This window comes from Amblyomma maculatum, chromosome 10 (genome assembly GCF_055883805.1).
Source record: "Amblyomma maculatum isolate TAMU_Amacu chromosome 10, ASM5588380v1, whole genome shotgun sequence".
NCBI classification, from domain to species: domain Eukaryota; kingdom Metazoa; phylum Arthropoda; class Arachnida; order Ixodida; family Ixodidae; genus Amblyomma; species Amblyomma maculatum.
The window spans coordinates 65,092,159-65,236,337 of NC_139353.1; the positions used below are offsets into that span (position 1 = coordinate 65,092,159).

Here is a 144,179-nt window from a genome sequence, read left to right on the forward strand (position 1 = left end):
ACTTACGGCCATCTGGCATATAACTGCGTCGATAGAGAAGACCGTCACGAAGGGCAAAATGCTGCGCTTGACGACGAAGGGCGCGAGGAGCCGGTGAAAGTGAAGAGTTCGTAAGAAGATCGATTAGTGATGTAAGCCACGGATCCTTGCGCTGTTCTGATGGCATGTCGTCGATGGACAGTGAAGACAAGGCGATGCTGGAGGCAGGGGACAACGGAGCGTCAGGCTGCACCGGCGAGCGAGATAAAGCGTCTGCGTCGGAGTGCTTACGCCCTGTACGATGGATAACTCGGATAGCATACTCTTGCAGTCTAAGCGACCAGCGGGCGAGACGGCCGGTGGGGTCTTTTAGTGAAGACAACCAACACAAAGCGTGGTGGTCTGTAACATCGAATGGGCGCCCATACAAGTATGGCCGAAATTTCCGAAGCGCCCAAACAATGGCTAAGCATTCCTTTTCTGTCACCGAGTAGTTGGTCTCGGCTTTGGTCAAAGCTCGACTTGCGTACGCCACAACGTATTCATCAACACCGGGTTTTCGTTGGGCAAGAACAGCGCCGAGGCCGACGTCGCTGGCATCGGTGTGCACTTCAGTAGGAGCAGCCGGGTCAAAATGGCGCAATACGGGGGGTGAGGTAAGTATCGTGCGCAATTTCGTAAAAGCAGCATCGCAAGCCGGCGACCAGGCAGAAAGATCTTTGTGAGCGCTGAGAAGTCGCGTCAGAGGGGCAATGATGGTCGCAAAGTTCCGAACGAAACGCCTAAAATAGGAGCATAAGCCTATAAAGCTGCGTAATTGCTTGATAGATGTTGGCTTCGGGAACTCAGCGACAGCGCGAAGTTTAGATGGATCTGGAAGGATGCCATCTTTGGACACTAAATGCCCTAAAATAGTGAGTTGGCGAGCGGCGAAATGGCACTTTTTCAGATTGAGCTGTAGACCGGCGTTGCTAAGGCATTGCAAGACAGTTTCAAGGCGAGTTAGGTGGGTCGTGCAGTCGGATGAAAATACAACAATATCATCCAAGTAGCAGAGACATGTGTGCCACTTCAAACCGCGGAGAATATTGTCCATCATGCGTTCAAATGTGGCGGGCGCATTACACAGGCCAAATGGCATGACGTTGAACTCATAGAGCCCGTCGGGGGTGACAAAAGCTGTCTTGGGACGATCGTCCTCAGCCATCGGAACTTGCCAGTAGCCAGAACGTAAATCGATTGAAGAGAAAAATTTCGCTCCATGCAAAGTGTCCAGCGCGTCGTCTATGCGTGGTAGCGGATAAACGTCCTTTCGTGTGATCGCATTAAGGCGTCGGTAGTCCACACAGAACCGAATAGACTCGTCTTTCTTCTTGACTAAAACGACCGGGGACGCCCAAGGGCTACTGGAAGGCTGAATTACACCCCTACTGAGCATCTCGTCGACTTGCTCATCAATAATGCGGCGCTCGGAGGCTGATACACGATAAGGGCGTTGGCGTAATGGGGCGTGCGTACCAGTATAGATGTGGTGGGAAACAGTTGACGTACGACCCAATGATAGCTGCTGGATGTCAAAGGAAGCTCGGAATCGGTTCAGCAAGTCGAGGAGCTTGGCGCATTGATCTGGAGCGAGAGCGCTGTCGATGGCTTTGTCGAAATTAGCCAGAGGCGGTGAAGGAGACGAGGAACGAGGTTGGCTAAGGGCACTGACGTTGTGGGATATTGTGTCGGCACAGGTGGAGAAAACCGGTGGGACGGTCAGAAAATTTTCTGACCGAACAGGCTCAGCATGCCCAACGCACTCGCCACGTTGTAACGTGAGTGGATAGAACGAATCGTTAGTAATGGCTAGTTCGGTGCGTCCGCTTCTTACACTAAGGACGGCGCAGGGCAGGGGAAGACAGCGTCGCGAGACGAAGAGGGAAGATGGGGTGAAGAGCACTGTACAGTCTTGAAGAGAGGGACAGTTTATAGGCACAATCGCAGCAGATGAAGGCGGGATATCAGTAGCATCCGCAACGTGGCATTTGGCTTCTCCAAGAACGGTAGCGGCAGTCGGTGCGGTGCGCAGAGGAAAAAACTCTACTTCGGCACGAGCGCAATGAATTACGGCATGATTGCGACACAAGAAGTCCCATCCTAAAATAATGTCATGAGAGCAGTCACGGAGAACGATAAAACTGATGACTTAGAGAACGTTCTGAATGGTGACTCGAGCCGTGCAGGTACCGATCGGTTCGATGTGCTGAGCAGTGGCGGTGTGCAATGAAACCCCAGAATATGGCAGAACAACTTTTCGTAACAAGCGGCACAGTCTAACGTCAATAACCGACACAGCAGCACCAGTATCTACAAGCGCAAAAGTACCAACATTTGCAATGGTAACTTCTATTAAATTGTTCGGTGGCGAAGCAGGACTTTCACTGTTCGACGAATGCGCAGTTCTTGCCTGCGGAACTGCGTCTAGTGGTTTTCCGGCTTTGGCGAGGTAGAACGGCGGCGCATCGGCGACGGAGAGCGACGGCGCGGAGAGGTTGAGCGGTTGTCATAGGTTGAGCGGTTGTCATGCGAGAAGTGGTCAAAGTAAGAGGAGGGGTGAGGGGGCGCGCGGAGAGGGGACGGCGGCTGCGCGTAGTTAACCGGGCTCTGTTCGAAAGCGTACGGTCCCGAGCGACGGCGGCACATGCGTGCAACATGGCCAGGGAGGCCACATGCAAAGCAAATCGGCCGATTGTCAGCTGTGCGCCAAGGGCGTAGAATAGGTGGCGCACGACGCTGAGTGAAAAATGCCCGCTGAGGCGAACCGTACGATGGAAAAGGCGCAGGAGGGGGTGGTCTTGCGGTAACCTCAGCATAAGACAGTGGACTGGGCCCGGGCGTCGGGACAGCGTCGGCATGAATGAGCGGAGCTGTCAGTGGAGCGGCATGAATAGGTGGTTGTAGAGGGGGCGGAAGTGCTTCGGCAACTTATTCCTGAATAACCTGGCATATGTTCGAAGCGAGGTGTGAGCTGGATTGCGGAACGTTTGAAATTAATGATAATTGCCGGGCAACTTCTTCCCGTACGAAGTCTTTGATTTCCTGGATAAGTGCAGAGCTGACAGCGCCATCAGACATAGCCGCGATCGTGCCTTCCGGTTGTCGAGGGACGATGCGTTGGCGACGAAGTTCGTCGTAGCTTTGACACATCGTGACATCACTTACAGTGCGGGGCTCTTTGGCCATGAGGATGTTGAACACGCCTTCATGGATGCCCATCATGATGTGGCGAATCTTCTGAGCTTCTGTCATCGATGCATTTACACGATGGCACAAATCTAAAACGTCTTCGATGTAACTTGTGAAGGTTTCGCCTGTCTGCTGCACCCGTTACCCGCGATACATTAGTGGTGCGGGGAGTCTACTCCAATTAGACTCAACTACACTCTGTCTGCTGCACCCGCTCGCGCAAACGGTGTTCAGCGCGAAGCTTGCGGACCGCAGGGCGACCGAAGACATCCACAAAGCGAGATTTGAACGAGGCCTAAGTTGGAATGTCAGCCTCGCGATTTGTGAACCACAGCTTTGCGACTTGCGTAAGGTAGAAGATAACGTTGTTAAGTTTCAAGACGTCGTCCCACTTATTGTGGGTGCTTACACGCTCATACGACGAAAGCCAGTCCTCCACGTCCTGATCGTCGGTACCGCTGAAGAACGGCGGGTCCCGCTGTCGAAGCACCCCGGAGCATGGAATTGAAGAGGCCGAAGAGGCCGAGGTAGCGGGGCCGGTGGTGTTGGTGCTGAAGTCAGTCATTGCGGTTGGAATTCGGCGGCTGCGGAGCTCCAGGGCGAGAAAGTAGAAGAGAAATCCCGCGACCTCCACCAAGTGTTAAGCGGGGATCCAGGCACTGGTAGTGGGCACTGGTAGCGAGTAAGACCGGAGCGGGGATGGCTCAGCTTGTAGACAGCTTGTCCGCAAAAGGCACTTCCTCTTTCTCGGCGTACTGTCCACCTGATTGGAACTTCCTCTTTACAGGTTAATTATCTTCACCGCCTTGGCCCTACAGTTCAGTATGTAAAACCTTTTTAAGAGGTTTAGAATCCAGTGAGTCTGTTTGTAAGGCATAAAGTAGTGCTCCTTTACCTTCACGGAAGTCCTGCCAATTCCAGAGGGTAGGACAAAGGTCTGCTAGAAAATTGAAGCAATAGGAATACGATGCAAGCCATACGATATGGCTAAGAAATAAATGCCTCGGGTTAATAATGAACTTTTGACAAATAGTAGTTTGGTGTAGTTTATGCAGCTTAACGCCCCTAAACCACTCAGTATACTAGAGAAACCGAGACACCGCAGTGGACAGCTCCGGAAGTTTGGACCACCTGGCGTTCACCCACGCGGACTGACACTGCACACACACGGGTGCTTATCATTTCGCCTCCATCGAAAAGCGGCTGCCACCGCAGGAGTTTGATTCTGCCTCCTTGCACTCAGTAGTAAATTTAGGTTAAAACTGTAACAGCTGCTGTAATAATGCGTTGTAATGGCCGGCCGCAATATGGATGCATAAGACTGAAAAAGTACTAATTTGAGACAATAGGTGGATATCTGAAAAGAAAAGCAGATACAGTCAGTACATCGTAAATACGTGCAGAAACAATGACCAGCTTTAGTGTTGAGCCGTAGTCATTTTCTTCCGTGCTCCTTTCCTTTACATTCATATCTCCTTGAAACAATAACATAAGAAAACCTCACTGAATGAGATAGTCCCCAATCGCTTCGACTGCTTAAAAGATAGCGAGGATCACTTGTCCTTTGGCGAAAGCACGTTTCATGTTTACAAGAACGCTACATCATTGACATGTGGCTTTCAAGCACTGAATGATCCAGGTAAAGCTGCGGATTTAACATTATTAAGTAACACAGCATTACTATAGTCTGTGAAAAAATTTTCATGATGACCGTGAATTGAATGCTGGATCGAATAAACGGATGTGAAGACAGTATGGTCAAATCAAAACGGGATAGTCACTGGCAAGGAAAGTTTATATGAATGCTTTCACATCTTACCTACCATTATGCTAGTGCATTTCGTTGACTAGGTTATTCAAAATAATTGCGGTGTATGCGCTTCTTTTTCTTTCTCAACTTCAATCAACTGCCGATCAGTACGATCTGATTCAAGCTCATTAGCAGACAATAGATTACGGCTCTTCACTGCCACACTGTTAAAGACTTCTTTGCACAGAACACCCGCCATCTGCATTACCTTTGTAGACATTGGGAGCGAAAAACTACTGCCACGCCTCTGGAATCTCGTAGCTGGCAGATAACGAGGCAGAGTAATAGTTGGCTGGCTAGTTGTGTGACATCGCGAAATTACATTACTTCAAGACTGCAAACGATGCCAACTCGGCAGCTGCTTCAATATATTAAAGGGGTCATGACAGCTAACATTTCAGCATAAACTGATTATCGCATTGAATTTCACTCCTCCCAAGTTAATATAATAATCCTCAAAATGTAAGCTCATTCTGTGCAGTAGATAGTTTTAAAATAATTTTTTATTATAATGTCAAAATCAGCTTTCTGGTGTGGTAACCATAGGCCGCTGACATCACAGCGGGAACGGTGACGTCTTTATGTCATCTGCTATTCGCGCTGCCGGGTGCATTCTTGTTTGCACGTCGTTGATAGTGGCCACTGAGTTTTTTTTTCTTCAGCAAAAATATTTTAATCATATGTTCTCTTTTCTTTGAGAAGCCTTCACTATAATATGCGACCTTAGAGATCCGCGGATTTGTTTTAGGCTTCGTCTAGAGATTGCCGAGGAGGCAGAAATCCACGGGCTCATGCTATATAATTTAGGCATGCAATCAAAAGCGTATTATTGATACGTTATGAGAGTTAGCTTGTTTTAGCAACAAGAGCTCCAGCATTAAAAAGCCACTTGTCCAACGTTTCCTTCCGTCCTGTGCATGTGCCGCTAAAGTGGGGAGGGTATAGCGTTATGTTCCTGATTGTTGCGAAATTGCCGTCGTTCTTTGGCTCCAAAAGCTAAGAGCAAATCTCAAACAAGCATACATTGACGCGAAAGCATAACTTGCGACATTAGAGGAGCAGCCAAAACTTTTAAACGGATCTCTACCTTGTGATTGGCTGTTATGCGCGTGTTAGTCAGACCTAGTTATTTTCGGCTGGCAAAGCATTTTTGCAAAATTATATATATTCAGTCTGCAGACCACGGCCAGAGCACGAAAGAACGTGCCGCCGCGGCCGCTTCAGTGATCGCAAAATCCAACGTGATTTCATTGCTCTTCACTGCATGCCCGCACCGAAGAAGAGCCTCCCAGTCGCCGCCGTCTCGCCTTCACTGCAACCGCGCGCGCGATTGCGATGGACTCACAAGCCTCCCCTTCCGCTTTTTAACCGCTTCTCCAGCAAATGACTCGTGAGTGATTCAACGTAAGCATACGCCATTTAGTATTTAGAATGAGCACTCAACTCCCACAGGAATGCACCGATTAGCGGATCACGACTGCGCCCCACAGTGTTTGTTTACATAGCTTTTGCAATGACTGGATGTATGCTGCTCATTCACACGGCATAAAATGCAAGCTGAGCTAGCAATACCAAAACTATCTACTTTTTTTCGCACCTGTTGCACCTTTATTTGTTCACAAACTACAACTGCGCTACAAGAAGCGCCGCGGATGCTACGTCCCCTGCCTGCACCGGGTATACACACAAGCGGTGCTGGCAGCTACTGGCTACGTTCTCTAGACGTTTGCTACACGTTATAACTCAGAATCATCTCCTATTTTAAAAATAGTTTTTTACATCGTATTTTTGAGCCTTTCTGTATGAATTATTTGTACGTTTACATGCACGCACGCATGCACGCTCGCTCGTTTTAAAAGAAAAATTTTGGCCATCTTCTCAGCATAAAAGAAAGGAGAGGAATATTTGTCTTTGGCTTTGTGAAGAAGAAAACAAAACAAGAAAGCAACAGGCACTTCATAAAACTCAATCTAGAGATAATGAAAACTCATTCTACCTCCATTAGCTCCGCCAATCATTAATAAAGCGCGTCCACCAGCTCTATGTCCGTTTCTATAAGCTGCCACTCTTCTTGAATGACAACCAAGAGCAGACCTAAACGTCTGGAAAGCCATGCTTTCATCATGCCTTATACATTTTCGTTGATCTTGAGGTCGCGACTGCTGCTAGGCCACTGCACCTACATTACAGCATTATTGCCTATACAAGTTTGCGCTTTTAAGCCGCAAGTATTGTCAAATTCTAAACTTAAAGCTCAGCTACTTTGGTCATCTAATGAGAAGAGAGGAGTCGCTGGAGAAAGATTTGATGTTCGGAAAGGTTCAGGGTCACCGCAGAAGGGGTAGGCAGCGAACGCGATGGTGAGATGGCATCCTCGAGGCGCTGCAGATGAAGTTATGTGATGTTAGGAAGATAGTGAGATACCGGAAAGCGTGGCTTGATATGGTCCATAGGGTCACGAAGAGTCGGACACGACTGAACGACTGAACTGAACTGATAGGAGCCCAATCGCGCTGATACCAGAAGCCTTTCAGAAACGGCCCATATCCAACGTATATGGCATCGAAACATTCTCCAAGATCTCGATGTATGGCTCCCCTGTCATGTTGCCTTGAATCTTGTGGGTGGGTTTCAAGTCCTGGTAGCACACAACACCATAGACGTTCACTCAGGTGCGCCCGGTCGACCATACGTCAAAGATATACCGTTTCTTAATCGTACCAGATATAAGGAAAGCAAGCATTTTTTCCCACTCAACTAATATAAAAGGACGCAACAAAAACAGACAGGTAGTTTTCATGACACCGAACTCTCTGGCGTTTGTCCCATTGTGTTCAAAATGTTGATTCATCGCTGAACACGACGCAGCACCAGTACTCTGGCGTCCATTCTTCGTGGGGGTCTGTGAACTCCACCAGCTGGCGGCCGTGTGGCGGGCAAAGTCGCAGCTTCGTCGAGGCTGCCCCGCTTTTGAATTCCAGCATCATACAGCCTTCTGAGTATGGTTTTCTTACTAACGCGTAAGCCGAGCTCGTCGCGAATTACTCGCGCCATGCGGAATATATTATGAACTGAAGCCACGACAATCTGAAAATCTTCGGGAGTTGCTATGTGTTCCAGAGCTCCAGGCGGAGCGTCTTCCAATCTCCCTTCGTACCTAAACGCCTGAATAATGGGGTTAACCGTAGAAACGGACCTTCCAATTCTTGCGGCTATTTTACTTTGGGCCATCGCCTGATTTAGACGTTTGCACTATGGCAGCACTCTCATCTGTGGGCACTCCTCGAGGCATTCTCAAAAAAATGATCCTGAAACCCATGGTTTGGCACTATACTTAAGGTCAGAAGTCGTCCGCTAACGTTGTTTTCATTGCCTGTTACCCTGCATATAGTGGTAGTATCGCTCACAGTGCTACGCTGGGTATTTTCGCTAGTATTTTTAAATAGCGAATAAGATCTTGTGCTTTTATGACCGTTTCACGCTCCCTCGCTGTCAGTGTCGAGGTTGTTTAATGTGGGATGCTGAGGATCTGAACTCTTGCTTTTCTCCCGCGACGAATTCCATACGCGTGCAGTGTCGTTACAAGGCGTTTTTCCTTCTCACACGTGCTTTGCGCGACTGCAGCTCTCGTTTGCGAACCCTGGTTAGCCTATCGTAGTCCAGAGGCTGTAAATCCTAAACAGCCTTTTCTAAAGTGCAATAGCAGCTAGCATAGAGTAATAGACTCCTTCGGAATTTATCCCTACACTTTAAACGGATAGCAAATGTGCGCCTAGTCAGCCTAAACAGTATCCTTATCTATTTTTTCAGTCCCAAGTTTGGGCTTTTCTCCGTTACGGCATCGTATTACTATTGGACATTATGTGTATCCGCATGTTTTCATGCTCAGGGAACGCGCAACCCTTTTGCAATCCCTTGCCTGAAAGTATGATATCCAGAGTGGAATAGAAAAAGCACGACACTAAGGTAGATAAATTGTTCTGCAAAAGTTAACCTACGCGCTATTTGAAGAGCGGGGAAATTAAGAATAATTGACATAATTTCATGCGGCAGATTTATTCCCTGCTACACCTTACCGGCTACGCTAGATACTTTTTGCCCTAATGCTTATTTTAACGTCCTTGTTACGACAGAATACCAGTGACCTTATGTAGAAACAATTTTAAGTGCATCGCACTTCTAAAATAAATGTTTTTACATCCGCAGGATTCGCTCCAAACTAGCAAGGGGAGAGAACCGCGGCAACTTAAAGTGCTATTTCTAATTCCTCCGATAAGAAAACAGAAACGAGCGTTGCCGGGCATAGGAGGACGCATCGATGAGCAAGAAGGGCAAAGAAACGCCCCCGTGACGAGCACGCTGTCCACGCATCGGTCAGGCACATGCAAATAAAGCAGTCAAAGCGATCTGCGCACCAGCTATCTTGAGCCGCAGTAAGCATATCGAGAGCATTATCTCGAACCCGATGATATCGCTTCGCGGCGCTGACTGCAGTGCTGGTCACGCGTTCCGTCATTCGTTTTAAGTCTGTGGGCGGCTGTATACGTGTCAAAGCGACTTAAGATACGAGAGAAGCACTAGTGGAGGAGTGCAAAAATGAAGACCAAACGGTGTTTTTAACTCCTATCGGGAGCCCACGGTACTTTTTGTTTACGCAAGCTTGCCATAAGGCATATTATAGAAACTCATGTAAATTATTTTTCGTCAGGAACTGGAACAGAATTCAGAAAAGTCCTCTTCCCTTTGCTTTTCTCACGTATTATAAACCGGCCTCAGCGGCAACGTTATCTAGCGTCCTTGATTACGTTGTCAAGCAACGTAGCAACGCACTATCTCAATGGTATGCTTTCGCCGTCCGTTGGCGCAAACCGAACACTATGTTCCTGGAATTTTTTTAACCCTTAAGCGGTGCCAGCCCAGAAACTCCTGGGGCGCTCAGTGAGGGATTTTTTTGTTTTCCTGCTCATAGATTACCGTATGACAGCGGATAGTGTAAACTGATCCTCTTGAAATTTCCCAAATTAGCTGTTGTCTACGTAGTTGAAGGGCTAATGAAGCGCGAATTAACCACACTGGCGGTTTTCGTACCGCAGGTGAAGTCAAACGGGTAAAGAACTATGCGTCTGCAGTAACGCGGCTGCAATAACAAAAAGAAAGCCGATGTTTTTCCCAATATTAAGGCGATTCCGCTGTTGTTACCATCAAAGTTGTTACGGCTTTCATGATTACTGTTTATCTTTGCATATTTATGCTATTTCAACTGATCGCAATTATTGCCTCTCCTGAAGGAATTGCATTCTGCCGATAGAACTCGCCCCTGGGTTCTTCATTCGCCCAGTCTTGCCAGCCGAGGCTTCTACGAAAATGAATATCCACTCGGCCTTCAATTTATTTCGCATTTTGAAAATTTATAATAGCGTCAGGATGATTTGTACATTATGCCAAAGAGCCTTACTAATCAGTAACTTTGAAACACTGATGACAAAAAATAATTATTTTTAGGCGAGTAGCGAAGTGCATGCGTAAGAGAAAGGATCCATTTTGAACTTCGCGATCGAGAGCCATATTGCTATGGACTTATACTAGAGCAGGATCTGAAGCGCCATCTAAAGCGCGCGGCTGGAGTCAGAACCGCAACTGCGCACGCGTCAAACAACAGGAGCGCCACGCGTAACGTCACAGTTGCGCCCCCAGCGTTGTCACCGCAGACTTCGCAGCGTCGTTGCGACGAACAATGTGCCGCTAAGCCACCGCCGGTTCTACAGCCTCACTTCCCGCGTTGCGCATGCGTAGTAGGTGCAGATTCGACGTGCGAGACGTCAGAGTTGCGCCGCCCCATACTCCACAGGCTCTCTGTGCGCGTCGAGAATGCGCAGTATCTGCAGATGACGTCATTACTCCGCCACTTATAAAAAATGGATGAGAAGCGTTCGTTCTTCAGATGCGCGCTGGACAGCAATAATGAGCTTTACTACGCATAACCGTGCGTACAAGCCTTCGCGACACATTAGGCTTAATTGTTACAAAACCGACTAGAGCAAGTGCTTTGCAACTTTACACGCTGAAAGTCGTTTGAAGGAGCGCATAGCTTATATGATATTTCCATGCCATTGGCAATTATAATTCTGCTCTAGTGGGAAATACAACTTAGGTTTGTATTTCTTACACCACTTTGCTAGAGGCTGCAGAAAATGATGACGCTTAATACAGCTTCACGGTATCGGAATTTTCGAGGTAACTCCTTAATAGCACCACTATTACCATAACCAAATGGACAATTTCGGCATGTAAGAAATTGAATACGTGATTTCTTCGCGATAAGATGAAACTCAAGCTTTTTTGACGAACGCTACATTCATACGCAAGATAATAAAAGCTTTCAATATTTTTGGACTGGCTAAATCAGAGCACTCTTGAAGATATGACGCATTTTATTCAATAATAGGCGCGCTTTCAAGAACTTCACTGGCGAGCATCGCGTTATCACTTTGAGCCAGTGGTGTGTTCGGACGACATATGTTCTTCATGTAGTGCAGTACTGTTTCACCACGTCTGTTTAAGATTCGAGAAACTCCCCTTACTTCTCCCTTCAAAATTGTCATCAGTTCGCAAATGAATAATGGGTGTTTCGCGCTTCTGGTAGTCAACCAGCTTGGAGCCTATAAAACAGTTCGCCTTTCTTCACAATTCCTTCAGCTTACATATTGCTTCAGAAAACGGCGTAGTTCATCTATTTGAGCGAAAAATGCAACCTAAATGTGGAGGGCGACGGGGTTGTTACGTTGAAGAAGAGGTTTCGTTCACCGACTTCCCATTATTTTCAGTTCTATCACTGGGGTGCAGTGAACAACACAAAAAAATGAGGGAATGATTCTTGATCACGTGAAACTTTCTCCTTGCACGTAGATTCGCAACATATGATATTTGTGGAGGGCATATTAAGCAGTATAGCTGTTGACTTTCATGTTGTGCACGAATTAAGAACCGAGAGATCTGCTTGCAAGACTCCAGATTAGTTCATTGCTTGGAGAGACCTAATATAATCTGTAGTCTTGTCCGGAGCGCATTGGTAAATTGCTTTGCCAGTTAGAACGAAAAACAGTAAGTTAAAAAAAAAACTCAAGAAACGTGAGCAGTCGGGGGCCCTTTGCCTTTAGCGGAATACTCAAAACTGTGATGCACTGGCGCGCCCGCAAAGAACGTTTTGAACGCTAAGAGTTATTCGTGCGACTGCCTATCACCGTGCGCCTACACTATATTGCTCAGCATAGCAGCTAGACCAATGCCGTACTGCTGAAGCCTACACATTATGCATAAAGTGAATATTTGGGCTTGAAAGCTGTGCACTTAAGGCACCTTGATAGGTATTTGAGGACCCTGCGAATGTTGGTGCCCGACAGACCACAAATGTTGTTTCTCTATTGGCGCAAATTATTTACCACAAATTAAAAATTGATAATAATTGGTGCTCTTGATTTACGCAATGTTTTCCTTCTTCCTTTTGGCCATGCTTTGTTCACATGCATTTATGAACCCCCCTTTTGAATGTGCCTGTCCAATTTAAAAAAAAAAAAAGCACTTGTTCGTACCTTTTCTGCGGTGCAGTATACTTGAAATGTATTACCAATCCGTGTGGTCTGCCTAAAGTCTGGATATAAGCTAACCGTCATTTAAAAAAGCACGAATACTGGCATAAAATCACGCGTGAAACCTTCTATGATATTTACGTGCGATTTCTCAATTTTGCAGGTCAGTGGTGGTGCGACCTTCGAGTGCGAAATGCCTCAATAACACAAGGCCCTAGCCAGGAATGCCAGCAGCACTTTAGTAGCTGCACTAGTAGCGGTACTCTCCGCTATAAGGAGGAGTGCCAAAGTATATTGCAACCAGAAAGCGCCAAATACCAATTTGTATAGTTACTCACAAGCTGAGTGCTAGTAAGGCACGACTTGGAATGAAGCTAATGACATCATTGTTTTCCGTACAGAAAGCGACTTCAAGGCTCTGTGTGTGTCGTCTTTGCAGGGACATGTGCGTAACAAATTTCTGGAATAAAACATTCGTCCAGAGAAAAGAAGAGATGGATAACATTTGTTTACTTGCCCTTATGCCTTGTTTCGTGTTTGAAGCTGATGGCGAATTTTTAGCTTGAACATATTCGTCAGCAAGCGTAGTTACGTAATCAGGTGCTTTTTGAATATGATGAACAAAATACACATTTCGAACGTATATTACCCGAAATATGGCAACCACAATGATTGAACAAAACATGCGCCTATTTACTGTAGTCGGGTACTCATTCATACCACGGAATGAACCCCAAAACAGTCTTACTAGGTAGGCGCTCAATGGAGTACGTGGGGCATAGCAGCGGTGAATTCAAGGCTGCGTTTTTGTACCAGTAACCATAATTATTAGCCGGCCTATACCCATTGCAAGGAAAATACTCCTCCCATATTCCTCCAATAATCCCGGTCCGGTGATACCTGCACCCACTAGACCACTGCAAAATTCTTAACGTCCTCCGCCCACCTACCCTTCAGGTGCCCCTTGCTACGCTTTCCTTTCCCTGTATTCCAATTAGTTACCCTAAGCGGCTATCTTCTCTTTGCTTTGCATTAGAGATGGACAAGACGGCTAAATTTAGTGAGCGGCTCGGAGCGGCTCCGCTCACTAAAGTTAGCCGGCCCAATTGGACGGCTCACTTACATCTGTAGAAGTGAGTGCGCATATATATATCAGTTCAGTTCAGTCGTTCAGTCGTATCCGACTCTTCGTGACCCTATGGACCATGTCACGCCACGCTTTCCGGTCTCTTACTATCTCCTTAACATCAGATACCTTCATCTACAGCGCCTCGAGGATGCCATCTAACCATCGCGTTCGCTGCCTACCACTTCTCCGGTAACCCTCAACCTTTTCCAACATCAAATCTTTCTCCAGCGACTCCTCTCTTTGCATCAGATGACCAAAGTCATCATCATCATCATCATCATCAGCCTGACCATACCCACTGCAAGGCGAAGGCCTAGCTCTCTCATATTTCTCCACTTAACCCGGTTCTGTGCTAGCTGCATCCACTTGACCCCTGCGAACTTCTTAACCTCATCCACCCACCTAACTTTCTGCCGCCCCCTGCTACGCTTTCCTTCCCTTGGAATCCAGTTTGTTACCCTAACACGGAAAGTTGAGCTAGTTGGTACATATTTTTAAGGAATAACAGCGCGGAGACGAAGGACAAGGAAGAAGACAACACCTGCGCTGCCCTAAGCGACCATCAGTTATCCTCTCTTCGCACTACACGTCTTGCCCATGTCCATTTCTTCTTCTTAATTTCCACTAGAATGTCGGTAACTTGAGTTATTTCTCTTACCCACTCTGCACGCTTCCTATCTCTTAATGTCACCCCTACCATTTTTCGTTCCATAGACCTCTGGGTTGTCCTCAACGTAAGTAGAACTCTCTTGGTTAGCCTCCACGTTAACCTCTCATGACCAAAGTAGCTGAGCTTTAACTTTAGAATTTGACCCTCCAATAAGCAGTCAGGATTTATGGCCGACAATATCGACTAATTTGATCTTCTGGCCATCCAAGGAACTCTCGAGATTCTCCACCAGCACCACAATTCAAACGCGTCAATTCTTCGGCGGTTAGCCTTCTTCACAGTCCAACTCTCACATGCATACATGACAACTGGAAAGACCATCGCACAAGTTATACGGATCTTGGTTGGCAGTGTAATGTCTCTGCTCTTTACTAGGCGGTCAAGGCTAGCCATGGCTCTCTTTTTCAGAAAAAGGCATCTCCTAATTTCATGGCTGCAGTCTCCTTCCGGGGTAATCTTGGTGCCCGAGAAGAGAAAAGGTGTCACAGCTTCCAGTTCTTGTTCCTTGATGCTCCAGGACTGATGGGGCAAGACGCCATACTCTTTGCATTTTAATGTTCAGTTTAAGCCCAAACTTCTCACTCTCATCTTGTACGCGCGTCAGAAGTCTCTTGAGTTCCACTTCACTTTCTGCCACTAAATCCGCATATCTAAGTTTGTTGATACATTTCCCAGCAATCTTAACTCCAGCTGAAGACTCGTCCAGACCGGCCTTCCTCATGATGCACTCAGAATATAGGTTAAATAGGCAGGGCGACAGTATGCAGCCTTGTCGCACTCCTTTCTCAAACGCAAACCTATCAGTAAGACCATGCCCAGTTCTGACTGTGGCCTCTTGCCCTTCATACAGTTTCCTGAGTAGACGTATATATATATATATATATATATATATAGTCCTGAAAAGTAAAATCAATTTTGGCTCGCACGGGACACAGCAATCGGTGGCATTTAGAATCAGTTTCTGCCTGCGGTTGGAATTGCAGTTGCCTGTTGGGACAACTGTAGGTGCTACGAAAGAAGGGGGACATTCGGACCACTTCGCTCTGCTTTCCTCCACATGGCTTTGTCTTCAAATGGTGTTGTTGCACCAGCGAACTATGCACGAACGACGTCTCACTATACTCATCGGTTCGAACAGCAGCATTGCAATGAACGGTGGCATTCCTTGCCAATTAAGGCTTCTTTACTCCTCCCTTCAGCGGCATCGAGTGTCGCACTATATTACGCATACAGAACCAAAGGGATTGCAGCAGACTTTACACCGCAAACGAGTACAAGTACTGGTCCCCACTCGTCGGCATGGAACGGAAACACTAAACTGCAACACAAAAAAACGTGTGGGCACCAGCAGCAGTGCGCCTGCGGCACCCGCGGGAAGATTCGAAGGCAATGGGTTTGTTGTGACACTGACAAGGAACGGCGGTGTAGCAGATTATTCGCTTTGCGTTTTGAAAAATCTCACCACGGCTCCGACAGACAAGGTTCACTGCTTTTAAAAAGAGCAGCCGTTCCAGCCATCTAGCAAATCTCCATACATAGAACAAAAGCACAAGAAACACCTCACTCCCTCTCCAAAAGAATGGCGCACTCCGCTCAGAAGACAGCCGGGGGCGAGGACATTATTGCGAATTTTACAAGAAAGGGCAGGAGTTTGCTCTCTCGCATCGCATATATATATATATATATATATATATATATATATATGAAGGATAGAAGCCAACAGTCGGCGAGGCCAAGGAAAGCGTAGGGGATGTTACTTTGTCTTTTTTTTTAATATATGCTTGAATAATCACAGAAATTAGTAAGGTAATCTTGTTTAGGTTAAAGATAATTAAACACAAAGTAGCAGAAAAAACAACGCGCCGATGGTGGGATCCGAACCCACGACCTCCGAATATCGCGTCCGGTGCTCTTCCAACTGAGCTACTCTGGCAGCCTTGAAGCCATAGGTAGCGTAAGAGGGTTCTAGCACAGCTTTCGCCCTCGCTCTTGATCACGTTCTACGTGACGCTGGCGGTAACAAAGGGACGTTCTACGTCCGCCGCTATGGTTGAGGGTGGCGCTGGTGAACACTCTCAAGGTTCGTATACAGACAACATAAATACCCAAGCAAGTAGCAGGGGGGACAGCGGCCGATGTAGCTCAGTTGGAAGAGCACCGGACGCGATATTCGGAGGTCGTGGGTTCGGATCCCACCATCGGCGCGTTGTTTTTTCTGCTACCTTGTGTTTAATTATCTTTAACCTAAACAAGATTACCTTACTAATTTCTGTGATTATTCAAGCATATATTAAAAAAAAAAAAGACAAAGTAACATCCCCTACGCTTTCCTTCGCCTCGCCGACTGTTGGCTTCTATCCTTCATGTATTATAACGAGCACCCTCATTTCCCCTTAATTGATCTGCTTGTAGCTTACGGGGGTCTCGGCTCTGGCAGCCTTGAAGCCATAGGTAGCGTAAGAGGGTTCTAGCACAGCTTTCGCCCTCGCTCTTGATCACGTTCTACGTGACGCTGGCGGTAACAAAGGGACGTTCTACGTCCGCCGCTATGGTTGAGGGTGGCGCTGGTGAACACTCTCAAGGTTCGTATACACACAACATAAATACCCAAGCAAGTAGCAGGGGGGACAGCGGCCGATGTAGCTCAGTTGGAAGAGCACCGGACGCGATATTCGGAGGTCGTGGGTTCGGATCCCACCATCGGCGCGTTGTTTTTTCTGCTACTTTGTGTTTAATTATCTTTAACCTAAACAAGATTACCTTACTAATTTCTGTGATTATTCAAGCATATATTAAAAAAAAGACAAAGTAACATCCCCTACGCTTTCCTTGGCCTCGCCGACTGTTGGCTTCTATTCTTCATGTATTATAACGAGCACCCTCATTTCCCCTTAATTGATCTGCTTGTAGCTTACGGGGGTCTCGGCTCTGGCAGCCTTGAAGCCATAGGTAGCGTAAGAGGGTTCTAGCACAGCTTTCGCCCTCGCTCTTGATCACGTTCTACGTGACGCTGGCGGTAACAAAGGGACGTTCTACGTCCGCCGCTATGGTTGAGGGTGGCGCTGGTGAACACTCTCAAGGTTCGTATACAGACAACATAAATACCCAAGCAAGTAGCAGGGGGGACAGCGGCCGATGTAGCTCAGTTGGAAGAGCACCGGACGCAATATTCGGAGGTCGTGGGTTCGGATCCCACCATCGGCGCGTTGTTTTTTCTGCTACTTTGTGTTTAATTATCTTTAACCTAAACAAGATTACCTTACTAATTTCTGTGATTATTCAAGCATATATTAAAAAAAAGACAAAGTAACATCCCCTACGCTTTCCTTGGCCTCGCCGACTGTTGGCTTCTATCCTTCATGTATTATAACGAGCACTCTCATTTCCCCTTAATTGATCTGCTTGTAGCTTACGGGGGTCTCGGCTCTGGCAGCCTTGAAGCCATAGGTAGCGTAAGAGGGTTCTAGCACAGCTTTCGCCCTCGCTCTTGATCACGTTCTACGTGACGCTGGCGGTAACAAAGGGACGTTCTACGTCCGCCGCTATGGTTGAGGGTGACGCTGGTGAACACTCTCAAGGTTCGTATACAGACAACATAAATACCCAAGCAAGTAGCAGGGGGGACAGCGGCCGATGTAGCTCAGTTGGAAGAGCACCGGACGCGAAATTCAGAGGTCGTGGGTCCGGATCCCACCATCGGCGCGTTGTTGTTTCTGCTACTTTGTGTTTAATTATCTTTAACCTAAACAAGATTACCTTACTAATTTCTGTGATTATTCAAGCATATATTAAAAAAAAGACAAAGTAACATCCCCTACGCTTTCCTTGGCCTCGCCGACTGTTGGCTTCTATCCTTCATGTATTATAACAAGCACCCTCATTTCCCCTTAATTGATCTGCTTGTAGCTTACGGGGTCTCGGCTCTGGCAGCCTTGAAGCCATAGGTAGCGTAAGAGGGTTCTAGCACAGCTTTCGCCCTCGCTCTTGATCACGTTCTACGTGACGCTGGCGGTAACAAAGGGACGTTCTACGTCCGCCGCTATGGTTGAGGGTGGCGCTGGTGAACACTCTCAAGGTTCGTATACAGACAACATAAATACCCAAGCAAGTAGCAGGGGGGACAGCGGCCGATATAGCTCAGTTGGAAGAGCACCGGACGCGATATTCGGAGGTCGTGGGTTCGGATCCCACCATCGGCGCGTTGTTTTTTCTGCTACTTTGTGTTTAATTATCTTTAACCTAAACAAGATTACCTTACTAATTTCTGTGATTATTCAAGCATATATTAAAAAAAAAGACAAAGTAACATCCCCTACGCTTTCCTTGGCCTCGCCGACTGTTGGCTTCTATCCTTCATGTATTATAACGAGCACCCTCATTTCCCCTTAATTGATCTGCTTGTAGCTTACGGGGGTCTCGGCTCTGGCAGCCTTGAAGCCATAGGTAGCGTAAGAGGGTTCTAGCACAGCTTTCGCCCTCGCTCTTGATCACGTTCTACGTGACGCTGGCGGTAACAAAGGGACGTTCTACGTCCGCCGCTATGGTTGAGGGTGGCGCTGGTGAACACTCTCAAGGTTCGTATACAGACAACATAAATACCCAAGCAAGTAGCAGGGGGGACAGCGGCCGATGTAGCTCAGTTGGAAGAGCACCGGACGCGATATTCGGAGGTTGTGGGTTCGGATCCCACCATTGGCGCGTTGTTTTTTCTGCTACTTTGTGTTTAATTATCTTTAACCTAAACAAGATTACCTTACTAATTTCTGTGATTATTCAAGCATATATTAAAAAAAAAGACAAAGTAACATCCCCTACGCTTTCCTTGGCCTCGCCGACTGTTGGCTTCTATCCTTCATCTATTATAACGAGCACCCTCATTTCCCCTTAATTGATCTGCTTGTAGCTTACGGGGGTCTCGGCTCTGGCAGCCTTGAAGCCATAGGTAGCGTAAGAGGCTTCTAGCACAGCTTTCGCCCTCGCTCTTGATCACGTTCTACTTGACGCTGGCGGTAACAAAGGGACGTTCTACGTCCGCCGCTATGGTTGAGGGTGGCGCTGGTGAACACTCTCAAGGTTCGTATACAGACAACATAAATACCCAAGCAAGTAGCAGGGGGGACAGCGGCCGATGTAGCTCAGTTGGAAGAGCACCGGACGCGATATTCGGAGGTCGTGGGTTCGGATCCCACCATCGGCGCGTTGTTTTTTCTGCTACTTTGTGTTTAATTATCTTTAACCTAAACAAGATTACCTTACTAATTTCTGTGATTATTCAAGCATATATTAAAAAAAAAGACAAAGTAACATCCCCTACGCTTTCCTTGGCCTCGCCGACTGTTGGCTTCTATCCTTCATGTATTATAACGAGCACCCTCATCATCCCCCCTATATATATATATATATATATATATATATATATATATATATATATATATATATATATATATATATATATGTATATATATATATATATATATATATATATATATATATATATATATATATATATATATATATATATATATATATAGATATATATAGATGATGCGGAATTCGCACCCGCCCGACAGGAAAGGTGCACTGAACGAGAGAACAAGCAACCAGCTCCCCGAAAGATCCGATGGCTCCGGCCGTTTCGATGGCTCCGACCGCTCCGGCTCCGACCACTCCGGCTCCGGCGGATCCGGCTCTGACTTTTCGAAGCCAAATGGCTCACCCGCTCTTTGAAAGGAGCGGCTCCGAAGATCCGGCTCACTCCGGAGCGACCCATCCCTACTATGCATTCTCTGCCCATGCCCATTTCTCCTTGATTTCATCTAGACTGTCATTAACTCGTATTATGTCTCTGATCAACTCTGCACGCTTTCTCTTTCTTAACGTTACGCTACCATTTTTGCTTCCATAGCCCTCCGCGTTGTCGTCAACTTAAGTACAAGTTTTTTCATTAGCCTCCATTTCAGCCCCATACGTGAGTACACTTAAGATGGCACTGGTGTATACTTTGCTCTTAAGCGATGCCGTAAGTATCTAGCCACAATATGTGAGAACTTGAAATTGCGGTCCTTCCCAATATTATTGCCACAGTTATTTCCCTTTAATGGCCCAAATCTGCAGTTACTGCCTGTCCTAAAGAGGCATGTTCGCCTACCACTTCCAGTGCTTCGCTATCTATTTTAAACTGCAGTTACTTGACCATTATCAAAGAATTCTGCATTTTGATTTTCAAGGCTACATTTCTGCTCTTCCTGTTTAGGTCATCAATCATCCTTTGAAGTTAATTGTCAGAGTTACTGAGCAAGGCAATAAGGGCGCCGACTAGCAGATTATTGAGGTATTCTCAATCAACCCTTATCCCTACCTGCTGCCAGTTTAAGCCTGAGTACTTCCCCTAAGTGAGCTCTGAATAGTGCAGTTAGATCATGTCTGTTTGGCTTACACGTTTCTTTATGGGAATTCGTTACTTTCGTTATGCAGAAGTATGGTTCCTGTGCAGACACTGAATTATACCCGCAATGCAGGAACAAAATATTTGAGCGCAAATGAACGTGTACAAGGGCCCGCAAGTTCAGTCAGTAAACCCGCGCCATTGTCTAATGAGCGGCACAACTATAAGAGTACAGGTTAATTGTCTGTGTCAATTTTTTTTCAATAAGCAAAACAACTGCGTATCACTTCTGGTCAAAGTATATAAATTGTGAAATGACTTTTAGAGTGTTAACATCTGCTTCAACATAATTTAGTGATCCCCGCACCATCTGGCGTGGAGCTGAAAGGTTATTACAATATTTTCAACTTACTAAACTCGTTCGGTTAAGCCACAATATGTGAACCTTATGTAAGCTCTTTGTATATGTGTTAAAATAAAGTAGATGTGAAAATTATGTTTGTGCGTTCTTTTACCTTTCTGCAACTCCAAATTCTGTCTTCTTCCTTATTGATGAAGTTAAGCATCACTTAGTGACGCCAGCATAAAGCCCCTACTATTTATTAAGATACAGCATTATAAATAACAATTGCTCGCGTGGATCATCCAATCATTCAACTAACACACCACGAATGAAGGTGTAATTTGCAAAAATGTGGTGCCATACTCGACTACATAACATGCAGGCCAGCACGCCATCCAGCCCCCATGGGCTGGGGACCTAATGGGGCTTCACATTCTGTGCTACCTGGGTTACTTGAGAAACTGAAACGCTAAGGAATAAGGGGTCTCTCATATAAACTCTCAAAATCTTATCTACCGGCCAGGCACAGTTTGTTGGAATAAACGGTGTAAATTGCCAGGTAATGAAAATAGCTTCAGATGCCTCGAAAGAAAGCATTGTTAGCCCGCTTCTCTTTAGCCATACGTTTAAGATGTTGTCTTCATTCAAAAACATGTGAAATTCAAAATGTATACGGATGATGTAAGTATAATTATTCCGTATGCTTCTCCAAACGACCTAATTAGTAAGGCCGTTTATATTGACCAACCAGTCAAAAGAAAACAGATCAAAAGTAAATGTTAAGAAAACAAAATATATAATTTTCCGGACTACAGGTACGCGACCACCTTCAAATATATTCGTAATATTTACCTCTACTGATATAAAAATCTTAAATAGCTTTAAGACACTGGCAGTTTGTCTACAACGCACTTTAGTGAGATAATCATGTGAATTTGTTTCTTCGAAAACTTAGTCGTATAGTGGGACTCATTAACCGGAAGAGTTAATCGTCAGTAAAGTTATAACTATACTGCATTTTTCACTTCCCACATGAATTACTATTATTTAGTGTGGGGCATAACAACACATTCGAACCTGATTAGGATATTATTGCAAAAAGAGGCTATGTGTGTTATTGAAAATGCATTATACACAGAACACAGCACAGAATTTTTCCAGAACCATAACGTTATACGAGCTCAAGATATGTACAGATATAACTTGCGCGGATAGTTTTGTTATGGCAATGAAAAAAATAGCACAGCATGAACTTGCATTGTAAATCTACACAAAATAGTGCCTTCGCGTTCCACACGGTACACGGAATTCTTGAAAATACCTAGGCCTAGAAAAAACTATGGGCTCCAAGTGCTTCGCCACGACTTGTCAACACTCCTAAATTGTCTCGAAAACTAAGGCATAATTATTCTTAACTTAACCTTACAAAATTCGAATACTTTCTACACTCTGACCTTTAAAATAAGCTTGTGTAAGAAATGCCTATTCCATGCTTTTTCACTCTGTATTAATTTCTTTCTTTTGTGGAGAAATGCTCTGCAATGTTTGCATACAAAAACCACTGCAATTCAACAACCTTTCTTCATTTCGTGCTATGTGCTGTGATTTTGAATTATGTATTATTTTACTCTTTGTCTATGTTTGGTTTATTTATCAGCTAACAAACGTTTTCAACGCCTTCGAAGATCGTACATGCATCGCTGCTGCGCTGCTGCTTTCAAGGTCAAGGGCCACTAAAGCTGCTTCCGTTCAGCTTTGTTACTTGACCTTCTCTATATATTTTGTGAAAATAAGTCATTGAATTGACTTACTATTTTAGAAAATGGCGCAGAAACCGCGTGGCATGCCGACCTGCTGAAGTGACTCTTATAAACGTTGCGCGACAGGAGACCTCCGCATGAAAAAGTAACTGAGCGCTTCTTCACGGGACTACCTTTCTCTTTATGAACGCACAAAATGAAAGGCAAAACTGAACACAAAAAAGCTAAATAAATGTCCGACCATAGCATATGAATTAAAACTTTGAAGTTGGAATGTCGCTTTTTGTGTACAACAGTTTTAGGCAAAAACTTTAGTTTCCCAAAAAGAAACTCGTGTTTAAGAAAGCACTCCCCAAGAATTATACTTTAGAGGCATTGCCTTATTTTATCTGACATTAGGCTTAAACTTTTCATAGGTAGATTTCAACTTGGACAAAAGATTCAAAAATCTTAACCGCTGTTATGAATTCCGGTTTAAAACATGCAATAGTTTGAGTGCAGAGGCGGTCTGCATTCATGTCGAAGATGAGATGCCCAGCCTCTTTTAACGAAGACAATTTAAACGTTGCATGCCACAAAGGCTTTAACGATATGCTCAACTTCCTATCGTGTCTCTAGTGCAGGTGAGATCCAAAGCCTGTTTTACTAAGCGAAATTAAACGTTGCATGGCTGGCGGGCTCTAGCGATATTCGTCGACGCGTAGAGGGCTGTCGGTGGGACAAATAGCTTGACACGTTACTGCCCTGTGAAAAATTAAATGAAAGTTTGGAGCCGACGTTTGCCTTCATCCGGGCTTTTGATACTAACTCTTAAATAATACTATTTGAAGAAGGATGACACTACATAGTATCATACATGTCAAGATGTTCACGCTGATTTTCAATATGTAGGCTGTAAATATCGATGTTCTTTTTGTTGAAGAGCATGCTATGATCTAGCATTCATTTCTCACATGTGCCTCTGCAAAGACATAAATAAAAAGTGGTTCGTAGCAGTTCATACACCAGGCTCTCTACCAGGCTTATCATAAACGGAATTTGCAATGGCGCATCGAGATTTTTCTCTTTCTCTAAGTGACCGCCTACCACAACTTCGGAGTCTTCTGAGGCTAACACTCGTCATCCATGTGTTTTTCTTACTGCTCACAGTCGTTTTAGCGGTGAGTTGTTTACCAGGACATATTTGCGTTTTTGCATCACCTTAAAGCGCCCACGCGCTGCAAGTGCAAAATATGGACTTATGCGAGGACAGTTGGTTGTTTGCACAGATTCATAGTGTACCATATTGTTTTCATGTAAACAGGATCAACATAATCGACGACTTTTCTAAGAATTTCATAAAGGCGATTTGTAAGCCGAATTTATTCGGCTTGCCATTTGAAATTGGCCTAACGAACTGCGCGCCTTAAACATGTTAGTACTGTAACACCTTCCCTCGCAGTGCAGTGACAACGTCAACATCGTTACGTTCTGTTTACGCATCTCTCTCATTTAATCTAGGCGAGTACGTCATACACCTAAGCCATCTTGTTGAGTGCGAGTGCGGGCACAGTACCTAGGGTAGTGTCGTGAAGGTCACAATGCGACTCATCAAAACTCGTAATACTTTCCCATCTTCGCAGCTAAAAAGAGAAGTTCACCCTTAAAAAGTCTCAGCAACAAAATCACTGAGTCTTATGCGTCGTCAAATAATATCGCGTGTGGAGTCTTATTACATGTATTAGCTCTATTGCCTTAACCGTCTGTGAAAAGAGCTTACAGCAACACATGTTCTCCCAGTGGAACCAGTTCTGGTTCAGAGCGGAGGCTTTTCGTCCTTGATATCTTAGCTTGTTTCAAGCCGTCGTGATTAGTCCGTTTGAACCACCTCTGCATACATGTATACATCAGGCCTTAATTTTATGCCCAGCAAATACTCATGGTAGCAGGAGGTTTTGCAGCAGTTCAAATTAGGAAGATGACCGAATGTCTCTCTCTTTGTGGAATTCATTTGTGTATAAGTCACTTTTCTCACCCTGGACCACATGAAGGGCTCAATTTGATTTGTCACTACCAGAAAACATGGTAAAGAAAATAGAAATGCCGGACAATGCTTTTTCCTCGAATGCTTTAAAGCCGTGATGAGCTGCTTCATGTGGAAAATTGATGTTTGTTTATGGAATCTAGCCCAATTTGGTTGCTGATTTGGGCGGGAATGTACGAGTGGTTTTGTTTCTCTAAACTATATTTTAGGTGAAGTGTGGTCTATTGTCAAAGCTAATACACAATCATTTCTACCGATCACTCTGCCGTTCAGGGACAAATTTGTTTACGGTGGTTTGTGTAGAGTGTGTTCAATACCACATATATTTAAAATTTTATTTCTTTTATTGGCCATTCCATTGTGTCAGGACCCACCGAGGGAGACCTGGGGAGTATGTTCAAGTGTGAGCGTTGCTACGGAAGGGTAATTTATTAGGGTGAACTTGATTCTCCCCTCGTTTTGAAATATAGTGGCAGCCCCGAGTCTTTGTGGTGCGTTAAAAGGCCTACACACTGGTAGAGACGCGAAAAATATTTGTCTGCCGAATTTGTGTTACCTCTCCGATATTACATTTTTTGTCAGGGGTGAGCAGACTCTAATAAATATACTGGTGCTTTATTTGAAGTGTGTGAGTGAAGTAAGAAATTCGTGGTTTTGTTCTCGGAATATTCAGTTTTAAAAATTCCAGGTGTTTCCGTCGAAGATCTTACTCGCTTATCAGGGTTGGAAGGTCACCACTACCTAAAGTTTGTGTTCGTCTCTGTAAAGACGACTATTGCGCAAAAGCATGTTAGCCTGAAGTTGAGGCCGTACATATGGCACTATCTGGTAACCACCGCGCAACCGGCAGCTCTTATATAACGGAGCGCTTGATCGCAGTGCCACGGGTTCGTGGCGCTATCTATGCACCCGCGTGCAAAAAATAGCGTTTGTTTCAACTTACGTAAACCTGGATTTCATGACTGGAAACTGCATGCGGTGGTTCAATCGTTAAGGTTCTCATCTACGCAAACTCGCTAGCTAGATTCAAATCCGAAATGGTTCCGATCCGTCCGACGCCCTGGGCTCCAGCATTCTCCCTGCTGCCTGATATGCTAGAAATACATGTCGGAGAGACTAAGACGTTGGTGCATCCCCGCTATGAGATTCTCGGTTGCGGCGAGTATGGCAGCTGTATCCTCCTGAGTCTGAATTTACGGCTCGTGGACATGTATATGTGATCTGACGAAACATCTTAACCGATAAGAGGGACGCCACAAGAAACATCGGAACCGATACCTGATCGGTGTGGGTGAGCGAATGAGTTCATTTGCACTGATACCCCGAATGATTATATAAAATGTGTTCTACTCCTTATAAGGTATTCCGAGGAGTTCAGCTTGCCCTGTGACAACCTTCATCGACATCTCCGTACTTTATTCGATAGTTCCGTGATGATAGTTCCGTACAGTTCTGTGATATTGAACCTCATCATTTTTCCAGCCCTATACTAAGATTATTTCACCAGATTGAATGCTTTTTGGTAGTTTCGCGACGGTTTCTAGTGGCGGCATTCATACTGAAGTGCTACCAAACTCTTTACAGTATTCACTTGATAAGTTAGTGTTGCTGAATGCAGGAATGTTTACGGGGTTATCTAAACAAGTAGATAACGTGAAATGCAGAGCGCTACATGCTTTGCAGCTTAAAATGCGGTGCAGCAAGCAGCGACAATGGGTACAACATCCCGTACTCGCTTCCGACAAAGAAACACTGGTGGCAAATGCATTACCTACGACATTTTGTTTCCCTGAGTGCAGGCCACGCACCGCAGTAAAACACTGCGGCTACGGAACCTAGTTGGAGGCAGAAACCAATATTCTTGCTATGAATAGGACGGCCAGATGAGAGCATTGACACTATAAATGTGTATTTGCTTTTTGTTTGATAGCATTTCGCTCATTGATTAGCATTGGAACTCAGAGTAAAATGATGAATGAATGCCGCCATTTTTTCATACACAAATGTTGCTGTTCTGTGCAGGGCGTGGATGCTAGGATTAACCCACCAGGTGAGTAAGGGCTATCAATATGCTTCAGGGCAGTGTGTTATGCTTTGACAAATTTATGAAAGAATATACGCGCTAACTTGTCTGCTGTGGAGGCTGAAATATTCCTAGCAAAAAATTTCAAGATGTGCTTCTAGATAAAGAAAAGCAGTTTCGTTTAAACTAAAAGTTTTTAAAGGAGAATGTAATTGGGCACTTTCATCCGCGAGAGGTGTTTCCTATACCTATGCAACTAATGAACGACAGTTCAGTGCGATCGCTGCCTTCTCTAACCAACATATATCTTGAGGAAAGGAGTATCCACACATTAAATGACCATGGCACATTAACAACTCGAATTAGCGAAAGAAAAAACTGGCGTTCTAAACCACGCTCAGTTCAGTTCAGTTCAGGCGTTCAGTCGTGTCCGACTCTTCGTGACCCTATGGACCATGTCACGCCACGCTTTCCGGTCTCTCACTATCTTCTTAACATCACATAGCTTCATCTGCAATGCCTCGAGAATGCCATCTAACCATCGCGTTCGCTGCCTACCCTTTCTCCGGCGACCCTCAACCTTTCCCAACATCAAATCTTTCTCCAGCGACTCCTCTCTTCTCATCAGATGACCAAAGTAGCTGAGCTTTAACTTTAGAATTTGACCCTCCAATGAGCAGTCAGGGTTTATGGTCGACAATATCGACTGATTTGATCTTCTGGCAGTCCAAGGAACTCTTAAGAGTCTTCGCCAGCACCACAATTCAAACGCGCCAATTCTTCGGCGATCAGCCTTTTTCACAGTCCAACTCTCGCATCCATACATCACAACTGGAAAGACCATAGCACGGGTTATACGGATCTTGGTTGGCAGACTAATGTCTCTGCTCTTTACTAGGCGGTCAAGGCTAACCATTGCTCTCTTTCCCAGAAGCAGGCGTCTCCTAATTTCATGGCTGCAGTCTCCTTCCGAGGTAATCTTGGCGCCCAAGAACAGAAAATCTGTCACAGCTTCCACTTCTTGTCCATTGATGCTCCAGGACTTGATAGGGCAAGACGCCATGATCTTCGTCTTCTTAATGTTCACTTTAAGCCCAAACTTCTCACTCTCTTCTTGTACGCGCATCAGAAGTCTCTTGAGTTCCACTTCACTTTCTGCCATTAAAGTGGTATCATCCGCATATCTAAGGTTGTTGATACGTTTTCCAGCAATCTTCACTCCAGCTGAAGACTCGTCCAGACCGGCCTTCCTCATGATGCACTCTGCATATAGGTTAAATAGGCAGGGCGACAGTATGCAGCCTTGCCTCACCCCTTTCTCAATCGGAAACCAATCAGTAAGACCATGCCCAGTTCTGACTGTGGCCTCTTGCCCTTCATAAAGGTTCCTGAGGAGACAGATGAGGTGAATTGGAACTCCCATCTCTTGGAGAGCTTGCCACAATCTGCTGTGATCTACGCAGTCAAACGCTTTCGCATAATCAATAAAGCAGAAGTAAATGGGTTTCCGGAACTCTCTTGCTTTTTCCATGATCCAGCGAAGGTTGGCAATTTGGTCTCTAGTTCCTCTGCCCTTGCGAAACCCAGCTTGCACGTCCGGAAGCTCCCGATCCACATACTGCTGCAGCCTACCTTGCAGGATTTTTAACATCACCTTGCTAGCATGCGAAATAAGCGCGATCGTGCGGTAGTTGGAACAATCTTTGGCACTGCCTTTCTTTGGAATGGGGATGTAAACTGACCTCCTCCAATCCTGTGGCCACTGCAGGGTTGTCCAAATCTTTTGACATAATGTATGCAGTGTGTTAACAGCGTCGTGGTTGAGGTTTTGAAGCAACTCAGCTGGAATACCATCAATTCCGCTAGCTTTGTTCTTAGCAAGGCTGGCTAAGGCCCATTCAACTTCACTCTTCAGGATGCCCGCCTCGAGATCAGTAATCACAAACGTCCTATGTTGGGTTTGCACATCCGGGTCCTTCTTGTACAGTTCTTCTGTGTATTCCTGCCACCTCTTCTTTATCTCTGAGGCTTCAGTGAGGTCCTTGCCTCGTTTGTCCTTTATCACGCCCAGCTTAGCACACAAGCTTCCTTTGATATCTTTGATTGTCTTATACAGAGCTCTTGTGTTCCTTAATTGGCTGTTGTCCACAACTGCTTGACACTGTACGTTCAAGAAGGCATTCTTATCTCTCCTTGCTATTTTCTGAAAATCCGCATTGAGAACCTTGTATCTTTCTCTTTCCCCCATACCTTTTGCCATTCTCCTTTCCTCAGCTATTTGCAAAGCCTCTTCAGATAACCAGTTTGCTTTTTTGCATTTCTTTTGCTTTGGAACTACCTTAGTAGCAACTTGTTGTATTATATCACGAACATCAGTCCACATCTCTTCGGGCTCTTTGTCTTCTAGATCTAATTCTTGAAATCGATTGCTCACTTCCACAGCATATTCTAATGGAATCTGATCCAGATCATACCTGAAAGGCCTTCTAGTTTTCTGCGTTTTCCTCAATCGAAGCTTAATTTTGGCAACAAGAAGCTGATGATCGGTGCCACAATCGGCCCCAGGCCTTGTTTTTACTGCTTGTATAGCGCTTCTCCATCTCTGCCGGCAAATAATATAATCGATCTGATTCCTGTACAGACCGTCCGGTGAAATCCATGTGTACAGGCGCCTCTTGTGCTGTTGAAAATGAGTATTCGCTATGGTCAGGTTGTTTTCTTGACAGAACTCTACTAGCCTCTGCCCAGCTTCATTTGGTCTGAGTCGCTTTGATACGTTAAAGCCCACAAATCAAACCTAAGAAGTACAAGATGCACTTCAGGTAATGGCTTGAAGTTCGTTATTAATAATAACTTAAGCTTCAACATAACAAAACCACGCTACGCCTGTAATATTCCCCTGAAGGGATATATGCGAGCTGGCTCCTGTGTTGGCATAAACAAAACACGAATTTTGAGCAACGTTTGTTTAATTACGCGTAGCGACGAGTTATAATAAAGTAACACATACACTTCAACCTTAATATACTGGCGTGTAGTGCAAATACCTAACCAGTGCAAGTATAAGAGGCGTCTCTCATAGGCTGAGTCGCTTTGATACGTTAAAGCCCACAAATCAAACCTAAGAAGTACAAGATGCACTTCAGGTAATGGCTTGAAGTTCGTTATTAATAATAACTTAAGCTCATTGTGGCTTAGCAAAATAGGTGACATATGGTGGCGGGACATTCAAGGAAAAAAAAGCCGTTCAAGCTCGAACAGCTAATTTACAGAGTAAAGAGCTACTTTTCAGACAAATTCCGCCACCTGGTGCCATTAACACGTCATTCATTCTTTCCTTCATAAAAATTTATTCATGAGGCTGAACTGAGGCCTAGAGGTGAAGGGGGTAGGTTAAGTGAGGTTGAGGGGGTCAGACTCCGACATGAAGTCTAGCAGGGCAGTAAGCATACGCTAGGCGTTGGTATTGGGGGCTGGCTAGTCTTCGTAAATCTGAATGTGGTGAGCATTTATGCAGAGGGCGCGGAGGCTAGCCGTGCCAGGGGAGGTCCAGATCAAGTGCTGCAGGTCAACGGATTCAGTAGGGCAGTTGGGGCAGCTGATCTTGGTTCAACGCAATTGACTCAGGATGTCCGGTGTGTACGCTGCACCCGCTCCCGCCTTGTAAGTTAGAACTTGGGCAGGATGATAGAGGACGGAAGGGATCAGAGGAGTAATATCGGGACAAGGTCCCGCAACAAACCCCTCCGCTTATGTTTAAGCCGCGTGGTGAAAGAGTCCGGTATGATGAAGGAGACAGGAGAACAGTAAGGGTGGTCGAGTTGGGCGGGCCCACATCAAGGCTATGCTGGCGGTCTTCCTCTAACTGCACGCCAGCGGCCTCGTGGACTGTCCTCTTCGTGGTTCCTTGCGCGTGATGTCAAGGTGTCCAATGAATTCGTACCGAGACTTGTGAGGTCTCTCGCAGGTAGCGGCAGCGCTGTTTACTGAGGTCTTGTAAGGACGGGCTTGCAGGGTTTTTATACCCTCTTGACTGTCGGTGTAGATGTGGATGCAACGATCTGTTCCTTTGGTGCAGTGTTGAAGGGCCTCGTCGATGGCCGTTAAGTCGAGCTCAGTTGCGGACCAGTACCTGCGACCACTGTGGCTAGTAGCCTGCAGCTGTGAACCCTCCCCGTAGTAAGCGGTGGTTGCAGACGTGATGCCGGTGTCATAGTCATGTTATAGGGCGGTGTCAGTATAAATGTGGAGACCGATGTGCTGGTCTTGTGTATCAATTATGTGGTGTTGTCGGTGATCTCTTCCTGGCACTTTGGTGTTGTTTGGAGGGGCTTTTCGATCCGTTATCAATGTTTCTATACGTGGTTCTGTTAGGTGGTCAATTATGGCAAGTGAAGGTTAGTTTTGTCAAAGATTCGAGTAAGGAGGTGGTGCTCGTTGGGTGTGTGTCGCAGGCGAGTTTCATGAATGGCTCAATGCGTAGCAGTAAGTGCATCCACTGGAGGGAGTTGATCGAATCTCTGAAGCTCCGTGACACGTGTGTGTACGGGTAGACCAGGTATAACCCTCAAGGCACAGTTATAAAATAAGTCAAGTGTTTTGCAATTGACTGCGGTCAAGTCTAAGTAAAGGGCATCGTAGCGGAGCTTAGCAAGCAAAATAGCGACGTTGAGGCGACGCGCTAACTACGTGCCTGCGCCCCCACTCTTGCTACAAGACTGTTTGATTATGTGGAGCGTTGGCTTCCGTTGAGATTTTAGCTGTTGGATCCAATCCTTAGCAGTACCATGTTGATTGATGGGAACGCCAAGTATCCAGAGATAACCTTCCGGAGGTCGTTCAAGGCTTTGACCGCCGAAGTGCAGGCTGACGTCTACGCCGCTAGGCCCTGGATGTGTGACAAAAAATTATGTTGTTCAGGGAATGGACGCATGCTTGTAGGATGAGGTTTATTGTCGATTGTATCTAGCGCTATTTGCAGCGTCTTTGCTTGTTCCAGAGCCGTATTACGGTACGTGGTGCAGAGCGTGATGTCGTCCGCCTATATTGTGAACCATAGGCCATCGATATTATCTATTTGACATGCGATGTTTGTCATAATGATGTTAAATAAGGTGGGCGAAATGAATGAGCCTTGAGGCGCACCCGTGTGGTTTGTAAAACGTTGTGCCGTGTGGTTGGTATCGATTCCAATTTCATAGGTTATGTTACTCAGGAAGGATTTCACAAAGTTGATGACGCGGGCTTCAAATTCAGTGTGAATGAGCGCGTCCACAATGGCTTGATGGCTGATGGTGTTGAACGCCTTGTGTAAATCGACAGCTACTGTAAGTCGGGATGGCCTTTGCACCATCGGCGTGCTTTGTTCAGGCTAATTTGGAGAAGATAAAGGTTATCGTGTGTGCCTAGCTGAAGGCTAGAGCCAGTCTGGAACGGGTAAAAATAATTTTAGGTCTCAAGGTAATGTGTAAGGCGATTGGTGACCATGCGTTCCATTAGCTTACAGACGGTTGAGGTTAGAGAGATCGGTCCAAGTTGGCAAGTTGTGTGGGGTGTTTTCAGGCTTGGGAATGGACGACTACCGAGTGCTTCCAATGTGGTGGTAGGCAGCCCGTATCCCAGTGCCGGTTGGTGAGGTCTAGCAGGTTTTTTTCTTAGTAGGCGTGCTGGAGTTCCGGAGCTTGCTCCAAGTGATGCCGCCTTTGCCAGGAGCACTGTTCCCTTTAACTTGTGAAAGAGCATACTCGAATTTAAACGTTAATGCCAGTAGAGTCTGTGGATGGAATAGGGGCATAGAAATCAGATAGGTGTGGTGAGATGGGTTGCGGAAAGAAAGTGCGGGCTGCTTCCTGCTCAAGCTCGGTAGAAGTCTGACTAGTGCGGAGGAGAAGAGTTTCGCCTCTATTTGCTGTTTTTCTCTTGCCGTTCATGGCCAGTAATATTCTCCACAGCTTCAAACACGATTCAATGAAAGCTTTGGTGTACGTTAGGTGCGCAAGATGGCACCACTGGTCCAAAAAAATGGCATCAAATGCGCTGTGGCATAATTCCTTGGCGTCGGCCTACAAGGTAACAATCTTGTACCTTGCCTAATCGTTATTGGTGGCAGTAAATTAAAACGACCAATAATATTTAGTACTCCTTCACGTGACATAATCGTGAAGTAAAATTTACTAAATAAACTACAGAGAATACCTGAAAGTACTCTCATAGCAACCGTTCCATGTTGGGATGCCTATCTGTCATGGTCGACGGAGCCGTGACGGACGAGTGGAGCTGGAAATATAGGCGTTAAATGCGTTCTTGCATTAACAGTCGAATTACCAACGCCCCTTCGCTATGTCAGCAAAGATAAGAAGGTTAGTTTATTTTTTGTTCTGTGTTGTTAGATAATGAAGTACAAACTAATTACACGCATTTTAATAAATAACTTCGTGAAGTAGACAAAGTAGTTCGAAAATTGCATACCTATTCAAAAATAGGCGATTACAATATTTTTTGCAAAGCACCATTCATGCAGCCATATTTAATCAGAATAAAACACGTGCGGTGGTTGAGTGGTTAAAGCGCTTGACTGCTTAACCCCAAGGCACTGATTCTATCTCAGCCGCAGAGACCGGTTTTAAATGCCGGTTAAAGTCACGCTGCGTCTCTATTTATTGATATTTGAACACATTACAACACCAAGTTGTGACAATTTTTAGACCATTTCACTGAGCGCCTTTAGAAGTTTGGGAGTTCTCAGACGTGAAATTTTCTACACGGTAAAAACCTCGAAAGAAAGCTTTCATTTTGCTAGGTACTTATATATATATATATATATATATATATATATATATATGCATATCTCGTCATGTGAATATAATTAGCACAATTGTATAGAGCGCCCAATAAAAGAGCGATGCAGTACACTCCTTGAAACATTAAAGCAGCAGCGCCAGGTCGTTGAAGTTTTTTTTATATCTGTGCTTCATATATTTAGAGCAGGCAAATTAACTGTTTTGTGTAAATGATGCAGTAATGGAGCTGCTTTGTCAGCTTCATTTCGCCAGTTCCTCAACCTTTGTATATTCGCTTTCTTTTGAAGGCGGAAATGAAAAAGTTCAAAAGTTGTGAAAAAAATATGTAACAATGGGGAGAAAAAACAGAACTGAGCAGACCATGACACTGTTTGTATCCTTCACTCCGCTTCAATGAGAAATGATTATCCCCCTTTTTAAAGATTGATTCCGTTTAAGAATATATCAGACATAAACGTACGTATATAAGAAAGCGTCAAATAGACGTCTAAATCAGTACACGTATAGCGTATTTTATTTGGAGCATATTTGATGTCAAACAATATTGATATCATTCTCGAACTGAATGATAATTATTTACTACCTAGAAAAACGTTTATTCCGAAAGTGAAATAAAACATAGGAACCCTGTATTTTGTGCACGCTGGCCTTTTACATTAGCTACGGCAGCATGCAACCACTAATTTTCTTCCATATGTATTTCTGCTGCATGCGATGTATTCTTGAGAGTGTTCACTAGAACCGCACCAGTCCATATCGGCGGACGTAGTATTTCCTGCATTAATGTGAGCGTCATGTGGAACACTAACTTCCTATGATAGGGAGAGTTGAACGAGCAGAATTGTGAGAGACGCCATTGCTGTGTACGAAAAAAACTGCAGGAGGAAGATAGAGGGAACACCACAAGTTACTGTCTTGAACACCGGTTTATTTCACGAAGAAGCGTTTATGTAGCACAAAGCGGGCGCAAGGACATAAAAGTGTTCCGCTACCAGGTAACGATCTCGAAAACATGCACAGAAGGTACGAGTACAACTTCAATAACTTTTATGACATCAGCGCATCTTCTTTCGCCTTCGTGGCTGAACCAACACGTTTCCTTTGAGACAGTCTTGTGTAGCGCCACAGAAGGCCTGCTGACGCAGTTCTCCTTTTGCAGCTCTAAAAGCTTCCTGTTAGAGCGAGAATTAAGTCTCAAATTATGCTATATTTTCTGCCAGGTTGTGGAAAGGCGGAGCCAATGGGACGAGTATTCGGTGGCAGCCCCGTACGGAAAAGGCAGCAGATGCCATGGATTGTAAGTGCTGTCTTCTCAGTTTTCGACCATTGGGTTCCCACCGAACTACCGTCCGCATATATATATATATATATATATATATATATATATATATATATATATATATATATATATATATATATATATATATATATATATATATATATATATATATACGCGGACGGTGGGAACCAAGCAGACGACCTCGGATTATAGTGTCTGGTGCTCCTTCCAACTGAGCTACACGACGGCGGTTGAACCTTCTAATTTCTTGCGTATTAGTGTTGACATTCCTTTTAACATTTAGATATGAGCATATACTTCAAGAAATAGAAATGAAAGATACCAGGCTGCCGACGTGCTTCCTGCTCTTTAATTCGCAGTTGAATAACATGATGTAAAGCGAATTCGACTTCAAACGCCGCATTAACGTGCGTGTACCTCTGTTAGCTGCACCTATGCTGCACTGCCACAGATGTGAAGGATGAATCACTAAGCGCCTCCTTTGCGTCTGCGCTGGTTCCGGTACGAAACATTGTAGCCCTCTTCGGTGCACGCATCAAATTAACTGAAATGCACAAGATACGTTGCCGCAACAGCTGAGCATGCATCAACAAGTACCTTTACTCAGAGTTCGTAATATCCCCCTTCTATTCAACGACTCAGTGTACCTCTCAAATGAGCTGTCGGTACGATACCAAAAGTAGACTGATACTGCGCCTTTCTTTCCTGTGAACCAACTTATTATTTGATAATAGTCTCTCAAAACAGATAAACCACAATCTTTCTTTTCACAATACGCCCTCCCCCCCCCCCAAATCACTCTCTCTTTCTCTTCTTTTTAAACAAGGTCAAACATTTTCTCAACCAATTTAAACCCTCTGTTTGCCTCCTAAGCTAAGACATTCTAACGTTCGCAAACGTTTGCAAAACATTATCTCCTACGAAGCAGCGGTGTTCCTGTGTACTTGAAATTCGCTCGGTAATCATAGATCCGAATGCACTGGACACAAATGAGCTCGGCACTATCAAATAGTTTCTCAGGCTGTAATTTTTGTTCCCGCAGGCAGTGATTGTGTGCGGGTGACAGTGAGACATAATGTACGAAACCTGCATGGCACGAACGCCGTCGCCAGCAAATCATGAATTTTCAGAAAGCGAAAGTAGAATATAGTTTCGAGGCTCAGGTGACTAATTCGGTCTGGGAGCCCGAAGACGTAACATGTGATGCTTGAACACTCACTCCCAAGCTCAAGCGAAAAGACCTAGTCCCTTATGTTGTGCGTCCGCAACGTTGGAGTGCCGCCCTCTGGGCCCTGCCCAACCATCCTGCCAACGGGGGGTCACGTCTGTTAGTGAAAACTGTGGATGCCTCCCTGGTACACAATACACGTAGTTTTTATTGCGCACACTCCAGTCCTATGCGCCTTGAAGAGTGCTAAGCTGGCCTAGATAGTGAATGCTAATCTTATGAATGAGGCAGCTTCTCTAAAAAGAGAGAAAAGAAAAAAACTGGGCATGCACAGTCCCATCTGTGCGGATGCTGTCAGCTTTTTCAGGTGTCGGTGTATGTTTGCTGTTTGTTTCCGTGTTTATGCTACACATGCGCCAACACAGCCCACAAAACCAGGTTGGCTCTGTGAGCAATTATACGAACATACCGTTGCTGTGACAGCAGCAATTAGAAACGTATTTGCCCCGCACTGTGTACTTATCCAACCCCTCCTCCAGACCATCGTCATCGTCAGTTGGCTGCTTCGCATTGCGCCGTTGCAAGTAATTACTGCCACCCTGGTAAGTTGCGCGGTCCTCGACGGGAAACTGAAGAAAGAAACCTTTGAATGTGCGGACTGTGCACGGTTTTATAGCGACCTTTACGGGTCCTGATCAAAGGGCTAGGCCGCACGTAATTTTAAAATGTCGCTGAATATTACTACGCAGAATGACGCGTCGCTCTATTCAGGCTCCAACACCTGCTAATAAAGCCCCAGATGTTTAGCTCGAAGACGGTGTAGTCGGAAGAACTCTATGCATTATTATTAGACAGAGGCAAGTGTAGAGCTATAGCGTAAGGTGCCGAGGCGAACTAGTTTGATAGGTTTCTTAGAGTAGTGCTATGTGTTTGGCCTAGGGCAGTATAGAGTCACAATTCATTGGATAGACATAAATTAGATGGGCCTGCAGGGGAGTTTAAAGGAACCGAACTGCAAGAGGAGTTAGCCAAGAAGAAAAAGTTTCGAGAAAAGACTGAGAAGGAAAAAGGGAGGCAAGGATAAGAAATGAGTATTCTAAAGAGGCAGTATAACTCATCTGAAGTACTTGTCTTAGGATGGGCATTTAGTAGACGTCACTAAGCCTGAAGAGATAACTATTCTTGCCTATATAATGTGGGAGAGTGTATTGTCTGATTCGCTGACAGCCACAGGAGAGTTCTATACTTGGTTCAAATGTGAGATTGCAGTTTTGGAAAAGGCCATTTCTACAACTGAAATTTACGGCAGTGAAACCCTGCCTGAAGTTGGCTGTTCACAAAAAAAAACATGAGCTTGCATGCCTGTTTTCGGTGAAACTGCAAAAATGTCGCTCGAACAATGAGGTCAACGCAAGACCGCTTTACCTGTAGATAGAGGAATGCCAGTAATCAAGCACCATTGCAGTATCCAACTTCTCTGAGTGGATGTGTGATCGAGACAGGATATTTAAATAACAGCGAGCACGAAAGCCCGCATGTGATTGAATCTGAGGAGAATACTCTGGTTGATATTCCATAGCCTCCAAGGAGAAAAAAAATTGCCTTTGAGAAAGATGGAGTAGAATAAACTGAATCACATGGAAAAGAAGGAAAGCAACTAAGGCACTGCGACTGAAAAGCTGAATTAAACGTTTGACGATGGGTAGGCAAGTGTATTTAAGCAGAATGAATCTCCAATCAGTAATAAGGGCTCCTCTGACGAGATACGTATAATCGTCATGAAAAGGAACAACAATAAACGGTCTGAATAAGAATTTATTCAGCTGAACGCTTCACAGAGAGAGAGAGAGATACTAAAATGGATGTCATCCAAATTGCAGCCAGCAAGTCACGGAGACCTAACAATAAGAGAATGAGAAGAGAATGTAAACTTGCAAAGAAGGGGAAGTCGATGGGGAAACGTTCTGCAGAAATACGAGGGATATGCCGAAAGAGTGTCAACATGGCTAATGAATTTCGTCCTTGTACCTGCCATGAGCACTAGCCCATCCCCCTTGTAAGTATGTGCCAAATGTGCACAGGAAAAAAGACTAGCATCCCGAAGGCTTAAACCTTAGCACGGTCCGAAGGATGACTTGCCTTGCTATCTTGGCTCGCGCTAACAGCACAGGTCGGATCTTCAAACAATTGGGTCGTTGCTCCCCTCATTGTTTTGTACCGAGGACTACAATACGCTTGTCAGATAAGAGCTTCACGGGTTCAGACAGAGCCAGAACTGCGCATAAGCAGTTGCCATGGCAACCAGATGCACCGCTATGCGCGGTTGTTCCGCCCGTCGCTTCGCCGCGCTAGTCTCCACAGCTATATGCCGACGCCCGATATCCCACCTCACCGCTGAGCATCCACCGTTGCCATTCCAAGCATCTGCTCTGTTCCACAAGTGCTTCACAGCACCGCCTGGCGGCAGAGCTTGACGTATAAAGAGCCATGAGCGTACGCGCTTTGGTAGTTAGAGGTTCCAGAAGTGAAGAAGTAGACTGTGAGCGCGTGACATCTTCGGCAACTGTGAGAAGCTGCTTCGGACGATACCGAAATCGTTGCTTGGTGGGACCAGGCCTTTTACCGTAAGAGGGCTACGTGTGCGTCGGAGATGCCTGAACAGCGGGCAGAACGTCTCGCCAAGAGGCGACGTCAAGACTTTGAACGACAGATACGTCGAATAGACACCGAGCCCTTACGGGAACAATATGAACGTCGGGAGGAACCCAAGACGCGAATACGTGCCGGAGGGCTTAACACGCCATTCGGCTTGTGCCCTGCACACCGTTAAATACCGGTGTCTTTAATTTTTTGGTACGTGTAACTTACGGGTGTGTTGTGTTTCTATTCACGTTTTTGTGTTGATTGCGGAGCATATTATTAGTTATGTCAGCAAGCGTCACGCTAGCAGTATGATAACTACGGTCGAACTTCAGATCCCATTCAGAGAATGAGAACGAGAAGAAAGAGAAAAAAGCGCAAATAAGCTTTTTTTTCGAAAAAAAAGTAAAAAAACACCCGACAGGTAGAAAAGCCAATGTTCCTTTAGAAAAAAAAACTGACTTACCAGAAAGTTCGAGAGGAACAAATTTGTTCCTAACCTGAGGCGCTATCTGTGTATGGAAATGTAGCAGAAATTATGTCTTCAATTAGTGTGGATGTTTGTAAAAGTCTTTTTCTGTGTTGCTGAGTTGTGAGATGTTTTGAAATATGTTGACAGTAGATTTATGTTTTGCATTTCAACATTTTGCCATTGCTGTGCGTTTTTTTATTTACATTTGCCTTCCAAATAGACAAGCTCTTGGTGCTAATGTGCTTTATTATAACTTGCTATGACAATTTCAGAAGAGTATCTTCCTCATGTGTGCCTTTTTTCCTTCAAGTTCTGGAGCTCAGGCATGTGCTTAATATTCCTGTGCTTTGTCCCTAAGTTAGCGCACTGTTATATGCCGGCGCGGCTCAAAGGAAGCGCTAGTGTGACGGCCGGTTAGAGGCTTCGAGTACATGAAATATTTCCTTCCAGCGTGCAACCTTGGGCAAAGGGGCGTCACTCTCTCTGTAACACTCAGAAGCGGTGACAGCCCCGCCAGGAGGAAAAACAGCTGGAACTTGTAAGGCATTTGTGTGCGCCTTACCAATGACGACAGATGTATAGGCAGGAGAGGGAGGGTACGATTGTGCTAACAATCCCATTTATACGTGCTCGGCTACGAACAGGCGTGGTGTGCCCTATAGATCAAGGTTGCCTGCAACGGCAATCAGCTAGCATTGCAGTTGACTGATCAAGTGCTTCTTCCTGGTTCCCGGGGATAAACCTTATGTGCTTTATACGACCCATCTCCAAGGCGGCAGTGCCAGTCTTTAAACAGCCGCAGCGTGACTCTTCAAGCATCGGTCTGCACCAGCGACCAGTGAAGAACATTCTGTGTACTTCTCTCTTCATTGTGTATTTTAGCGAAACCTGTGATATAACAGAGCCTCTTTAGCTTGCGCGCTTTAGACAGCTTATTGTGAACCATGTGTGATTTGAAATGTAAGCTTAGTTCCTGTGCATCACCTCAGCCGTCCAACAACTGCCGTGTCGTTAACCCACCTATACATATTGGGTGGCATTAGGGAAGACTGAAACGCAAAATGCGGGAACGTATATTCTCCATTCAAGTAATGATCACTCTTCCTGTAGAAGTTTATTACATTAGAAACTATTTTCTCCCTCAAATTTTCATACCGTCTTTTTTATACCGAGCATGGTCAATGCTGGTAGAAAAATTTAGATTTACTAAATATACCGAAATTCCTCTCATTCAGTTCATTCAGCATCATTAAAAGTCGCACTATACCTCCTGCAGGGCAAATACCTCTCCCTTATTCCTCATTTAACCCGGTCCTGTGCGAACTGCATCCACTTGACCCCTGCAAACTTATTGCCCTTGTCCACCCACCGAACTTTCTTGCGGCCCTTGCTACACTTCACTGCCTTGGAATAGTTTGTTACCCTATAAGCTACCTTCGGTTATCCTCTCTTCGCACTAAATGTCCAGCCCATGCTCATAATTTCATGATTTCAAAAGTAATGTCCATAACTTCAGTTGATTCTTTGCCCACTCGGCATGCTTACTTTCGCTTAACATTCCCCTACAATTCTTGGTTCCATAATCCTCTGCATAGTTCTCAATTTAAGTAGAACCCTTTTCGTTAGCCTCCCCGTTTGAGCCCTATAAGTGAGTACAGGTAAGATGCAACTATTGTATAGTTTCCTCTTGAGCAATGCCGGGAAGCTTCTAGTTATATTCCGCGAGTACTTCTCAAAAACTCTCCATCCCAATCTTATTCTCCTTGTTATTTCCTCTACATGGTCCGGATTAGCCGTTACTACCGGTCATAAGTACACATATTCGCCTACTACTTCAAGTACATCGTTACCTAATGTAAACTGCTGTTGCTTCTCGAGGCTGTTGAACATTACCTTAGTCTTCTGCATATTGATTTTCAAGCCTACCTTTCTACTTTTCCTGTCTAGGTCATCAATCATTATTTGCAGTTCATCCCCCGAGTTGCTTAGCAAGGCAATGTCGTCCACAAATCACAGATTAGTGAGGTATTCTCCATCTACCCTTATCCTTAACTGCTCCCATTCCAAGTCTCTGAATAGTTCCTCTAAGCAAGCTGTGAATAGTACTGGGGAGATTGCGTCTCTTTGCCTAACACCTTTCTTTATGCAGAAATATGTTTGCTGCAGCCACTATATATATATATCCACCAGTACTTTCACTTGCGGCTCGTCTACACCCTGATTTCACAATGCCTGCATCGCCGATTTTTCTTCCTGGTCGAATGCTTTTTCGTTACCAATGAAGTCTACATTACGGGCTGTCTGCAGTCCGAGCATTTTTCTATTACCTCGTTTATGGTGTGGATATGCTCTATTGTAGAGAGTACTCTTTCCGAAAACCTACGTGATGTTTTGCTTGACAGGAGTCTAAGGTTGTCCCGATTTTACAGCCATTGCCTTAGTATGTACCTTACACCTGCCAGATACTAAGCTGAGGGGACTGTAAGCTTTCAAGTCATAAGCGACGCCCTTATGAATAAGGAAATGTGTTTGTGCTTCCAGGTTACGGTAGAGCCAATGACAAGCGGCGTTCCGTATACAGGGTGTCCAGTGTAAAGTATTGCAGTGCTCCAAATATTTCAGCACACTACGAATCAAATTTATATATATATATATATATATATATATATATATATATATATATATATATATATATATATATATATATATATATATATATATATGTCCAGTTGAAGTTTCAATGGGCCAGGTTATTGTAGAAAGTAAAACGTTACGACATACGCGACAGTTTTGTTTTTGCAATGTTTATTAGGGCAGCTGTATCTGCAGCTTCTGACAGCTTTGCCAGGGCACAAGTAATGTAAAGCTGCACTGACGAAGAAAATACCATTCCCGCAGCTGCCGGCGAACTGAATATTGAAAACGAACAGCCGCATTTGTCGCAACGTTTATATATACGTATCTATATATATTGCCATATTAATTGAACCCATTTACACTTCAAGATTTTTGAAAATGGCCATTTTAGGACTACCAGAGCGCGCCTCAAGGTAAGGTTATTTTTTATTCAAAGAACAAGAATCACGTGGTGGAAAAAAATTCGAGATTACAATTTTGGTTAAAAATATAATTTTGGCGCTTACTTCACGTCTTTATCTTAGGTTTATAAACCCACTTGACCTACTGCGCTTTTAAACCATTTGCGTTTGGCTATAATATGAACGCAGCTACTACACGGCTCAGGCTATGACAGCCTGAAGGTTATTTACATCGTTGTTTGGTCACCTATGAGCAAAATCTCTTGAAAATGTATATTTCGGCCCTTAGCAGCGCTTCACAGTAAAATTGTCTTTCATTACAGGTACTAATCAGGGGATATGTAGGTGACGATACCTTTGGGTGTGGCGGAAGCATCATAACTAGAAATGTAATATTGACAGCGGCTCACTGTCTAGTCAAAATGTGAGTACTAAACAGAGCTTATATTCACTTTAAGATTATTTCATTGGATGCAACTGAGCATAGTTATACTTATGACTGCTTTTAGAAGACTTTCCGTTAATCTACGGAAAGAAGTTCCTTCATTTGGTTAGCTGTTAACTGGACACAAGCCACAATGTGGCCTGTTATTTTACGCCAATATACACATTCTGCTGTTTTCAGGCCTAGTGGTCGGCATGATAATCATAAGAGCGAAACCGCAGTGTTGGTCGCTAAGCTCAGAAAATGCGGCAGCTGCATTTCAGAGCTAGCATTTGTCCGCCTTCTTTGCAATTACGTGTCATCCATACTCTATCGCAGCTAACATTATAGCCTTTGCGCATTCGACACTCGAAGTTTCCTAATCTAGAAGTATAGTAAGCTCAGTATGGTCAAGTATCGTGAACATATTTTTGAGCAATTTCAATACTACAGATCAGTCAAAATGATGACAGAGGAACCTGCAGCCTGCTGCGTGTACTGAATTGCGCGAGAATAGTGGGGCGTAGTAAGCATTTAATCTCACTCGGATTATTTTCGGGGACCAACCCTTCTTGATCTAGAAGTGCACACCGCTTGATGGAGCAGTCATGAGAAGGGTGGAAGGGGAGCGGCTCTGCTGGAGACGCGTTTCTTCTCATAGTGCAGAAAATTGCGTTAAAGCACATCAAGCTTATAAGTTGCTCGTCGGTGGTACTTTTGTGTTTTTTGAAAGTCGAAGAAGCAATCAGGTTCGTGCACGTGTGATGTAAACATGGAATTGAGGGGCAGGTTCATAAAAAGTAACATATGTCATTATTATAGAAGAAAAAATGATGTGCAGCGTATTGTGTTTCCGATAGTTATGCTGTCTCTGACCTAGGATTAATGCTGGAACCATTTCCACTATTATATATAGAATGTTCATCGGCCATTGTATCAAAGACACGCAGACCTATAGTTATCACGAATATTGAACATTTTCAACCAACTCAATCACTCCAGTTGGTAGTTGCAGTCCTCGCAAGAGCTCAGATCCTGTACTGCATAGCGTTCGAAGGAATGCTTTAACCCACAGTTCGTGCTGTGGCTATTTTTACCGCCTTGACAGCGGTAGGAATATGATTCTAAATATGTTCGGTGCGTTGTACAATGATTAAGGTGGGCCACATCAGTTTCGAAACAATATTCCAACTTGTGGGGACCTTTACAAAACACGTAATGGTGCTATCCATGAGTTCTTTGCATCAAAATGTAGTACACTATATGTAATTCTATTACAGATCCTGACTGCGCCTCAAATGTTCTGGACACACTGCCAGCATCATTGTCGCTTTTGCATCAGTTTAAATCAATGGGGCTAGCGCTAAATGACAATCCCCGCACCAGGAGTTCCGAACACACAATCCCAGCCATGTGGCAGAAATCGCTGTTATTTGTCACTTCTGTACAGCAACAAAGAAACATAAGTCAGCTCAAGTAATGTTGGCTGCTTAGCCGGGAGCACAGGAAGGGTCTTTGGAGGACGCTGTGACAAAAGGTTATGTTGTAGATATTAACAGCGGTCAGCTTTGCTGCTATTGAAGGGAGTCTTTTACCTGCATCGTGAGGGCCGAGAATAAAAGAAGATATTAAGAGGTGTAAGGCCGCGGTGGTCTTTGTACAGCACTCTAGGCGCACCCAAGTAACAAAAATAGGCTTCGCAAAAGAAGTGCGCCGAATTGGCGCTTTCGACCCTGGCTCCGCATCTCCGCGCCCCATCGACAGGGGCATCATTATCTGTGAAGACGGAGCACAGCTCAAGCCACGAGGATTTCGAGGACCATTTATAAGGATGGGGACGGGGAGTTGAATGTCACGTGTGCTGCAAGCTTGCGCTCTTTCTCGCACACCTCTCAGTTCTTGAAAAGTGAAATATGTTTTTTTTTTTTTTTTTAAGAGCGCGTTGCTATGCGACTTTGGCTTCGAGGTGAGACATCAACGTTTAAAAGAGTTGTGAGGGTCCGTTTCGTTTTTGTGCTAGTTTGTGCGGCTGTCCTTAGAACACATTCGGCTTTGATTGTAGAAGAGCAGTGGCCCCTCTCTGATAAATAGTTTTTGTATTTGCGCTACTAGCGCTTAAGAAGTTTTGTCTATTTTACTAAGTTTATTAACTTTCGTATTTCCGTGTCAATTATACGTCGGCCGCCACATCAACGGGACTCTCATAGATTCGAGTTGCAAGAGAAGTGAGAAAGAATGCAGGGGAAAAGATGAAAGTTGATTTTATTTGCAGGTAATTAATTTCACCAATTTCACTTGACTGCACTACAGAATGATGGTTTTTCAGACTTGAGTAATATTTGGTGAATTTATGCCACCATTTGTTTTCAGGAGTGTTTGCCACGCACTATATAGATAACACCAGAGAATAGTTTTTGCAATGTAAGTGCCGGCACAAGTGTCAAAAAAAGTAATTACGACTGCGTGTATAAGCCAATAATAGTCCCAAGGTCTGCGCGATGCAGAGCCATTCTTTGTAGTCTGGCTTCGAATGGCATCGACAAGTCCTACCGCTTAGTACTTCTTGGTGTTTGATTATTCAAAATTTTTCTAACTGCTATGCATAAATATAATTGAACAAAAGGACATCCACTGGAAAGCCCTCAGAAAAGTTTAGCAAAACGGCTGCGGTGTTTACAGTATAGGTGAGCAGTATGTATCAGCAGCCGTTTCCCGGCCTCTGTTCTCACACCGAGATAAAAAATCCACCCTAGCTTAGGAGGCTTTTCTGAGCAATCATAGGTGCCTGAAGCCGTGAAATAAAACTGAAATAATATGCAGCAGTCAAAATTACGTTTTCAAAATTTTCACTAGCGTCATCGTGGTATGTAACTGCATTGCACAATCTTAAAGTCAGAATCGCAGTTCTCATCTAAAACGTTTTGTGATTATTTTTGTCAACAGCCCACCTAGAGTTGGCAGGGGTACCGTTTCAACATTATGGCGCGAAGTAGATACCTCTAGAAAGGCACAATGAATTCCCTGAAGCGGTGCAGAAAGTTGGAATTTTGGCGCTCCCATAACTACGCCCTTGCGTGATATTTAAACCCACCTTTACCAGTCATTCATATACCACAGTCGCGTTTTTGTTTTCAGAAAAGGTTCGACCAAAAATGCAGAAAAGTTGCTTGTGTACTACAACACAACAGAACACTCGAAAGGTCCGACACTTTATGCCAAGAGGATGATCGCTCATCCTAAATACACTCCTTTCAGGCTGTTCGACGTTGGGCTTCTGAAAGTGAGTATCTCCTGCACATGGCGTTGCTTATGATTAACACTGTACTAGCTATGCACCCTTTTGGCATTGTGGCTGTTCTAATTAGCGATAAATAAATATCTGCGGCAAAACAAGCAGACATCAGACAATTAAAAACATCAGTAAAAACTATATTGAGCGTGCAGAAATATTTTTTTAAGCTTAGTACCGTTCAAAAGGTGCATGGAAATAAAACATCTTTGGCATCTCTGCATATCGTCCCCTTTTCACACTGTCATTATGTTTTGATTAAAGGTAATTATCTCAATATGGTTGCTCAGTATAAATAAAGGATTACTCACAAAAGATTTTTGAGTGTTGATAAAGAAGTGCTTTTGAAAAGCTGCCCAAGTCAAACACTAAGCACAAATTCGTTGGAGACACAGATCTCTCTGAATAGCGGTAAAATTTCCCTTTGTCTGTTCAGATTTATTTGCCGCTTTTCACTCATTTGCCATTTCCTTTTTATTCATTTTTTCTTTCTCAGCCTTATTGCAATCTTTTTTTTTTCTTTTTACACTTTGTACGTTTTCTGTATTTTTTCGCTGTTTTTTCTCTTTGTGTTACTTTTTCCTCCTTTACTCTTGATTGAGAGTGAGAATTAAAGAAATGACAAGGCCCGACAATGAAGCTTCGTAACGTTTTTGCACATTTTTGCGAAATTTTACGAATTGTTCAGAACTTCAATCTTCGAGGCTGTTCTGACGTCTGCACACTTCACAACACCCACGGCTATTTTGATGTCAAGCTTACTTTTTGGCTCTAATTATGTAGTTAGAACTATCTAATTGGGTAGATCAAAGAATTATTTATTTATTCTACATCATAAAAATTTTGCCCAGCCAGACATTTTTTGTCACCCTCTACAACGTAAAACCATTTTTTTACTGAAATTGCATCATTCTTGGGCAGCGACGGTGTGACAAGTTTTGCGGACGCACTTTCTACGCACATCCACGATTTATAATGGCTTTGTATTTAATAGAATTGGTTGTATTCAATAGAATTGGCTATCACTTTGTAAGTTAATTCTGACGAAGTGGACCGTGTTTCATAACGACGTTCATTGGAGGCCGCGTGAACGGTACAAGTCGTGAACTGGACAAATCGTGAACGCCAGAGCAGGTGCGAGGTGTAAAGTAGGCTTAGCGCTCGTATGAATATATGAAAACAAATATGTTCAAACCGGTTTTTTAATTTAACAGGTCGCTTATGATGTCGTCTTTTGGTGCAGCGTAGCAATGAGCATCCTAGAGCAGATAGACAACTTCATTATCACCATCAGCAGCAGCCTGACTATACCCACTACAGGGTACAGGCCTCTCTCATATTTCTCCAATTTACCCGGTCCTGTGCTAGCTGCATCCACCTGATCCCTGGGAACTTCTTAACCTCTAAGAGAACTTGTTCCTGGGCGAGTTGGTAGCATTCTATTCTTAAGAGTGTAAATACAGCAGCGAAATATGTTGTTATTATCTCGCGAGTTCGCCACTCTTGCGCATCGATGCCGCTTGCATCTGCGCGTAGCGCCGTTGACACAACAGCAGGTCGTCAGGATGTGCGCTAAGGTTTCTGGTCTTGTGTTCACTTGTCGGGGATCCTTAACCACTCGTGAAACACAAAGTGAAATTTTACGAACGAGGATCCTACGTAAACCCGATCCCCACCACCAAATATTCCTCGCTTGCCACTCTACACTTCTTGCTCGCAGTCTATATAATACACGTGCCCTTCATTTGCAGTTAGTGAAACACGAGTACATAGAATAAAACGAGCACCAGTAGAATACAATAAGTGCCGCCAGGGTGGAATGAAATAGTACAGCTTCAGTTCTAGTCTTGGGTTGGATTAGGCGCAACTTTGTGAACAAGTCGCTAGAGTCGCGGTAGCCATTGTAATGGGCATCAAATATTATTCATCAACGCGTCAAGCTAAGAGCAAAAAACTTGAAATACTGCCAAATTGACGCCTTCTGACCAACTTGTCTTGGTGTGAAAAGGCGCGAGAATTCGGCTTTCGATGGCGTGACTCACTTGTAAAACAGCAGCTTTGGCACTCGCTGCTGCACTTTAGTCAGCACGATTTAATTACCGGTCCCAGCTTTGCTAAATCTGTGACACATAAAAAAGAACACAGAGTTGATTTTTCTCCATGCAGTTTTGGGGAAGGCTTATCTACAAAGCGCTAGAAGCAATCAGCAGGAATCTTCTGAACGTATTCTACTTGTCGCAGGATTTTTTGTTGATGTCGTTGAAGCCTTCAATAGTTAATATAAATAGACGGCAACTGCTAACACGCGAAAAATACGATAAAGAATTTTTATTACGGAAAAGGAAAAAGGCACGGAAACGAAAAAAGAGAGTTGCTCGCAAAACGCCGATAGCCGCGAAATGTGGCTCCAACCCTTTCACGCAGTCAACGTTTAAGCAACGCCTGAAGCATTTCAAGACAAATTTTCAGCCTGCTGTACTAAATTTCTTCCCTGTAATTTTACTAAGTATAAACAATCTCTTACAACCTACATATCTTTTAATATTATGGTCTGTTCTGTATTGCGTAATGACAGTTCTTTCAATAGCTTTAACTGTGTATTGATTTGGTTACTGGCAACAGCAGTGCTAATTATTAGAGACTGGTGAATGTCTAACGAATAGTGTGAAATATGACTGCTTGTAAACAAGTCGTGTGTTCACCTCAGTTGTCAACATGCAGCGCTGTGCATGCAATATTTTAATGACAGTGACTATTACAACAGCTACTGTTACAGGATTGAAAGTGTTCCGTGTGTCTACCTAGTCATTCTTTTCATTTTATTAATCCATGTTTTTTGTGAGCAAGTGCTTCAGTTGCATGGTGAAAAAGAGGCTCCAAATATATTCAGTACACATTCCCACAATGCCTCATCCTAGCAGTAATGTTTTTAATGATAAGGACTTGTTCATCTGACATCCTTTTCTGTCAGCGTTGGCTGTGACGCATCCAATGCTAAATTCAGTACACATTCCCACAATGCCTCATCATAGCAGTAATGTTTTTGATAATAAGGACATATGTTCATCTGACATCCTTTTCTGTCAGCGTTGGCTATGACGCATCCAATGCTAACGCTTTTTGTTTATCGTCAGCTTGAAAAACCACTTAGGTTTGACAAATTCGTCAAACCGGTATGCCTACCTATGCGCAAGATTTCAGTCGGAGGAAAGAAGCTTCTCGCTGCTGGATGGGGCATAACGCATAATGGTAAGAGCTTGACCTTATCATTGATTGGTGATTTAATTACTGACAGCGTGGTTTAGGGAGCAAAGCAGGCAAAAATAGGTTTACATTTTTGTACATAAATGTCTGAATCAAAGCTATCAGCCTTGTGTTCTACCCTTCTCAATGCGCTTGCACGTGCGGTGGTCTGCCATGTAATTACGTCACTGAACACAATATAATTAAACCAGGAATTTTGCAAGCAACGGATGCAGATATATGCTGTCGCAATCCACGAGAGCCCCTTTGTTGCTTGCCTTCCAACGTGACTGCAAATATCTCTTTAAGATGAAAGCCGAACTGCACGCTGTGCTGCAAAGGGCGAAAAGAATGATATGCATGGTGTTAATATTGTTCCTCACGTTAATATTCATGTCAGTTTGCATGTCCTGAGAACTCACTATTGTGCTCTTAGCCTATGCTGCTTTGTAGCTGAGCATGACCTCGTTTCCTATTTGATGGACAAAATGCGCTGAAAATATAGGGTCGTATTTAGACAGCTGATACCTCACACGGTGAGTTAAAGTGGCATTATTGAGGCCGACCCAGTACACAAAAGAAAAAGAACACAGCATGACGTTTCGGCCCCCGTATTGGAGCCTTGTTCCCAATGCTAGATTTTGAACAGATTGTGAACAGATTGTGATTATATTGTGAGAAAGGCTCCCGTATGGGAGCCTAAACATCATGTTGTGTTTTTTTTTCCTTTTGTGTATTTCATCAGCGCCAACAATGTCATGTTTAACAGTCCATCCCAACTAGACGAGTTTTCGTCAAACTGTTGATTGCATTACACTCTGAGTTGTTCGCAATGTTGTGCGCCAGGATTGTAGCAAATATCTACACAGCTGAAGAAGGTTGCAACATAATGGAGATTTTTGTCGACATTATGCGAGCCACTTAGGAGGCCATTTTTCCTAATTAAGAGAGTTGTAAGTTCAACGCAATGAGTTTTTACCTTCTTGCTCTCGTCATTGTGCTCTTGCGCTGTTGCATACGCATGACTAGCATGGTCAATCAGTCACTAAATTTGCATAATACTGAACAACAGGCTGAGGTGCGTGAAACGAGGCAGCATCGTCTCGGCGCCTTTGGCCGCTTTCGGTACACAATGAGCTGTGATTTTCTCAACAAAGAAAGCACGACTCGCTTCACTCCTGTAGCAAATCAGTCACTAAATTTGCATATTACTGAACAACAGGCTGAGGTGCGTGAAACGAGGCAACATCGTCTCGGCGCCTTTGGCCGCTTTCGGTACACAATGAGCTGTGATTTTCTCAACAAAGAAAGCACGACTCGCTTCACTCCTGTAGCAAATCAGTTACTAAATTTGCATATTACTGAACAACAGGCTGAGGTGCGTGAAACGAGGCAACATCGTCTCGGCGCCTTTGGCCGCTTTCGGTACACAATGAGCTGTGATTTTCTCAACAAAGAAAGCACGACTCGCTTCACTCCTGTAGCAGAGTCTTCGTGCCTGCTTCACCTTGCTTCGATGTGCGGCCGCGCCGGAAAAGCTGATGCTCAGCGCAGCGAGGCCACGCTGCGCCGCGTTCCAACCTAATTTGGATGTCCCTGTATGTACACGGTACAGCGAAACCCTTCAAGCCCATCTTGAGGCTGTATGTTCAATGCTCCTCAAACAGTGCTCCGTGTTAAATTAAAATGATTGATTGAGATTGGGCCTCGCCCGACTGAGCCAAACATGTTCCCCTGTGCACTCCTGTGAACAATCAACTTTTCTTTGTTTACATAGCATTATTTTGTATTCATTCTAGCTTCCAGCGTGAGTGAAAAGCTTCTTTTTACAAATCTGCTCGGCTTGAAGGATAAACGTTGTGAAGAACTCGTCCAAAAAGTCAAGGTGAAGACGACCCGTGTGATACTTGGTCCAGCAATTTGTACACAACAATGGGGGAAGAGCCTTTGTCGGGTGAGTACTATCAATATTAAGCGGAATCCATAAAATAGCACTTTACATATATTGTGCGGTGAAATTCTAAAATTGCAGCTTAAAAATAAATGTCATCAAATATAAGAATCTTTGCGAAGACATCATGAGACGTACCGCTGTGAAGGAGAATAAACGTTTACTTTGCCATTTTGTGCATCAGTTTTGAGTTGATGAGGTGCAATTTCCAGCAACATAAAGCAAGAATATTTTCTAAATGAACGAACGATCAAATATGCTGTACCCTTTCAGACAAATTATTATATATTGACAGCTATTTGAATTGCCCGATATAAACTCGGATCCTTCTAGTGCAAAATCGCTAAGCCATCCCGGCATTCCGCCTAAGTTTGCCGCTTCTCATCACGACTATACAGCTGCCAGATGGAAGCTGGATCGGCAATGATTAATTGCTAATTTGTCTCTCATCCAAAGAACAATTAAGGCAGCTTTTCATAGATGGGAGTCCACCACACCGCGACTCAGAATAAAGCAGACTAACAACTTTTGGGCCTAGTTGGGGCATCATATTAGGGAAAAGGCGCTGAAAAAGACAACACAAAGAGAGACCACACTACCGGTTCAAAATACCAACTAATAAAGCGAACACCAATACCAAAACGTCCTCTTCCATACCCAAGCACTCGGCTTTTAACAATCACGTACACCTATTATAGCCCGCGAATAAGTGCTAAAAAAAATAGGTTTTCCCCTACGAAAATAAGCAGCAGATGTGTTTTTCAAGGCAGTGTAGGAGCAAACCAAGAAAGAGTTAAGCCCATTCAGCGGCCAACCAAACAAGACAAAACAGAGTTAAACACACACACATCATATGCAGTCACACAATGAGGCCAAAAACGCTTCCAAACACCACTACTCCAGCGCACAGCCAAACAAAAAGGCAATACCCCTCACAACACATCTAGCATCTCATGAAAATTCATGAAAAAAATTATTTCTTCACGCTAAAAAAGAATCTTTATTTAAATAATTGTTACCTTTACTTTTATCCTATACGCCGGTAACGTTACATGGGCTACCGATCCCGACTCCTGCATAGCATTCATGTAACGTTCAGCATAAGCTCAGGCTGGCATACTTGCCAATAAGGTAGCGAATTTCACCCCTTCTATTTTTCAGTAACTTGTCAATCTTCCTTGACATTTCGTTAATGCACCACCCAGCCTGTCCTATACAACATTTCCGCATGTCACTGGCATTTTGTACAGAGCTCCAAACTCACTGTTCACAAAATGCCTGTCTTTATGCCGTGATCTTTGTCATCTTGCCTGATTTGTGCTCAATAACAGCTTATGGTTCTGGCGCAGGCAAGCCTACTATTGCATCATACCTGCACATGGAGTGTGCATGCCAAAATTTAAACACGTGACCGCATCTGCTCAGGCAGCCGGGTCACGGTGCAGGTGAAAATAATATTTAGAGCTACTTTATATCCTTGTTGTCCAATAAGTAGGGTAATGTAGCAAAGCCGCCAGTCGTATGAGCTCGAGTCCTCTTTTAGTAGCTGTGGACCATTCCACATGTTAGGGATGATGCGCCAAGGTTCTCTACTTAGGCCTGCCATTATTTATTAAATCTGCAATATTGATGCCAGTGTGAAGAGGTCAATGATTAGGAGAAGAAAGCGCCGAAGTACCCATCTCGGGCAAAGACCGGATGCCCCTGGACTACGCCGACACCGGCTCTCTGTGTCACCGGCTCTGCGGCATTCACACGTCTTTTTGCCAACGTGACATCTGGTGGAGACTTACTGAGTAGATTTTTCATGTACCGGACGCCCCCTTCAGGCCGCGACTAAAGCTAGGGACGAACTCCCAGGGTAGATATGCCTGTTCGCCAGGGCAGCCGGCGACTACGTGGCATATCTCCTGAATTCGGCCCGTTTTCTGACCTACGGTCTACAAGCACACCACTGTCACTATGAACACCCAAGCGGTAGCTGAAAATGTACGGCTTCACGAGTGAGACCCCCTTGTTTTCATGGTATTCACCATGAAGACGCCGAGGACTGGCTGAGCCAGTTCCACCGGGTGGCCACCTTGAATGTCTAAGACACTAACGCGAAGATGCACCTTATGTACTTTGGCCAGGAGAACTCGACGAGGACCTTGTACGTCAACCATGAATTTCGCCCGCAAACATGGGACCTGTTCAAAACAGAATTTCAGCAGGCATTTACAAGTACATTCTGGAAAGAAATGGCCGATCTTCTGCAGAATCGCATCCAGCATCCAGACGAATGTGTGATGTACGCGGGGGAGATTAAGCTACTGTTACCTCGCGCAGATTCAAACATGTTGGAAAACAAAAAAAAAGTGGTTACTGATGAGGGGTGTGAAGGAACAGTTCTTCTCCGGCCTGGTTCGTAGCCCGCCAGTGACCGTGGATGCTTTTGTCAAGGAATCAACTTCCATCGAGAGAGCGCATGACGTGCGTGCCTGGCAGTACGAGTGTACGACTGTGTCAGTGCTGTGCACCTTTAATGAGGGAACCACCATGTCATCAAGAGACATAGTGTGCAAAATCTTGGACCATTGAGCGTGAAGAGCTGGCAAAACTTGCCTGTGCTGACACAGTTTTAAGTTGCATCGATCACTGGTGATGTTCCCGAAGACGTGCCACATGCATTGGGCACTTTGCCGCTACTCGCAACCCCCCCAGGGTCACCTACAATGAGTTAAGCTGCCGTCGCAAGCCATTTTCTGCCGCCTCCAACACCTCGTTATAAAGCACTTGTGCCGGCCGCTTCCCAAATGAAACCTTTCCATTTTATTTTCGTCCGGTGACCAAGCGCCGCCGAACTGGCATCTAGAACACCGCAGAGTACAGACCGCTGTGCTACCTTTGTGCGAAGCTGGGCATGTCTGGCGTTGCTGTGCGTATAAAAAGACGTGGCTTCGCGAGTTACACTTCGGTGCTCGCTGTTCGCTGCAGGGAGAGCGCCCACTGGAGATTGCAGTTTATCTTTTAACCTGGATTCAATCAAGCGCCACCGAATACCTTTGCCCTACCGCTACTATTCCTCACAGCTGCGGGACCAGTCTGGAAATCATCGCCGGGTGAACTAGGCAAAGCATCCTCTGGAGGTATGGCTGCTCAGTGATGGAAACTACACTACCCTCACCAATGCAACCCACTTAACCGACGGCGAACACAGAGACAATCATGGCGATTCCCGAGCCGCACAAAGTTACAGCATGCCGACAACCCGACTAACTTATTCGTAGCCCGACTACCCGACTACAACAACAACTCACCACTTGGACGCATCACATCCGAGGCCGGACCCCTCGACATTACCTCAGCGTGATGCCACCGCCAGCCGATATAGAACTTTCAGTTTATGGCATCGCCGTAACCGCTTTGGTGGATACTGGGAACTATTATTCTATACTTAGCGGATCATTTGTCGCGGCACTCAGGTTACAACAGCTGGACGTACCTGGACTACACCAACAACGGCTCTGTGTGTTACTGGATCTGCGGCCTTCATACGTCTTTTTGCCAACGGGACAATATTATATTTGCTTCTTTGCCATCACCTCTAAATATCATTAAGAAGTGGGTTAACACCTTCTAGGTAATCCGATAAGAAGTCTGGTTTCGCTTCAGCTCACATGGAGGGCCCCCAATGAAAACCAGGAAAGAATGACGCAGTTACAAATCACAGAATCGAGAATCAACAGCTCCAAATCATATTGCATTCCGAACATATACTCTATTTTGATGTTCTTATGAATTCAGTCATTCAAGAGCTTAATGTACCATTGTTTTGGTTTTCTGTGCTAAGATGGAGCAGTAATTGGTACCGCAGCTAGTTGAGTAGCATGTCTTCGGCTGAACGGACCATCACAAAAAAAAAGGGGCTATGCATATGGCCGTGCCTTATGAAGCGAAAGCTTCACTACACCATGTAAAGCCATAGCCACTGTCCGAAGCGCATGCCACAGCATCGCTTGAGCCCCGTGTTCTTTCCTGTATCTGTCGTCTTCTTCTTCTTGGCTACTTTCAAATTTTCTTGCTTCCCGCCTTGTTCTTCTTGGCATTTTCCGAATCTTCTTGGTACATTTGACCGGTTTCGTCTTCTCCAAATAAAGAACTTTACCACGTGTAACCATTAGTCGCTAATCTATCGTTTACCGACTAAGTTAAATCAAGCTAAACCATCGGCTTTTTTTTCGACCTCTGCCTCAATTTGCGAATGGAAGTCATGCGTTTCGTTCGTTCTGTCATCTCGGTGAAGCCTGCCGCTACGAGCTTGCAGAAGTACCTTGCACTTTCAAAGTCACCTGCGTCACTTAGGATCCCTTGAGAACGATAAGGCGAAATAATTTCCGCAGCCTTCCCCAGCGATGGCGCGCTCTTGGCGTGCGGATTGGTCTTCATATCCGCCCGCAGTGGCGTGCGGCGATGTTCAACGTTCGGCTGCCGCCGATCACGGTCTCTCTTGAGAACAGGGTAAATTCGTCATCGCCGCGCACCTACGCTGCCACGGAGAGCCCCCGACAGGAAAACTATACAAATAGAAGCAATTTACGTTTCAAGCGTGCCAGGCGTTTGTTAGCGCATTCAATTGGTGATCAGGTCAGTAGGAGCTAAAGTTACAGTGAAGATCTATTTATTCTTAAATGTTAAATTCTTGTCAACCTTGTTATGTGGCTCGTGTTGGCTTGGCTTTGCACGTGTCTCGTTCGACACACCCCTGCGTACACCACTCATGAGACAAGTGAAGAGCTGTCTCTTAAAGGCCAGTAAATTCAGGACGAAAAGGGTCGAAAGCGCCAATAAGAGCTAAAACACGAATCCAGGAATCTGAAACATTAAAGATTCTAAATTAGTAAAGGACGATTTATTCACTCCAAATTACTAATTACACAATCTTCTCGTATATTTAAATGGTGGGCGGCTTCAATGATTTTGCGTCTGATATGTAGCGCATTTCTTGCGATAACAGTACAGTCGTGAAGAAAGGGATCAGAGGTGCACGAGAGGTATTTTAGGCTGTGAACTCTCGCCAAACACACTGCCCGAATCCTAGGAATCCAGAACAGCTTCTAGGCGGACAGTCTGAAGCTTCTAATGTATCTACTGAATATTATAATTTATACCATCACTTACACATTATGAAGCGAAAACTTCACTGGGCTAGCTGCTGAATGTTTCATGTGTGCCGTAGTTTGCCCTTCAGCCGACCTTCTGCCGCGTTTCTCGCGGCGCGCAGCATGCTCGCCGTCCGTTTCTTCTTCGCACGTGAGGTGCACGGAACGGATGACGCTCCGTTCTGCTGCTGTTTCGCTCCTTCTACATCGCACACCTGATTCTACTTCACACGTCAGGCAAAATTCAGTCGTACCAGTAGATATCACTGGTCGCCACAGAGCACCGCGCGCAGTGATCACTTGACTATGCGCCCCGCTACGGATGCGCTGTTCTCGTCAACTGCGCTGCAGCGCTGGATATAAGGGGTATACATACCCTGACAAAAGCTGTAGTCTGTTAGTCTGTCAATGTCTATAGTGCTGTGTTATGAATGAGGTAGCAAGGCTTTGCGCGATCGCTCGCTATGCCCGCCTACAAGCCGACTCTACTTATCACTTCGACATCGGTCGCCGTGGAAAAGCGGCACATAGAAACATTAAGCTGAGAGAGCTAAACGAGGGATCGGAAGTCCCGAAGAGTGAGAACAGAGATATGCAAAGCGATGACGCAAGACGGCGAAGAAGAAGGTGCGAGAAAAACAACAGAGAAACGATTCGATCTCACCCACGAATAATACTGCTTTAGCATTTTGACATCTTGGCATTGCTGAGTTAAGCCACTGCCAATTTTTTCTTTGCTAAACTACTTTCATCATTGATCGAGCAGTTGTCATTACGGCGAAAAGCTGCATTCATGTGCACCGTTAGGAAACCTTTAAACAACAATGTAATGAAGGACATTTTATTGAAAGAACTCATAACAGTTATCTCCGCGCACTTGCAGGGTGACTCTGGTGGGCCGGTGTCTCTCCGGGGCGGCAACAGAAAGTCCATACAAGTCGGGGTGATAACGGGTGCATCTTCTTGCGTAGAAGGCAAACAAGCAACACAACTGTTTGCTCGGGTCTCTTCATACGTGCCTTGGATCAAAAGAGCCCTCTCTCGTCCAAAAAAATGGAGGAAACTGCGTACAGGTAACATACAGACTCAGTGTCACTGCTTGCTTGCATTATAAGCTCACTGTAATAATAAACCTTACGTGCCTCATAAGGCCCATTCATGTGGTCATACACATAGTGTTCAACCAACGTTAAATAACGTAACAGATTATTAAATGTAGCGTGGTGGGAAGTATTTATGAACTCCGACTACGAAAGAAAAGGGATACGTGTCTTCAGGGAGTTTTGAATCGAAGGTTCAGACCGCGTAATGCTACTGGTTTAGCGCTTTTTGTCCTGAAGTAATCTAGTAATAAGGATTTGAACTTCTTAAAATGATTTGAGTGTTTACCTTGAGACATTGCGCTCCTGAAACTTTAATCATACGACAGTGTAAGTTAAAAGGAGGCGTATTAAAGGAAATCGTTACTCGACCTGTACAAGCACCAAAAACCAACACAAAGGATCCACAACCACCAAAGTCGAACAGCGCGAAAGGAAGCTAAGTATACAAAGGACATCTCCTGAAACGGAGCATGCCCTCAATAAAGCATTCGCGTCAGCAAGCGCATTTCGGGATCTAGTGAAAAGCAACCAAAGGAGGGTAGCGCTTTAGGTGTTCAACGTTTCCTGATTAAGGAACCTTCTTTTGCAAATGCAGGGGCACCTATGTATGCGGCGTGACTCGAACGACGTTGTTGAAGACGTTTGGGCGCATCATTTCTTCATGCCCGCTCTGATTTATCTTGCTGACTACTACAATAAAAATGTACAAGCCTCTCTCAGCCATTATTTTATTCTCGGTCAATACTGCATGAAATGCCGAGTAATAAAGTTTCCATTTATTTTTGAAAGAGTTACGCAAAAGGGGGAACCATCCGCCTATATGCATGGCGGTAACTGACTAACCATTGGCTTCACCGTTACTCTGATTTGGAGGGCGATCTTGGTCCTACCTCGTGAAAGAAATCGAAGCCACAGCTCGTGAAAAGGCTTTTGGTGGTAACTGACCTTCAGGCTTAGCTGCCTGCAAGAGAGCGGAAAAACCTATGCTTCTCCAAATGACATCGTTTGTGGTCAAGAAATACAACATATTAGAAAAGAATTTAAACTGCATTCGTAACATGTCACTCAACAACCTAGCAAATTTACTAAAAAAAATCGCACTGCGGCATTTTCATATGCCGATCAAAGTTGCAACAAGCGGTGTAGCGACAAAGTTAAACGCAGTATATAAAGTCACCCTTCCCTGACCTTAAACTATAAGTTGCTTACGAAATCATCAGCATCAGCGATAAAAATAAGGCATCATCACAAGATATGTCTGTGAAGACATGAAATATCTTTTGCTCTTGCCAAGCGACGACACTTATAGGCATAGTTTCTACAACTTCGAAGATCTTTTCAATTCTACTTAACCAAAAACAGGACAAACTTTTCTCTTAATCAGAGCATCAAAATGAATACATGCAATGGCATATATGGTTAACAACTAAACGGCAATGAAAATATTGTTACGTGGAAGGTCTACAGTCCGAAAGCTCTCGGAGCAGCTAACGTTGATGAGGGCACTGATTTCGCAACACTCAGCGTCGTCGTCTTCTCGGAGTCTGTTGCACTTCATCCTCATCACGAACAGCGAATACAGCTAAGTAACACGACCCCCCCCCCCCCCCCCCCGCGGGAAAAGCACAGTCCCGGTGCGGTCTATGTTAGCGAAATAGAACGTTGATGATAGGGCTGTAGACGGGAGACATCCACTATTTCGGAGGTTGGAGCTGTGGACGGGGACTTCGGAATCACAGATTCCACTTCGTAGGTGACGTCGGTCACGGGGCGCAAAACACGGTAAGGGTCAGTGTAACGGGGCAAAAGTTTTTCACACAAGCCCATTTGACGGCACGGGAGCCACAGCAAAACGAGAGATCCAGGAGTGTAGTGGACATAATGGTGGCAGCTGTCGTACCGGATCTTTTGAGAGCCTTGGGATGCAGAGAGCCTGGCATGAGCTATCCGGCGGGCATCATGAGCGCGGGTGACGGCATCACTGGTGTAAGTACTGGTGCCGTCTGCTGCGGCTAGGGAGGTGTCGAAGGGTAGTAACGGGTGTCGGCCAAATAATAAATAAAATGGGGAGTATCCAGCGGTAGAATGGACAGATGAATTGTAGGCGAGTGTGACAAAGGGGAGATGAACGTCCCAACCTCGATGGTCGACAGACACATACATGGCCAGCATGTCTGTGTGGGTACGGTTTAGACGTTCCGTGAGGCCGTTGGTCTGGGCGTGATATGCGGCGGTGAATTTGTGGCGGACGAAGCACGAACGGAGAATTTCGTCCACCACTCGCGACAGGAAACAGCGGCCACGGTCAGTTAGTAGTTCACGAGGAGCACCATGATGAAGAATTACGTTTTCTAGAAGGAAGTCAGCGACGTCTGTGGCGCAGTTGATCGGGATGGCTCGGGTAATAGCGTACCGAGTAGCGTAATCGGTGGCGACGGCGATCCATTTGTTCCCCGAGGCGGAAACTGGAAAGGGGCCAAGGAGGTCAACGCCTATACGAGAAAACGGGTAAGTTGGTATGGGTATTGGCTGCATATGACCTGAAGGCAAAATTGTGGGCTTCGTCCGACGCTGACACAGTTCACATGCGGCAATGTACTGCTGGACAGGCTGGTAGAGCCCCGGCCAGTAGAAACGTCGGCGCAAGTTGTCGTATGTGCGAGAGACACTGAAGTGGCCAGCCGTGGGAGCATCATGGATCTGTTCAAGCATGGTGGAAAGCAGGCGTTGAGGGAACAACGAGCAAAAGGTCTGTGCCATCTGGTCGCATATTACGTCGGTATAAAGTGTTCTCGTGGAGCACAAATAAGGCGAGAGATGGGTCAGGGAGGTCGGAGGTAAGACGGAGGATAATAGAATGCAGAGAAGAATCTAAGTAGCAATGTTGGCAATGTTAGCAAAGGCGGAGACAGACAAGACACATGCATCATCGTCAGAGTCTGTAGGACTAGGGGAATCGACGGGATGACGTGACAAACAGTCTGCATCTTGGTGAAGCCGGCCGGACTTATAGACGACGGAAAAGGTGTATTCTTGCATTCGTAGCGCCCAGCGCCCCAAACAGCCAGTAGGATCTTTGAGAGAGGAAAGCCAGCACGAGGCATGATTATCTATTATCACAGTAAAATGGCGGCCAAACAAATAAATGCGGAATTTCGTAATAGCCCAGACAAGCGCCAGGCACTCTCGCTCTGTAATAGAATAATTTTGTTCGGGTGTTGAGAGCAGGCGGCTGGCATACGCAATCAACCTTGTACGGCCGTGTTGTCGCTGAGCGAGTATAGCTAGTATTCCATGGCCACTTGCGTCGGTACGGAGTTCAGTATTGGCGGAAAAGTTGAAGTGGGCCACGACTGGTGGAGTAGTTAGAGCAGCAATAAGCTCTGAGAAAGCTGCAACTTGTTCAGGTGCCCAATACAATGAAACGTCTTTCTTGAGGAGTTGGGTGAGCGGACTAGCATGGACTGCGAAGTTCGGGACGAATCGTCGGAAATAGGAACATAGGCCAATAAAGCTTCGGACATCACTGGATCAACGCGGAGTGGGAAAATCTCTGACGGCACGTATCTTGTCAGGGTCAGGCTGAACACCGGATGCATTAACCAAGTGACCAAGCACTTTGATTTCCCGATCGCCGAAACTGCATTTCTTTGAGTTGAGTTGAAGGCCGGCGCGGCGGAATAGCTCGAGAATGGTAGAAAGGCGAGAGAGGTGGCTGTCAAAAGTGGACAAGAAAACAATGACGTCGTCTAACTAACAAAGACAACTCGTCCACTTGAAGCCGCGCAGCAATGAGTCCATCATCCGTTAGAAAGTTGCAGGGGCGTTACATAGGCCAAAAGGCATGACTTTAAATTGATAGAGGCCGTCAGGGGTGATGAACGCTGTTTTTTCACGGTCTCTCTCATCGACAGAAATCTGCCAGTAGCCGGAACGAAGGTCGATGGATGAAAAGCAGCTGGCTCCGTGCAAACTATCAAGCGCGTCGTCGATGCGCTGAAGAAGATATACATCTTTTTTGGTTATCTTATTCAAATGATGGCAGTCAACGCAGAATCTCCAACTGTTATCCTTCTTCTTGACCAACGCAACAGGGGATGCCCAGAGGATACTGGAAGGCTCGATTATGTCATTTGTTAACATCTTTTCGACCACCGTTTGAATGACGCGTCGCTCGGCAAGCGAAACACGATAGGGCCGCGTGTGCATAGGACTGGCGTCTACGGTGTCAATGCGGTGCGTGACAACTGTCGTTTGACCCAATGGTCGGGTGCCGAAGTCAAAAAGGTCACTGTAGGCAAACAAAAGCTTGTGTAACTCAGCGGCGAATTCAGGTTGCAGATCAGCTGATATCATGCTGTTAAGCGGATCAGGGTGCGATGTGGACGAAGAGGGGGTGTTGGCAGGGACGGCAATTGTATGATCTGAAATGGCACAATCCGTCATCGGGGACAGCGCAGCTAATGAAATTCCCTCGGGCAGAACTTGAGTTGAAAAGCTGAAGTTAAGGACAAGGAGAGTGGTGCGGTTCTGGGAGATGTGCACAATTAGATGACGAAGGATTACGTACCGCTGCAGCATGACATCAGTAATGGGAGAAGCGAGATAGTCGCCATCTGGGATGGGTGGAAATGACGACATAGGGATGTAAACGGCAGTTTCAGGAGGAAGGCGGCTAAACTGTGCTGATCGAAGGCGGGGTGAGCAGGAAGGGTCTTCAGAGCAGAGCCAAATGTCCAAGCGAAGTAGGCCGCTAGAGCAGTCAGTAAGGGCCGAGTGGGCTGTTAAAAAGTCAATTCCAAGGATAACGTCGTGGGGGCATTCATGTAGGGCGGTGAACAACACTGGGGCATGACGGTGAGCAATTGTACCTCGCGCCGTACACATGCCAACCACGGCAGCAGGGCTGCAATTGGCGACGCGAACTGTGGACGAGACGGATGACGTAAGGACTTTCTTGAGGCGACGGCGAAATGAGGAACTGAGAACGGACAGCTGGGCGCCTGTATCAAAGTAAAGCAGAAACGGGAACTCCATCCACAAGGACGTCGATACAGTTATTTTGTAGGGCAGGGCTCAACAGAGGTTTTTCGGTCCGGGTCATAAATGCAGCGTCACCTCCGGGAGCTGCATTGGCTAGTTTTCTGCTAAGTGGCGAGAATAGGACGGTGTCGAACTGCGGCGAGGAAGAGAAGAACGCGAACGTCGTGCTTGCGGGGATGGTGAACGGTTGGCAGGACGGACAGTGGAACCAGGGTCAGCACGGGTCTGGTCGGAGCGAGGTGAGGAATAGCGAGGGGCATAGTTTCCGCGGCGGTCGACGTAGGTGAACTGACGAGATGGCGTATACCAGCGGCTACGGCAGTGACGGGAAATGTGGCCAATGCGAGAACAAGTAAAACAGATGGGGCGATTGTCATGGGTACGCCATTCATTTGGGTGGCGGTACCGATATAGGGGCGAGAAACCGGCGCTGGATGAAGTAGTAGCAATCACTGAAGTGGCAGGTCCTGAATCCACGATGTAGGTGGCGCTGGCAGAAGGGAGGCCCATATTCGCATCTTCTTGGCGAACAACAGTCTTATTAAGTGATATAGTAGCCAGGGTATTGTCGGGTGTATGCGACAGTGAGGCCGCGGGAGTCAGTGCCTCAAGCTCTTGGCGGCCAATGCGTGCCAAAGTGTTGTCGTTAGCAGATGGTCGAGGGGTCGGGAGATCGATACAGAAGGGCGCGCAGCCGTGTTCGGCAGCCGGTCGAAACGGTGAGATGTGCGCCTCTGTTTCGCCTGCTCGAAACGTCGGCACACCTGCGGCACAGAATCCATGGTGGAGCAATCCCTGCACAACAGGAGGTTGAAGGCATCGTCCGCAATGCCTTTTACTACATGGTCGACTTTATTCTCCTCAGGCATGCCTTGGTCGACTTTGCGGCATAGAGACAGGACGTATTGATTGTAAGTGAGATAAGACTCCGTAGACGTTTGGGCGCGAGAGGCGAGCGCTTTCTTGGCGGCGATGTGGCGGCGAATAGGCTTTCCGAACAGGTCGTGTTGCTTCTGTTTGCAGATATCCGAAGATGTTAGGTTGTCTTCGTGTGTTTCAAACCACACCAGTGCGGTCCCAGCCAAGTAGAAGATTACATTCGCGAGCATGAGTGTGGGATCCCACCGGTTGTGCTTGCTCACGCGCTCCTTTAGGGCTAGCCAGTCGTCTACGTCGACGTCGTCGGTCCCGCAGAAGGTTCCTTGGTCACGGGGGTGGGCCATGACAACAGCAGGTGCGGCGGCTGTAGAGGTGGAGGTGTCTGTAGTCATTGTAGTGGTTCCGACGTGGCGGCCGCTGCGGAGATCCAGCTTGTGATAGGGGATCGAATAGATTCATCTCCACCAAGAGATGTTACGTGGAAGGTCTACAGTCCGAAAGCTCTCCGCACAGCTAACGTTGATGAGGGCACTGTTTTCACAACACTCAAGCGTCGTCGTCTTTACGGAGTCTATTGGACTTCTTCATCCTCATCACGAACAGCGAATATGATGAAAGGCAATATGATGAACGGCAGTCAACCATGACCCCATAATAAAATTGTTTGATAATCTCCCCAATATGGCGAAATCTTTCGTGGAACCGACACATTATTACACCGAATATTTTGTGCTTACTCGAGTCGGTCGGTTAATCCACGATATGCAAAATTATATCGAGGCTCCCTTTCTCCATCTTAACGCACACTACAAAAGAATTTGTATCCGGTCGCTTTCCAACCTGCAACAATCAGTCTTAACTTATTTCAGACTTCTTACGGTAAAGATCACTTATGAAGGCCAGCACAAAGCCCCCTGTTATAATGAAGGTACAGAATTATACACAACAATTGCTCACTTGGGTCGTTTAATCGTAAGTATACAAATGAACATAAGAGCGAATGATGACGTTGTGATTCGCTTAAACTCATGGTATCACACGCGACTACACAACAAATAATACAATGGCGAAGTATTGTGTGTGTAAATTCATCTAAATATCATCTCTTCTCCTGAAGCAGCAGGGCTCAAAGTTAATATGAGTAATGCTTCAATAGGCCCAAGATACAAAAAACTTCAAAACAATAAACAATTGCTGGGTAAACTCGAGCATTTCGTTGACTCTTTCATATGTAATGCGTAAACAACTACTATGGACAAGCACTTTTCAATTCCGTTCATGGATGTGAAAATCTACATTAGTGTGGCTACTCACTGATTCGGAGTGAGGCAAGGATCGATATTTCCTATTTGAATAATTAAGCAAATTTATTCTTCGGCAGCAGTTTCCCCCAACTGTGATGTGAGTAGAAACCACTTATTCATTTCAGTATAGAACTGTAATAAAGTTATCCGTAATTTTAATGCTTCCATGGCCTAATTACCATAACAAAATTATTAGCTATCAAGAAATGGAAAACTTTATTACCCTTTTCGACGGCCACTTTAACACAAGGTAACACTGAACACTTCCTCTGCGAACTTTCGCCGGTGTATAACAAAAGCAATGTTAATGAGCTATGGCAGTATAACCTTCCTCCGTAAATATTAATAACGCGAATATTAATAAATCACGATAATTCATAAAAAACTGCTTAAAATAAAATGTCGCCACTTTGTAAATGCTTTGTGGCCTTATATAAACTTTATAAAATACCAAATAATAAGATGCCTTTTTAGACAGGTATATATGACTATTCCTACAGAAATGCGTAGAGCAATATGTGAGGACACTGCTAAGAAAGCGTATTCTAAATTCATCCTATTTGCTTGCAAATGTAGATGTAACAATACTGGAAGACCGGGAACGTCAGAAACAAATCTGGAATCATGATTAACCGTAAGTTTTGCGTCAGTGGCAAGCCAGCTGTAAACGAAATCGAGGAACCTATAATGAACTTCATTTCACGCTACTTTTCTTATATCACCTCATCGCAAACATTATCTGTTAGCACAGACCGTCGAATATTACGAGGGCTGCAAATGTTTTGAACTGGGGAAAGACGAAGAAAAGCGAGCTATGTTTTTACGTGTCACTCTATATGAGGGCCAACAGAAAATTGCGCTATTATATCCCCACACAACAATATTCTCAAGATACGGGAAAGCGGTTGCTCATGGCTGCAATCATTGGGTATAAATCTGATTGTATCATGGTTAATATATACACTGATTAATTTAAACAAAATAGGGCAGAAACAGCGCCTCAAGCAGACACTTCTGAAGCGACTACTATAAATGTTGTGAGCCACCAGATCTCAGCTTGAACAAGGAACTATGCTAATTGTTGCTAGATTCAGTTCAGTTCAGTCCTTCAGCCATGTCCGACTCTTCGTGACCAAATGGACCATATCACGCCGCGCTTTCTGGTCTCTCACTATCTTTCTAGCATCCCATAACTTCATCTGCAGCGCCTCGAGGATGCCATCTAACCATCGCGTTCGCTGCCTACCCCTTCTCCGGTGACCCTTCACCTTTCCCAACATCAAATCTTTCTCCAGCGACTCCTCTCTTCACATCAGATAACCAAAGTAGTTGAGCGTTCACTTTAGAATTTGACCCTCCAATGAGCAGTCAGGGTTTATGGTCGACAATATCGACTGATTTGATCTTCTGGCAGTCAAGGAACTCTCAAGAGTCTCCGCCAGCCCCACATTCAAACGCGTCAATTCTTTGGCGGCCAGCCTCCTTCACACTCCAACTCTGCTGGATTACCTGTCTCTTTAAAACGAATAAAAGAAATGTCAAAACTGAACATAATATGATGGTGTTCGCATCAAGGCTCTTACTGGCTTATTAGGGTTCTAAAGGCACTGCTACCAATATTTGTTTGGGTTTATGGTCTGTAAGGCGACTATTGTGCTCAAGCAAGTTAACCTGCAGTTGAGGCTTTACGTTTAGTACTATCTGGTACCCACAGGATGAAATGGTAGAAGGGTCACCGGGGCATCTAAAAGTGGCTGCTATGTTGCGCATGATCTCAGAGCCACAGGTCCTTGATGTTATCGCGCTGCTACGCATTAAATGGAGTTTTTCGTGCCCGACTTTAACCTGGATATAATGACTGAAAGCCCCCCCCTCCCCCCCCCCCACCTTCCCTTCGGTGGTTCAGTGTTTAATATTATAAGCCACAACCCATGTAGCTTTGTTTGGGCACGACAGTTCCAATTCGTGCCAATTTTTTTATTTTTTTGCAAGTGAAGCGTAACAAGAATTCATGATCAGCCGTTATTCAGTCCCAGGCGCCCGCACGCTTTCTGTTGGGTGACAAATTATAAAGAATTGTCGGCAATATTCGCGCGTTGGAGCGTCACCACTAATAAGTTCCCGGTTGGGACAGCTGAAACCGCTATACACGTCTTACTTTGAATTTTCCACGCGTGATCACGTTGTTTTGACCAAACAGAACAACTAATCCAATTAGAGTGATGGTACAGCAAGATAGGAAAAGATTATGAATCAGTGAAGGCGAGTTAAGGCTTTATTTTCACTAATTCATCCCATTGCTGTACACAAGCAGTTTAACTTCTTATCTGTACGGTTTGCATTGTCGAATGTTTTACCGACTTCTCCCAATTTTTCTTTTGTGATATCGCTCTACAGTTCCGTGATATTCAGCCTTAACAATTTTTCTTAGCCTGTCTAAAAGGTTTTTCTGGTTTTAATGCTTTGGACAAGTTTCTGGCGGTTTCTAGTGTAGGCTTTCGTACTGGGCCGCTAACGAACTTGCCGCATTCACAAAATTAGTCCGGCTTCTGCATAGCTGTATGTTTGGTTAGTTCTCTCAGTAAGTAGACAATGTGAAATGCAAATCACGAGAATGCTGTGCAGCTTAACACGCAGGGTAACAGGCTGCGACGATGGTTGAGGCATGCCGTACTCTTCAGGCGAATAAATATTCGTAGCGAATGCGCTGTCTTGCGATATTTCGTTTTCTGGGTGCACGTCACGCACGGCAGAAAAACACTGTTACTATGGCGTCTAGGAGGAGTCACAAACCAATTTCCTCGTCTGCAGCAGGACAGCTGGATGATTGCATCATATATAGTATTTTTTTTTATTTTTCTTTTTTGCATAGACATTTCGATATGCGAATCTAGCGTAAAATGAAAAATATATGTTTATATTTTCATTTACTCAAATTTTGTTGCTCTCTTTAGGGTGCGGATGCTAAGATCAACCCACCGGGTGAGTTAAGGCTCTTAATACGCTTCTGGGTAGTGCGCCTCAAGGTGTTAACTTTTTGAAACAAAGTGTGGACCAAATAGCCTTTTGTTTAAAATTAAACTAACCTCAGCAAAACAGCATTACAAAGAGCCCATAAAGGGAGAAACGCGTCTCGTTGAGATGCAAAAATTTGTAAAAGGGAATCGCGTTGGTCAATTTAAGTCGCGAGCATTGTTTCCTATATCTCTGCCACTGATCAGCGACCGTTCAGTGCGGCCGCTGCCTACTCTAACCAGCTGATATTATACAGCAAAAAGATGCCCTAGACTAAATTACCACGACAAATTAACCACATTAGCCAAATAACCACGTTAAATGAACGCGGCACATAAGCACTAGAAACATTTAGCGTTTAAATCCGTGCTACAACCATAGTATTTAACTGCAAGAATGCGCGTGTGCAAGGTCATGTTTTGTTGATATAAATATGGGACTGGCTGTTAGGAAACATATTTTTAGTTACGCCTGCTCTCCTATGCGGTTGCCCAGGACCGCGAGTAGCGACATGTGATGAAGTAACACATACATTTCAGCCTGGAGATATTGACGCGTAGTGAAGAGATGTAATTAGTACAAGCTGACCTTCTAGTAGTAGATTCAAGCTGCTTATTGAAATTAAGATTAGCTCATAGCGTCTTCGTAACACAAGTGGCATTTGACGGGTGCGATATGCGAAAAGAAAACAATGGTTGTTCAAGCACGGAGACCTATTAGCTAAGTAAACGACTACGTTTTGGACAAGTGGCTCCATCTCCACTGCTAATAAATTAATGCTGCAATTTACATTATTCGCGCCGAATGGCGCCACAGGTCCAATAGGTGGCGTCAAATGCGCTGTCGCTTGAAGCGTTGTCGCCGGGCGAGAAGTCAAAATCTTGCAGCTTTGCACATAGCGCATTGAGAAAGGCAGTATATTGAAAATATTATTTACAGTCATTACTTTTGAGCTCACTATATTTTGAAAAACAATAGCTACGAGAACACGGGAAAGTTTTGAAAATCCTCTGATAGTAACCGTTCCCCGTCTGGGTGCCCATCCTGCGTAGTGGATGGATTCGCGATAGCCAAGAGGAGGTGGAAATAGCCCTTAAATGCATTCCTGCTTCCTAGCTGTGTGAGCAACAATAAGTGACAATAAGACTTCAATGTTCTGCCTAGTACTGAAAATTAGCCCTAGTGACGAGCTCCTATTAGCAAGTAAAAAAAATTGCTAACAAGGCAAAACGTAATGCCAAATCATCAATTTTATTAGGTGCTGGAGAAGTCGCTAAGTTTGTTTTTGTGCTCTTTGTTGTTAAATAATGAGTATAAACTTATTATCTTTACTTGTATGAACGAATTGGGGAGCGAAGTGTTATTCGAATATTTGTATACCTATTTCAAGAACAACTTACTGAAATATCTGCCTCAAGGCATCAAATATGCAGCTATTTTTCCAAACATACACTCTCGATCACTTAGCTTAGTGGTTAAGGAGTTTCGTAGCTTAAACGCAGAGTAGGGGTTGTATACCGGCCGCAGAGACCGACTTTCGATGCAGAATAAAATGACGATGCAACCATACTGACAGATATCAGAACAGGTTAAAGTCTGAGATTCCGGGAAAATTTATAGGATTCCACTGTGCGCTTCAAAAGCCTGGTGTATTTTGCAACGTTAAACTGTGCAGACTGAAAGAACCTGAAAAAAAAAGCTTCCTGTTGGCTAGCTGCCAGCATATATCTCTCTGTTGATAAAGCTTTTGATAAAGTCTCACATGAATTACTTCTCTTTAAACTAAGCAGATTGAACTTAGATGCTAACGTGCTTTCATGGCTTCGTTCATTTCTTGCAAATCAATCTCAGTTCGTAACAGCAAATAATACTGACTCTAAGTTTTCTCCAGTTGGTTCCGGTGTGCCACAAGGTTCAGTCTTAGGACCCCTGCTTTTCTTCATATGCATAAATGACTTGCCGGCAAACCTTACTTCATCAATTTGTTTCTTTGCGGATGATTGTGTCATCTATGGTAAAATTAACAATGATCATGACATTTCTATATTGCAATCCGATATTAACAGCATTTCTGAATGGTGTCAGCGTTGGAATATGAAGCTTGACACTAACAAGTGTAAACATAGCGTGTCACTCGCGTTAGCAGCTCCTTCGTACTACCTCAACACTGCTCCTTTTGAATCTGTCTCTTCCTACAAATATTTAGGTGTTCACATAACTAATAACTTGTCTAGGAAATTGCATGTTCATCACGTAGTTAATCATGCTAACCAAACTCTTGGCTACCTCAGAAGAAAATTTTCACATTGACCTTTACAAAACTTTGGTTCGTCCAAAACTGGAGTATACAACTTCTGTCTGGGACCCAGGCGTCGTTTTACTCCTTACTGAACTAGAAAGTGTGCAGAATCGCGCCTCTCGCTTTATATTGTCTAGCTATTATCGCACTTCTAGCGTGACTGCCATTAAATCTTCCCTGTCATTGCCTCTTCTAACGGAACGCAGAAAAGTATTTCGGCTAAGTTTGTTTCATAAGATTTTCACTATAATACATATCTCAGACAGAAACTTCTAACGCAACCGTCCTACACTTCATCACGCATTAATCACCGTCACAATGTAGAAATTCTGTTATGTCGCACCAAATACTGCCATGACTTCTTTATTCCAAACATTTCTAACAGTTGGAATTGCCTTCCTCGTGTCATTGCTGAAATCACAGATGCCATTGCTTTTCGTACAGCTGTTACGAACCTTTTTTGCTCCAATGTTTAATATACTTTGCTGTCGTTTTTCGTACTTTTGTTTGTTCAACATCTACTGCTTAGTTTTGTTGCTGCTGATTTTGTATTTTTATATCTTGTTGCGTAGTCGTTATTATTTACTGTATAAATACCATTTACTTTTGTGGTATGTTTTTGCTGTATTGTGTTTTACTTTCTTTAATTCACCCCCACTCCCCTTTGTAATGCCCTTGGGCTCTGAGGGTAAATAAATAAACAAACCTTATACCACTTTTGAATACAGCATTCAAGAAATTGCCCCGCCGGGGTGGTGCAGTGGTAAGACGCCCGACTACTGTGCCGGAGTTCCCGGGTTCGAACCCGACCACGGCGGCTGCGTTTCGATGGAGGCGAAACGAAGAGGCGTCGTGTGCTGTGCGATGTCAGCGCACGTTAAAGATCCCCAGGTGGTCGAAATTACTCCGTAGCCCTCCACTACGGCTCCTCTTTCTCTCTTTCCACTTTCATTCCCACCTTCCTCCCTTCCCTTACGGCGCGGTTCGGGTGTCCACAGAGCAAGTGTGACAGTTACTGCGCCTTTCCCTTCCTGTGAACCAATTTTTATTTATTCAAGAAATGAGCAATCCAGTAGTTTCAGACATGTCTTGCAACGCTGGAGCAGCAGATCGGAGATGTGGACGGATTTTAACACTTTGCCTGTTGTCATTTAGAGTAGCTACATCAACTGCTACAAGAAGAGAATGCCCTTCTGCACCGGTTTGGTCCACTGTGTCTCGCGAGTTCTACAACCAATGTATAAAATGTTTCTTATTGAAGGCATTAGAATTTAAACATTGTACTCAAAATATAACAATGGGGAGAGAAAAACACCTTTAAACAGAGCACGACACTATATACTTCACTAAGTTTCACTGAGCAAGGATGACCGAAGTTTTTAAATTGTGTTTCCGTATTTAAGAATGCACTCGGCATAAATGTAGTAATATATGCGAAGCGTTTAAAGACATGTAAATGAATGCAAGCATAGTGTAATTATTATTTACAGCTCATATAATGTCAAATATTATAGCAATCGTTCTCGAACTCAAGAACAATTGCTTAGTAACTGACAGAAACAGTACATTAAGAAGATGACACTACAAACTTATGATGATTCAATTTTGGCAATCTAAATGAGCTACGGCAGCATGTAATCATTAATTCACATCCGCGTGTATTTGTGTAGCAAGCAATGTAATTATGAGAGTGTTGTCCACCGCCGCATCGATTCATAGCTGCACGCATTGCTTCCTGCATTAGTGTTAACGTCATGTAGAACTGTCTCTAACGGCTACGCACACAAAAACACACGGATGAACGAAGATAGAGGAGACACATACTTCAGTGGAGGTTTGTTCCACAAACATGCGGTTATGTACAAAGGGAGGCCCACGGACATAAATGTATTCCGCGACCAGGTAACAATTTCGGAAAAATACACCGCAGGCGCGAGTACCATTCCACTCCCATTTACCACATCAGTGCACCTTTCATCGTCTACTGCTCTGAACCAACTCGCCTGCACTGAGGTTATCTATTTTCCTATTGCGTAGGCCACAGAAGGGCCGCTGACACATTTCTCATTTTTGTTTTAAATATAGTAAATGATTGAAACATTTTTCGGCTCGTTGAGTCTTAATCCTGCGCACTACACGTGTCATATTCAAAGACGCTCTGCATACTCGCTTGTATGAGTAATGCGAAGGTGGTCACCCAGATAAAATACGCCAGTTTAGAAATGAGCTCTCCATCGATGCTCGATGAAGCTCTCGTTAAGGCAGCGCCCCATCTACACGATGTACCGTCTGTCACAGGCGATGGGATCCTGTAAACCGCTTCAACCTCACATTTATCGGGAGGTTTGCTGTGCTGAAAGTTGTTCATAGGCGTCTTCATGGCTTTATATATCATGCGGAACATGCGTTCCAATGTTTCCGGGGCTGAAGATAAAACACGCAATCCGCACTTGTCGCCAACCATCTTGAAACGGTGTGATACCTCATACTATAGGGCACAACGGCAGGTCGCTGTTCTCAACGGACGTCTTATTCTAGTTTGTACTGCCAACCAGAATTCATGTCGCCAGTCAGGCTTTCCCCCACGGAAGACACAGTTTCTGTTGGGAAACTAGCCTTCTTTAGTCGCTTTATCTGGGCATGGACGCTGTCAGGCACATGATGCTCGCATGACTTGGCAAGGACAAACTGTGGGCAATTTTTCGCTTGAGCGCTTTTCACTTTCTTGGGATGGGCAGATGGGTAGTTAATAATTTGTCTCTCCCAGACTGTTCTCATACTGAAGCTTAAGACTCAAAAGAACAGGAAAATGTGCGAAGCTTTTAGTGCATATAATAAAAAGAGAAAATCCTCAGTGGCGTTACACCAAAATGAAATAGATTTCCTAAAGGCAAACATGTGTTTTAAGCCAGGTAGACGATGGAAGGGGCTCTTATGTGCTAAGTGTGAGTGGCAAGGAATTTGTGTCTGCTGTGCGTGTTTCCGACATAGTTATCTTGTCGCGGCATCTTGTCCTGCGCCTTCTTCGTGCATAAACGCCTGATTGTGGAATAAACCTCAGTTGAGGTCCGGCGCTTGTGGTGCCTCCTCTATGTCCGTCCGTGTTTTGTTTCATGCGGTGGAATAATGTCTAAACTGTACTAGGAACCAAGTAATCCAGCTTATAACTGCGCTTAGCGAAGTACGTGAAGCCACTTATGTCTCCTCTTACAATAAAACGCCCAGAATCTGGGAGCAATTTCAGCTTGCTGGTAGAGCTTGAATAAAGCCCCAAACTATATGCTTTCCTTTCTGACAGGGTGTGGCAAGGCGGAGCCAACAGGACGAATAATTGGTGGCAACCCCATACGAAAAAGGCAGCAGCTACCATGGATTGTAAGTGCTGCTGTCTAATCTTACGAGGGTTGTTGAGAATGCCGGATGTCATGTGCGAGCGTATACTTTATTATATAGAAAGAAATTTTTGTTTTTAAACTAAGTAAATGCGATGATTTTTCCATCCTTTAGTGATATGTCTAAGATTATATGGGAGCGTTCAGAAAAGAACGGTAATTGAGATTCCATGACAATTTTTTGTTTTCAATAAAAATTTTTATGTGCAAAGAAAATGTCTCCGCACAAAGGAATAAATCTTAGTGTTGCCACACAAAGGAATAAATATTTGTTTTGCCAGATACGGAGTAGGTTTCTCGAAAAAAAAAAAAGCGTGTATCATAACAGGTGGAAAACGTCGTTTTGACATTTCAAAAAAGTTGAAGTTTGGAGGCCTACTGCTTCTGTCCTAAAAAAATGTCATCCATTATTTTACTCGCTAATTTTGCAAGTTTTACGTTTAAAAGCTATTACAAACCCGTTTTCTTGTTGCAGTTGATTTAGTAATAAATTGCTGACTTTGCTTCAGGAGCGACGGGCTGCAAAAATCTTAATTTCAAGCCTTACATAATGGCAGGATGCCTAAAATTGTTCGCACTAAAATTTTTCTATTTATCATGCGGGGACGTTATCAGCTTCACACGAAATTTGCAGCTCAAGGTTAGAAGGTATGTTTCACAAGGCATCAAAGTCGCCAGAAATTACAATAAAAAATACAAAATACAAATAGAAAAAAAAATACAAAAAAGGGCCAACTCTCAATTCAATTGCAAAAAACCAAGCGATTTTTATTAAAATCCCTCTTAAGAATCTTCAGTACCTCAGCAATATTACAGATTATAAAAGTGTTACATAATATTGTTTAAAGTGTAAAAATAAATATATGACTGAATGCTGTCCTTAAAGTTGCCAAAATTCAGACCTGCATTCTGGTATGACTCAACAAAGTGTTGACACTAAAACTATTTGTCTATAGTATACAGCCTTGTATATATTTCTGACAACTTCTGAAGATACATCGTTTTCCGTACTTTCTACATATTATTTTTAATCCGGTTAATATTCAAAAATGTCAAGAAATGAAAAAAAAAATTATTTCGAATTAAATATCTACCCAAACTTTGACATTTATCGGAATCTCCTTATAGCAATTCTAAGTATTTTATATTACTAGGCACTAAAAAGTATTGAATTTTCTAAAACAAGTTATCTAATAAATATAAAACTTAATGCATGTTTTAATTCTATAAAAGTGCTTATGGCTTCCCGCTTATAAAATAGCCGTCAAAAATTCGAATTAATATTGGCTGGATATAGATACATTTTCTCCTATGCAATATCCAAACTATTTATGCTGCTGAAGTCTCTTTTTGCTTGTTGGCAGTGTTTAAGATAGCTTAAAATCGAATAAATTCGCTATTTCTGGTAATTTCATGGCGGAACCTAAGGGACAGTTAAACTTTTTCTCTATTCTAAAATCTCTTTTCTTGCGGGGGGCAGTGCTATACAATTCAGTTCTTAATATTTTTGTTTCATTGCTCGATTATAAAAAAATAACCATACTATATTATTGAAGATTATTTTTTTCTAATATGGACAAATATACAATTATAAGAAATCGCTATGCAGCGTGACAGCATTGTTGGAACTTTAAATTTTTTCATGGCAACAGAAGCACAAATGGCCCGAGATTATGAGTATGTCGATAGAGCTATCAATCATGGTAACCCTATAACACAGCTGTGCTGTCGTATGCCGCCCTGAAAACTCGAATGCAGTGTCCCGGTCTTGTACGTATTCCCGTCTGCGCATTGTTTAGAGGAGGAGAAGAAGGAATCAATGCAAGATTTCTTGAGGTTGTGCCGCCGCATCAGCATGATGGGAAGGATGTTTCTCGATAAGCCATTGCAAAAGCATCGCCTTAGTTTGAGCAGCCCGATCGCATTATAATTTGGAGCGCCATACTTGGGTACAGCGATGTGTATATTTTTACCGTCATTCAAAATATCGGGGTGGCGCAGTGGTTACGACGCTCGACTACTGTTCCCAAGGACGCGGGATCGAATCCCGGCCTCGGCGGCAGCTTTTCGATGGAGGTGAAAAGCAAGGCGTCCGTGTGCTGTACGGTGTCAGTGCACGTTAAAGAACCCCAGCTGGTCGAAATTTCCGGAGTCCTCCACTACGGCGTCTCTCATAGCCTGAGTTGCTTTGGGGACGTTAAACCGCACAAACCAACCAAAATATCTTTATTCAATCTAAACTTCGCCCGTGCCACGTACCCGTCACCACATCACACGCTTTCTCACATCGACAGCACGTACTGGCGACAACCCTTATAAAAATGGGAACATCCTTTGAGTTCAATGTGAACTCAAAAAAGTCAGAACGAAGCAACTTCCTCTGAACTGAGAATTGGCTACTGATTTTGAATTCACAGTGAATTAACTTTCTCTGACCATCCTGTGAATTTCCTTTGAGCTCCCAGTGAACAGACCGTTGTCAGTTTGAGTTGAGTTCACAGGCAGTGGCCAATTATTGGTTCAAAGGAAGTTCGAAGGAATGATGACTAGGGGATATTTGGTGGATGTTCGAAGGAAGTATGTTCAGACTGAAACATTTGTTTGTATGAGCTTATATTTATTTGAATAGATGTACTTCCTCTGTTTAGGCCTTGCAATTAGGCCTGCTTTCGAAGACCCTGGGACAAAAAATCGGATCACTGCCCACAATCCCAGTGCAAACATGCGCAACTGCCGGTGGCCACCTTGGCCAGTACTCCATTGAGCAAGCAGGTGTAGGCTGCAAAAAGGAAAAAAAAAACATTAGAAGCATGACTGCAATTAACAAGCTAGAGTCCATCCAGCCTTCCTTAGCTTTTGTAAATTAAATATACAGAGCACGGACAGTGTGAGCTCCATGCAGGCACCACAGCACTATGCATTAAGGCAAGCATTATGGCCCTGACCATCACTGAAAAGTCAGCTGTTTGGACAATATTTCAGAATGCTCTTGCATCACATGCACAGGCTATGAGCTCAAGGACTTACAGATAACAGCATCCAATTTTTGGCAGTTCAGTGCCTTTTTTGGAGCTTCTTCCTTGCGGGCATTGCAGACACGGCCATAGAGTGAGCTTTCTTCCAGTTCTTCGGGTGAGAACACAACCCGCACCAAGTTACACGCAAACTTTGTTGCTTGATTGCCCGCACTGAGTTTCATACGGTCAATCAACTGGTGATCTACCATAATATTGCTGCCAATGTGCACCTGCAAGAACAAAAAGCAAATATTAGTACTATGACCAGTATTGTAACATAAAACAATATTCCTTGATATGCAATAAGAAAATGAAGGGCTTTACAAACAACAAAAAACTTATACCAGCTTCAGAACATTCAAAGAAACCCCAAAACGCATAATTAAGGTCATTTGTTGGCAAGTAAAAATACACATTCAAGAAGCCGTACTTTAACATGTACAACAATGAAGGCATATGAAAACTATTGGATGTTTTTGACACCTACCCGAGCGGTGTTTTGAGGTAATTTTGAATGATGCCAAACATCTTTTAACATTTTTATTAGCGTAACCTGACAATTCTGTACTATGTATTTAAGGTAACTAGCCAAAAAGAGGGCACATAATGCCCCGCAAAGGATTGAACGCTAATAGTGCATTGCTATAACAGAAGAAAAAACAAGAAATAAGAGATTTTTTAATGACCTAATTTATGCTTGCATTTCAACAAGAAAAAAAAACAGATTTTAAGTCAGAAAATAAAGGGATTTACTTATCATTAACATTGCAAAGACCATTAAAAGCCAGTTTAGACAGAGCACAGTGCCCACACTGTCACCTCCTGTTTAAAAATACTAACATCCTTTTCGTACATCAGAAGCTCAACCAATTAAAAACACTGCCAATGAATGTTTACTAAAAGCATTCACTCTCTGCTCTGTATGTGCTACTTTGAGGCAACATTTAGTTTCCAGCTTGCACAGGTAGCTTTCATAATTTAACCTCTCAAGCGCTTTGGACAAGCAGCTCGTCCTTGTAAAGCTGCCCTCAAGCCATTTTGGACGAGTGTAGCTTGTCCTAGCAGGATAGATCCTCACCCTGAAAGTTTTAGGCGAGCACAACGCTCCTGTGTGGCTTAGGTGATGTGCCATTTGACAGGTGGCACCACTGACCCGTTAACTGCTTTTTGTTCTACCGCTTCAAAGCCTTTTAAGCAGCCTTAATGAGAAAAATAGTGCCTGGTAGAGGCAACGCATGCACTGTTGGCCCCTCATCGCGGGAAAGAAGCTTTTCTTCGTTGCCATCCTCGCCATCCGAAGATGGCTCAGACACCAATTTTTGCATTGTTATGGGAAGCGAAGACTACAGTGATGACATGAGTAGTTCTGACGAAGATGATGACAGCTCAGACGATACTATTGCGAGTTCTGTGTCAGTGGATGAAAATTGACAACATTCCGATGAAACCCCCTGGCTTCCATTCTTGGTCGTCCCTTGTAAAACATTTCCAGTTACCTCGCTATATGTTACTCGACTAGATTGCTGCTTATTGGCGGGCAGTTGATTTTTTACTTAATGAGCAATAAACTTCACTGCGCTCATTTGACTTAGTTTCTGGTTCAAATATTTTTGTCTCGGATACCTCCTTTTTTATTACACTACCAATAGAAACCAGCAGTAAAAATAAAATCTAAAGGGACACTTAAGCTCCGCCTTTAAGGGTATGATGCGACCAGTGTAGGCTACCACCCAACATATAAAGCCCTGCTTTAACCAAGCTGTATCAACATGTCTGCAAAGCCTAGGTGTAGCAAGCCTGACTCAGCATTGAAGAGCACTGGAATGTTGATTCGTATTTCACCTTCCCACCTCAAATGAACGACCAGAGTTAGCAGCTCCTCCTAACTTTTGGATATCATGTGGTCTCGTTAAGCCACACAAATCATCGAAGAATGTGTGTTCGGCCATGCCACTTGCCAGCGCCATGCTCTTGATGTTTCACTCACACCACAGACAACAAATTTTCATGGAATGGGGCCTTTAACGATATCGTAATTTTAAGCAATTTTAGCTAGAAATCTCGAAATAATAGTGCTCAAGGGGTTAAAGTGAAATTGAACTATTGTTGGATCAGCTTAAGAAGCCACAACTCCTTCTCAAAGGAGACCCTCCTGGCAATACCATGGTGGTTAATTGCCTTTGACTTGCCAGAGTGACATTGCAGGTGGCTGTCAGGTGCAAGTGGATTATCTGCACATTATCTTGAATACCATGATGACTGGCCCAAGTCGCTAAAATGACTGATTAGAGGAGCACCAGCTGCGTCATTCGAGTTGTAGTGCAAAAAGATGGCCTTCCGAGATCGATAACCTAAGAAATTGCTGAATATTAAACAAGCTAATGGAAATCTCTTTTCTGATGAAAAGGGCTTTGCTATAGCCCAAGCGAAGTATGCTCAACAGAAAGCGTAAACGAAAGTAACCTTGCACTTCCGAGCACTAGAGCTTTCACAAAAACTCTTCCAAATCAAAGTACACACGAATGAAGTAACAGTCACTAAAATGAAAGGAAGCAGCTGGGATTTTTTTCATGGTTGTTTTGATGAATTTAGGAAAATAGCACTGTCTGTCTTTTGTCGTTTCTATTAAATTGACATTCATTGAAAATATCATTATGCTACTAATTATGCAGTCTGTGAGCCCAGCCTCATAAAGAGCATCCCGGCCACGGCAGCCGCTTTTCAGTGGAGGCGAAACGCAAGGTGCCCGTGTGCTCTGTGTTGTCGGTGCACGTTAAAGAACCCCAGGTGGTCGAAATTTCCAGAGCCTTGCACTACAGTATCTCTCATAGCCTGAGTCGCCTTGGACATTAAACCCTAATAGCCAACCAATCATAAAGAGCATTGCTTCTTGCCTATCTATGAATTCAGTGACTGCTGACTTCATTCACATGGATAATGAGCTCCTCGTTTCCCTATCCCTGCACACTTCTCAATGGAAGTGCATGACTAGTGGCAGTGCTATCATAAAGCTAGAACCAAGTTCTTGTGTGACCCTTAAAAAAGGTTCATCGAGAAAGGCAGTAATGAGGACAACCATGCAGACACTAGACTAAAGCAACTAACCTGAGCCTCGGCTGGCGGCACAACTGCTTGCGTTGTACACGCAGCATTATTAACGGATTCCGTCAGCTGATTGACCAGCTCAGCAACATCTGAAAAAAAAAGGAAAGCTTAAACAAAACATACTATTTCATCACTAGCAGCAGCAGCCCACGTAACATTCACCACAGGAAAAAAGCCTTTTCTTTGCCCTTGACTGCATGACCAACCCCTTTCTGTCACCAAATGCGCCATTCAAAATTTAGCTGCTAGACACTGGCATCACTCACGCACTCAAGGCGCCCTATCAGCGGTACATAATCTAGGGGATGCTGATAGCAATTGATGAAGCCAATGCTGACATCCCACTTCTGATCTCTTTGTTCGCTGTGGAAATGCCTGGATTGAATTAACTGCGGAGGACGTTGTAACTACAGTGCAACTGACGGGAGCTGCTATTGCTTAGAATGAACTCATGGGTGCGGATGATGATGCCGAGATAGCTGTGAGCGCTTTGACAGAAGTTAGTCAGATCACATCCCTGAAACAGTCTGTCGGTAGCAAGGGCCTTGAAGAGGTCAGCATGCAATATACATACGCGATACATAGGACAGCAATACGCCATACATTTGGACAAAGGCTGACACTCAAGTGTGTAGCTGATACTCGATAGCCCATGCTTCACCTATCTCGTGTCTGTCTTTCGTGTCGACATTTGCTAACATGGTGTAGTGACCGAGTTAAGTTAGGCAGATTGCTGAGCCAGGTGCCGAGCTTGCACAAGCATAAATTTCCTGTTGTGAAAAAAAAACACCACCTAAGTGACCAAAATAGCACAGGAAAATGAAGCGCATGTCATAAGGACTCCAAGGTCCAAGACAGGACGAGGCCACATATGATAATTTCATACAAATTTAGATTTTTTGGTGTCCCTCCTGCGCTCATCCTAGATGCACTTCATCATTTGCAGGAGACTCTGTGGTTAAAATCTGAGGGAATCAAGGGTTCCATTCAGATACCCCGTCCACAGTAATGCAAGAGCACCACAGACCTGCCGCAGCCGTCTGGCTACAACTTATACCCCGTGAATGTGTTTGAACCTAATGCAGCTCTCCGGGTTCACTGGAGCGTTGTTGTCACCGACCGCTCCAAAACAGAAAGGAACCCGATCCCGCGCCTGCTTTTCGGCCTCGGCTTGAGCAGCACAAACCAGCACAGGTGCTCACCTTGAGTGGCATTTGTTTACCATGCATTTTCATGCAGCTATCACATACGACAACAGGCTCAATCTCAGATGCATGCGGATCCCAAGCAATGACATGTGACACGCAAGTCACTGTAACACAAACAAAGCATGCTTGCAGAGCAGGGGTGGCAGCAGTTCATCTGCTACGTGCACTGCAAGCATGGTGGTTGGTGGCGTCATGCAGCAGCGCCACGGTGTAGCTGAGCACTACTGTACACCACCTATAATGTGTTGCAAAGACAACTACAGGAAGAACACCGATCCTAATCCTCAATGTAGGGGGAACCTTATTGCAGCAACATAATCTTACTGGTGCTTTTATTAGGACATGCTACGGACCAAGAGGTCTTATTCATTTAAGAGTTAGCACTTGAATTTGTTATGCTTTACATAGCATCTGGTGACACAGCAAATAATTTCAGTCTCGTAGCAATGGAGATCAGCATCCCAATGGCTTCAGAAAAAAGCGATCACATACCAAGCATCTGACGTGCTTCATCTCTTGCGGCCTTATATTTCTTCATTCTTTTTTTTTTGCAGACTCCACTTCATCCTCAAGCTTCAGGACTCTCTTTTAAATTGGTTCACAGGAAGGGAAAGGCGCAGTAACTGTCACACTTGCTCTGTGGACACCCGAACCGCGCCGTAAGGGAAGGGAGGAAGGTGGGAATGAAAGTGGAAAGAGAGAAAGAGGAGCCGTAGTGGAGGGCTACGGAGTAATTTCGACCACCTGGGGATCTTTAACGTGCGCTGACAACGCACAGCACACGACTTCAGGACTCTCTTATTTGCATTTGTTGGCTTAGACATTTTGTCACAGCTGCAGTTTTCCTGCAAAACGACATGTGGCAAGGTCTATTCACTAAATTGTATTTGCACTCAAATGCATCATACAAAAATTATTCAGTATAACGCATTGTGCAGATATCTGGTTCCACACATGAGATTAGCAAAGTAGTGACCAAATGAAGACCACTGACAAGATAAACGTAGCATGGACACTGTTAAGGGTTCAAAGCAACACTTCTTAAGGAGGAACATTAGCCCTTGAGCAAACCTTGGCACATAAAAGGACACGGTAATGTTTAACTGCGAGCTGACAACATCCAGCATCACTACTGCTCAAGTGGGCAGAATGCCCACTTGAGCAGTAGTGGACAAAACAAAGGATGCATTTCCAGAAAAACAGTTTGAGCTCCCACGCATACCGTAAAACATAGTCACTCTGCTTTATGGTAGGTTCATGGTGTTTTATGTCCCAAAGCGACTTAAGCTATAGCTATGAGGGATGCCGTAGTGGTGGGCTCACCTGGGGTTTTTTAATGTGCAAATGACATCATACAGTACACAGTCAACTTGCATTTCACCTCCACTGAAATGCGGCCATGAATGCTGGGATTGTACCCATGTACAGTCGTGAGCTTTATGAAAGGGAGCACGCGATCCCGTGGCAGACAACCTCGTCCTGAACTAGTGGCAAAGCGCAACGGCAGATTTGAAAATAAAGTGGAGAGAGCGGTGCTCTTCCACCTGTTGGCCGTACCCTGTGCACTGGGAGCAACTTTTAGATCGGCAGCTAAAAATCATTGCAGCATTATGCTTTGAAGTAGGATGGACAGTTGGGCGAGTTGGTACAATTGCATAGTCGATGGAACAGCGCGAAAAGACGAAACACACTCTCTTCTTGTGTGCTTCGTCTTTTCGTGCTGTTCCACCCACTAAGCATTATGCTGTTGGTAACTGATATCACTGCTTGCCTTGCTACGCTCTGACCTAGCGACCCAGCGTAGTCTGGTAACTCAGGCAAAAGCGGCAGCCCACTGCGGTCTTGGAATGGCGACTCTATGCACTGCACCCCCCCCCCCACACACACACACACACATACACTTCTTTTGTTTTCCTCTTTTTTTAAATAAAGTTTTCTCTCTCTGCGCGAAATCTGGAGACAGGCTGGTAGCGAAGAAAGGAAGCATGTTTGCTGCTTCAATAAAAAGAAACAGAGAAATGAACATGGAAATAAATGAATGCGACAAAACGTTGGGCGCTTTTATCTGCTTAAACTTCAGTCGCCTGCAGCTGTGAAAGCGTCCGTTTCGCTGCTACACTACCAGTTGTCTCAGAATGAGCACCCTGGGCATCTTTAAAACTTGTTCTAAATCCGCTTCAATAATCAAGGAGCTGCCATTCTCTATGCCGCACCGTACCGAGACAACGGTGAGAACAAGATCATTTTTTTTTTTTTTACGGAGCCCAAATTGGAAGCCTACTCCTGTTATCACGAAACACCGAGAAATGCCATTTGCTGTGTAAACAGGGAAAATCAGGTCCACGTAACGACAGCTGGCGCGTTTATTCTACTTCTCCTTTCCGCAAATTCTGTTCATTAGGCTTTTTTTTATTATTATTTCACGTAATTCCCGGAATCAACTGTGTCTACCCCGTGCACCATATGCACTACTGTCACCTGCCGGTTAACACAATGCGGTCGTAATGCGGGCATGTAAACGACTTCGCGACACGACTCACCGCGAGTAGCAAAGGAAGGTGTTTTCACCGGTGAACATTATTACGAAAACGAAAAGAGACAAGAGACGTTTGACTACTTACCCACTCCGAGGCTGAACGCAGGAGAGTACGACCCCTCCTTCCATTGGACATGTAGTACTCCTTGGTTCACAATAATCTTCCAGTATTTTGGATTATCGACCAGTTTCGCCTGCAGTTCTTTTGATTGTAGGTTTCTTACGGGGTATACGTCACAACTTCTGAGCGGTCGCCCATTTAACCAAGACGTGATAAATTGGTTAAATTGGTTCACAGGAAGGGAAAGGCGCAGTAACTGTCACACTTGCTCTGTGGACACCCGAACCGCGCCGTAAGGGAAGGGAGGAGGGTGGGAATGAAAGTGGAAAGAGAGAAAGAGGAGCCGTAGTGGAGGGCTACGGAGTAATTTCGACCACCTGGGGATCTTTAACGTGCGCTGACATCGCACAGCACACGACGCCTCTTCGTTTCGCCTCCATCGAAACGCAGCCGCCGCGGTCGGGTTCGAACCCGGGAACTCCGGCACAGTAGTCGGGCGTCTTACCACTGCACCACCCCGGCGGGGCAGACGTGATCGGCCATTTGCACTACTCACGCTGTGAAAACACGACGAACACAACGAACGCGGACAATCAACTTCCTACAGTCATGAAATACATAGTGAAGTATGCCGCCGGCTGTTCTCACGAAAACGATAGCGCTAGAGTCTCAAGCGCCATTTCGAACGAATCAAAATTTTAAATTCACTTTTGAAAATTTAAAAAAACTTTTAAAATAAAAATTGTGATTGAAAAACAACCTTAAGAGTTTGTTTTTTTACTAATAATATGTGGACGCGTAACAAACGCAAATAATTTAAGCAAATTATTGTCACTAGCAACAGCAGCGCTCTTTTTTTTGAAGCGGAATTCTTGTGGTGCGTGTCAATCTTCATTGGCTTTACTCAACGTGAGAAGGTTTGTTTTACTGGCAGTACTTGGTAACCTCGGCTGCGTGGGCTTCTTGTGCATGATGGTACCGACGTCGCCGATGTATTAATTGCGGGTCTTTAAACTGTGATAGGAGGTAAACGAGCTTGACTTTCGTGAATAGTGTGACATCCGGCACTAGGCACATCGTGAAGTGCATTTAACCGCAGGCTTTTGAAGCCGTTATCGATGGTGCTGCGATAACCGTCTACCCGTCGCCTACCTGTCGCACGCACTGGAAATGCCACCACGGTAAAAGCGTACTTGCGCGACGTCAACGTCGCGCCGTACAGAGGTGCACTAAATCACGACGGAAGCAGGCCGCGCATGCTAACAGCGTCGCTGCGAGCCAAGCGTTGCCAGGCTGCAGTGCCGACCCAAATACTGAAGAACCCTGCCAGCCCTACGCCGAGCTTCGTTGCGTACCGTGTCAGAGTGCTGAAGCAGCGGTCACAGATGTAGACGCCGTCTCGCGCATGCATCGCCATCGAAGCAGCAGGCTGCGAAAGCGATGAATTTGAACCACCTGGCATTCTTTAACATGTATGCAAATTCTTGAATGTGTTATATTTTATGTAAAAAAAAATTCAGAGGGGCAAGACATAGACCAAGTAATACCGCACACACAAAAATAAGCACATGAAATGCTTGAAAAGAAAGTTATCTTTACACTTAAAGACAAAGGGAGGAAGGGGTGAAAATTCTTGGTTCTTGTGTGGTGACTAAGAAGAAACTCGCGCTAAAAATAAGATCTAGCGCATGAAAAAAAAAATAGCATGGATTCAAAATAAAATGAAAATGATGTTTACTTGCACAGCAAAAAAAAAAACGAATGCGATTGTGTATATTTTGATAAATGTATGATTGGTTTATTCTAAAAAGTTCAGAAGTTAAAATAGTGCAAGGGATACTCATGAAAGAAAAAAACGAGAAGTAGAGCTGAAAAGAATGAGCTTCGTATGTTTTCACTTAAGAACAAAAAAAAAGAAGGTTATGATGCATAAAGAGTAAAGGGAACTTACTTCCTCTTTACTTGAGGACAAGCAAAGGAAGGTCATTATTGGTATTGCCAAAGAGAGCCAGTTTAAAAATGAGCTTCCTTCTGTCAAAAGAAAGAAAAGTCTCAACAAGGTGCGTTCAAAGGAAACTTCCTTTAGTCAAAAGAAAGGAAAAGTCTATAGGAAGGCTGTTCAGGAAGCAAAAAGGAAAAACAAAGGAAGTAAAAAGGCAAATTCCATTTTCATAAGGAACTCCAAACAAATTCGTTTCCATCTCCTCAATTTGCCCACATATTTCACCCCCCGAACTTCCCACCATACTGCACAACATGCAACGCCACCCCATTCACCCTCTACCATTACTTGTGGGAATGCCCACATCCCATCCGCGTTCCTCCCGTCAAACACCCCACCCCCTCCTCCTGGGAGGCTGCCCTTCTAGCCATGCAACCTGCAGATCAGTTACGGCTGGTTGAGCGGGCTAAGCTAGAAGGAACAGCCAGAGGACTCCTGGACTAAGAGGTCCTCCTGGGAGTCTTTACATTTTTTTTTGATAAGTTTTTTCCTCCTCCTCCTCCTTCGTCCTTGCTGATATTTAAGTCTCTTGGCTACATATCCCAGTGTTCATCTTCTGCGTGCGTTATGAGTTTTTTGTTTACATTTCGGTGACACATCTTTTTATTTATTTCTCTTAATTTCCCAGGAATGATTTTATTTTGGACATGCCAATATACACCAAGAAAAATTGTCTGCATCCCAGTCCTAGACTATCACTGATGTGGGTATATGCAACATCTGTTACGAGGATTACAAGTACATAAGCGTTTAGCGCTAAGCGAGACGCACAGACCGAGAAGAGATGATATGGCACACAGAAGGCGCTACTGCGCATTCTAATATTTTGTCAGCAACGTCACGCTAGCAAAATGATAGTGAAGGGCTAAGTTTCAGACCGCAAATCAGAGACTACGAACGAGAAGCAAGAACAAATGCGAATGAGAAGCCGCCGTAGAACAGAAAGCGTGCCGAACGCACGACAGGCAGAAGAGCCAGTGTTTCTTTAGAGTGAAAATTGCCGTACTGGAAATGCGAGAGGAACTGATCACTAACATCAGCCGTTAGCTGCGTTTGTAAATGTAGGAGAAGATCTGTCTTGCGTCTGTGTGAGGTTTGGGAAATTATGTACTGTACTGCTTATTTGTGACATGTTTTGAAGTCTGTTTAGAATATTCATATTGTCACGTGCTTCGGGGCGTCAGGAAAGGAAGAAGAGGCTGGAGAGAAGAAGAATGAACAGAAGCCACAGTGGTGTGTGCTGGTGTTCCTTGGATGACTCGCAGCGCTTTAGACGACAAATAAACACTCCCGTTACGTACTGAGTACGTGACAGTTGTGGTGGAGGTGCTAGGTAGATCAACACGGATCCCCGTTGTCTTCGACGAAGCCGCCGACTCGCTGGTGTGTCACCCCTACAATATAACATGGCTCAGAACGGTGACGCTGATCGAACAACACCTGCGGTGAGCAACTGGCAGTACTACCGCGAGCCGCGCAAATTTGGTGGAAAATCTGACGAGGACGTCGACGAGTGGCTAACCAACTACGAGCGGGTGAGCCGGTACAATCGTTGGGGTGCGACCGTGAAACTAGCGAACGGAGTGTTCTTCTTGGAAGACACTGCCCTAGTGTGGGCTGATAATCATGAAGACTCGCTCACCAGCTGGGATTGTTTCACAGAAGAGATAAAGGACTGCTTTGTCGACGGATCCGCGAAGAAGAAACGCGCAGGACAAATGTTGATGCAGCGGGCTCAAATACCTGGCGAGACTTGCACCGCATTATCGAGGACATTGTGAAATTGTGCAAGATTGTAAACCCTCGAATGTCCGAGGAAGATAAAGTGGGGCACTTGCTCAAAGGTATCGCTGTAGATGCCTATAATTTTTTATCAGCAAGGACAATTTGAACTCTACAGCTGACTTCATCAGGCACTGCCGCACTTTCGAAACCCTGAAAATCAACATTCCCAATACCTCTGCCTGTGTTTATGTTATAGAAGAAACTCGAAGTATTCATTAACGGCATCCACACCGTGGCACTAATTGACACTGGAGCAACAGTCTCTGTTATGAATCGATAAGGACATGAAGTGATGTTTAGCGTGAATCAAGCTGTAGTATTCCGTGGTGTTGGCGGTGAATTATTGGTGCCTTTGGGTGTGAGCTATGCGAAAGTTGTGATTGGTGGCCAAGCGTTTCGAACCGAATTCACAGTGTTGCCTCTTTCCACGCATAAAGTAATTCTATGCATAGACTTTTTGCAACATTGTGGTGCAACGTTACACTGCCGTAGTGGACAGATCTCTTAATGTCGGCTCTTGTATAAACATCGTCGCTCGATTTAGGAGCGTTTTTTATGTCTGAAGAGGGGGGGGGGGCAATTGTACCTACGATGTCCGGAGAATTCATTCAAGTTATTTCTACTATGAATTTGCGCAAGGTTTTCGACGCCATAGTGGAACCTACAACACTGACTTGTGCAAAGAAGAGTGTCTTGGTGCCTCGTTGCATAGTTTCAGTCACCAGAGGCCACACCTTGCTGTGGATTGTAAACATTCAGACGAGCCAGCCGTGTTGCCTCGTAGCATGAGCCTCGCTCATTACAAGGAAGGCGGGTCGAATAACGTGGCGGCACTAACTAACCATGCTCCTGAAGAGAAAACATCCCATTTTGCAGAGTCTCGAATCCAGGCAATGATAAACACATCTTTGGGAGCACAGGAGCGCCGAATTTTGACAGACCTGCTTTCCAAGCATGTTTCAGTTTTCAACTTCGCCAGAGATCATCAGCCACAGATTCCAAATTCACGCATCCATCATTCGATTGATATTGGAATCTCTCGCCCGATCAGACAGAAGCCCTATCGTGTGTCTCCCACCGAACGTGAGCTTATTGAGGAACGAGTTCATGACATGCTCCAACATGATATTATCCAGGAATTTTCAAGTCCTTGGGTGGCTCCAGTTATTCTCGTTAAAACGAGAGACAACACATGGTGTTTCTGTGTGGACTATCGTCGCCTTAACGCCGTCACCAAAAAAGATGTATATCCGTTTCCACGTATTGACGATGCAATCGACTGTCTTCATTCGGCGTCATAATTCTCCTCGTTAGACATGAGATCGGGGTCCTGGCAGATACCGATGAACCCAAGCTACAAAGAAAAGACGGTATTTGGGACATCCGATGGTCTCTATGAGTTCAACGTAATGTCCTTTGGATTGTGCAATGTGCCTGCCACGTTCGTACGACTCATGGACATCATTCTGCACGGATTCAAGTGGAAAATCTGTTTGTGCTATTTGGACGACGTTGTGATCTTCGGCAAGACCTTTCAGGAAAACAATAGCCACCTCGCCATCGTTCTTGATTGCAATGAAAGAGCAGGCCTCGTCCTCAACTCTAAGGAGTGCCACTTTGGCAAAAGCCAAACAATTTTTCTTGGTCACGTGGTCGATAAGGATGATGTTCAGCCAGATCCTCAGAAGATTGCGGCTGTAACTACTTTTACAGCACCGAAATCAGTGAAGCAGCTTCGGAGCCTTTTAGGACTGTGTTCCTAATTTCGTCGTTTAGTGCCCAGATTTACTGACATCGCATACCCGCTCCCGTGCCTTTTAAACAAAGATGAACCGTTCAATTGGACTACTGACTGCGACTCTGCCTTCCGCCACCTCAAATTACTTCTGACATCAGGACCTATCCTACGTCACTTCTGTCCTTCTGCCCCCATCGGAGTTCACACCGACGCTAGTGGCGTGGGCGTTGGCGCTGTGCTCATCAAGCGTCGTGGCAGCGATCAGCACGTGATAGCTTATACTAGTCGTTCGTTGAGCAAGGTGGAGCGTAACTACACCGTTACTGAACAAGAGTGCCTCGCAGGGGTTTTTTCGGTGCAACGATTTCGTTCCTACCTTTATGGCAATGTGTTTACCATCGTCAATGACCACCATTCGCTCTGCTGGCTCGTAAATCTTCGTGACCCTTGCGGCCGGCTCGCTCGATGGGCATTGCGGTTGCAAGAGTTTAACTTCACTGTGGCATACAAAAGCGGCCGCCAACATGCTGACGCTGACTATCTGTCACGCTTGCCGCTTTCATCAACTGGTAGCGATGATGACAACTTTGATGACTACCTGGCGCCTATCTCGGAAACGTTTCCTGACCCTCAGCTTTTTTAGACAGAACAACGCAACGATCAGACTTTGAAACTGCCCATCTCTGCCGCTCATGATTCAAGAGATGCGCGTTTCTGCGTTCGTGCCGGGCTGCTTTACAAGAAGAATTTCAACCCCAGAGGTGCACGCTTTCTTCTTTTCGTGCCGGAAAACCTCCGTTTCCTGTTCTTGAAATGATGCAAGACGATACCACGTCGGGCCACTTGGGTGTCGACCGAACCCTTCATCGCACACAAGAACGCTTTTACTGGTCGACAATTCGTCAAGCCATTCAGCCGTGTTATCTCCTGTACAGTCCGTTTTATCTCCTGTAAGCTCGAGTTCCCCGCAGCAGTCTTGATACCATCCTTCCTTTCTCCTTCCATAACGAGCCTTCTATCGCCACCACTTTATGTCGAGCCGAAGGAGCTCGCCGCGTTGCCCGCCTCCGGATCCTTTTCTCACAGGAACCTTCGAAGGAGAGTTATGATAACCGACTCCCACATGTCTCTATGTGCTCGGTGATTTATATGTTGTTGTGGACGCCGCTGCGCAAGAACAGTTTAGCCCAGAAGCTATTGTTTCGCTATAGCGGCCCTTTTGTCGTTTTGGAGCGACTGAGTGACGTGAACTATGTAATTTCACGCCGAACCGAAAGTGGCCGATGCTCACGCCGGAACCAGGAGGTGCATGTGGCTCGGCTAAAAAGGTTCCATCGCACCTTCCTTAAACTGCTTGCCCTGGGGCTTCGTCTGCGAGGGGGGAAGTGTCACGTGCTTCGGGGCGTCAGAAAGGAAGAAGAAGCTGGGGAGAAGAAGACGAAGAAAGAGAATCCACAGTGGTGTGTGCTGGTGTTCCTTGGGGGACTCGCAGCGCTTTAGACGACAAATAAACACCCCCGTTACGTACTGAGTACGTCACAATATCTTTTGCACGTGAACATCATGGTATTCGTGTGTTTTAGTTTCACCTTTTTCCTTTAAATTTGGAGCTCATGCCGATGATGCGCCTATATAGCCCTTGGCGTCAGATATTCAGAAAAGCATCTAATTCAGCCGCATATTTTTCCTTCGATTTAGAGAAAAATGGCATTCTTGCGCAGTGTCCGGAACTCAGCGTACAAATATATGATCCCTGCGCTGCTCCAGGGAAGTGCACGCGCTACAGCAGGCTAAAAGCTTCGAGAAACATGGTGTTTCTTTTTTAGGTGTGGGAAGAAAGCAACATTGGAACATTTGGCGCCACTTTCTGTATGCGCCTTTTATATTGCGGCGACAGCCGCGCGGCAGAGAGACAGGTGACATTTGTTCTGAGAGATTTATGCCATGCCTTGCCATATCGAGAGTAGAGGGAGGGGACAATTGTGTTACTCATCCTATGTGTATGTGTGCTCCTGCGAACATGTATGGCGCGCAGGGCGCCTTATAAAATCAGGGCTGCGTGGCGTCGGCCATGAGCTCGCGTTCCATTTGACTGATCAAGTGCTTCTGCCCGGTTTTTTGGAAAATCCCTCTGTGCTTCATACGATTGGTTTTCATGGCCGTGATACTAGCCTCAAGAAGGCCACAGTGTTACTGTCCATGTTTTGGTTTGCGCGAGTTTTCAGTGAACACCCTGCTGCGTGTTTCTCTCTCTCTCTCTCTCTCTTGTGTATTTTATATTGTAGCTACAGTTGTGATATATTAGGGCCTCTTTAGCTTGCATGTTTTGATAGGCGTTTTGTGAACCCTGTCGGATTCTTTGAGTTGTAAGCATGAGTTCCTTTGCATCGCCTTCCTTTGCTCGCTTAAAGTTTGTTTCCTGATAATTCTGGCACGCCACAGGCACCCTCTTTCTTTACTATACGTAGGTGGCTTCAGGCTGAGCTTATCACGCAAGTCGAGAGCATCAGCGACGAGATATGGACGACTCTCGTTTACCTTCCCCATGCGCCCGCCGAAGAGCGGCGCATCGTTAGATAGAGATGCACATATCTGTTGCATGAATCATACATTCAACTAAAAGTCGTTTTCCCTGCAGAATTTTGATAAAAATTAGAAACTACTTTCTCCATCTAAAATATTCATCCCGTCCTTTCTACCCCGAGGATAGCCGAGTGTGGTAGACAAACTCTATATTAAGATTACCAGAGTGCTTCATAAAGTATAGCCTTAAAGAGCGCACATTAAATACGCGGCGGACAATAAACTGTTATTATTTTTTTTGAATATGTATTTCTGGCACTAACTACTGCTCTTAAGTGTAAACTTCTCACATCACCTAATGTACATAGAATTCATTTGCGTTTTGATTCTTATGAACGATCACACGGTTCAAGCGACCATAACATGAAGTTTACTTAAAATGCTGTTTTTGTCACTTGTGACCAGAAACAATTATAAATTGATGTTTCGACTCTTAGGAACGCTACGCCATAAATTGTCTTTTGTTTTCAGCTGGGAATCATAGGATTTGTAAGTCGCGGTAACTATGCGTGTGGCGGAAGCATCATAACCAGAAATGTAATATTGACTGCGGCTCACTGTCTAATGAAAATGTGAGTACAAACCTGAGTTTAAATTCCTTTTAGGTCTTTGTATTGGATTTCACTGATAATATTTATGTTTAATGCTTGTCTTCAAAAACTTTTCAGCTAATCCACACAAAGAAGTTCCATTATTTTGTGTGGACATTTTCAACTCTTCTGGGCGTTTAAACAACTTGCAGTATGGTATGCTATTGATGCATTCACGACCCGGACTGAAAAACCTCTTTTGACCTTTACTCCACAATCTAACCTCATCGACGTCTTTGTGGATCGTGTTCCTGTCTCTGCCCTTATTGACACTGGTGCCCAACTCTCTCTTCTCATTTCCTCGTTTCGTCGCCGCCTGAAGAAAGTCCTGACCCCAGCAGTTTCGGCCACCATTCGTGTCGCCAATAGCAGCCCTACTGCCAAGCTTGGCATGTGCACAGCCCGCGTAACCATAGCTGGTCGTCACACTCCAGTCTTATTCACTGGGTATCAGAAGTACCCCCATGACCTGATCCTTGGCCTTGACTTCTTGACCGCTCACTCAGTCATTATTGACTGCTCAACCTGCATTTTACGCCTGGACCTCCCCTCAGCTTTGAAGACCTCTCCACGCCACCTCACCTCCGCTCAGCAAAATAATGCCGCCTTCTTCCTGAAGCTGTTGTTTACATTCCTATGCGCCCTTTCCCGCCCGTGCCCGACGGAGACAACCTGGCGAGCCCAATCACAGACGTCGTCCTGCAGCGTCACATCATCCTCCCACACATCATCTCAGAATCACACCACTCTTCCAGTCCTCAACTTCAGTTTGTAGACCCAAGTCGTCTACGACGGAATTTTAGCTGAACTTTCCCCGCTGACCGACTGTGAAGTTTCAGACCTGATTAACGATCCTCTCTCTGCACCTTGCACAGCCCCTGCCGCTCGTATGTCGTCTCCTTTCTACCGTGATCTTGTTTCCAGCATGATTGCGGCCGACCTGCAACCCGATTCTGTCGACACACTCTACTAGCTGTTGCTTTCATATAGCGACATTTTTTAGTTTGGGGCGAGACCTCTTGGCCAAACGTCTGTTGTAGCCGACCGCACCGACACTGATGATGCTGCTCCTGTTCACAAGCGACAGTACCTTGTCTCACTTTTCGAGTGCCAGGTGATCCAATGTGAAGTCGACAAGATGCTGGCCGACGACATCATTGAACCTTCAAACAGTCCCTTGGCGTCACCTGTTGTGCTAGTCCGGAAGAAAGCTGGAAGCTGGAGATTCTGCGTCGGCTATCGCCACCTCAACAAGTTGACCAGAAAAGATGTCTATTCTGTTCCGCGCATCCACGATGCACTTGATTGCTTACATGAAGCCAGATACTTTTCCTCCATCGACCTTCGCTCTGGCTACTAGCAAATCTCCGTCGATGATCGAAACCGTAAGAAAACGGCATTTATAACTCCTGACGGCCTCTACTAATTTAAAGTCATGCCTTTTGACCTATGTAATGCACGGCAACTTTCGAATGGATGATGGACTCGTTGCTGCGCGGTTTAAAGTAGACGACTTGTCTTTGTTACTTAGACGATGTCATTGTTTTCTCGTCCACTTTTGACAGGCACCTCTCTCGCCTTTCTACCATTCTCGAGCTATTCCGCCGCGCCGGCCTTCAACTCACCTCCAAGAAAAACAGTTTCGGCAATCGGGAAATCAAAGTTCTTGGCCACTTGCTGAATGCTGCTGGTTTTCAGCCTGACCCGATAAGATTCGCGCCGTTCGTACTTTTCCCACGCCACGTTCATCTAGTGATTTCGAAGTTTTCTCGGCTTGTGTTAATAGTTTTCGTCGTTTCGTCCAAAAATTCGTAACCCTTGCTCGCCCTCTCACCACCCTACTGAAAAAAGATGCATCTTGTTCTTGAGGCCCTAACCAAGCGGCAGCGTCCTCCGTACTTAGCGCCGCTCTTACCAATCTACCCACCTTGACCCATTTCAACCCTTCGGTCCTTACCGATTTCCGCACTGACGCAAGTGGTCCCGGCATTGGATCTATACTCGCTCAGTAATACCACAACCACACCAGAGTCATTGCGTATGCCAGCCGCTTACTATCTAAGACAGAACAAAATTACTCTATCACAGAGACGGAGTGCCTAGCTCTTGTTTGGGCTATTAAGAAATTCCGCCGTTATTTGTTTGGCTGACTCTTTACTGTTATCACGGACCACCATTCCTTTTGCTGGTTATCTTCACTCAAAGACCCTACTGGATGTTTGGGACGCTAGGCGTTAAGATTGCAAGAATACACCTTTTCCGTGGTCTACAAATCTGGTCGGCTTCACCAAGATGCAGACTGCTTGTCCCTCTACCCTGTCGAATCTCCCAGCTCTACGACCTGTAATATTGACGCATGCTTCTTGTATTTATCGGCCTTTGCCCACATAGCCGACGAACAGAGCTTGGAATCCGCGCTCCGGTCTATTATCGACCGTCTGACTACCGGCCAGTCTCATCCTACCCTCGCCATGTTCGTACTCCAAAGGGACGCACTATACCGCAGTAATATGCGACCTGATAGCGCTGAGCTCTTGCTCGTCGTTGCGAACCATCTGCGCTTCACCATCCTGAAACAATGTCATGATGCTCCAACCGCCGGACATCTTGGCGTGTCCCGCACGTATGACAGCGTATGCCGACGTCTTAACTGCCGGGTCTCTATTGCTCAGTTCAGCACAATGTTGCCGCATGTGAGCTATGCCAGCGTCGGAAAAAAACCATCCGTATTGCCACCAGGACACCCGCAGCCAACCTCCATCCCGACTGACGCGTTTTTCCGTGTTGGTGTTGATCTGCTTGGACCCTTCCCGGTCTCTCTCTCAGGCAACAAATGGAATGGATCGCAATAGCGACTGATTATGCTACGCGTTACGCCATTACCCGCACGATCCCGACAAGCTGCGCTACCGACGTCGCTGAGTTCCACCTCCACGACGTGGTACTACAACACGGTGCACCTCGTGAACAACTCAGGGATCGTGGTCGCTGCTTTCTCTCCAGAGTGGTTGACGAGCTACTTCATGTGCGCACCGTCCGCCACAAATTTACCACCGCCTATCATCCTTAGACCAACGGCCTCATTGAACGCCTCAACCGTACGCTCGCAGATATGTTATCAATGTATGTCTCCGACGACCACCGGGATTGGGACATTAATCTACCCTTTTGGAACATTCGCCTGTAATTCTCGTCATGATACCGCTGGCTACTCTCCGTTTTATCTGCTCTCTGGCCGACACCCATTACTCCCCTCTGACACATCGCTACCCACTACTGACGCCGCCACTAGTACTTAAGCTCGTGATGCCATATCCTGCGCTAATGATGCTCGCCACGTTGCTCGCTACAGGCAATTTGCCTCCCAAGGCTCCCAGCAATCCCGTTATAACAGTCGCTACCGCAATGTGCACTACACCCCTGGCTCTCTCGTTCTGCTCTGGCTCCCATCCAGCCGGGGGGGCTTGTGCGAAAAACTTCTACGACGCTGCACAAGCCCCTACCGTATCTTGCACTGAGTCGAACTTTTGAACCCGAAGTCTTCTGCCCTACGAGCTTCCGACATTATGCATGTGACTAGACTCACGCCGTATTATTCACGCCGTGCTACGTTTATCTCGAAAGCACCGGGACTGCAATTCTGCCGCGCGGGTAATTTTATATGGTGTACCATCCAGCAAGTGAAGAAAGAAGTGTCCGTGTGTGTGTGGACGAAGACGATGCTGAGTGTTGTGTTGGGTGGTTAAGCGATGCCCATCAAATACAGAATGGTGTTGCCCATCAGTGCGTGATTTCAACTCGTAACAATATTTTAAGGTATTATACACAATCTACTCTTTGCAGCCCTTGGTGGTTAGTGGTACGCATGGTAATCATAGGAGCTATCGTTTTGGTCGCTCACCGCCGAAAACGCGTCAGCTACACTTAAGACGCCCGCTTTCATCCGCAGTGAGTACCATTTCAACATTATGGCACAAAGTAGATACACCTTGGATGGCACGGTAAATTCATTGAAACGGATCAGAACGCAGGAGTTTTGTCGCCCGCATACCTAGGCCCTTGCAGGATATTTAAAAACCTCTTTAGCAGTCACGCATGTTCTGCATTCTCGTTTCATTTCAGAAAAGATACTAATGAAAATGCAGAAAAGGTGTTGGTGTTCTACAACACAACAGAGCACTGGAAAGGTCCCGCCATTTACGCCAAGAGGATGATCGCTCACCCCAAATACACTCCCTCCAGGCTGTTCGACGTTGGGCTCCTGAGAGTGAGTACCTCCAGCGCATTGTGTTGCTTAGGATCAATACTGCACTAACGATGCTCCCATTCAACATTTCGACTGTACTAACTCGAATCCGCGGCGGAATATGCAGACGTCAGAAATCTGAAATCTTAGGCGAAATCGCCTTGAATGGGCAGAAATACGTTTCCTGAAAAAGTAGCTTTGAAAGTACAATGAAATAAAACATCTAAGCCACCTTTTCCTATCGTCCCCTCTTCCCTCTCTCGATACGTCTTGTTTAAAGCCAACCCTTTCAATATGGTTACTCAGTAAAAACAAACGATTAGCCACAAATTAATTTGTCAGTGTTGCTAAAGAAGTGCTATTAGAAAATCTATCCCTGTCATACAATAAACAAGAAATTGTTGGAGGCATTTAGATCTGCGTCAATAATGCAAACACGGGGGCCAGTTGGTTGATCATTCTGTGGAATACTGCGCTACTTGATATACAGAGACAAATGGACGACGACACACGAATGAAGCGCAAACTTACAACTATTTATTTTTATCGACAAAACATATATACAAAAGGCATCCTTGTCAAATCACAGACACATCATTCATGCATCATTTCGACCACAACTCCGCATCTGCACAGCTATCATATCTAGCTCCTCTTTTGTGAGAGCCACAGAAGATGTACTAACGCACGTATCTTTTTCTGCTGACTCGATTAAGAAGGCTTCTACTATTTCTCTTTCAATTCTTTCCTTTTGTTTACCTACAATTTCAGTCCTATGACTGTGGGAAAATCAGCCACCCTGGAAATCTTGCGCAACATTGCTTGCGATGCGTAAATGGCTGCAAACCATTATTCCATAGGACTGAAATTGTAGGTAAACAAAAGGAAAGAATTGAAAGAGAAATAGTAGAAGCCTTCTTAATCGAGTCAGCAGAAAAAGATACGTGCGTTAGTACATCTTCTGTGGCTCTCACAAAAGAGGAGCTAGATATGATAGCTGTGCAGATGCGGAGTTGTGGTCGAAATGATAACGTGCGTGATCACATGCATGAATGATGTGTCTCTGATTTGACAAGGATGCCTTTTGTATATATGTACGTGTTTTGTCGATAAAAATAAATAGTTGTAAGTTTGCGCTTCATTCGTGTGTCGTCGTCCATTTGTCTCTGTATATCAAGTAGCGCAGTACTCCACAGAATAGATCTGCGTCTGTTTGCATTCATTTGCCACTTCTCGCTCATTTTCTCCCCTTTTTTGGTTTTGCTTTTTTTCCTTTTTAAGCTCTTTTTTTTACTTTTACTCTTTTCTGGCCTATTGTGTGCATGTGTATAGGCATGGTTTGATTCCAAAACACTGATAGCTGCGAACGTTACCAACCCTTTTACGCACCCAATAACCTTCGCAATGCTTAAGCCATTTCGAAACAAAATCTCAGCCAGCTGTACTACGTTCCTTCCCTGTAAGATTACTAAGTATAAGCAATTTCTTAAAACCTACATCTATGTTAGGCCCAAGTTCTCTTCTGTATTCCATAATCACACCTCGTTCATGTAGTTTTATTCGTGTATGGATTTGGTTACTGGTAACAGCAACGTTGACTGTTGTAATATGTTGAATGCCTAATATAAAATGTGAAATATTACTGCTTCTGAAAAAATTGGGTGCTAGCCTCGGATGTCTGCATGCAACGCAGTGCACGAGATATTTCCTGGACAGCGACTATTAAAACAGTTACAGGGCAACAAGTGAGCCACGGTCTATCTAGGCATCCTTTTTAAATAAATAAATTCATTCATTTTGCGACCATTAAAACTGCACGACTGAAAAGAAGCAGCATTGGTAATCGGTACAAACTGTCACATTCTATATGATAGCAGAGATATAGTTGAAGATAAGGACATTGTTATCCGACGTCAATTTTGGCCAGCGTCGGCTACGTCTTACGCTAAAGACGTAGCCGACGCTGGCCACGCGTCGGCTACGTCGCGTCTGTACGCTCGGTTACGCGTCTGTACGCTAAAGAAAGTACACAAGCTTTTTATAGCTTGTGTACTTTCTTTATCGACAGCTTCAAAAACCACTTAGGTTTGACGCATTCGTCAAACCTGTATGCTTACCTATGCGCAAGATTTCAGTCGGAGGCAAGACGCTTCTCGCTGCTGGATGGGGCATAATGCATAATGGTAAGACTTTGAACTTATCATATATTTCTGTTTTAACTATTGACAGCGCGATGTAGGGAATAAAACGTTCAAATAGAAATTTACTATTTTCGTCCATAAATGTCTGGATAAAAGCTATCAGCCTTCTTAACTGCCCTTCTGGATGCGGTTGCACGCGCGGTGGTCTGCCATATCATAAATTCATCGCACAAGATATCATTCAGGCTAGGACTACCGTAAGCAACCGTTGCACATATGACGACGTCGGAGTCCCAGACTGTCTATATGTTGCTTGCTTTTCAATGTGGCTGGAAGTGCCTGTAATAAACGAAAGCTGAACTTCGCTCTGTGTTGCAAAAGGCGAAATGAATTTCTTCCTTGTTTTAATATTCTTTTGAGCTTGCTAGACATGAGACCTCAGTATTGTTCGCTGAGCAAATACCGCTTCGTAGCGGAGCGCGACCTCTTTTATTCTTGACGGACAAAATTTCCTGAAAATATAGTCATATTTAAACAGCGCATATTACTCTACATGGTGAATTGTTCACAATGTTGAAACATCCACAGCTTAGCGCCTGAAGCTGTATTTGTTGTTGGAATTGGCAAATGGTATGGAACTATTTCTTGCTTCACAAAAACCCCCTCAAACCACACTGTGAAGGTCTCAGGGCAAAACTGCGCATCTTGTGGCGGCCCTGGCCTAGGGTGCAACAAGTACGATCTTGTGTTGCTAGCGTCTTTCAAAGTGTACCATGGAGGAAAAGCCGCTACTTGCTTTTTGGTGTTGGTAAAAATAGTACAAGAATAGAGGTTGTCAGCATAGAAACAAACACCTATATATATGTAATTGTGATTATACCAGAACGCTACAGAGTATTTTATTGTCATTTTTGCTGAATGTTCCGTCTTTTGGAGCTCACCGATCGTCCCAGCTGCTTCTATAACGTGTGTGTCATGTCAGAAAAATTCCCTACACTTTCCCTATCCTGCTCTAGTGGGCCGAACAGGACGTAGCCGTTTTACAATGACACAGACATATTTCGCACCAGGTCGCTGAAGCGAAGTATTCGCCGGCTTCGCCCTATGAAGCGGGCGAATACCTACGAAATTTGAATCACTAGCTTTTTCATGGCCATATATTTTGACGTCTTGAATGTATCACTGACAAGGCGTTGTGCGAGGTCCCCGCCACGACTATTAAATTTCTTTGTAAATACAGCTTGCTAAAAATGAAATTCTCTTATAATAGCAACATGAAGTAACCTCAAAGCCCAGCGCCCGTTCCACTGAGCCTTTTCAGCGGGCAAAAGTATAGGGATTTTCACGTTGTTGACAAATGTGCATGCTGATCGGTTAGTGCGATAGCACGCCCTGATTGTGAAAGGTTTATTTTGCTTGTTTGATAAAAATGTTAGTAGGCTGCGAACTGCTTAACACAGGAAAAACAGAACATGATCGATGCCAATTAGAGATTACTTTTATTCAATGTAAGCGGGCATAGTGAGAATGCGCCTGGCAATGCCACCGCACGCTTCTTCTTCGTCTCTGTCCACCGATTGATCATACCAATCAAGGACAAGGAAGAACGTCGTAATAGATCTGATGCAAAACATTACAGTTGGTTTGAATGGGCAAATTGTGACTGAGGAGAGTATGTTAGTTACTTCCTAATGCTATGATGACCGGATGAAGCCTGGTCAAAGAAGCTTCCTGGCTGCAGGATGTCATGATTCGATGGCGGATGTCCAGGCATGCGTCACACGGCATGCGCAAGATTATCCTCACAGTTGGCGGCGTCTTCGAAGCATGGAGGTAGTTTGCGAATATGACTAGTTAGGAATGGTAGTCACGGCAGATCCTGATATCAAAGAAAACAGATAGAAGAATAAGATTAGGAAGGAGGACAATTGGCAACCGCTCACTAATTATGTCTATTAGTCTATATCGGTAGCGCTCAAGAGGAAACTATATACCAGTTGCATATTACCAGTACGTGCACCTATGGGGCTGAAACGTGGAAGTTAACGAAAAGAGTTGTAGCTAATCTGAGGACATCGCAGAGAACTATACGGAAAATTGTAGATGTTACGTTAAGAGAGGAAGCGTACACAGTGGGTCAGAGAAAAACCTCAAGGTATTGATATTCTAGTAGAAATAAAGAAGAAATGAGCACGGTCAAGACATTTAGTACGACGAGATGATAGCCGATGGTCTCTAGAAAGTAACTAATTGAATTCCAATAGTAGGAAATCGCAACAGAAAGAGACAGAAATTTAGATAGGATTATGAGTTTGTTGTTCGCAGTGGAAAAATGGATGCAGCTATCACAAGACCGGGTGATTTGGGAGAAATTAGAGAGGCCTTTACTCTGCACAGTGGTAAAAGTCCAGCTGGTGATGACGATGATTTCCATTATTTCGATAGGCATCGTGCACAATGTTACCCCCTACAAAATTGGTCACTGAACTCTCCAAGCCAACCTCAACTCCAACAATGTTAAAATTAAATAGATTATTTAATGATTGAGCACCTCCAAAAAGATCTACAACTTTTATCTATGCACTACTTAAACTTAGCTTTTCTTTGTATACATAGGTTTATTTCGCACTCATTCCAGCATCGACCATCAGTGAGAGGCTCCTATACGTAAAACTTGTCGGTTTGAAAGACAAACGTTGCAAAAACTTCGTCCAGAAAGCTGTCCTTAAACAGAGTCAGCGTCGTCCAATGTTTGGTCCAGTAATTTGTTCACAACAACGAGGAAAGGGCACTTGTCGGGTGAGTACTATCTACACTAAAGGCACAGCACAAAATTGCTCTTTAAAACATTGCATATATTAGCTTAGTGTGCGATGATATTCGTGCATTACCGCTTGGAAACCGCATCCCGGTATGAGAAGGCTCGCGAAGACATCGTGAAAAGCACCCTTGTGAGGGGAGATAAAATTTATTAGTCATAGTGTGTACCACACTTTTGAGTCAATACAAGTGTATTTTCCAGCAACATAATAATGGCATATTTTCCGAATGAAACGAGTGGTTGAATCTGCTTTACTCAACTAAATATGTCAGTTTATTTTAAGAGATAAAACAAATCAGCCAATATCTATTGCAATTTCTCTAGTACACTATCGCTAACATACTCAAGTATTCCGCCTATCTTTTTCTGAGCTCCTCACGAGTGTGCGGCTAGAAGATGCAAGCTAGCTCGGCACTGATTAGATGGCAGTCAATTTCTCATCACATGAACAATTAGGGCAAATCTTCTTAAAGTGGACTCAGCCACACCGGGACTCAGAATAATACATGAGACCAACAGAATCACGCATGAAATGTGGGGATAGTTGGTAAGGAGAAGTGGCGCAAAAAAGACAACGCAAATAGAGAACGCAAGGCAGGCACACAATACCAATAGTTAATTTGAACACCAACACGAAACCTAACACTCATACCCAAGCGGGTTGTCTACAACAAGTTCCTACACTCCCCTTTAGCCGGGGAATAAGTCTGTAAAGTAATGTAACTTTTTTTACCTCAACATTTAGCGAGAGTGTTATTGAATGCATGGTCCAAGCAAAAACAAAACAAGCAAGAGTTGTACACACTAAGCGACAAAACAACGAACCCCATTCAGAGTTAAACACACACTTTTAAAGTAGTCACAAGCAGAGATTAAAAACGCTCACAAACTGCATGAATCAAACACAAAGCAAAAAACAAATTTCATGACAGCCGATATTGTTGGCAAACATTTTGGCATAAAAGAAAATTAACTTTTTAAGAAAATATACGGATTGCTGAAGAATTTGTTACCATTCATTTTATGAAATAAGCCGCTCATATTAAACGAGCTACCTGGTACCAACTCTTGCATATCATCATAATACTGCTCATCATGGCACGCATTTGCGTTCATGGCAGTCAGGAGGAACACTTTATACCGCTGTCCTTTTGATAATGACTTTCCATATTTGCTATTTAATAAATGTCCCACCTGGCCTATGAGAGGTTTTTACATGTCTATGGGATTCATACATCGAGCCAACACTGCTCTCTACAAAAGATCTGTCCTACCTTCTGGTCCGACTAATCTTAATTTCCTAATTAGTTCTCACAAACCGCTCAGTGTTTTGGCACAGGAAACAATGCTGGTACATCGCACCTGCCTGCCACATTGTTCAGGCAAGGGTCACTTGCAGTATGCGTTAGACTCTTTGGCGTCGCCAATTCTCCCTTTCAGCTTCAACACATTTTCCCCTTCATTTTTGAAGAACGGTCTCTGGCGCACTGACAGCAACAGACAAACCAGTCATCTAAAACCTTATATCACACGCGTTAAGTTATCCCATTACTGCGCTGTGCGTCACCGTATTTACCAACTTCTATTAGTGCATAAAGCCGGCCCAAAGGAAGACCATGCAGGCGCTCGCAAGTTAATGACAAAACCTAAATGCCTTTATGCGGCTGAATGGTCAGTCTTACCACATTAAAGGCGGTAATGAATTTGCAGACTACTCTATGTCTTTGTTGTGGAAATTAGCAAAGAAAGATAGCAAAACCAGGTGCACGATCCCCAACCTGCATTCGTAATTTTAGAGCACTGCACGCATTTAGGCATCACCTCCTGATAAGTGCATGCTGACTGATGCACCAGGCCTCGATTATTAGCTTAGAAATTTTTTTATTAATGTATAGCTTTCATTTGCAGGCGCATGGCCGCATTTGGGTGGATTTCAATTAGTAATTACTCCCTTAATAAAAAATATCTCAATTATGTAAATATATTACAGCCCACTATCGGACGAAAAGCGCTAAAAATTCGCGTAGCGGATTTAGTTAGCAAAATACACAACTGCGCATATTAAACGTAAGGCCAACGAGGGTAAATAAAGCTAATTGCTTTTATTTTCTGATCTGTATATTCCCTTTTGATCCTGCTTCTCCTTCCTTATTGATTTTAATAAACATGGAATCTATCAGCAAAAACGATCAGTTCAGTCCATCTTTATTTTTCTCATTTCACAATGTTGAGGGACTCACTGAAAACAATCGGCAAGAACAGTTTGCAGTTACTGAGCGGGAGAGTCACCAATGATAGGCAACCTACAACCGCCAGGCTGCGCCATGGCATAATGCAGTCAACTCCAGCAACAACGGTGTCGTTTACCTTCGTGTGGTTGGCAGTAACTGGTAGTTTTCAATCAGCGCGCCGGGGAGTCGAGAACTGCGCTTTTGATGTCGTCATTTATCATTTGAAGGTCATTTACATAATGTTCCGCAGTTTAGCCTACAGCTATTGCGTCAGTGACAGCGCCTTTTTTATATTATTTCATACCTGCAAAACGTGAACGGCAAAAAGCGGCACGTCGAGCTATTTCAGCAAACCATTTAGCATGTCTAAGACTCTAGATGCCACAGAGCACTTTATTTGCCAAACATTCAGCAGCATTATTTAAGCTTTTAACGTCAGTTGAACAATACAGGTCATGTTTGCCTTGGAAAACATTGAAAACATGGTACATGACGGATATGATTCGCGCCTGGTTCTCTGCTCAGGCGCATTTAATGTTTCCTTGGAGCTTACATTTTTTGTTTCACATAATTGTGAAATTTAGATCCAGTGCGCGTGCTCGTGCGCCACACAGAGCCACTTAACCAGGGCCACGGTTTTTCTCGGCTGCATTGAAGATTTTCGTCGCAGCTTAGACTCAGTCTGCTTCATTACTAAAGACAAGCGGAATGATTCACTCCCTGCGGGACTTGGTTTTTGATAAAAACCTTCCACTGCACTATATGTAGCATTTGGATGCCCCGCAGAAATATGTCGGTCAGATTACCGTGCAATAGACAACCATTACGGATTACGAGTTTCTTACCGTTACGAAATGAAAAGTGTAAGCTACCTCGTCCTCATTAAATGTGTAGTTTACATTGATTCTTTCTTTTTGCCTGACCTGGTTTTAACAATTATCGATTAAAACATTGATATTACCTACGTAACTTACGGCACGTATATAGCGCTTGACCGCTGCAGTGAGCTTAGGCCAATAATATTTTTGGCGTATGCGTGCCAACGTTCGGTAAAAACCCGGGCTACCAGAAGAACGGTCGTCGTCGGACGTCTGCAGGACCATCGTGAAAATATTTAAGTATGACGATAAGGTAAACAGCTTCCGTCGGCCTGTAGTTCTTCTTGTAGAGGATGATATCTCGTGAACAGAACGATGACAATCCGCGCGAGAAGATTAGGGGCGGAGTCGGATTATTTCTTTTCAGATACTCAATGAGAGGCCGTAGTTTGAGGTCGTCTCTTTGTTGTTGAGCCAAAGTGTGCGTGGAGATAGCGTCAAGAAAAAGAGAATCGTCTGCGAATTTGGTGCTGTTAAGCTGAAGAGGTACGCAGGACAAACAGTCTGCATCACTGTGCTTCTTGCCTTATTCATTATTGCGATAGCTCTACTGCGCCAGGTTCCGAGCCATTGCGTGGTCTGGCGGCGGTCCTGCTTGACCTTGGACAGCCGAGGAGGAGGAGCAGCAGAAGCAGAAGACTGGTAACTTACGCTATCACGTTATACTCTTGAAGGATGAGGCATAATGTAGGACCTTACACTGATAGGGCGTGACAGGGGAATGATGTAGCAGCAAAAGTTTCCGCCGTTGCTATCGCAATTCAACTAGGGTTAACCAGAGTTAAAGCACAACTAATTTTTTTGACCATGGTCACATTAAATTCTTGAAATCAAAGGCTTCAGAGGGCTAGCCTTCCCGAATGACCTTTGAGGAATGCCAACCAACAGTGTGATAGGTAATTGCTCACTACTCGGAAAGGCTTGCTATAGAACTAGAAGAGTAATTTGGTAACTTTCCAAACAATAGCTATACATTCCTTTTCTGTAGTGGAGTAGTTCACCTGGGGCCGGGATAATGTGCGGCTTGCGTATGCAATTACGCGTTCAAGACCATTCTGCCATGTACAAGGACCGCTCCAATGCCGGCGCTACTTGTGGCTGTGCGCAGTTCTGTGGCGGATTCCTAGCCGAAGTGACCACATTGTAGGTCAGTGCGTAGTGTTCCGACCGTGCATCATCCGCACTTGCGCGCTCTATTGTTCGCCTGTGGGCATGGATAAGTGCTGTGGATATGTGCTGTTGGTACAAGGGCGCTAAGGGAGCCTGTTTCCAGGAATCCTTTTGTGTAAGCCTGTTTTGCTTTGTGGAGACCCTGCAAATGCCAAATTGGCCCTGTCAAGGGAACGTCTAGAAAAATACAAAGAAATGTCCCCCTGCGGGAAATAGCCGGAAGTGCTTTCGTTCAATTGTTCACCCTTCCCGTCGAGAAGTGCTATCGCCCAGTGAGGAATGCCTACTGTCCAAAGGAGACTACAAAGTGACACGTCCGCTGACGTACAGGACAAGAAAGGAGCAAGGTGATTACGGCCATTAGAGGATTTCCCGGGAATGCAGGAAAGATTTGCAATTGTTGGAAAGGGACAATGCTGGGAGCAGTATGCGGCGCGCACGTGCACTTGGGTTTCTGAGAAGGAAATCCACTTACCGGAACCAGCATATCGAATCTTTGCTGAAGAATAGAAATGTACCTCCTCGCCGTTCCCAAGCTCTTCCCGCCAACAAGTGACCACGCCCAACGAAACAATGCCGGACCAGTCAGTGCATCAGACCATCAGTGCAGTGATGTGCTCGATTGGATGCCGATATCTGAGTGGCGTGCCCTGGAACTGGTTGGTCAGCATCTTCAGAGAGGGGCTGGACATAGGGGGTTTTAAGGACGCTGCAGAGCACGAAATGACGCTCTGAGCCCTGGGTAAACGGCTCATCCAGATGCTTCTCGCTATGAACTCTTTACGCTTGCCATTTTGTTAATATACCCTTCTTTTTCATGTAAATAATCATGTAAATAAGTTTTCCCAAAGTGCCATTAAACCGGCTTGTATATATTTTACCAACTTCGAAGATTCAATCCTTCATCAACCCCGAGTCTCTGCACGCTACCAAGTGAAGGCCGGGTCGACTTAGTCCCAGCGTCACGACAACGACTCAGTCCCAGCGTTGGGATCTGAATCTACAAGCCACAACATCTGGTGATTGGAGGTGGGATCTGGATCTACAAGCTACAACATCTGGTGATCGGAGGTGGATCTGAAGCTACAAGCCACAACATCTTGTGATCGGAGGTGGCATCCCAAGCAACAAGCAGGAGCAGCAATCGGCCAACAAGAGAGCAGCTCGGAACATCGATCGCATGTGTGGGTGAGTGCTTGGCTTTTCTTCTGATGTGGACCAGGTTCTAGAACAGGGTTAGATTTTAGAACTGGTAAAAAGTGTTGAAACGCCTTTAGGTTTGGTAGTTTGCACTGTTGTTTTGGAAGTAGCCGACACTCGGAGCGATCATGGACCTACAAAAGCTGCAGAAACCGGAACTGTTGCAATTGTGTGAGGAATTGGGAATTGATACAAGTGGTTTGGCACGAAAACCCTTGATTATAAAGGCAATCACTGATTTGGAAACCGATGATGAGGAGCTCAGTGAAGCATGGAACCTCATCGGACAAAAAAAGGAGGAGCAGCTCAGACGGCAGAAAGAGCGGGAAAAAGAAGAAAAGAGGCAGGAGCGTGAACTTGAGAGGGAAAAAGAGGAAAAGAAGCGTGAAATTGAAGGAGAAGCAAAAAGGCTGGAGCTAGAAATTGAGCTCCGGAAATAAGAAGTAGAATTGAGCAAGAGGTCGGGCAATTGTCCCCAGCTAGCGGTACCTCTTCTCAACAAGGAGACAGATTTCAAGATGTCAAAGTACATGCAGCCATATGTGATATCAGGGGATATCGGTCTGTATCTGGCTAACTTTGAGCGAACTTGCGAAAAACTGTCCTTCCAGCGAGACACTTGGTCTCAGAGATTATTGACGGTTCTGCCCTGCGAGGCAGCGGAGGTTGTCGCGCGGCTAAGCAAGGAGGACGCGGACAACTACGAGAAGGTCAAAGCCTGCCTTCTGAGAAAGTATAGGCTTAGCGCCGAGGCGTTCAGACAACGTTTTCGGAACGCTGCTAAGTCGAGGGACGAGAGTTACCCTGAATTCCTGTACAATTTAAGAGTCAATTTGGGCGAGTGGCTAAAGAGCACAGATTCCTACAGTGATCGGGACGCTGTAGTCGAGCGAATTCTTTTGGAGCAGTTTTATAACTGCCTCCCAGAAAAGGAAAGGAATTGGTTACAGGACCGAGGCGAAATTAAGTCGGCAACTGAAGCTGCCGAACTCATTGAGGAGTATGCTTCGCGCCGACAATTCAGCAACCCAGCAGTGGATAGGCCCCGCAATCCCAAGTTCAGCGTGAATAACCGTCAAAAAAGGCACTTTGCAAGATTTGCAAACGAAGAAAGGAAGGTTTCTTCAGGCAACCGCCCTAGAAAGGACGGCAGTGAGAAAAGTGGGGAAGTGACCAACGCGCAGAACACAAAGAATAAACTTGAGGCTAGGAAGCCGCTCACATATTTTAGGTGTAATGAGCAGGGTCACATTGCCGTCAACTGCCGGAAAGAAAAGATTGCTTTCTCGTATGTCAGTGACTGCGATGAAAATATGCAGCTTTTGGAACCTTACATGCATGACCTAGTAGTAAACGGGAAGCCTTGCAAGGTACTGCGCGATTCGGCCGCAACGATGGATGTTGTCCATCCGGCGTATGTGTCGCCTTCCGACTATACAGGACAGTGTGCATGGATCCGCCAGGTAGTGGAGGAACAGAGTGTGTGCTTGCCAATCGCGAACGTGGTCATCGAGGGCCCTTTCGGCAAGTTAACAACCGAGGCTGCCGTTTCAGGAAAGCTTCCTAAGTGCTATCCGTATTTGTTCTCCAACAAATCGGACATGCTACTGCGAAAGAGGGGCATCCTTTTCGGAGACAGAGTTGTGCAAGCCTTAACACGTTCAGCGGCGCGAGAACTAGCTACACTGCTCATTCCAGAAAAATCCACAGCGGAGGAAACGGCAGTTAAAACAGTGGTCGATGCGGAAGATAGCGGGTCAGAAAACTTTGAGAGCGAGGCATCTCAGATAAGTCAACTTGAAAGTGAGCTTGATGAGACGCGGAATGAGGACGTTCTTGGGAGTAACCTCTTGCCGCCAGTGTCTAGTAATCTCACGAGACTTTTAAGTGGAACCCGAGAGGACTTAGCTATGGAGCAAGCCAATGATCCCAAGATACAGGAGATAAGCGAGCGCCACCGCACCACTAAGACAGCAAAGAATATTTCTTTTGAGATGAGAAAGGTAGTGCTGTATCGCTTATTTAAGGATAAGCGCGGAGTAGAGCGGGGCCAATTAGTCGTTCCCCAAAAGTACCGCGAAGACTTACTGCGACTTTCCCATGGCAGCTTGTGGTCATGTCACCTTGGAATAAGGAAAACAAAGCAGAGACTGTTGCAAGAATACTATTGGCCTGGATGTTTTATGGACACGGAAAATTTTGTACGGTCATGCGACACGTGCCAGCGGGTTGGAAAGGCGCAAGATAAGTGGAAAGCTCCGATGGTGTTAGTACCAATCATTACCGAGCTGTTTCACCGGTTAGTAATAGATGTAGTTGGGGCACTTCCTGTGACAGAGTCAGGGTACCGTTATATCCTCACTATGTTATGCCCAGCCACAAAGTTTCCAGAAGCTGTTCCGCTGCTCGAGGTGACGTCCGAGAGTGTAGTGGATTCGCTGCTGTCAGTGTTTGCACGAGTTGGATTCCCTTCCGAGGTCCAAAGTGATCAGGGTAGCGTTTTCACAAGTGTCCTCACCATCTCATTTCTCGAGCGATGCGGCATTAAGGTAGTGCATAGCTCGATCCACCATCCGCAGAGCAACAGCGTAGAAAGATGGCATTCTGTTCTCAAACGAGTCCTGAGGGGACTGTGCTATGAAAACAAGCGCGAATGGGATACCTGCCTGCCTGCAGCACTTTTCGCTTTGCGCTCAGTGCCGCACGAATCCACTGGATTTAGCCCAGCCGAGGTGGTGTACGGAAGGTCACTGCGCTCACCTTTGCGGATGGTGCGCGAAGCCTGGGAGGGGCGCGGAGAAGACCCAACAGTAGTAGAATTCATTCTGAACCTCTTGAATCGCTTACATAACACTAAGGAACTCGTTGAGGCCAGCATGAAGTCAGCCCACGCTCGTTCCAAAGTGTACCATGATAAGTCAGCCCGTCAAAGGACGTTTCGTATCGGGCACAAGGTGATGTTACTGAGAGGTTCAAGGCAGAATAAGCTCGAAGTACAGTGGGAAGGACCGGCTGAAGTCGTTGCAAAGCTTTCTAACACTAACTATGCAGTGAAAACCCCCTTTAGGCGTAAAGAAGTGCGCATTTATCATTGCAATCTTATGAAGCCTTATGTGCAGAGGGAAGCCGTGGTAAATCTAACGTTAAACCTTCCCGAGGAGATGGGGGACAACTTTATTTGCCTCAGCGGAAAAGGAAGCAATGCTCAGGAGCTTCTCAAAAAGACGGAGCAGAGAGGAGAACTAAAGAAATCCCAGCTGTCCGATCTGGGCGAGATAATAACAGAGTATGAGGCCTGCTTCGTGGACAGGCCAGGAAGGACTGATTTGACTGAGCACGATATTGAGCTGACTTCAGACGTGCCAGTGCGATCAAGGTGCTACCGATTCTCTCCAAGGCAAAGAGAAATTCTGGATAGGGAAGTAACTCGCATGCTGGAATTGGGAGTAATAAAACCCTCGGAAAGCGATTATGCTTCGCCTATGATCTTAGTAGAAGCTCCAGGTAAAGACCCTAGTCCTGTGGTAGACTACCGAAAGCTAAATTCTCTCACCAGGGATCAAGTGCATCCTATTCCGAATATTGAGGAGAGAGTTGAACAGGTCAGTAGAGCGGCATATGTGACTACGCTGGACCTTACTCGAGGATACTGGCAAGTACCGCTCACTGAACGCGCCAGCAGATACGCGGCTTTCGTCACTCCGACGGGCAGCTACCAGCCAACAATGATGAGTTTCGGGCTCAAAAACGCTCCATTTTGTTTTTCCCGACTCATGGATAGGGTTTTAAAGGGGTGTGAAACATTCGCGGTGCCTTATTTAGATGACATTGCGGTTTTTTCCGACTCATGGGTGGACCATATGGTACATCTAAGAGCGGTACTGAGCCTTTTGCGTCAAGCTGGAGTAACCGTAAAGGCCGAGAAATGTTGCCTGGCAAGGGCGACCGTGGACTACTTGGGTCACAATGTAGGTCAAGGTTTCAGGAAACCCAGCGAGATTAAGATTTCTGCGGTAGCAGACTACCCGCGGCCGAGCACGAAGACGGAAATTCGAGCATTCCTGGGTCTGACTGGATACTACAATCACTACATCCCTAACTATTCAGCTTTGGCCAGCCCTCTGACCGACGCTCTCCGCAAGACAGAACCGACAAATGTAGTCTGGGGCGAACAAAAGGAAGCCTCTTTCGTAAACCTGAAGGCTGTGCTGATTACCCGTCCGGTATTGCGAAGCTCAAGACTATGACCGATGAATTCACGGTCCAGTGTGATGCCAGTGATCGAGGGCTAGGTGCTGTTCTCTGCCAGAGAGATGACGACGGTAATGAGCACCCCGTGCTCTACCTGAGCAAAAAACTGAGTTCTAGAGAGAGGGTTTATTGCGCGTCAGAGAAAGAGTGCGCTTGCATTGTATGGGCCATTCAAAAATTTCAGTGCTATCTTGGAGGGGCCAAATTCACCATAGAGACGGACCATTGTCCCCTGGCTTGGCTGCAAACTGCGACATCGAAGAACAGTCGCCTTCTGAGGTGGAGCTTGATTTTACAGCAGTACAATTTTGAAATAAGATACAAAAAGGGGAAGTTAAATGGGAATGCGGACGCGCTTAGCCGCTGTTTCTGAGCGGTCCGAGGTGTTCCTCACCATGTATCCAAATTGATAATCAGGTTTTTTTTTCCGTACGCTTGTATATGTGTGACTATGTAAAGCAGCACGTTTCGTTTTTCTAGGCATACGTGGGTCCTGAACGTCTTGAGTGTGGGCTTTTCTCGAACAACGATGGCAGTTTTCTTTTAACCTGGTCTCTTCAGACGGGAGCCGAGTGCTTGCTTAGACATGTGGTTGAGTTTCAGACAGCTCAAGCAATTTGGCCTACGACAATCAAGACAACGCGACAAGCAACAGCGAGCTTCAAGCGTTCATGTGCAGGCCATTAAGTCGTCTCTTCATGCAGCAGCTGCGACTGCTGCACTCCGAGACTCTTCTGGCGGGGGAGGAGGCTGTTACGACCGTGCATCATCCGCACTTGCGCGCTCTATTGTTCGCCTGTGGGCATGGATAAGTGCTGTGGATATGTGCTGTTGGTACAAGGGCGCTAAGTGAGCCTGTTTCCAGGAATCCTTTTGTGTAAGCCTGTTTTGCTTTGTGGAGACCCTGCAAATGCCAAATTGGCCCTGTCAAGGGAACGTCTAGAAAAATACAAAGAAATGTCCCCCTGCGGGAAATAGCCGGAAGTGCTTTCGTTCAATTGTTCACCCCTCCCGTCGAGAAGCGCTATCGCCCAGTGAGGAATGCCTACTGTCCAAAGGAGACGACAAAGTGACACGTCCGCTGACGTACAGGACAAGAAAGGAGCAAGGTGATTACGGCCATTAGAGGATTTCCCGGGAATGCAGGAAAGATTTGCAATTGTTGGAAAGGGACAATGCTGGGAGCAGTATGCGGCGCGCACGTGCACTTGGGTTTCTGAGAAGGAAATCCACTTACCGGAACCAGCATATCGAATCTTTGCTGAAGAATAGAAATGTACCTCCTCGCCGTTCCCAAGCTCTTCCCGCCAACAAGTGACCACGCCCAACGAAACAATGCCGGACCAGTCAGTGCATCAGACCATCAGTGCAGTGATGTGTTCGATTGGATGCCGATATCTGAGGGGCGTGCCCTGGAACTGGTTGGTCAGCATCTTCAGAGAGGGGCTGGACATAGGGGGTTTTAAGGACGCTGCAGAGCACAAAATGACGCTCTAAGCCCTGGGTAAACGGCTCATCCAGATGCTTCTCGCTATGAACTCTTTACGCTTGCGATTTTGTTAATATACCCTTCTTTTTCATGATAATAATCACGTAAATAAGTTTTCTCAAAGTGCCATTAAACCTGCTTGTATATTGTCACGTAGTGGTGACGAGGTCGACGACACAAATGAAGGGGTCGATGATTGCACTAAAGAAACTCTTTATTTGGGCTGACTTGCGCCCGCAAAAGAACTAAGCAACTCGGCGGCGGCGATAGCAACAAGCGTGGTCGTCGGTCGTCGGACAAAGAATGCTCGTCACACTCGGCAACGCTCAATTTAAAGGCTGCACAGAACAATCTAGATAACGTCGCAAACAGCTACCAGCACGGGCTGGAACATTGTGGAAAGACACCCGAGTGGCCGGAACCTTCGAGACAGATCTCGGTGCATCTTGTGCTACAACAAAACTGATAAAGGTGTGAATCGCGACATCGATCATTAAAAAACAGATTACGGAACTGATACGCGGTCCAGAATCAGAGTGATAAGCCTGTATGCCGGCGGCCGTTAAAAAACAACAAATACTGTTTTGAAGGTTTCGCGGCATTACTCCCCCCTTAAAAAAAACATCGCCTCGATGTTCCAAAACAAACTTAAACATAAACACTGCAAAGTTTAAACACCACAGATTATTTAACGCGCGTAATATGGCTTCAGTCGTACAACATGTACAATCTCTGGGCGTGTGCGTCGCCGTTGTGATGCTGACGTTCCGTCGGGAATGACTTCATAGTCCAGTGGTCCGACGCGGCGAAGGATTTTGTATGGCCCAAAGTATCGACGCAACAACTTTTCAGTTAATCCGCGACGGCGAATTGGTGTCCAAACCCACGCTTGGTCTCCTGGATTGTACTCTGCGTGGCGTCGTCGGAAATTGTATCGTCGGCTGTCGGTGCGCTGCTGGTCTTTAGTACGCAACCGTGCGAGTCGTCGGGCTTCCTCTGCACGCTGCAGGTAGGCTGCGACGTCAAGGTTGTCCTCGCTAGTTACTTGGGCCTTGGTGTCCGATCTCGGCTCCGTCGTTTCTTCAGGTCATGGCCGGGGCATACCATTGTTACTACGCTGGACGGCGGTGTCTGTTTGCGCTCTGGTCGTGTTGTCGTCGATGTCGTCGTGTGGAGCAGCGATGAAATGGCTGCGTCGTCGTTAGTGGTCGTCGTCGGCGGAGGATCTTCGTCTTTTCGCCGTTGAGCAACCTCACCTCCAAAGGTTGCTCTGTTTAGTTTCCCCTGCGCGGGCTTGGGGACCTTCCGTGCATACTCTCATCATAGGTACGGCCTGGCGACGCAAAGCGGGCCCTGTACGGCGATGGAGATCTGAACCGATGGCTTGGTGTCGCAATCTCGCCGCTACGCAGGTAGTTGTCAATTTCTTGTGGTCGTTCACCTGGGCGTGGTCGTGGAGCGTCGACTGCAAATCCGCGGAGACCGATTCGTCGGTACGGGCAGTGGCGCAGAATGTGGCCGGCCTCACCGCAGTGGAAGCATAATGGCCGGTTGTTTGCAGTCCTCCAGGCGTCGCACTTCCTGGGGCTTGGGGGTCGTTGGTAGACTTGGCGGGCGGGGGCCAAGGGGCGGTTTTCAGGAGCAGGACGGCAGCGCCGAGGGCTCGGAAAGTCATCACGTCGGGGCGCAGGGCGACGAAATGCACCAGCGTAGTTCATCGCTGTTGCCTCCTGTGCTGGAACAGTCGCAGCCGTCGCGTCAGGAACGCCCAGCGCCTGCTGGACTTCTTCACGGACGACGTCCGCGAGCGTCGCCACCTGCGGTTGTTGGGATGATGGCATCAGTCGGCGGAGCTCCTCTCGCACGATCTCCCGGATGAGGTCCCGAAGATTCTCTCCGCATGTAGATCCGCTGGGGTAATGGATTGAGCAGTCCGGCTGAAGTGGTCGCTCGTAGTGGCGCATCCGGGTGTACAACGTCTTCTCGATGGCAGACGCTTCCGTTTCAAATTCCGCCACGGTTTTTGGCGGATTTCGGACAAGACTTGCAAAAAGCGATTCTTTAACGCCTCGCATTAAAAATTTGACTCTCTCACTTTCGGTCATGTTCGGGTCGGCGCGGCGAAAGAGGCGCTTCATCTCAACGTACGCCAGGACAGGCTCGTTAGGAAGTTGCAGTCTTGACTGAAGGAGGGCCTGGGCTCTTTCCTTTCGGACGACGCTTGAAAAGACAGTCAGAAACGCTTCCTTGAAAGTCTCCCAATCCTTCATAGTTGCCTCATGATTTTCGAACCAAACTCGGGCATGTCCTTGAAGAACAAAGTAGAGCTGCCTAAGTTTCGCGGCGTCGTTCCAGCCGTTGAATTCTGCCACACGATCGAAAAGGTCCATCCAGTCTCCCGCATCTTCATCCGGTCGTCCATGGAAGCAAGGGGGCTCACGGGGCTGGACGAAAACAACCGGTGCTGTAGGCTGGGCCATTGTCAGCGCCGATGCCTTCCTAGATGGTATGGGATCAGGCAGCAGACCGTGTTCGGGTTGTAGGCCTTGAAGTCGGCGGCTGGCTCGGTGACCTGTAGGTTGGTCTTCCAGGGCGACAGGAACACAGCTTGGGTCTTCGCTTGAAGGATCAAAGGCAGCACCTCCACCAGATGTCACGTAGTGGTGACGAGGTCGACGACACAAATGAAGGGGTCGATGATTGCACTAAAGAAACTCTTTATTTGGGCTGACTTGCGCCCGCAAAAGAACTAAGCAACTCGGCGGCGGCGATAGCAACAAGCGTGGTCGTCGGTCGTCGGACAAAGAATGCTCGTCACACTCGGCAACGCTCAATTTAAAGGCTGCACAGAACAATCTAGATAACGTCGCAAACAGCTACCAGCACGGGCTGGAACATTGTGGAAAGACACCCGAGTGGCCGGAACCTTCGAGACAGATCTCGGTGCATCTTGCGCTACAATAAAACTGATAAAGGTGTGACTAGCGACATCGAGCATTAACAAACAAAGATTACGGAACTGATACGCGGTCCAGAATCAGAGTGATAAGCCTGTATGCCGGCGGCCGTTAAAAAACAACAAATACTGTTTTGAAGGTTTCGCGGCAATATATTTTACCAACTTCGAAGATTCAATCCTTCATCAACCCCGAGTCTCTGCACGCTACCAAGTGAAGGCCGGGTCGACTTAGTCCCAGCGTCACGACAGTAGTTTCTCAAAGTACTGTTGCTGTTCGCCTCCTCAAAGGACTGTTGTTGCTGTTAGCTTCAGTAGAACGGTTCGTTGTCTTTTGTGAGGCGAGTTAGGGGCTCAGATATCCGCAAGTTCTTCACAAAACGTCAGTAGTAAGCACAAAGACAGAGAAATCGACGTACGCATCACTTCTCAGTTGCAATGGGGAAAGCGGCGAAGGCAGTTGTCTTGTCGGGGTCTGGGCTAAAGCCCTTGGCACTCACAATGTGGCCCACAAACGTCAGCTGTTGGAAAGCAAAATGGCATTTTTCTGGCTTAAGGGACATACCGGTTGAACGAAATGCTTCGTAAACAGCCGGCAGGTGCCTCAGGAGTTCTTTGAAAGTATCGAAGAAAATGAAAACGTAATCCAGGCACACCAGGCAGGGCTGCCATTTCAGGTCAGAACGTCCAGTGTCCATCATCCCTTGGAAGGTCGTAGAAGCCGAGCATAGGCCGAAAGGGTGCACCCTGAACTCGTACAAACCGTCCGGGGTAATAAAGGCGGTCTTTTCTTGGTCGTGTTCGTCCACCTCTATCTGCCTATAACCATCTGGCGTGGAGCAGATGGTCTACGGTTTCAGAGACACGTCTTTTTTGGTAAATGTGTTTAAATGTCGGTAATCAATGTAGAATTGTAGGGTCCTATATTTCTTCCCCACTAGGATAACAGGCGATTCCCATGGGCTCGTCGACGGCTGGATCACGTCATCCTGGAGCATTTCCGGAACTTGCCTGCAAATTGCATCCCACTCCTTTGGAGAGACCCGATAAAGCTACTGACATAACATGGTCTCTGGCCTTCGACGTCCATAATTCGACACTTTGTGAGTGGTATCTGCCTAACCCTGGAGTTCGATGCAAAACAGTCCCGGAAAGAGTCGATAATGATCTCTAGGCAGCGTTTTTGATTACGCAGGAGGTCTGGGTTTAAATCTGGTTTAAGCGGAGTAGTCGACTTTTCTAATGACTTTGAAATTTGGGACAACGCGTACTGTCATGCGCATACCGCGAATTCTTCAAAATAGGCAATCGTTGTGCTGCTCGCCAAGCAATGCGGTTCACAACTGAAGTTCATAACCAAAAGTTCGGTTCGCCAGCCCTTCTTTTCAATAAGCCCTCGAGCTACACAGACTTGCTGACCCAGAAGCAGCTACGAGTTCTGGTGCTACTATCGCACTCTAGAGCCACAAACATGCTGGCTCTTGACGCTATAACGTCATCGTCACACACAGACTCGCAGCTTCGGCATGTGTTGGTTGGGTTCGGCGTCAAGAGTGCAGTGGGCGGCAAACGACACGATCAGTTCCTTAAAGTCGATCAGTGAGCCATGCTCCCGTAGGAAATGCGAACCGAGTATCAGGTTTTTGGCGCACTTAAGGTTTACAGTGAAGAAGCCGGGGAAGCTTACGCTGCGGATCTGTATTCGCCAGGTAGAGACACAAATAGGTGTCACCATATGGCCGCCAGTTGCTTGAATCTGTGGCCCAGTCCAAGGCGTGAAAACCTTTCAGAGATTTGTGGCTATCCGGCTGCTAATTACCGAAAAAATCAGTGCCGGTGTTAAGGAGTGCATTCGAGGTACCGTTGTCGGTGAGTACTATATTTTCTGCAGGAAACTAATTTTTCCCAGCTCGTCGGGACGAGTCGCCGTCGGTCAGCACGTCGCGGTGAATTGCTGGATGGAGGCTTTTGATTCTATACAGCTGCGGCGGCCCTACCGCCGGTGGAAGCTGTCTTTATTTTTCCCGCCTAGGAGATGTGCCTCAAAACCGGCCACAGTTAGAGGGGCGGCTGGCAGAATAGACTCTTGGAGATTGGGATCGCGACTGGTGTCGTTGTGCGGTCGCGGCTTGCACGTTAGCGGCCAAGTACTACTCAATCTCCTGCTGTCGCTCACCGTAGCCTGGTCGAGGTGGGTCGGGATAAAACCCCCTGAGACTCATTTGGCAGTAGGAGCAGTTGAACAGAATGTGGCCGGGCTCCCTGCAGTGGTAGACAGTGGCCGGTTGTTTCGCGTTCGCCACACGTGCACTTTTCGGATGGCGGACATAAATACCTTCTGTGGAACGGGCACAGCTGGCACGTAATACTGCACATGAGGTAAAGTAGCAATAGGACGAAAGGGTTGTGACACTGACGCAGCGTTTCATAGTACGTCACTGCAAGTCATTATGTAGGGCTCCGGCTGCGGGTTTACTGGAAGTGGCTGCACCACTCGCCGCACTTCATTCCTGATCGCGTTCGCTACTGCAGCGACGCTTTCCCGTGGAGCTTTAAAGCGTAGTTTCTGGTGCCATTCATACACAATGTTCCGCACGAACTATCGAAGTTCCTTAGCGGGAAGGGACGTATTTGGGCAGTGAGGGCGGTTGCTACAAGATAAAGTCGGCCGTACTCCACGCCCCGCTCTTGCAAGGAGCTCTCCATCCCCGTTGCCTCTTTTGTAAATTCCGTCACAGTTCTCAGAGTGTTGCTGACATGTCCAGCAAAAAACTGCTCCTTTACACCTCCGATTGGGGGGCGCTCCTTCATTACCTCGGGCATAGCTGGATAACCTCGACTGAAGAAACGCGTCATGCCTGCTATGAACATGGCAACATTTTCATTTGGCTTCTGCGATCTTGCGTGCAGGGCAAGTTCGTCTTTCTCTTTTCCCTCGTCGATAGAAGTTGCCGTCAGCAACTCTCTCCGAAAAGCTTCCCAAGTGGTATAAGAAGTTTTGTGATTCTAGTACCCATTTTGGCTGAATCCAGCGATGAAAAGTAGACATTTTGTAGCTTCTGCTTCCCGTCGCACTGGTTGAAGCCCGCCACTCGATCTAAACTGGCCACTATGTCTTCAATGTCCCAGAATATACCACTGTGGAGCGACGCTGGTCACTGAGGTGTGTGATGGACAAACGGCGGCACCGCTTCAGTCTGCTGAGGAGTGTGGCTGCCCGAGATAAAAGAAACTCAAGCTGTAGGCCTCGCAGGCGACGGGTCGCCTTGTGGACAGGTGTATCCACGCACTGGGAACTGGCTTCGAATGTGCCTTCGAAGTCAGCGTACATGGGAAGATATCCTGCACCTCCTCCAAATGCCACCATCAAATAGCCAGTGCTGCCAACGTAGGTCAGAAGGTAGGTTTAATAACGGCGATGTGGCACTGGGACTTGGATAGACTGCCGAGAGCTCGAAAGAGGAAGACGAAGAACGCTGGGATGACTATGTGGCTAAGGCCAGCTAAACGTCCTGTAATGCAGTCCTGTCGCATGACGGCGCCACAAGAGTGATTAAGAATGCAGCAATATTTCCATGGCACTTCAATATTGCAGTCGCTAAACCTACCTTCTCTTCCCCGTAGTTATTCTGTAGCAACCTTCCTAGACGTAGCCATCAATACAAGGAGGATGTCTTAGGCATCTGAAATGTGTATCACATAGTGTACACAATTATTTAGTCTTCCTTTCTTTACTGCTAAATTTTTAACAATTTCGTTCTCTTCCTCTTTCCGTGCAGTTTTACGCAGAAATGATCCCGGTCTACAATTTTCTTTTTATACTTTCCTTACGGTACCTCTTCGCTGATTTATTCGGTGGAGGCACCAGTATTACGCGTTCTTCTGCTTTACTGCCCACTACTCTCGCGCTCGGAACTTTCGCAGATCTTGTAATTAAAGCAACTGCCCGGCCTGCCAGGCGCCAGCTGATTTCCGCTCTCACCCAATTAATGAAATGATACTGGATGCCATGTGCACTAGCTTTGGTACTTTCCTGATATCGTAAACTCCCTGACGTAAATTCTCTGGTACTTGTACAACGTCACCCTTGAGGATATTACTCAAGCTCTCTGCTACCATCATTAGGTTGCGTCCTGCGAATTCTTCGGCAGTCTGCTCTTAGTTTCTTGTGCCACCTCGTTCATTGTGCCAGCTGGGAAGGTTCGGACTAATATTTGCTTATCACCCTTTACACGTTCTAATATAGCTCGCCTTCGACTGCTCATGTTAGAAACCGTGATGGTAAGCAACTCGGCACTTTCTCGTTTGCCTCCCGACTACTGGTTGCTGATTGCTGTTTTCTGTGTGCTGTTCTCCCGGAACGTTCGTTCCTTACCTCTTCCGCCTTCGCAGTCCTCTTACCTTCTTACCTTCTACACCTATTTGGCTCCCTGCTCTTTCCCTACCTGACTTACATTGCCTTCTCTGTCCTTGCCAGTGCCTGGCCTTGCCAAGTGTACCAAACCGAAAAGTCCGCCATGGTTGCCGCAGTGTCGGAATGTGCCATTTTTTCTTCTATTTGAGAAAGGCGTCTATTCAGTTCCGATGTTTTCGCTTTTAGTGCCTCAAAGTCTTTCTCTAAAGCTGCTAAACGCGACACTAGGTTGGGGTCCTCTTGCTCAAACCTCATATGGCACACACTTAACAGGCAACACCGTCATAATCATCCACATTTTCCGCCTCCTCTATTTCTCCTTCGACGTTTCCTTCAAGTTAACAAGCCACTAATACTCCTTGCACTTACCTCCTTTTTCGCTTGAACATCTAAGGCCTTTTTTTCCACTTGAATATATCTGCAGTGAACTGCTTAAAGTTTTACATACTCAAAAAAAAAAAGAAAATTGACAAGCACTTGTTCAGATCAATTCTTTAATGATTATCACATAAAAAAGATTGACTATCTAAACATTTAACACACTAATAAAATACTTATCTTACGATTGAGATACCGGAAATCCCAGCTTGAAGCACAAAAACAAGGCTGCTAGTCCTGGCACAAGAAGCTAAAATCTATTCTACATAGTGGGTGGAGCAGCGCGAAAAGACGAAACACACAAGAAGAGAAGCACTTTTCTTCTTGTGTGTTTCGTCTCTTCGAGCTGTTCCACCCACTACGCAATTGTACCAACTCGCCTAACTGTCCATCCTACTTCAATCTATTTTACAGCCTGCATTTAACCTAATTAATTATACCATAAAGACAAAATAATAAAGGGAAACAAGAAATTAATTTAACGCTTCTACATATGTCCCGCACTGGTCGGTCTGTCTGTTTCCGATCGCCACATGCAATTCAATCAAAAAACGCTCCATCACCTGAAGGGGGGCGCCATCTAGACGGAAGAATAGCAACTGAGGATACCTGACTGACCACAGTCTCGCGCCAAGACGACAAGCTACAAATACTTGCAAAGAAAAACAAGAAAATACAAAAAGGTAAAGAAACTCTAGGAATAAAATATATCGTTACAAAATAAACTGTTTACTATGAGCATACAAAAAATACAAGTAGCATAAAATACAAGTGAGCCTATAAAATACAAGTAGTAAAGATGACGGTCGATTTATGAGACCTAGTATCACCATATGGTGCTGAAAAAACGGCTTTGTTGGTGGATATACATAGGATACAACGCTTGCGCAAAAGAACTTCTTTTCTAGACATCGAAGTACCACTTCTGAGTAATTCTCCATGCAGTGCAAATAAGGAGGCAAACAAGGCGAGTGTAGACGTTGGCATTTTCCACAGGGTAGTTGTTAGGCACCCGTTCCTGTCGTCTGTGACATTTGCATAACTAGGAGGCAACTTGTAGTTCTGCCAGGGGCCAGCCGGTTGCTGCTTGTACTGACCCACCTGAGGTGCATGGTTTTACTCCGCCTCCAGCAGCCACCATGGTCATCCAAGCAGAGGCGTCTTGGATACTCTGGTGAATGCCATTGTTGAGATCCTGAGGGACCCAGTAATGCAGTTGCCTCTTACATATAAAAAGCGAAGCTCAAATGCATGCGAATGACATAGCCCAGTCGAAAAAAAAAACTACAGAACTCTGTCAAAAATACGACAAAATATCCTGTAGTTCTGTCATAACCATCAGATTTTTCTGTAGTTCTGTAGTACTTTTCTGTACTTCTGTAGTTTTTCTGTGGTATATATTTGTTGTCTGTAGTTCTGTAGCACTTTTTTGTTGTAACTACAGAAATGACTGATGCTACGACAGAATGTTCTGTTGTCACAACAGGTTTCCCGTCAAAAACCGCGCCGAAATTCTGTCGTAACATCAGAAAATTTTCTGTAGTTTTTTCCGACTGGGAGGCGTCCCTAATTGCCTTTACTCTGCCTCGCCGACTTGTAAAATGGGAAGTTTTAAATCTGGACGCCAAAAGAGCGCGATGGGCAAGGAGTTTATTAATTGCTTATAGTTGTGAAAAATGAGGGGCGCATCTAGTAGGGGGCAGGAGCCAGTGTCCGGCTGGCCTCTGGCCGACAATAGGACGGTGTGACCCCATATGACCGCGTGGCGCTACCAAATTGACATAAGCTGCTAACGGGGCGCCTCGTTTGTCATCACACGCTGAGGAGTATCAAACAGAATATATCAAGTCGTTTTCATTTTTTATGACCTCGACCTACATACCGAACCAAAGCCATTCGAATCCACTAGCTAAAAAAAGAACGCGTACAGAACTTGGTCGTTATACTTTGAAATGCGGATAAGAACGACGACATGATGGCGCAGGGTTAGTTAGAACGGTGAGCGCCGGCATGCATGATCAGATGTCCTTCCACGTTATAGTGTCCCTTATCTATGCCATATTGCTCAAGAGCGGTGGCGCATTAAAGAGAGCAATGCAAAGCTACAATACTACGCTCTATAACAACTGTTTATTTTCTACAGAAAGTACAATACAAATGGGCAACAAAGTGGTGAACGCGCGTGTTGCATAATTGCTCTGAACCTAAGATAGAAACATGGTAAGATAACATCAAAACATTAGCTGATCACCTATGCCATAATAGAACTCTCTTCGCTTAATCGCAGCGTGACAAAGTCTTCCAGCGAGAAATTGCTGTAGTAATTATGGCTGTGGGCCCAGCTATTCAAGATTAAATTTATCATTGTTTGAGTAGAAGGTGTCTCCGTGAAGAATAAATCTTCATGATCACCATGGACAATGTAATGAGCAAAAACGAACAGGTAATGGTTTTCTCTGCGCACTTGCAGGGCAACTCTGGTGGACCGGTGTCGCTAATGGGTGCCAAAGAACAGTCCATAAAAATCGGAGTGGTTACGGCTGGTAACGAGTGCATAGAACATAAGGTAATGATGAAGACGTTTGCTCGGGTCTCCGGATACAGGCCTTGGATCAAAAGAGCCCTCTCTAGTCCAAATAAATGGAGGAAACTGCGCACAGGTAACCGACCGGACATGGTCTAACTTCCTGCCGGTGTTATTAGCTTTCTGATTAACAAAACTTAAATGAATTGTATGGCCCCTCCATGTCGGCATGCAAATGCGTAGAGCCATATTAAAATATTTTAACAGAGATGATTATTATTAGGGCAAAAGGAGCAAGATAATGAACTGCTGTTGCAAAATTGACGCAATATTGTGACTGCAGGCAGCTTTTAAACTGCACTTTGAGAACGCATACTTCTACTAATTAGTTGTTTACCACTTTCAGTCGAGAATAGTGTATCAGTGAGCGTTTTGAGCTTTTAACGTGTTAGTATTTACCTTGAGACATTGCTTTTCAAGGTCATTATGCGTTGGACAGTTTCAGTTAAAATGAGGCGCATTAGTGAGGGTCTTATTCGACTAGTGCAAGTACCAAAACGTTTACATAAAGGCTCCCATTTGAGGTGAATAGCGAGACAGCAGTATAAAATGGAAACAACCCGAACCTAAAGGAGTCTTCAAGGAAGCATTCCCAATAATCATCGTACTAGGGTGGGTTTACTGCAAAACATCCGATGCAGATCAACATATTCTGTGTTAAACGTTCACTAACTAAACAATGGTTTTCTTTTTTTTTCAAATGCAGGGGCATCCGTACGCGGCGGGATTGGAACGACGTAGGAGATGTTTCGGCGCATCGTTTCTACTTCATGCACACAAATGCTTTTTTCTGGCTACCTAAAAGAATTAAAAAAGGTCGCAATCTCTCACAGCGGGCTTTTTATTTTCGCCGGTTGCGGCATAGGTGCCGTCTATTAATGGGTCTAATTATTTTCAAAGGCTGTGTAAAAGTGGGAACCATTCCTTTAGTTACTATCGTAAACAATTCTAGGTGAACTTCCATATAAATGAAGTCGCATAGAGGCAGGCAAACTTTAATAAAATGTGCGCATTTGAGGAGGATATTTCGGGTGCCTTATAACAAACACTCTTTGAACTGCTTTTTTCTATCTCTGTTATATCTTTATGTCTCCAAAATTTGAGAAAATATACAACTGGAGCCGTTCATGATTATCCTCTAAAACTCACGCGCAATGCTACATATCCAAAATTCATTCTTACCAGAAATCCGTCTCATGCAACAAGCAGTCATTGACGTGGCGAAATTCAAACCTACAGTGAACCTTGATTACCGAACCTTTCCTCAGCTAAGAAATGAAATAAATAGCTAGGTGAGGCCTTCAGGCAGCACAAGTTATACCTACGAACATCTTTCTGTGCAAAAAATAACATATTATGTGAACGGAGAGCTGGCATAATACGCACAATAATTACATTTTTAGGAATGACACAAAGTACATCCATAACTACAGCGTAAACGACAGGACAGAGATGAAGGAGGGACAACACACAGCGCTGACTCACAACTAAATTTTTATTGGATGCCAGCAGGTATAAACAGCTCCCTGGCGGCCAGAAAAAATACAGTCCACACTTACATGCGTGAATGACATACTAGTATACCAGGCACGTACCACCATGCAAATCACATGCGAGTGAATACAACATAATCAGTGAGCAGGCACTTGTCAATATTCGCAATCAAGGTTCCGTCTTTCCTTTTCTGACAACGCGACAGATGAAGCCCTGATGCATTCTTCCGAGATCCTTCATATTAAGTAGCTTCTATTATCTCCCTTGCTAACGAGTCACGTTCTTTCCTAACACTGTACATTCCATACAGTTTGGCGCACAGACGTTGGTATCATCGTCATTTCATTGTCATTGCAGTGCCTGCAGTATTTCGCCACGTGGCCAGTGATAGCAACACGTGAGATATTATACTCATGCTCTTTGAGTCTTTCATTTATACAGCGGCAAGTTTGGCTGATGTATCGCTTACCACAAGACAGGGGCAGCGAATATCCCTAGCAAAAAAACCGTATGAGTCCCAATTACCTCATACAAATTTCTCATACTGAACTCATACTAAACTCATACAAATCTCATACAATGTCATATATTTCTCATATGCTGAATGATATTTGTATGAAATGATATGAGATTGCTACGAGATTAGTATGAGTTTAGGATGAGACGTTTGTATGAGGTTATTGTGACTCATAGGGTTTTTTCACTAGGGATGCCACCCCTTTATGGCAAGGCACGAATTGTTTTGCATGCTTTATCGGGATATGAAACAGTACATGGAACAGTGGCCAGCCATTTCCGGAACAAATCGCAAAGAAACACCAATAAATGTCATTGGGGAGCAAGAACTTGTAATAACGAACCGGAGAAAAGCAGTATTAGTCTATGTAGTGTTAATGTTGGAGTACTTCACTAAAATGAACATAATATTGTAGGGCAAGATATTGTACATTTTTAACAGTGAGGAATTGGAGAATAAATCACTTTCTCTGTCTAATATTTGTAAAATGTTAATTTCGCTTCAAAGGACAAAATATTCGTATAAATGACCGACAGCAGGCGAAGAGAGGAGATGGAAGCTCAAGACGTCAGTATGCATGCACATGGTTTATGTAAAGAATAATGTAACTCTCAAAAGCGTGGTGGAAGATCAGAAGTTTAGAAATATATTTGACAAATCAATTTTTAACAAAAACGAAGGTTTTATTTAAATTTTTTTCGCTTTGGCAAATACACCAATCTGAGAAGCCAACAAAGCCGTATTAAAATTTAGTTTTACTTCGCTTGGAGAAACGTACGATTGAGCGATATTACAGGCTTTAACGACGAAATCTCATTTTACATTTTCAGCACGCAACTATCAACTCGCATATGAGGGGACTGTAACATCTAATGTTGCATTTTCCTCAAGATTCTTTAATTCGCCTCGGTGAGTGAGTGAGTGGACTTTATTAACTGCTCGGGGATCTTTTTCTTCGCCTCTTCAACCGAGGCTGACGAGCGGTTGGCGCCCCCAGTCCAGGGCACCACTGGCTTTCGCCAGTTTGCGAGCTCTTGTGACCGGGTCAGAGCTGGCCAGCAAAGCCTCCCACTGTCTTTCATTTGGGTTTTCAATTTTTTTTCAGTTGATGTGAGCTGCATTCCCATGTTATGTGGTACAGGGTAGGGGTCTTCCCGCACCACGGGCACTTGTCTCTGAATGTCGTGGGATGCATCATGTGTAATATGTGTAAATTAATGAAGGTGCCCGTCTGTAGCCGCCTCAGATCTATGGCCTCCTCGTTGCTGAGCATTTTATGCGGCTCCGGATATACTTTCCGCAAGCCTCTGTAGTGTTGTAGTATTGTGGTGTAGTCAGATCAAGCGGAATCAGGTCCTCTGTCGCGAGACTGTTGGGCGCACGGTAGGTTGCATGTCCTCGGTCAACCCTGTCTGCGTACAAATTCCCCGTGATCCCTGCATGCCCCGGAATGCACCCTAGTGCTTGAGTGTATTGTTTTGTTGGCTCGCTTGTGGAAATAAGGATTTGGTGCGATACCTTAGATAATTTACCCCGTTGAAACTTTCTGCACGCGGATTGAGAGTCCGACAGTGTCGTCAGACTTTCTCCCGTTTTTCTTCCTTGCCTAATGGCCAGTGCGATAGCCACTTCCTCTGCCTCCGTCACTATACAGTTTTGGATCGAGGCGCTAACTACCTCCCGGCCTTCGCAGGCTGTGACCGTGGCTATCGCCCTCTTCGCGTTGGTTTCGTATAAGGCTGCGTCGGTGAACCTTGACGTGTCTTGTTGGCCGAATGTTTTTTCATAATAATCTGCCCTTGCCTGCCTCCTTCCCGGGTGTAGGTGAGGGTCCACGTTTCTTGGTATGGGCCGAACTCGGTACCAATTTCTGAATTCCCGCGATACCTCTCTTGTCTTGTTATAAGCCTGTAGGTGTGTGATATATCCCAGTCTTTCCAACACCCGTCTTCCCGTCCTCGTTTGTAGAAGTCTGTTTAGCTGTGACTTGATTTGGGCTTCTGCTAATTTTTGTATTGTATTGTGCAGACCCAGAGCTGCTACCTTGTGGTTCGGTGTGTTCTTGGGGAGCTTGAGTGCGGTCTTGATCGCCATTTTGATGATGGCGTCCGCTCTGAGTTCCTCTCCTTTAGTCATATTGAAGTAGGGTAGAGCATACGCTACTCTGCTAATAACGAGGCTCCGGACAAGTTTGAGTGTGTCGGGCACCTTCATCCCCATCTTTTTTCTGGTCACCCGTGCTATCATTCGGGTGACCTGCTGGGTCGAGGTCTTGAGCAGATTAAGTGTGTGTTGACACCTTTGATTCGATTGGAGCCACATCCCCAGAATCCTCACGGTTGTCTTTTCGGGTACTGTTTCCCCTTGCAGCCGGATCTCGAGCTTGTGGCCTTGATCTGTGGGAGCAGAGCGGTTGCCCTTCCCTCGCCAGAATCTGATCGGTTCTGATTTTCTTGATGACCACATCAAGCCCCTATGCTTTAGATATTCTTCGAAGACAGATGCTGCTTCTTGCAATTTCGCTTCCCTCTTCTCGAGTGAACTTGTGGTCGTCCAGATGGGGACGTCATCAGCATACATAGCGTGCTGTATGCCCTCCACCTTCTCGAGGCGCCTGGCCAGGCCAATCATTGCCGCGTTGAACAGCGTGGGCGAAATGACTGCTCCTTGAGGTGTCCCGTTGTTGGGCGGGGATAAGGTCTCTGTTTCTATATTACCAATCTTGATTTCGGTCGTCCGGTTACTCAGGAAGCTCCTAACGTACTCGTAGACTCTGGTTCTACAATTCGTGTCTGCCAGACCATCTAAGATCGCCTTGTGACTAACATTATCAAATGCACCTTTAATGTCCACTGCCAAAACTACGTGTTCTGCCGAGCGTGGGATACCCGTCAATACCTCTTCTTTGATCTGCAGGAGAACGTCCTGGGCTGAAAGCTTTTCTCTGAAGCCAAACATGGTGCCCGGCACCTGAGCGCTATCCTCTAAGTAATTTTGCAGTCTATTATTGACAACCCTCTCGAAAATCTTTCCCAAGCACGAAGTTGAAGAAATGGGCCGCAAATTCTCTATTGCCAATTTTTTCCCGGGTTTCTGGATTATGATGACCACCGAGTGTTTCCACTGCGCTAGCACCGTTCCTGCTTCCCAATGCTTGTTCATGAAATGCGCCAGTGCCTTGATATTGCTGTTGCTCAGGTTCCGAATTATGCCATTAGTGATCTTGTCGTCACCAGCCGCTGTGTCGAGTATGTAAATTTGACTGCATCATTGGAGCCCACTATTGTAATACAAGAAGATCAGATATGTAGCGAGAACTACATTGGTCGCAGTCTCGCCATTTCGCCGTTCCTGTCTAAGCTTGTCCGAAGAAGAAGAAGGAGGAGAAGAAAAAACAGAAGAAGAAGACAAAGAAGAAGAAGAATCAGAAGAAGAAGAAGAATACCGATAACTTGGTTGTTGGTAGAGACTACAGCGAGTTGCTAAGACAGAAGCTTCGTTCGAATTTTGTGACGTCCGCGTGCACCCGAGTTGACACGATGTCACACCACTAGAAGACTTCTACACCCGAATGAGAATGGTCAACAACGAGAGGAAAGGGCGCTCATACGTGAAGTGGTTCCCCTATGGGACGAATAAAGATGAAGCCATAGTGTAAACAACTACATGCAAAAGCTATATTTTACGTTCAAGCCGAAACTAAGCGTAGCCATGCAGATTGCTCTCGCCTAACTCTAGGTTTAGCCACAAGCTAAACCACAGCTAATTTTTTAATCCTAGACTGCCTGAATTTCACGAATGATCTAGGCTTGAAGTATTTGATCAGATTTAATTGCTAACCTAAAAGCGTCAGAAGTCTGAAGCAGCCATCATTACATGCAATGAATTAGACCTTTTGGCCAAAGGCCACGCCATCGTAAAAATAAATACTTTCATGCCAAGCAGTCGCCCTTGCGTGAAGTTGTTTATATATCGAAATGGTTGCGATGTACGATTGTTATTGCACATGCTGTAACGGATCTTCAATTAAGTCTTCAAAATAGTACAATGTTTACCTAAAAATACATTTATGGCAATTTTTGAGGTGAATTGTTACGATGTAAAGAGCCAAAATCCTTGCTAAAATCCTTGTGCAGATCATGTCTTCACCAATATATATTCCAGCACATTCAGTAGATGTTCTCTTTCTAAAACTGTTCAGTCCATCATAATGAATACCTATCAGGCTGTGCAATTTTGATTGTAGGCGAGAAGGCGGGCAGGCCAGATATGGAGCGATGATTTGTGGGCGCATCTATATCGCTATTTTTATGAGAAACCGACAATCCAGATATTTGCTCCTGGTTGGGAATTCACCAACGTTCATTGCGAGTTAGGAGACATACGTAGGGACGTGGTTAATTATTTCAATTTATTCCGAAAAATTTCCAACTGTCTGTGTTTTTTGAGTTTTATAATTTAGGAAAAGAAAAAAGTCAGTTCTTACTTTTAATGATTTTAGCGGAATCTGAGGTTCACCAGGTGATATGAGTCATTTTTGTCATTTTATCGATTTGCTCCAAAGGTACTCATTAGAATTTGAAAAAAAAAAAATTTAAGGAAAGCCGGATGTGCTACATTGGCATTGGGTATTATTCGGACAATTTACGAATAATAAATGCTAACGTTACGTCTCAACGCAATATCTGCAGCATACGCCACAGATTGCGTTGTCACCCATCTTCTGCACAATTCCTGGCATGTTCTAGAGGATAATAAGATTTTAAATCGAGGTAACGGTTTAATGGTCACTTGTATTTAATGTAGTTAATATGGAGTCTGATTTCAGTCCGGAGTTTGTAAAATAAAGATGCAGAATTCGTGATATTGTTATTATAACCCGAGTAACAGTAGTAACTGGATTTATGAGTATAAAGATCGGTCTTTGGCCGTGAGGTCCAAAGTTAGTGATGCATTTTGAAGACTTCTAATATTGGAACCTCCCACGCATATCCGTCTAAGCTGCTGGTGCAAGTGTAATCCAAAATACTTTGAAATTTTCTTCACGAATGGCAGGTTGCCATTAGGGGCAGATTGTCTTTGCAGCTACACATTGAGAGTTCATTATTTTGCTTTTAAACATTATTTTTATTCACCACTAATGAAGTGAACAAAAAATTGTTCCGCCTATAGCCGAAGCTAATGTAGGCCCATATTGTACACACGGATATGCGCAGCAGTGATCAAGACAGAGATGTGCAATCGTGAACTGGTTACAATCACAGAATATAAACATTTATGCTAGAATAACATAATATAACAAGAAAACAACAGCCACATGCAGGCAGTACAACATACCTAACTGATTTGTGAATGATGAAATCATTATGGAGAACACGTAGTTATTTGTAGTCTTCAATTCTATTGGTATGGTGTTCCATATCATACCATGAAACTGAATTACTCGTTTACCGTATGTGTTCCGGGTAACTGGTAAGTTAAAGTTTATGTTAGGGGCGTTTCTAGTGGCATATGTAGGAATAGCAAGCATATTAAGTATAATGAATATTTGTAACCTAATTTATTATTTATTAAACGGTGACTTTCATTTTGGAAGATAACGTGAAAGGAGATGCAACATTAACCAATGCTGGATTCGTATGCACCTGTAAACGTGAATATGCGCATCGCTCTCTTCTGTGGTTGTAAAATTGGATTCAGATAGGTTTTAAGTGTGGAAGACAATAATTCGCAAGTGTATGTGATATTGTTACGGAGAAGAAGAAGTGTTCAAAAAAGTCAGGAAAATGAAGAAAGAAGAGGAGTTCTAGGTGTGGGCGCTTTGTTGTACAATGGCTGGTGGTGCGTGCTTCACTGTCCACTGGCTGTGTGAACCTCGCTAGCCAAACTCTTAATAAAGTCTCTGTGGTCAAGTTACGGGTTTGACATTGCGGTAGAGATGCTGGGTAAATATTAGAGGCTCTACACTCAACGCTGTTAGAACTGGAGAATCGTAGGAGTCGCCGCCTTGCGAGCCTTGAACCACTGACCAGCACCATGCAACCTGCCGATGATCCGCCAACAGTCAACAGTGACGCTGAAATCCAGGTTGGAGACCGAACTGCCGGCTCTGGAGCTGGTTCGGAGCAACACTATTGGAAGCCTCGGACTTTCTCAGGAGCGGCGAACGAGGACGTTGACGAGTGGCTGACCCACTACATACGGATGAGCCGCTACAACCGATGGGGTGCCGCCACTAAGATAGCCAACGTTGTTTTCTTCCTAACAAACACCGCGTTAGTCTGGTTCAAAAACCATGAGGACTCAGACAACCTGGGAGCATTTTGTCACCGGAATGCGTCTGTGATTTGGTGGTTCCTTACGTGGAAAAAACGCGCTGAACATCTGCTCGCACACAGGGCTAAGTTACTGGGAGAAACTTGCCCGACCTATATAGAGGAGGTCTTGAAGCACTGAATGCTGAGATGGCCAAAGAAGATAAAGTAGGACATTCGCTGAAAGGCATAGATGCAGATGTTTACAATTTCTTAATAGCAAAAGATGACCTGTAGGCCGTTTCTGATCTCATTCGCAACGTCCGCACTTTTGAGACATTAAAGACTCGTCGTATAACGCCAATATTTGAGCGGCTAGCCAACGTTCGAACTGTGGCTACCATTCAAAACATCCTCACCTACTTTTCCTGGATGATTCAGCACAGTTAGCGGGGAACTACAGCGGTTCGAGCCGTCTGCGCGATGTCCACCATTCGTGTCTGCTGATTTTACCGTTCCCCGAGAGGCTCCCTTGATGCCCTTCACGCCCGGGTCTCGCTACAACTCTCGTACGGCTCACTACTCGCAGCAATACAAGCCGCGTTATGAGTTCTGTTTGTCACCGCCACCTGCCCGCTCTTCCCGGCGTCCCGCCTGAAGACCTGCGTATACATTCGATTATCAAATGACCTTTGCCTCCTTGGAGCCTTCCAGGAAACAAGGTTCTTGCCGCAGAGCCCCCGTCTGCCACCGTTGTGCCATTGAGTGGAACATCGCTCGTTACTGCCGCAGTCGCCCACTAAACCGCTACGATTTCCCCATCAACCAAGTTCAGCCACATAACCGTTTCTATGGTTCTCCTTGTCAATGACTTCCATCTTCATGTGATTTTCCACAGACGGTTGGACCATGCAGTCACTCTCCTGTTTCCGACTGCAGCTTCTCACCACCGTCTGCGTCTTCTGCGCGCCGCTTTTCGTCACCATGGCAATGACGGCGGTCTATATCACCTGTGCCGGAAAACTAGTCAGCGTGGCGGCTTGAGGTGGGTCCGGTGGAGATTGTGCGCTGCCTGTGAAAATTCCTTCATTTGTTATAATGTTAAAGAACACTGTTTCTGTTCATGTCGACAAAGTGGAGACAATGCTTGAGTTGATACGTGTGTATCCATTTATATTATGCGTTTACCGTCTATTAAGCACTTAGGTCGCAAAGCTTTGTTTGTATGGGACAGAAAGGTGGAATTTCATGATGCAGGTGGTGAGATGTGCCCTTTGAGAATGTACAATTGCTACGGTGTGCCTTGGCGAAACGATATTCACAGCGGAGTTTGCAGTGCTTTCGCGATGTACGAATGACGGGATTCTAAGTACTAATTTTTGCGAATGTGTGGTGCTACCGTGGAGCTTAACTCCGGATAGCTCTACATGATAGCTCTACATTGACAGTTCCCTTCCCCAGAGCAGGAGGATGTGTTTTGTGTGTATCAGGATATCAATGTGCCAGCCCTTTTATGGTGTGCGTCCCAGTTTTGCGCCCCAGTCGTGCTTCCGACACCTTCGTTGCTACAGTGCCGCTGCTCCATTACAACTATGCCAAGAAACCCATTGTTGTTCCTCACTACCTGCGGGGGGGGGGGGGGGGGGGGTCAAGGGTAGCTCATGCCTGTGGGCAAATAATTGCCTTTCGCAACCGTTTATTTTGCCCGTGAATATGAAGACTGGCACACGTAGCCAAGATTATGCTGCTACTTCAGTGGATTTCATTAAAGACGCGCCTACCAGTGTTGCTTCTGCTCTTGCGCCTGAATCACAACTGCTCCGAATGATCAGAAAATTTCAAACCAGCGAACATGCGGGAGACGTTGTAAACTTCACTCTTCAAGTAATCCTCCATTGGTGGCTTTTTTGAGAGAAGTGGTTCACGGTACATTCTCCTGGCACGTACTCGACATCGCATTGAAACAGGTTACTCACACCCAGGTCGACAGAAGCCGTGTAGAGGGTCGCCGACAGAAGGTCTCGTGATCAGTGAACAAGTTGGGGATACGTTGGAAAAATATATTATTCAAGAGTCATGCAGCCCTAGGGCTACTCCAGTCATTCTGGTCAAGAAAAAAGATTGTGCATGGCGCTTTTACGCGGACTATAACCGTCTAGTTTTGTTACCAAGAAATACGTTTATCCTCTTCCGCGGATCAATGACGTCTTGATTACCTGTTCGCCGGGTCATACTTTTGATCTATTGATGTGCGGTCGGGATAGTGAAAGATACTTATGCACCTTCAGGACAGGGAGAAGACCGCTTTTAGCACGCCCGACGGCCTGTTTGAATTTATTGTAATGCAGTTCGGAGTGTGCAATGCTCCTGCAACCTTCGAGATATTTATGGCAGCCGCCCTAAGTGGCTTAAATTGGCATATATATATATGCTGCCTCGATGATTTCATTTTTGGCCGGACATTCCATGAACATTTAAAATGAAAGTCTTGCGCTTGTATAGGACTGCGTGTAAAAACGATGGTCACGTACGGAATGCGAAGATGTGTCACTTCGGTGAACGGCAACTTTGGTTCTTCACCTTTTGATCGTGAGGGCGTCCGACCTGACCCACAGAAGACCACGGTAGTTGCGTCATTTCCAACACCTCAGAATGTAAAGGAACTCCAAATTATCTTCTGACTTTGCTCATATTTTCGTCGCTTCATTCCCTGCATTTCTGATATTGCTCACCAACATACGTGCCTTCTCTGCAAAGACGCCCTTTACGATTGGACAACCGACTGTGACTTCTTTTCACCAACTAAAGTTACTACTAACATCGCATCCAATTCTTCGGCATTTTATCCCTTCTGCTCCCCCCCCCCCCCCCCCCCCCCACCCGGAAGTGCATACTGACGCCAGTGGTATTGGCATTCGTGCTGTGCTGATCCAGCGTTATGATGACATTTTATCCCTTCTGCCCACACGGAAGTGCATACTGACACCAGTGGTATTGGCATTGGTGCTGTGCTGATCCAGCGTTATGATGACATGGAACACAGTATTGCTTACGCCAGTCGCTCCTTAAGCAAACCTGACCACAATCACACAATTACTGAACAAGAGTGCCTCGCCATAATCTTCGCCGTTCAGTAGTTCCGCTGTTATTTGTACGGACGTCTCTTCGCAGTGGTTACTGACCATCATTCCCTTGGCTGATCAACCTCGGGGACTCGTCTGGCTGCCTTGCGAGGTTGGCAATCCGTTTGTGAGAATTTAATTATACGGTGTCTACAAGAGTGGGCATTGGCACGCTGGCACAGACTGTCTTCCACTTTTGGCGGTTCGAAGACAGAATGTGACGCTGGCAGTTTTGACGACTACATTGCCGCGGATTATCTCTGTTCCCTGACACCCGCACGTTACGCACTGGGCAGAGGCAGGACGAGAAATTGAAGCTTTTCTTTACCGCTTCACATGACTACGCACCTTCCCCTTACTTTGTGTGTACGTGTTGGACTTTGTATACAAAGGAGTGTCGTGGCACTGGCCTACGCTACCTTCTGGTGGTACCTACCAGCCTACAATTCTCTGTTTTGCGCGTTATGGTTAATGATCGCGCATCGGCACACATGAGATACGCGAGGACAATTTAACGCATTCAAGGACGTTTCTACTGGCCACGTTGTGTGGGAAACCACTGATAAGTATGTGGCGAGCTGTGATTAGTGTTCAGTCACAAACGTCCCACTGGAGCTCTGCCTGGTCTCCTACACCTTTGATGCCGCTGAAATCTCATAACTGTAACCGCTGGATCGTTATCTGCACCGATTATCACACGCGTTATTGTGAAATGGCAGCTCTTCCGTCGGCTACAGCACACCAGGTCACCCTCTTCCTTTTACACGTCGTAATACTTCGCTATTGGCAACTACGAGTGTAGATCAGCACCGAAGTCCCCAGTTTACCGCAGATGATGTGGAAGAACTCTTCACTTGTGCGCGACGCATTTTCGACACACTACACCTTATCATCCTCAAACAAATCGACTGTCCGAGAGAACCAACTGGACAATCACCAACACGCTTTCAATGTACATCACAGCTGACCACAAGAATTGGGACTCTACTACCATTCATATCATACCCATACATACCACTCCGCAGCAAACAACACGTTACAGTCCTTTTTTTTCGTCTGTATGCTCGGTATTCTCGACATCACCTCTACAGTATCCTTCCATTCTTCAAAGACGCCGAACCTAGGCTTGTAGAAATAATTTGCCGGGCTGAAGCAGCTCTCCGGATAGCCAGCTAGATAGCCCGCCTGAGAAGGCTCGCCTTCTTCATACAACACTCGAAATCCCGCTACGACACCTATCATGGCCGCGTCGCCTATCTCCCTGGGGAGTTGGTCTGGCTTTGGCGCCAAGCACAGAAGCGAAGTTTAAGCCAGAAAATGCTCGCCCACTATGCCGGTCCCTACGGGATCTTGGATAAAACTAGTGACCTTACCTATAGGATTGCGCACCTCACCACAAGTGGCCGATGTTCGGCACGTACTGAGATCACTAACGTGGCGAGACTCAAACCATGCCATTGTGATCGTGACACAAAAGACTCTCCCGGAGGGCTTCGTCTGCGACGAGGGAAGTGTTAGAGAAAAGTGTTAAGAAAAACCAGGCAAAGGAAGAAAGAAGAGGAATTTCAAGTGTGCGCTCTTCGTTGGACATTAAGTAGTGGTACCTGCGTCACTTTCCGCTGGCTGTGCGAACCTCAGCCTGTCAAACTTTTCAGAAGGTCTCCCTGGTCAAGTTACGGGCGTGACAATATTAGAATGTAAAATAGAGAAGCGAGAAATTTAATACCGAAATATTGGAGCATTTTCTGGCCTTTAAGACCCCATAACATGCTGACGCGGGTTTTTAGCACAGGAAAAAAGGAAGCCCCGTTTGACAATTTGGTAGGGTGTGCTGTGCTTTGCCTCCTCAAAGTCGGGCTCACTTGATTCTCGTGAGGATAAACAACTATGATGCTTGGCATATGATACATTGCAGAAACTGCATGTTTTTCATATTCAGCCCTAATCACTCACACAGAAATGCGCAGCCGTGGGCGTCGGATTAAGAGATAAATGAAAAATGCTACAGTTCATATCGTCCATGATTTTCAACTGTTGAGAACTTCGCCCGCAGAAAATTCTTACAGACCTAGACCCACAACCGGAGATTTCTCACCACCAAACCCCTCTGATACCTTGTGGGTACTGTAGTTCTTGTGTTTACACTGTGAATGTTCATAGAGTAATTCCATTTTCAAACCTCAGAACGTGCAAAGAGAAATTTCAAAAATAGTATTACACCAGGTGTTATCTAGACACCTAAATGACAAGTGGAACGGAAGCATTCACAAACAGGTGCTCATCGCCTAGGGTCGTTAAAGAGGGACAATAGGAACCTTCTGCTCCTTCTCTCCTCCCTCCTACACAGCCACAGAGTGCGCAATTTGCTTGTGCACCATAGCTGCGTGACCGCCAAGTGGCGATAGTCTTCTCAACATTCGTGTCAAATTTATTACACGACAGATCGAATTTCGCCATGGTGGAAGAAGTCTTGGAACTTTTTATTGAGTCTCATCTGCTTGTAGAATTTAGGTGTGGCTGCCAACTGTCTTTTATCCTGACTACATATAAGCTGGTGATTTTCTGCCACATGCATTTCTGCTACCTGGAATGGGGAAATGCGGAACCCTGAGCGTTGTTGCGGTAGCCACACTAGACTGGTCACTTTCTAGCTATTTTACATTTTTAAATGGTTTGGTGTTTTTATGGTTGTGTTCAATGTTGCTTTTGGATGGTATCCAATGATTATTATTTGGTCGTTTTTCTGCATGTCCTCAAGTGTCCTCGCGATCAGCAACCAGAATTATTTGGTTTCAATGGAATCCGGCGTACAGTCGCGGTTAGGTCACCCGGCAGCGGCACACAAGGCAGGTGGCCTCATTCCTGGCATGGACGTAATATTTGTCTTAGGAGTGAGTTCATGGGGCGCACTATTACCAAGCTTTCGTGACACGTACTAATGACAGCTTTGATGACGCCACGCATGACTTCAGAAATGCATTCGCATTAAAGTTGGGAAAGAGGAAGCTGAACAGTTCCGTAACAGTTGCTATTTTAATGCCTGACTTCATGTAATAGCTTCGGCTGTGTTCTTTATAATATTCCACTAACCACCCAGAATCTCCACACAACCATACGTCATGCATCGTTTCGGATGATTACGTTAAACAGATGAAAAGGATCTTGGCACTCGAAAGTGCCTTGCGCCATTGTCGCACATAATTGATCAACCGATCGTCGTCCTTAAACCCACCTGGTAACTCCCTACCTGTGAGCTGAGGCTGGGGGAGCTTTTGTGTTCAAGGTGAGAAAGCTACCCGATCACAGGGGCTGTTGTGTGCTGACATGGGCGAGTGCATCTAACCAGAAGAAAGAATATATGACTTCTGTGGCAAGCAGCCAAAAGGTTGGCCGGACCTTCATCGCACATGGGAAGCCACGATGGGAAATCATTTCCTTATTATCAGCTCACAAAACAACACCAACAGGTTTCCACCGGATACCGAGCAAACCACAGGCTGCTGGCACTTTGGGTTCGCTCGCCTCTTCTCACCAATAGTCGCCTTAGCAATTACGGGAAGAACGAGACGTTCTTTCGCACTTTCGCAAGCGGCTTCAAGAAGGACCGGGAAACTCCTGTGGTATACATTCGCGCAACGTGTTAGCCATCCACAATGTCGTATGACCCTTCGTCGCACTTAGGATATGTGTTCAGTCATGTTGCACGCAAGCTGGAGAGAGCTTTTCCAACTTACTGGATATGTACGTAAGCGGTATTCATTTCGCTGTCTTCAATTTAACAATTGGGACTTGATCGCTCGTCTTAAAGGACCCTGCGTTAGGCCATACATTTTGTCCTTGCACATAGCTTGAGGCTTCTTTTTAAGCTAGTTGTTTGCTCGAAATAGGGATTTAAAATGACGACATATATATTCACAATGAGGCCCCATGAGTTGTCTTTAAAAGGAGGCAAGCTACCTTGAGTCAGCTCCTGAAATTTTTTTTACCTAACTCAGCAAAATTGATAAACATATACATATGAAAGACTTAGATATGTTATTCCGGACGCTTCACACTTCTATTATCATATCGTAGAGGTTCAAACGGTCTATTTCTTGCCTTGATTGTTTTGTTGTTAAATCTTTACTTTTGACTTTCTAGCTTTTTCCACGCACTGCTGTTTTTTTGTTAACAGGTAAATGATTTTGTAGAATAATCACTTACTTTTGCATGGAGACCACAGTGTCGAATCAGAACTGGAACTGAACAGAAACCCGAAAACAAACCCGAATTTTTTCCCGGAACCAAACCGAACCCGGATTTTGTTCCACCATCTTGGATCTCAGCCCCAACTGGAAAACATCGGAGGAACAGTTCCGAACTGATTGGTGGTACGGTTCTGACTCATGCTTGCTCACAACTTAACCTATAATTTTTTTTATTTTATCGCTGGTGCCATAGCGCTCTTGATTATTTCCAAAGCGTCATTGGACATCGCAAACATCGCCACCATATAAATAAATCATCCTTTGTAACAAGATGACAAGGACGCAGAAAAATATTCTGCCACATGCATGGCATCAATGTTTGGTGTAATGCTAAGGTTTCTTCCCGAACACGGGAGGCCACTGCATTGCGCAGTGGCGCCGCCCATGGAGAAAGTTGTCCCATTCAGCAGCTTTCCTAGGCAGAGAACTAATAGCATATATTTCGTAAGATGATATGCATGTTTAGATAAATAAATATATAACTATATACATATCAAAACCGAAATAATGAATATGCTAAACAATTTCACTAAAGTCTTTTTATTTTCCTGTCGTTCGACGATGTGGAAATGCATCACATGGCAAGTGCATTGGAGCCGTATGCGCTCTGACGCCGTATGAAATTTGATTGATCGAGATTTCAAAGTGATGAGCCGACGCTGATTGTGGAAGGGCCGCTTTGGGCAGTAATTTACCGGTCTCTTCTTGAGTTTTATCGGAAATTAGCACAAAAAGTATTTCATAAGTCGATTTCCCCTGTTCTCTTCTTTTTGGACCTAGTGATGTTGCTTGTTTTATTTTTAGCGGAAAATTGAACTATATCAGGATAGAATCTCCGGTGTTAATATTATGCGACTAAGCATATCACTCAAGCCTGAAGGTTGGTTTACAGAAGAAGGCATGCAGCGCGCCTTTGCACGGCACCATGATGAGCCACAAAACAGCGGTCGCACTGCGTCGAGGCCCCAGGAACACGAAAATTAATCCGCTTTACCGGTAAACGCGATGACTCCAACCTGAAAACGCCGCAGAGGATACTTTTGTCAGTGCCTTCCAGGCAACAACAGAGGGTTGTTTTTCCTTTTCACCTCCATAGAAACTGGCAATGCAAAGGCGTCCGCATGCTGTGCATTATACTATATTCAAGCATGTGGTATAAACACGGTTATTCTTAGAGTGTGCTCTTGGTGTTAAGTTGATCTGATTTCGTAAAATTTGAGTGGGCGGCAGACGAAACATTGTTTTACAGGTATTATTAAAGGTTTCGCTCTGAGTTAAAATTCATGTGAAATTATTTGTACTTGGAAAGCGCAGCAGGGAGCAACATTTTTTTCACCTTCTTTCGGCGCGTGACAGCTTTAGTTGGCACATGCCAATCAAAATAACTATTATTTTAGCCCTATCTTGCTCTAATCGTCAGTTATTATTAAAGTTTTTTTTTCTGAGGATTGCACAACCAAGTGGACTCTGTCACATCTCATGACAAAAACCGCACATGAACTGTTATGTGAAGTTCCAGCTTCTGTTATGTACTTGAACGGGAAAGAAACTCGCAATAAAAAAGGATGTAAAAATAAACCCGACGTATTCGTTTTGTGCACTCGCTTTAACCAGTTCGGGCATTGTCGAAATGGTTCGAGCCGAAACGGAATGTGTCTCAGGAGCCAAAATCAAACTCGAACCCGAACCGAGCCCAAAAAATATTCCGACTAGACGCCCTAGTAGGGAACACGATCACATCGTGAGAGCTGCGAGAAAAGTGCGAATAAAGAAGTAACCGAACCACCACGGTAGACAAATGCGAGCATGAACAATAAGATGGAATGCGCCCCTATAGTACTTACTGAATATTGTTACGAAGCGGCAAGCTGATGAAGACAGGAGACAGAACATGACCGATGACGATGGTAGATGACGTTTATTGAATGTTCGCAGGCCTAGCGCGAGCGCTCCTTCCCGCGCCACTGCCCGCTTCTTCTTCCTTGTCGTCCGTAACATGACCCGGGGCCACCGAGCGATCGTCCCGATCGTGGACGAGGAAGTTTAGCGATGTTAATGATTTTATGGCATGATGATGGGCGGGTTGGATGCAGCAGGAGCGAGCACTTCCAATTCACAATGCACGATGCGTGTCACATTTTCAGTGTTGGAAGGTTGCCTTAGGGTCGGCAGATCCTCGCACGTGGAGGTAGGGGCAGTGTTGGGGAGCCGATCGAAGCGATGTGCAATGCGTCTGTGTTTGGCCTGCTCGAAATGTCGACAAACCTGCAAAACGGAGTCAACCGTAGCACAGTCCCGACAGAGTAGAAGACTGAAGGCATCGTCGGCTATGCCTTTGAGGATGTGCCCCACCTTATCAGGTTCTGGCATGTCTTTATCAACTTTTCGGCAGAGGGCCAGAACGTCTTGTATATACGTAATATAAGGCTCGGTAGATGTCTGGGCACGTTTGGCGAGGTCCCTCTTGGTGGCGAGTTAACGGCCAACCGGTTTTCCGAACAGGTCACGGAGTTTTTGTTTGCAAATATTTCAGGAGGGTATTTCTGCTTCATGCGCTTCGAACCACACGCGTGCCGTGCCAGTAAGGTAGAAGATGACATTGGCCAGCATCAGCGTGGCGTCCCACCTGTTGTGCTGGCTAACACGCTCATAAAGCGAAAGCCAGTCCTCGACATCGACCTCATCTGTACCGCAGAATGGGCCAGGGTCACGGGGGTGGGCTACGACGACAGTTGGAGTTGCGGAGGTAGATGGAGCCGCGTCGGTTGTCATCGTGACGGTTCCGAGGTGACGGCCACTGCGGAGATCCAGCGTCAGATTGTGTCGAACCCGCGACCTCCACTAAGACGTAACAATATCATCAATAGCGCCTTCACCTATCCCTGGTGCGCTGCTCAGTGAACTGGAGCTGAGACGCGAATGCAGTGACTGTGCTCGCGACGGGGTAGTTAGTGATGACCACACTCGGTTGGACTGCACCGAAATGGCCTCTTCATCACAGCCCGGGGCTGCTTACGCGATGGCCCTAAATTAACTACGAGAAAGGTACCCGAATCCATGTTTTGGAATGATAACAAGCAGCAGACGAATTGGTTAAGATGGTCAAGTTTTAATTTTGCGTGCCAGCACATCGAGCTTGATTCTGATTTTATTTCGAAGATTAGGCTTCAGGATCAACCTTCTGACAAAGAGCGTGAAAACCGATGACTGGATAGCTCGCTATAGAAAACTCTAGGACCGCCTACCATAACTTAAGAACTAACACGATAGCGGTGTGATAAATTCTTCCGGCAGTGCAAACATATGCCACGGTAGCAGTCATTTTGATGTGCGTGAAACACGGGAAAGGCGACAGACGTGCCTAATCAGCTTATTGTTATCTGTTGCAACTTTCACTGCTAAAGTTGAACTCTACACCATAAAATAGCGCTCTTCGCGTCACTTCAATACCTCCCATGGCAAGTTGTGGGCGGGTTGAAAGCAGTAGAGACTGTGACGTGCAGTGCACAGCGGGACACGGTATTAATACACATACTTGAGTAATGTGCGGCAGCAACACATAAGGTTCGCGGAATAAAGATGGCTTTCACAAGAAAAAATCCTGCGTTAGTATCTACGTCGACGGATCTTTTTTTTTATATTTCCTGGCATAGCAAAAGGCCAAAGCTTTGCATTTGCGTCGCAGGTTTCAGATATACGTTGTGAAGCAGGGCCTTCACATCGGAAAATACCGCTGTAGCCCGACGGCTGACATAGCAGTCATGTGTGCCTGTGAAATCACAGAGCTGTGGTAGAATGCGCTCCAGCTTTTCTCTTGCATGCAGTTATCTCTCTCCGCCACCGAACTTTCTGCGCCCGTTTCGTACGTTCCTTTCTTTGTAGTCCAATTTGTTACCCGAAGCGACAAACCGTCGGTAATAATTATCACCAAATTATTAAACATAGACTGCCGGCATTACAGAAATAAATATAAAAAAAAACCTTTATGCCTGAAATTTGAACCATTTCAACCCATGGCTAATTATATTTTTAACATCGCTGCTATGAATACTAAATGATAAAAAATCTCTTTTGTATGAAATTTTCACTACGCCTTTCATGGTTGCCTATGGCTGCTATATGACATTCGTAGAAACATCAGCGTGGCTGCGTTTGTCTGCATTAGCCTAATACAGACATGGCGTCATGTAACCGTTTAGGAATTGGGAAACTAGCAAATTAGGCATTTTTCGGCAGTTTTGTACTGTCCTTTACAGTGATATCCCGACTTGTCGAAAAACATAAACTCGCCAAGGATGCAAAAAACAAAAGCAAAAAAGAAGTTGACGAGTTGAAATCCCACATCATGCAGCAGTGATTTTAGGAACAAGGATTTCCCGTCCTGAAGCGCCTGGCCTTCTTTGCTTATTAATGTGCACGAAGGCTACTTATTTGTGGTGACCACAATAGGTTTATGAGAGATCCCAGGTTCATACAGATCAATTCATTTTCGAATTCTGCCATTTTGAAAGCATCCGTATGGCTAGGCCACTAATATCCCAAAATTGCGCCCACCAGGTGGACGCTATAACCACTGATTCGGCGCCACCTTAAGGTGACCAAGCAGTTTAATTCTTACGCGCCTTCAATAATGCCCTATAAGTACCGAGAGTGCGCTGAAAACAACGACAATCAGAAACAGGCCACGAGGATGATAATTGGTAACGAAGAAAGGAGGAGGCGGGCCAACTGCGTGTCGCAGAAGAAAGAGCGCTTTTTTGCGTGCCTAACATTTCTCTGCGGTTCATGCCTTTCTAGCTATTCGTATATGAGCCCCTCTTTTCATGCTGCTATAATAGGCAAAATAACAAAGCCCGTGCTCATGTATGAAAATAAAAAACTGATTTTTAAAAGACGAAACTTCGCAGGGGATAAGGCTTAGAAAAAAAAGACAGAACGGGAATCTTCTTTTCTGTGTCTGTTCTACTGCGTAGTTTTATCCTTCTAAAATTGCCTCTTACCACCCAGCCCTTCATCGCTCACTCGTCAGAATGAAGAGCATTTTTTCGCGCTTCAGTACCGGGGCGTTCCCGAGGAAGCCGGTTGTTACAAGTAGAATAGAAAGCAAATCTTTCACAAAAAAAACCTTCATAATCTTTTATTCTTCTTCAGATGAAATAAAGCTGGTTGGGCATGGCTCCAATGTTTTCTGGCACCACGAAAAATATTCCTGGTATCTTGGTGCTCTCATTTCTTTAAATATACGCGCAGTCCTTTGAAAGATTTGTTGTTACTGAAATATTTCCTACTTGCAGTTCGTACAACTCTGGTTCTATAAATAAATATGAAGAAGATATTTTGGTTCTCACAAATCAACAATGATTCATTTCAACCGTTTCTGTGTTTCAGCCGCCACGTTTCATTTCCACCGCCCTTAACAGCTTTGCAGCTTGCCCCACACGCTCGCTTCGGACAGCGTGATGAATGTGATTCGGCACACTGCATTGATGCAAGCGCCCTTGCGTCCACGCCACGAACGAATAACGCGAACACTGCACCACTGCACTTAGTGTCCCACAAACAGCTCGACATTTACTCCATCCCTCACCGTTGGGAAAAGCTCTACGACAGGCTCTCTCATCAGTGGAAGTTCTAAAGCAGCATTACTACAACTGAATCGCCGAGTGGAACATCAGACCTTCCGCTCGGAAAAAGCAGCCATGCCTGCCGCTACTAGGTAAT

At 45.3% G+C, this 144,179-nt stretch overlaps 1 protein-coding gene and 1 non-coding gene across 2 annotated transcripts; both read left to right on the forward strand.

Moving 5' to 3' along the window:
* Nucleotides 1-17,536: 17,536 nt before the first annotated feature.
* Nucleotides 17,537-17,609, forward strand: TRNAL-CAA (transfer RNA leucine (anticodon CAA)). Its single transcript has one exon. It is a non-coding gene; the product is annotated as a tRNA-Leu (tRNA).
* An 8,344-nt stretch (nt 17,610-25,953) lies between these two features.
* On the forward strand, nt 25,954-58,126 carry LOC146176707 (clotting factor G beta subunit-like). The gene is made up of 10 exons (XM_084581366.1): nt 25,954-26,043; nt 26,939-26,966; nt 34,960-35,036; nt 42,681-42,781; nt 45,917-46,061; nt 49,205-49,319; nt 51,113-51,267; nt 55,705-55,890; nt 57,289-57,478; nt 58,104-58,126. The coding sequence occupies exons 1-10, from the start codon at nt 25,954-25,956 to the stop codon at nt 58,124-58,126; spliced, it is 1,110 nt and encodes a 369-aa protein (XP_084437492.1).
* The last annotated feature ends 86,053 nt before the right edge of the window (nt 58,127-144,179 follow it).

What these genes read in the sequence shown, in the direction of transcription:
- LOC146176707 (XM_084581366.1), top strand. Translation starts at nt 25,954, where the DNA reads ATGGTTCCGATCCGTCCGACGCCCTGGGCTCCAGCATTCTCCCTGCTG. An exon ending in GCTCACTGTCTAGTCAAAAT is followed by an intron (nt 42,782 to 45,916) that starts GTGAGTACTAAA and finishes TTTTGTTTTCAG; the next exon opens with AAAAGGTTCGACCAAAAATG. An exon ending in TCGACGTTGGGCTTCTGAAA is followed by an intron (nt 46,062 to 49,204) that starts GTGAGTATCTCC and finishes GTTTATCGTCAG; the next exon opens with CTTGAAAAACCACTTAGGTT.